The 144,179-nt window shown below is 40.0% G+C and overlaps 2 long non-coding RNA genes across 3 annotated transcripts; one reads left to right on the forward strand and one right to left on the reverse strand.

Moving 5' to 3' along the window:
* The first annotated feature begins 12,911 nt into the window (after window positions 1-12,911).
* On the forward strand, window positions 12,912-35,517 carry LOC121819813 (uncharacterized). 2 transcript variants are annotated; one of them, XR_009601138.1, is made up of 4 exons: window positions 12,912-13,098; window positions 25,325-25,621; window positions 29,891-29,967; window positions 33,497-35,517. It is a non-coding gene; the product is annotated as an uncharacterized LOC121819813 (long non-coding RNA). The 2 variants fall into 2 exon arrangements; XR_006060120.2 differs by having other exon boundaries at window positions 25,325-25,396.
* An 8,895-nt stretch (window positions 35,518-44,412) lies between these two features.
* LOC132660001 (uncharacterized) lies at window positions 44,413-115,600 on the reverse strand. Its single transcript, XR_009601139.1, has 3 exons — window positions 115,481-115,600; window positions 89,020-101,420; window positions 44,413-51,843 (listed from the first exon to the last, which is right to left on the reverse strand). It is a non-coding gene; the product is annotated as an uncharacterized LOC132660001 (long non-coding RNA).
* Between the last annotated feature and the right edge of the window lie 28,579 nt (window positions 115,601-144,179).

The following is a 144,179-nucleotide window of genomic DNA, read 5'->3' on the forward strand; positions in this document are numbered from 1 at the left end:
ACACAGTAATTGTTTGCCTTGTTCTACCTCTTGCCGCAAGCCCTATTTTTCCTCTTTCTGCTTAAACAATAGGGGAGATGCATTTTAGTTAATAATAATGGCTGTAAAACAGAATACATTTTGAGGTCGTGTCTGTAAGAGATAAGTGCATCCTGTTTTTTTCCTTGTGCTAAATATAAAGTGCTTAACATTGACTTTGGTGAGAAATAAGGGTTGTTGTAAATGCAGAGAGAGGCAGCCTCCATGGCTACCTATTTACACATGGAATTAAGGGCACTGTATTTCTCTGAAGGACACGCAGGGGCTCTGCCTATTATTTCTGTTTTTTTCTGCATTGAACATATAACTTAACATTGTTAAAGAACCGTTGTTGTTAAAGTATCTTCTCAGCATGGACTCTGAACTAGGCCTTTCCATCTACACCTACTTTTAGTTCTTCTGACAACTTTGTGAGCAGAAGATGCAGAAGTGGGGGAGCTATAGAGTTAGAGATCCTCTGATCCAGGATGACAAACTTTCTCTTTTTACGGAGATAAACCTCATGGTGCTCTGAAAGCTCTCCCCACTACTGCCCCCTCCCCCTTTATCATTCACAGGAGTTTTCCCTAATATCTTACAAGTTTAAATTCTATCTTGATGTCTGCTTCTGGGTTGACCTGCATTGATATAGTTGATACTAAAAATGTTCCGATAAATCAGGTGGTAAGATGGGTTTGGGGATTGGCTCACTTAATGCCCAGCAAGCAAGGAGGGCCCCATCCTGAAAGGAATGTAGGACACAGACATTCCCTGGCACAGAAGGCAGCCCCATAGCTGGACATTTCACCAGTGGGGATGTACAGATGCATCACAATGGCGAACAGCCCTCTGGATGTGATGAAACAGGGATTTGAGGATGTGGGGATGGGGCATGCAAGGACAGCAGAGGTAACTGGTTATAACTGTCCTATACTGATGCCCTGCAGTGGGATATGAGAAACTGAGGGCTGTTCACAAACAAATACTAAGAGTGGTGTTGGAGAGGCTCTTTGGTACCTTATGAAGATGAAGAGCCTCTTATCTCCTCCAGTAGAACAGTGAACAGCCAAGAGCAGACTCAGAACTTGATAGAGTCTGAAAGCTGAAGAGATATTTTGATGCTCAGCCAGAGCAGGTCTCTATGGGCCCTGATTTGGAAAACCTGGGATCTTGAAACATGGGATGGAAACAGCTGGAAAGATGACCCCCAGAGGATTTTGGCTCTGTAGACTGGCCTGAGTGTTTAGAGTTTACAGAGACAGTCTATTCTTCTATAATAAGAGTTGGCGATCCTGGAGTGTGCGGGATGAAATTTCAGGGACCTGCCACTTCAGTGAAGTTTATAGATACCCAGTGATCAGTGATATGGTAGAATATGCTCTCCTATATAAAAGTCAAATTGCTGCATTTTGCATCCCCATCACAAGCAGGGAGACACTGCTCCCAGTGGGACTCTTCTCAGTTCTGGAGGCAGTGCTTTCTAAACTGGAAATGCTGTAGCCCATACACTTGGTAACACAGAAGGCTGTCAGCTGGACTTCCCTGGTGGCTCAGAGACCCGGGTTCAATCCCTGGGTGGGGAAGATCTCCTGGAGAAGAAAATGGTAACCCACTCCCGTATTCTTGCCTGGAGAATCCCATGGACCGAGAAACCTGGTAGGCTACAGGCTATGGGGTCGCAAAGAGTCGGACACGACTGAGTGACTTCACTTTCTTTTCACTTTCAGAGAAGGAAAGGACTCTGTAACAGGACTAGCCTGCAGTGGGGGTCTAAGACCTTGGGCTGTGTGATCCATCAGAGTCGATAGAGGTGTCAGTGGTGGGGAAAGATGTTTGGAGCTTCTAGTGATATCCAGGGACAGATACTCAGTTTGGAGAAAGGCCATGCCATTTGCAGTGGAGAATTACATATTTCTTCAAAAACATCTCCTGAAGTGGTATTGGGTTCAGGTAAAGATGGAACTTTTGCCCATAGGACCCTAGTTGAGCTGCCCATTATGAGCTAATTTCTGTTGGACTGGCCAAGTCATGAATGTGGATGGGCCCAGCAACAGTCTATTTTTAGATAGAAAGGTGTGTCCAGAAATGGCCCAGGCAATGACAGAGAACACAAGTAGCTGCATGGGTAGGTGGCCCAGAACCTCATGTCACTCAGCACAGTCAAACCAGTGATATTCCCTTAGTTTGTACCTGTGCCCGTGGGTGGGTGAGGAGAATACTATCCATTCATCTAAAGGAGAGTGAAAATACCTGTGCTTGGTTTATAGACAAATTGGCCAAGTATGTGAAGATGGAAAGTGACTGTCTTATATTTAGTATAGCTACAATGTATGGATAAAAATTTGACTTTAAAAGTAGATTTTTAAAAAACTGAAATATTTGTCAAAATTATAAATACATACATGTTTTTCTCTTTAGCAGTTTTTTTGTTTCCTGAAAAGATTTTTAAAAAATCAGAAAACTTATAAATTATTTGGGATACAGTTATGTTCTCATGCTTCCTCTGACCACCTCATTTAGGATAATAAGGTTTTTAGTCTTTCGCTTACACATTTCCATCTGCCCAGCAACTGGAGTCCATCTGGAATAATGTATTTTCATCAAATTGTATGGGTAACTCAGACCAGAATTATTCATCTGAAGAGAAAATTGTTGTTATTTCATAGGTTTCACACATGAGCAAATTGATCTATAGCTGTGAAATGAATAATAGCATTATTTGACTACACAGTTAAATGAAAGTCTTGGAAATTATATAGTTGAATATTTTGCATTATTGTTGCTATTTTCTCTGGATTTCTCTTTGGGAGTGCCTTTACACTTAGAAATTTTCTTCACTTTTCATCTTTCTATTAAAAACAAAAAGTACTGTTTTGTTAGTCCAAGGTGGGTGAGCAGCTCTGGAATGCATTGTGGATGGGGCTAGAACTGTGACAAGGGTATCACCTCTTAAGGCAGATTCATGAGTTTAAAATCAATGCAGGACCTTCACAATTAGGAATGATTACATCCTTAAATGGAATCATTTCACAATATGGGATTGAGGGTAACTGGATAATCCTAGGTTGCAGATTTATTTCCTCATGCACAGAAGCACGAGACAAGCTCAGTATCTAAGTGACTTGGGTTGGCCTTGGCGTCTTTCAAGCACTGTATCAATGCTGTGATCTGTGGAGTCACTTTGTTTGTGCCTCAGTTTCCTTATCTGTGAGATAAGAGGGTTAGAGTAATTTATTCTCTTTTCTTTAACTCTTAAAAATTTTTTAATTGTTGATTTACAATGTTGTATTAGTTTCAAGTGTACAGCATAGTGATTCGAGTGATTCAGATATACACATACCTATGTTCACTCTTTTTCAGATTATTTTCCCATTTAGGTTATTATAGAATTTGAGTAGAGTTCCCTGTGCTTTACAGTAGGTCCTTGTTGGCTATCCATTTTATATAGAGTACAGTAGTGTGTATATGTCAATCCCAAACTCTAAGTTTATTCTACGTTTCCCCCACATTTTCCCTTTAGATTTATTTTTTTCCAGCTTTAATTTTAAATTTCTAGAAACCAGACTTTTGAATACAATTAAGGCTGGCTAAAATGAACATCCAACTGCCCCAAAAGTGCTTCAGTCTAAAACAGTCTTTTAAATAGTATTTGAAGGTTAAATGGATTAATACATGTATTGGGTTTTAATCTTCATTAGAAGATTAGAACAAGCACTTTTGTCCTAAGTCCTCATTAAGAATTCTTTACTCTCCCTCCAACAAAATGGCATTAAAATGTCCCATTGTGTTCTTCTAAATTCTTTTCAGACAGTGATAGACCTTGAGATATATTGATCATACTTTAAAAAAGAGTTAATTATCTGAATAGATGGCACATGATATCATTTATATAGCATATTTATATAGAAATTCTCAGAAAATAGATAAACACGATTTACTACAGGAGTGTTTCATTCTCTGTTCTTCCCTTACTCTATTGCCAACAGTGGTCCTGCCTGAAAATTTATCCATATCCTTCTAAAGTCCATTTACAGTTTTGAAAGTTATAAAGTAATAAACTCCATAGGCATTCTACATATCAGTGAAGTAGTAATTCTGATATTTGTCTAAAGATTGCCTCATTCATTCATTCCAATATTTGCCTGTGTTCCTCATATCTACTGATTTGAAGATACCTTTTATTCTTTATCCTGGTGGTAAAATCCTTCAGTTTGAGACTTCACCAGAAGAGAATAATATCAAAGGAGGACCGATGCATTGCAACTTGAAGAATTATAAGAGAAATCTTGTTGCAAGGGCTCATAAGCAAGAAAGGAGTATACTATGACCTCCACAATCCTGTTTCAGAGTGAGAACTAATAGATATTTGCAAATAAATGAAGGGATTAAATTAGAACAGCAACTTTTTTTTTTCCTTTCAGTTCAATGCAGATAGTGATTGTCAGACAAAAAATATTATCTCAAATATTTCCTAGTCAGCACATGCTATCACACCCCTCACCTAATGTTGAAGATTTTATCACACCTAGCAGCAATATTGTGCATTAAGATCTGCAACTGTTTCATGGTTATAAGGTCCTGAAAATAAGATAATGAGAGCATTCTGAATGCTCACTCTTCCTGTTGGAATTATATTAATATTATCATCTCATTTTTTGTTTGTCTGTTCCTCATAACAGCATTCCCATCTTAGCACTTAAGCAGAAAGCTTTACTTGTTATGGTTGTTTCACAGTTGATTCCATCCTTTGACTTCCTGTTTTCACAATTTGCCAACCAATCAAAGAGATGTGTGGTTTGAAAGCATGTGTCAACTGAACAGATAGCAAGAATAAAATGCACATATACATCCCAAAAGACTTGTGTCAAAATCGGTAAGATTGCACAAGGCAGGAACCTTGGGGATAGCGTGCTAACAGAAGAAAATTGTCAGAAATTAGTTCATTCAGTCTAGTATCTGGGCTGTAATAAGCCACGTCTTATCTCCTTTGGCCAGTGGACAGCTTCTAATTGGTAAGGGTCCAAGGTAAGGCGAACAAATGCAGGGAAACCTGTCTGCTTGGCTTTATACATCAGCAAGATAGCCTATCGTACATCAACGGACAGGCTTCAAGTTGACAACAGGAAAAATGTGACTCAGCTTATACAAAAGGGGAAGTCCCGGTTTTGGGCTCAAACAATGGGCCTGTCATTTTACGGCCCTGATGGTCTGTCTTACTGTTTTGGAAGATATGCAGGGCAGAGGACTCAGTATCCTTCCCTGGGTCCTAGACAGGGCACTGAATGTGGACTGAAGGAGAGGTATTACTCAAGGGTGAGAGCAGAGCAGAGGAAGCAATGCAGAACTTGCGGTTAGGCTGGTAAAATGACACCTCAGATTCCAGGAATACTTCATTTGGGTATGGGAACAGGATAGGCCCGGCAGCAAAACAGAAGCAGTGCAAATCCTCCTGAGAATGGTGGGATCTCAGAACGAATGAAACAAAGACAGCAGTCTGTGAGGGCGACACTTATTTTCTGCTCCCATCCCCGTAAGTCTGCAATGCCCCCTGCAGAAGTGCAGTCTTACTTCAAGTCAGCAACTATCTGCTCATCGAAGCAAAAACATGTCTGTGATGTGACGCCAAACACCACGTCCATGTGGTTTACGTGTTTTGTTATTTGAATTTGGGGGGAAATTCTTAAGACCTATACGGCTGAAGAGACCTTTACTTCTCAGACAACTGAGCTCCATATTATATAAATGACATCGCTGGGCAGACCTCACTGTAGAGTCATGATTTATGAACACGGGACCACCATCACTCTCTATGCTCATAGGTTGTCCATAATCCCTGCCTTAAAGTGTTGCCTAACTTCACTGTGTCCAGCTCTTCTATACTGAATTTTGTGAAGCTTGCATCCTTGTCCTTTCTTGTGGTGTAGTGATAAAATGGTAAACGTGGGCAATACAGGCCTTTTGTTGAAACACGGACTTACTAACAGGAACTGGGAGGAGTGGCTAAATATTGCTGGGGCCTCAGACTTTTATGGGAAAGACAATGGCAGTCATAAAATAGTCATTAGGAAGAACATGAGTTTCCTTAAGTTTCAACTCTTTAGATGTCATTGGGAAAAATGTTATTTTTGACTGAATTATTTTTAGAGTATGACAGATAAATTTTGTAGTTTTCTTGTGATTTATGGTCAGATGTCCTGGTCTATGGTACATAACACCCAAAAGGCTATTAAAGATGGCTTCTCACTACTGATAGGATCACATCTTCCTCATCTTTGTGTCCTTGGAATATAGTCAGGATTTGTCAATCATTTAATAAACATATTTAGTTGAATGCATACATTTTCAACTATGTTTTGATTAGCCTGAAAAGTCCCAAGGAAAAGAGAGATATAATGTGATAAGACTGACAGAGAGCAAGGATTAAAACCATAAAACTGAATTCCTTCTCCTGGGCCAGAAATTATAGTTCTGATTGCTTTCCTTTGGATGCCACAGAAATACAGAATGAAGGAAAAAACCCAGTTAAAGAAGTCTTTAGCAGCAGCAAAAAGATCCTGTGAGTTTTCAATGGTAAATTTAGATAATTTAAACTTCCTACAGGGGAGAACATGTAGGAAATAGGAAAAGTTTTGACTTCCTACCACCCACAAGGTTTCCAGAACCTTCCTTGATCTCAGATAAGCATTGAGCTCCCTCTCCTCCTTGCCCCATTCTTGAGTCCTGTGCTTCTCCTTTCTCTGTTCCTGTTCTCAGTCTCCCACGTCACACAGCAGTAACAAAATGACTAAAACCTTACTCACTGAATTTACTGCATGAGCCAAAAGCAAGTGCTCTGGCAGCTCAGCCAACTAACCACATCTTCTGAATCTCAGACAGCACTGACTGAAAGTTCTCCATGGAGCTGGGGGAGGAAAGCGTCATACATCATTTCTCAAATATTCACTTGGCCAACCCCAACATCTCCTTAAGTCTAGTCAAACCTCACCTTCTAAATGAGACACACTCCGACTTTTCTACTTGGTGCTGCAAAAGGCCCCACCTCCAACTCCGATCCCGGCACTCCTGATCTTTCTTACTCTACATTCTTTCTTTCCTGCGGCATTTATACTCTTCTATATTAGCGTGCCTACTTATTATTATTACTACTCTTTTTTTGGCTGTGCTTGGTCTTGGTTGCCGCATGTGGGCTTTACCTAGCTGTGGAGGGCAGGCGCCACTCTCCCGCTCTGATTCGTGGGCTTCCCATTGCAGCTGCTTCTGCTGTGGCAGAGAACAGGCCCTAGGGTAAGCGGGCTTCAGTAGTGGTGGTATATGGGCTGATTGCCTTGTGGCATGAGGGACTTCCTGGGCCAGGGATCTAACCCATGTCCCTTGCATTGGCAGGTGGACTCTTAACCACTGGACCACCAGGGAAGCCCCAGCATGTCTACTTATCATATTAATTTTCTGTTCCCGCTTCCTACTCAAATGTAAGTTCCACCAGGGCAGGGTGCTTAATTTGTTTACCAGTGTATCCCAAGCCCTAAGAACTATGTGTAGCACATAGCAGATGCTCAATAAAGATTTGTAAGAGGAATGATTGAATATAAGTCTACAGCCCCTATTTTAGCTAAGTTTTTGAGTAGGGCTGCTATAATCTCAGTGGAATTTCATTAGGGTACTGGAGAGGAGTTATAACCAAAGTCTTATTGTGTACAATAATAGGAAGGCAAGCCACAAGTGAAACATCAAGAGGACTTTCAGTTAAATTCAATACATTAGGCTTTTTTTTTTTTTGAAACTGAAGTATAGTTGAGTTTCAATCTTTTATAAATTTCTGCTGTACAGCAAAGTGATTCAGGTATACAAATGCATACATTTTTTTTTGAATTCTTTTTTTATATTCTTTTCCATTGTGTTTTATTACAGGGTGTTGAATATAGTTCTCTGTGCTATAAAGTAGGACATTGTTGTACCAAGATTTAAAAAATGCCTATCTGGTCCAGGAACTTTGCTGGGTACTGGAGAGACAGAGATGAATCAGCTGTTGCTTCTGCTCCCAGTTTATCATCTATTAGAGACACAAGTGTATGAACAAAGCCTCACAGTACAGTGTGATTGGTGCTAAAATGGCAATGTAAAGCAAGAGCAATGACATGAGAAGCTCCATTGAGCATCACACAATTCCACCGAATATTTGTCTCTCCTAGTGAGGTAGTCGAAATGGATCATGGGAGAGGGCTGAAGGGAATCAGGGCGCCAAGAAGAGACCTTATGTGAGCTGTCAGCTTCTCTCCTTTCATTGGAATGGAGTCTTGTCATTAGGACATTTTCTTGCCTCTGTTATCGCAAGTTGAGCCAGCAAGTAGAGTTGGAAGAATGAATTGGTTAAACTGAAACTCATCTATTGAGTCTGTTGGCTTCCACATCTCCGGTTAGAGTATAGGCCTCTTTCCTTTTCCCATGGCAGTTCCTGCAGGTTTTAGGTCTCATCATATCTGTATCTGCCCAGCCTGTTTAATGAGGTTCTGAATAAATCAGTTTCCTTGTGATAGCTTCTCATACAATTCATCTTTCCTTCTATCATTCTAGAAAAACAGTCTGTTTTGCATTTTCTTGGTATTGCTTTATTCTTGGTTATTTGTATCTTGACTTATCTTTTCTGAATGAGAAGCAGATGGCAGATGACTCATCAGTACAATCATTATGACTTTCTTTGCTGCTCATAACTTCAGATTCCTGGCCTAAATGTTTCTTACCACTTCTGCTTCAGATGAGTCATATGACTTCAGGTGGTGGCTTAGAATCACTGCTTTCTCTGCTCTAACTAGTTCCAAGAATCTGTTTATCGGTGGTCTGATGAAGATTTAGAAGTTATGCTGCTGAACAGACCCCCTAGTGAGAAGAATGGGAAGAAGTTCTCCTTTTGTGGTATCTTATTTCTATTGATTAGCAAAAGATTGTCATATTGATCATTTGTGTGTGTGTGTGTGTGTGTGTGTGTGTGTGTGCACATTTCTGTGTGTCTGTGTGTGGCTCAGTCTTGTCTGACTGTTTGAGACCTCATGGACTATAGCCCACTGTCCATGAAATTTCCCAGGCAAGAATACTGGAGTTGGTTGCCCTTTCCTCCTCCAGGGGATCTTCCCAACCTGGGGGTGGAACCCACATCTCCTGTGTCTCCTGCACTGGCAGGCCAATTCTTTATCACTGCATCAAATATTAATCATTATCATTATTCTAAATATTTAAAAACCATCCAAAGATTTCATGAGTGAAGACTTAAAATCTACCTTAGGCATCTATTTCTATTTATTATGCTCTCTGTGGCTTTGGAAAGTGAGAAACCGAGTTACACCTCATTTTTGTGAAGCTTTTACTGATTTCTTAAGATAGAGGCTGGGAAACACAAGGGAAAGTACCTAACCATCTGCCTACAATGTGCTAGTATAGGCTTCTTTGGGTCAATTCATTTTTGTATACCCAGTTTCTAACATAGAGTTGCACATACAGTAGATACTCAGTAGATGTTCTAAATTAGAGAATAAAAGAAGGCATGAGTTGGCCTGCTTAGTGATGTGAGGAACGACATTGAACCTGGAATCCAATTTATATGTGTGTGGGAAGGTAGAATTATACCAGTCAGTTTTCTACTAATGAGAGATATGATAGGGCAAATTGAACAGCTGAGACTTTTAATAAAATGTGTTAGCATTACACCTTTTTTCTTAGTTTATAAGGAGGGAAAATTGCCTTAGGTATATACTGAGGAAGTACCACCTACAAAGTACAATTTGAGGAGCTGTAACTAAGAATCTTTTGGATGCCTCCCATGAAACAGCTTTCCTTTTATACCTGGTCAGTAATTCCCATCAATAGGGCTGGTCTGCAAAGTCAAGGATTGTGATCTTCACAGAGAGCACACATCCATTCAAGTGAAAAGAGAGTGTGAAGAATTTTCTCAAGCCTTCTCCTTTTGTGGGTCTTTTTCATCATGATTAGCACATAGGTATAAATCATAGGTAGAATTTCTCAAAGTATATTCTGTGCATTCCTGTACTACCTATACTCCAAGGTCAGCTGTCATTGTTTATCTCCAAACTCTGTCTAACTTTTCTTCATGGTGCTTATTACTACCTGAAATCATGTATTATTTTAGTTTTTACTATCTGCTTCCATCACTAATAGTATAAACTCTTAGAGGACAGGGACTTGTTCATGACTTTTTAGACATGAAAACAGTGTTTGGTGTATACTAGATACTCTATAAATATTTGAATAAATGAAGGAGTATCATGATGTGAAGAAAAGACGTGTGTGAACAAATTCATTTTGAAATTGTTGGACAAACAAAGATAAACAGGTTTATCTACAGCAGGGTCATTGGATATTTTAGCAAACTAATTATATTATGAATCCCAAGAAGGGCAAAAATATGTTATGCTTCCTTAACTTCTTTTATCACAGAGCTTTTTTTTTTTTTAGGGATAATGTTCTAATGTAATGAGTTAAGTGCATTTCAGTGGAGAGACCAAACAGGGGAGATCTCAGAGGATCACTCCTGTACGAGATGATACAAGTTAAATTTTGTTTATCATTGATTTATTGAAACTTCAGTACCAAGAAGTGTAAAAATTGCTTTATATATCCATTCATTCATTAAACAACTATTTGTCAAGCACCTACTAAGTGTATAATGCTTTTTAAGCATGTAAGGTACATCAGTGAGATTAAAGATAAATAATAACTATTATCTACCCTCATTTACATTTGATGAAACCAAGATAGAGCTCTTTTAACTTGCCCAGGGTCGTTGTTTTTTTAACATTTATTTGTTCGACTACTTCAGGTCTTAGTTGTGGCACATGGGGATCTTTGATCTTCATTGCAGCACATGGGATCTTGAGTCGTGTCATGCAAATGCTTCATTATGGCATATGGGATCTAGATTCCTGACCAGGGATCTAACCTGGGCCGCCTGTACTGGGAGTGTGGAGTGTTGGCCCCTGGACCACCAAGGAAGTCCCCAGCATCAAGTACTTAATGAGTGATAAAGCCAGAGTTTACACTCATATAGTTCTCTCTGAAGCCCTATAATATTCTATGCAAAGAATATTTACATTTATTTGACCTTTCCCAAGAGTGAAATGGGTTCTAGTGGCTCAGACGGTAAAGCGTCTGTCTACAATGCGGGAGACCTGGGTTCGATCCCTGGGTCAGGAAGATTCCCTGGAGAAGGAAATGGCAACCCACTCCAGTACTCTTGCCTGGAAAATCCCATGGACGGAGGATCTTGGTGCAGGCTACTGTCCATGGGGTCACAAAGAGTCGGGCATGACTGAGCAACTTCATTTTCTTTCAAGACTGAAAACTTGACTATTTATATATTTTGAAAGATCTTGGAAGAATTGTCTATAAAGACTTAAGTTGTTATTCATAAAATAGAAACTGTCTTTTATGAGGAGTTTTTATAGAGAAGTATTCTGTGACAATCACATTAAATACACCTATTTTGCTTTTAAAACCCAAAAAGTGAGATGGGCACAAGTTTCTATGGAGAAGCTGGTTTTGGTTTGCAGCACTCATCCATTGCCTTTTAGGTACCTGAGCCAACTGCTTTTTTCTGGCTCTTGTTTCCCATGATTCTCAAGAGAAAACATGGTCCCTTGTAACCACTGATGGGTGGCATGGTTGCACTTACCTGCTTGACTCTTGATATACTCCCATGGCATAATTTTGGTTTTTGCCTTTCAGTAGCATATACCATGACTGAAGGTAGGAAGCCCAGGTCTCAGAGCCTTCCTACTTTATGACTGGATAGCATTAGGCTCATATTTAAATATTTCAGTTGCTCATTTAGTCAATAATTCAAATTCTTTGCACTTGAGTTCCCTTTGGCTCTCTAGATACACAGAGTAAATTGTTTTATAATCTGGCATTTATTTTCACTTGACTCATTTTTAAAGTCTTCTTCATTTTGTTCCTATTCATTTATAACTCTATTAGCTTAGAGACACCATTCATTTTGTAAGCAGTGCTTTAAACACATTTCATCTATCAGGATTAATTTTGCTGAATGCACCACCAAATAAATACATTAAAAACAACTGTAACACTTCATTAATCAAAATGTCAACTTCTGCAGATGTGAAACGTCCCCCACCTTTAAAATTCTCTTCCTTTGCTTGTGAGTGCTTGTCTGTTTGACTAAAACATAAAAAGTGAAAAGTGATTAAAAAAAAAACACTGTTGTTCTATTAGAATATGCACGCAGGATTTGAAGGTGCAATCCATTATAATTAAGGCTAATTAATTATTATATGGTCAAATGAGCAACAAATGCACATGCAAAATCTAAAAAGTTAATTATTTGAAAACTGGTTAATCAATTGTGCATTCAAATGCACATTTGTTTTAGCATGCAGACACTTTGCACTTTTATAAAGGATTAGTCTAGATAAAAAACCATTAAAGTAAAATAGTTTTGAAATATCTCTGCTCTATGGGAAAAGAAAATACATTAAGATCAAATGGATTGGAGTCTTAAAAACTATAACTATTTTTCTAATAACCAATCTTCAAAAGAAAGAAAAAAAATGTTACCATGAACACTCATTTAGAATGACAAAAAGAAATCAGTCCAGATTACCTACTTTGTGGGAGGCATTCAACATGAACATAATTAAAAGGAAATCTCCACCATGCTAAGTGGCCTGCCACCTGCATAAAGTCCCCCCAAAGCCAATCTCCAGATGGAATTGCTTATTCAAAAACAAACTAGAACCATGTAAGGATGTACAAATCCCCAGTCAACTAAGCGGCTTCAAGCAAGTTTTTATCATCTTTGAATTTCACAAACCATGAAACTTAAAAAAGGGTGGGGAGGGGAGCACAAGAGACAGTCACAGTGGCAGCAACAACAAAATGCTCACAAACTGCAGGCAAGATTGGGGAAGAATGGTTGCTAACAAATAATCCATAATGCAAGCTACCTGTTTTTTCTTTTTTTCAGATTCATCAGGGAGTCCAATCTATTGGAAGCAGAACAAATGTTTTATTGGCTATTGAATATCAGAAATAAGAGTCTCTTGTTCATTCAAGGTGATTTCCAGAAGTCGTTTATGGGAGAAACAGGAGCAAAATTGGTAAACTGAGAGAGGGAGGGCAGTGCATGGCACAGTAAAAGCTCAGAGGGGAAAATGAAGTTGTCCCACTATAACACATGCTCATTTTGGGGAAACAGACAATTAGCTCAGATACATCAGTGGTATCAGATTAGAGCTGGCTCTGAAAGGTGGTCTCATGAATCTGGACTTTATGTGATGGGTACGGGAGAGTCTTTGAAGTTTTCTGGCTCAGAATCATAACTTCATTTAAGCTAAATTTACAAGAGATTAATCTGTTTTAAAGAGATTGGAGAAAAGGAGCATTTGAAACAGGGTGAATTGTTAGAGGTTATTTAGTTAACTGAGGTACATATATCTGAACTTTGAAAGAGGAGGGAAATTGAAGCAATAGATATTAGAGACATTTTAAGGATCAAATCAGCATGACAGGGACAGTCAGAGATGTCTTGAGTATTTAATGCTCTAACACTGTAAAAGGATGGCACCACTGGAAGAAAGAGGAAAATTGGAATAAATGGTATATTTGGACTTAAGACAATGAGTTTAGTTTTAGAAACTTTGAGCTTGAAATGGCAACAAGGCAATAAGTACAGGTACAAGAATTAGCAGAGCAGTTCTCATTACTTTAAGGAGTCATGTAAATCAGGACGATCTGCTCAGAAGAAAAAGTTTTGAGGAGGGGAACAAAAGGTCTAAATGTGAACTCTCAGGAGACAGAGAAAAAAGTGTAAGAATAGTAAGAAAAAAAGAGGAATCAGCAAAAGAAGCAGGAAATGTGTTGCTTACCTCCAGACTCCTTGTTTTTGTTTGTTTTTTTTTTTTAAGGCAATTATTTTAGCAACTATTTAATCTGTTTTGTTGTTACTTGTAGCCAAATAATTGATAACAAACTGAGATTTTGAGCACTTATGACATTGCCATATTGATGATTTGAGTGGAAAAAGGTTTCTGGAGAAAAGACAGATGAGTTCTCTAGACTGACTATCTTGAGCCTAAAACACTGGGTGAAATATAGAAAAACAGCCTTTAATTGAATTCATTAGAAAATAAAGAGGATTATGAAGGCAAGAGATTGGGGTATACCTGGGTACCTCGATATGTAAATGAACCATACTGAGTAGTTAAGTATTGGTTTTTGTGAGTCTGTAAAATTCAAGGAAAGGTAAAACATTCTGGAAGCCACTTAAAGTGAAAGTCTAATTAAAATTACCTTATACATAAAGCTGGAGTCCCAAAAGACTCTATGCCCAAAGTATGCACTGACTATAAATAAGAGGAACTATAAGAAAAATTGCCAGTCTCAAAACTTCACATTTAGTAGAAAAATTTTAAAAATTATCCTTTGATATTTGTAACTACAATTCAGCTTTGTAACCTAATTCATGCTACCCACTAAGCCAAAAATCTGAATTGTGAATTCAGTTTAAAGTGTTCCAGACACTTGAATGGAACAGACAAATTCTTCTGGAATAACCTACTTTGATACCAGGCATTAACACATTTCCACAGATAAAATTTCAGGGCATATGAGCAGTATATAATAAAAAATATTGCTAAATACAAGGAAATAAGCTATTCTGTGTGAGAAAGGAAGAAGAAACAGATGCTTAAGCTTCATATTTTGGAGTTATAAGACATACAGTATAAAAATATGAAAATATATTTCAATATGGAGAAGGCAATGGCAACCCACTCCAGTACTCTTGCCTGGAAAATCCCATGGGCGGAGGAGCCTATTAGGCTGCAGTCCATGGGGTCGCGAAGAGTCAGACACGACTGAACGACTTTACCTTCAATTTTCACTTTCATGCATTGGAGAAGGAAATGGCAACCCACTCCAGTGTTCTTGCCTGGAGAATCCCAGGGACGGGGGAGCCTGGTGGGCTGCCGTCTATGGGTTGCACAGAGTCGGACATGAGTGTAGCGACTTAGCAGCCGCAGCATATTTCAATAAATAAAAATAAAAAAAGCATAAAACAGAACTTATATCAACAAAAAGTATAATTACTAAAACCTCAGTGAATTGGTTGAATAATAGATTATACACATCTAAGAAAAGAACTATCAAGTCAGAAAAAAATTACTGAAGAAAATCTTAGTAGCTCAGAGAGACAGAGAAATGAGAAATATCAAATACAGGTCAAAATATAGCAAGAATAGACAGAAAGAGTCAGATACATATATGTGTGTGTGTATGTGTGTATATATATATTATATATAAATGCAATATACATATATATATATATGTATATATATATATATATAGTTAGAATTTCAGTTTAAAGGAGAGAATGAAACAGGAAATACCTGGCAACATTATGGCTTGAGAACTTTCCAGAAACAATGAAAGATACTAATATCAATCAGCAAATCCGATAAATTCCAAGCAAGGCAACTAAAAAGAATCACTTAGGCACACTGTAGTAAAGCTGAAGAACATCAAAATCATCCAGAGAATCATATGCCTTTTGAAAAGAACTCCTGGCATGCTGCTGGCAATGCTATAAGCACAATGCATAACTGCATGTCTGGACCTGCCAGCATGAGCTAGGATCTGTCTGACTCATTGAGATGAACAGTTGGGTGGGCCCAACAAAATCCACTGTAAAATGGAAATAGTACATCTGGAATTGAGGATGAGCAGAGAGCAAAAGCAAGCTGGTGACTCCCATTTCATCTGCCATTGCTACACCAGCAATCACTTACCTCACAATTTTAGTTATCACTTAGTTACAATACAATTACTTACTACAATTGAAGAAAGTAGGGAAAACCACTAGACCATTCAGGTATGACCTAAATCAAATCCCTTATGATTATACAGTGGAAGTGAGAAATAGATTTAAGGGACTAGATCTGATAGATAGAGTGCCTGATGAACTATGGAATGAGGTTCGTGACATTGTACAGGAGACAGGGATCAAGACCATCCCCCTGGAAAAGAAATGCAAAAAAGCCAAATGGCTGTCTGAGGAGCCCTTACAAATAGCTGTGAAAAGAAGATAAGTGAAAAGCAAAGGAGAAAAGGAAAGATATAAGCATCTGAATGCAGAGTTCCAAAAGAATAGCAAGGAGAGATAAGAAAGCCTTCCTCAGAGATCAATGCAAAGAAGTAGAGGAGAACAACAGAATGGGAAAGACTAGAGAGCTCTTCAAGAAAATTAGAGATGCCAAGGGAACATTTCATGCAAAGATGGGCTTGATAAAAGACAGAAATGGTATGGACCTAACAGAAGCAGAAGATATTAAGAAGAGGTGGCAAGAATACACAGAAGAACTGTACAAAAAAGATCTTCATGACCCAGATAATCACAATGGTGTGATCACTCACCTAGAGCCAGACATCCTGGAATGTGAAGTCAAGTGGGCTTTGGACAGCATCACTACAAACAAAGCTAGTGGAGGTGATGGAATTCCAGTTGAGCTGTTTCAAATCCTGAAAGATGATGCTGTGAAAGTGCTGCACTCAAAATGTCAGCAAATTTGGAAAACTCAGCGGTGGCCACAGGACTGGAAAAGGTCAGATTTCATTCCCATCCCAAAGAAAGGCAGTGCCAAAGAATGCTCAAACTACTGCACAATTGCATTCATCTCACATGCTAGTAAAGTAATGCTCAAAATTCTCCAAGCCAGGCTTCAGCAATACGTGAACCGTGAACTTCCAGATGTTCAAGCTGGTTTTAGAAAAGGCAGAGGAAAGAGAGATCAAATTGCCAACATCCACTGGATTACTGAAAAATCAAGAGAGTTCCAGAAAAACATCTATTTCTGCTTTATTGACTATGCCAACACCTTTGACTGTGTGGATCACAGCAAACTGTGGAAAATTCTTCAAGAGATGGGAATACCAGACCACCTGACCTGCCTCTTGAGAAACCTATATGCAAGTCAGGAAGCAACAGTTAGAACTGGACATGGAACAATAGACTGGCTCCAAATAGGAAAAGGAGTATGTCAAGGCTGTATATTGTCACCCTGCTTATTTAACTTCTATGCAGAGTACATCATGAGAAACGCTGGACTGGCAGAAGCACAAGCTGGAATCAAGATTGCCGGGAGAAACATCAATAACCTCAGATATGCAGATGACACCACCCTTATGACAGAAAGTGAAGAGGAACTAAAAGCCTCTTGATGAAAGTGAAAGAGGAGAGTGAACAAGTTGGCTTAAAGCTCAACATTCAGAAAACGAAGATCATGGCATCCGGTCCCATCACTTCATGGGAAATAGATGGGAAACAGTGGAAATAGTGTCAGACTTCATTTTTGGGGGCTCCAAAATCACTGCAGATGGTGATTGCAGCCATGAAATTAAAAGATGATTACTCCTTGGAAGAAAAATTATGACCAACCTAGATAGCATATTCAAAAGCAGAGACATTACTTTGCCAACAAAGGTCCATCTAGTCAAGGTTATGGTTTTTCCAGTGGTCATGTATGGATGTGAGAGTTGGATTGTGAAGAAAGCTGAGCGCCAAAGAATTGATGCTTTTGAAATGTGGTGTTGGAGAAGACTCTTGAGAGTCCCTTGGATTGCAAGGAGATCCAACCAATCCATTCTGAAGGAGATCAGCCCTGGGATTTCTTTGCAAGGAATGATGCTAAAGCTGAAACTCCAGTACTTTGGCCACATTATGCGAAGAATTGACTCATTGGGAAAGACTCTGATGCTGGGAGGGATTGGGGGCAGGAGAAGAAGGGGACAACAGAGGATGAGATTGCTGGATGGCGTCACTGACTCGATAGACGTGAGTCTGAGTGAACTCCGGGAGTTGGTGATGGACAGGGAGGCCTGGCGTGCTGCGATTCATGGGGTCACAAAGAGTCGGACATGACTGAGTGGCTGAACTGAACTGAGCTAGTTACAGTAAGATAATTGAGGAAAACAAAGTCCAAGCTTGGTTTATGAATGGGCCGGTTTGGTATGTTGGTGCCTGTCAAAAATGGACAACAAGTTCACTACAGCCACATTCAGTGTCTATGAATGACAGTGGTGAGAGAAAATCTCCATTTAGACAGAACTCTGTGTGATACATCTGGTCATCTACGTCAGATAAAAGAGTATATGAACCTATGGGCAGTCAGCCTGTAAGAAGAATGGATGGTCAGAGACCAGAAGATATGGGGTGGAAGCATATGGATGGGTATATACAAATAGGCACAAAGGTTAAAGATCTTCATATTACTTATTAACTCCTGCCAGAGAGCTGCTAGCACGGAAAAGACACTAAAAACCAAAGCAGATCAAATCACTTGGCTGATTGATGTCAATAGTGTCACCAGCTACCCTTACCCTTTATTAACTTATTATTTAATTTATTTTCTTAATTTTTTTTTATTGGAGGAAAATTGCTCTACAATGTTGTGTTGGTTTCTGATGTACAACAGCTTGAAGCAGCCGTAATGATACGTATATGCTTTCCCTCCTGAGCTTCCTTCCCCTGCTCCATCCCACACCATAGACCATCGCAAGGCCCTAGATTGGGCTCCTTGCGCTGCGTAGCAAGCTCTCTTCTCACCAGCTGTTTTACATATGGCTGTGTATATACGTCAATGCTACTTTCCCCATTCGTCCCACTCTCTCCTTTTCCTACAGAGTGAAGTATGTCAGAAAGAGAAAAACAAATATCATATATGAATGCATATATATGGAATCTAGAAAATGGTACTGATAAACCTATTTACAGGGATGGACTGGAGATGCAGACGTAGAGAATGGACTTGTTAATGTAATTGTTTTTTTTTTCAAATACCTGCTACATCTGTGTTGATTTTCTGAATTCTTCCTATCTTCTCGTTTTCATTTCTACTTAAAAAAATTATGTTCTTTCCACTTTGTTTGGATTTGATATTATTCTTGTTTCTTGAGGTGAAAGCCCCCTTTTAAACCCTCTTCTGATTTAAATTTTAGAAATTTCTTGTTTAGGTACTATAGTAGTTGCATTCCATAAGTTTTATTACATTTTATTTTTATCCAATTCAATTATTTCCTGACTTCCCTATGATTTCTTCTTCAAATTATAAGTTCTTTAAAATGTGATGCTTAATTTCCAAATAGTTACAAATTTTTTACTTCCCTTTTCGTTATTATTTATTAGTAAAGTTTCACAGTGATAAGAGAGCATATTCTGCACAATTTCAGGGCATTGAAAATTGTCACTTGCTTTATTTACCAGAATAGAGTCTATTTCAGTAAATGTCTCTTGTGTAGTTAAATACTATATATATTTTTTCAGGTATTGAATGTAGTGTTTTATAAATGCAAATATTCATTAATTGTGTTATATAATTCTTCTATATCCTTACTATTTATTAATTTTGCTTAAGCTATCAATTGCTGAAAGGGTTATATTACAATCTCCAGCTATCATTGTAGGATTGTCTATTTTCAAAATTCTGATTAATTATTGCTTCATAAGTATGTGATTTCTTTGATATAGTCAATAGTAGAGTTGGGCTAATAATCTATCACATTGGTTAGATTTCTACTTGCCGTCTCACTTCTTAGGAAGTCTTTTGACAGTTCAGGCTTTTTTAAAAAGCTCAAAAAATATGAAATTTTATTTTCCTCTTACATGGGTCTGTAATAAGCAAAAGGAATAAACCTCATCCCATTATCCTTGAAGCTGGATTCAAAATCATTAAATACACCTAAAATGTATTCTGCTCATTGCTGTAGTTAATCGTTACAGCATGATAACATGTAACTCTTGGGAGCATTTGTAATTTTTTTTGGCTACTCTGTATAATTTTTCTTCTTGCTTGAGGGAATTGCCCATTGGGTAGATTGGGAGAATATATAGTTTACTTCTCTTCACCCTGCCTATAAAGGCTCGCATGCTGTAGTCCATCGGGTCGCAGAGTCGGATATGACTGAGCGACTGAACTGAACTGATTACTACTAGTGACAAGCTGAGATGCAGGTTGCTGAACCAGGCTCAGCCATCCAGATGCTTGTACTCAGAATTTGAATGCAGAGGCAGTGAAAATAAGTAAATACATTGATTTTAAATAAGTCATTTAAAAGTGTTGAGGGTCCAGTGGTGGCAGCACCACAGGTTCACAACAGTGATGCCCAGTGAGGATAGAGGCACCTACCAGCGGCAACAAGGTAATTATCCTCGTGGCGTGATGTTAGTCTTGGTTCTGCTGCCCTGAATCCTTTGGTTCCTGTCTGTTTTCTGAGCCTGTTTCTCTATCTAGAAAACTTAGCTGTAGTTGATTTTAATGACCTACAAGCAAGGAATGTCACTGATATAGACACCTTCTAAATGCCAGATGTGTACTCTAAATGCTGAGGTCATGGAGAAAAAGGATATGGTTTTTCAATGGCAGAAAAGTACAATATAATGAGGAGCTGGACATACTAAATCAAAATTTCAAAATAGTATGTGTAAATATATAACGATATACACAGAAACTCTCATGGAGGTATGTGTGAAGACCAAAGGAATAGAGAAAGGAGTGCCTGTGTTTGCCCAGGGGTCAGGCACTTTCACGGAGTGGAGACTCTGGAGCGGAGAAGAGGATGCTGGCAGAGGAAAGCAGTCATGCTGGAGAGTGGGGAAGGGATTCTGGACCAAGCGGATGGCTGGGCTCTAATAGAGAATTATATCAGGGAGTACTGAGAAGTCACTACGGTAATGGAATCGATACCGGGTGGGAAAACGGCAGGAGGGAGGGAAGAGTACATGTGTAGACTGATGCCGCGCTAAAGGATTTAGACTTCAGAGAAGAGACAGTGTGTGCTTGGTCGTTCAGTCGTGTCTGACTCTTCGCGGCCCCATGGACTGTAGCCCAGCTGGCTCCTCTGTCCATGGGATTTCTCAGGCAAGAATACTGGAGTGGGTTGCCATTTCTTGCTCCAGAGCATCTTCCCCACCCAAGGACGGAAACTGAGTCTCTTGCATCCCTTGCACTGGCAGGCAGATTCTTTAGCAGTAGTGCCACCTGGGAAGCCCTAGAGAAGAGATTACAATAATATTAGACAGATTTTTCTAAAATGAAGAGGGTGAATGAGAATGATTCAAGAGGTGAAAATAATCAGTTAAGACAGTCGCATTTCTGTTGTGTGCATGCTAAGTCACTTCAGTCATGTCCTGACTCTGTGGACTATAGCTCACCAGGCTCCTCTGTCCCTAGGATTCTCCAGGCAAGAATACTGGAGTGGGTTGCCATGCACTTCTCCAGGGGATCTTCCTGACCCAGAGATCGAACCCACGTCCATCTCTTACACTTCCTGACTTGGCAGGAGGGTTCTTTGCCACTAGCACTACCCGGGAAACCCGCTGGTTCTCTTAGTAAATTTCATATTTTAAAGAAAGTGAAAGTGAAGTCACTTAGTCGTGTCTGACTCTTTGTGACCCCATAGACTGTAACCTATCAGGCTCCTCCGACCATGGGATTTTCCAGGCAAGAATACTGGAGTGGGTTGCCATTTCCTTCTCCAGGGGAATCTTCCCAACCCAGGGATCAAACCCAGGTCTCCTGCATTGCAGGCAGATGCTTTACCATCTGAGCCACCAGGGAAGCTGAAATAACATCTCTCTTCACAACATCTCCTACCTTCCTTTTACAAAGCTGCAAGTATAGTGTCTCAAAAGTAGACTTGACTTTTTGGACTTTTGATTATTAAGAACCAGCATGTAAATCTCTTTAATGTTTCACAGTCCTAGATAAGTCTGTCACAATCTTCCCATCCTGTCTCACCTCTTCATGTGTTATGGTAAAGCAATTTAAAAAAAACATTACCTCATTAGGAGGAATGTTAGAACTTTGCAGTGTCTTTCAACAAATTGAAGGGTCAGCATCTTGATTGTGTATTTTGCTATTGCATTCCCAAAGGCATGGGTGAAAGCAGAAGTGAGTTGAGGGTAACAATTAGATGCCAATAACTAGAGAGGTAACATGTGCATAGGGACAAGGAGTTATAAATAATGAGACAGTGATGGTATAACTGAAAGCAACAGGATGTCTCAAAAAATTTAATAGAAGATAATGATCAAAGTGAAGAGGTTCCTGTATGCAGAAGGCAAGACACACAAGCTTAAGTTCTGCAAATGAAAGATTATTTTCCCCCTCTAGTTACTATGTTCCCCTTGTTCTGGGCTAGGCTGTCGCCGGATGATGAGGAACAGTTGTGCTCATGATCTTCTCTTGCTAGAGCCTATAGGAGAAACCATGGTTTGCATCATGTTTTACTTCTAGGAGCAATCCTTAAGTTTTGTTTTAACACATATTGTAGGTGAAACATTAAGGAAAGAGAAGGTAGAGTGGGTGTGGTAGGAGGGGCAGGAGTGGTGGAAAGAAACAAAAAAAGGAGAGGAAGGGAGTGACGGGGAGAGGGAGCAGGGAACGGAAAGGAGGAGGAAGGCGGAAGAAGAGTCCCCCGAGGCAGGGAATGAAGACAGATCAACTCAGAAAAAAATAATCAATTGAACTAATTCCAGCGACTTTCTGGCTTAAATGGAAATTGTGGGTCAGCCAGGCATCTAAACACTTTAGAGCGATTGTTCCACCATTGCTTAAATATTTGTTGAATTTAAACAGCTTAAATAACCGTTTGGATTTTTTTTCCTGGTTTATTTATTTAAAAATTTTAATTTTTTACTTTATAATACTGTATTGGTTTTGCCATACATTGATATGAATCCACCATAGGTGTACATGAGTTCCCAACCCTGAACCCCCCTCTCACCTCCCTCCCCATTTAATCTCTCTGGGTCATCCCCGTGCACCAGCCCCAAGCATCCTGTATCCTGTATCGAACCTAGACTAGCGATTCATTTCTTACATGATAGTATACATGTTTCAATGCCATTCTCCCAAATCATCCCACCCTCTCCCTCTCCCACAGAGTCCAAAAGTCTGTTCTTTACATCTGTGTCTCTTTTGCTGTCTCACATACAGGGTTATCATTACCATCTTTCTAAATTCCATATGTATATGTGTTAGTATAGTGTATTGGTGTTTTTCTTTCTGGCTTACTTCACTCTGTATAATCGGCTCCAGTTTCATCCACCTCAGTAGAACTGATTCAAATGGATTCTTTTTAATGGCTGAATAATACTCCATTGTGTATATGTACCACAGCTTTCTTATCCATTCATCTGCTGATGGACATCTAGGTTGCTTCCATGTCCTGGCTATTATAAACAGTGCTGCGATGAACATTGGGGTACACGTGTCTCTTTCAATTCTGGTTTCCTCGGTGTGTATGCCCAGCGGTGGGATTGCTGGGTCATAAGGCAGCTCTATTTGTAGTTTTTTAAGGAATCTCCACACTGTTCTCTATAGTGGCTATACTAGTTTGCATTCCCACCAACAGTGTAGGAGGGTTCCCTTTTCTCCACACCCTCTCCAGCATTTATTGCTTGTGGACTTTTAGATCACAGCCATTCTGACTGGTGTGAAATGGCACCTCATTGTGGTTTTGATTTGCATTTCTCTGATAATGAGTGATGCTGAGCATCTTTTCTTGTGTTTGTTAGCCATCCGTATGTCTTCTTTGGAGAAACCCACACACCTATGGACACCTTATCTTCGACAAAGGAGGCAAGAATATACAATGGATTAAAGACAATCTCTTTAACAAGTGGTGCTGGGAATACTGGTCAACCACTTGTAAAAGAATGAAACTAGAACACTTTCTAACACCATTCACAAAAATAAACTCAAAATGGATTAAAGATCTAAATGTAAGACCAGAAACTATAAAACTCCTAGAGGAGAACATAGGCAAAACACTCTCCTACATAAATCACAACAGGATCCTCTATGATCCACATCCCAGAATACTGGAAATAAAAGCAAAAATAAACAAATGGGATCTAATTAAAATTAAAAGCTTCTGCACAACAAAGGAAACTATAAGCAAGGTGAAAAGACAGCCTTCTGAATGGGAGAAAATAATAGCAAATGAAGCAACTGACAAGTAATCTCAAAAATATACAAGAACTTATGCAGCTCAATTTCAGAAAAATAAATGACCCAATCAAAAAATGGGCCAAAGAACCGTTTGGATATTAAAGAGAAAGGGGAAGGCTGTGGAGAAAGAAAAAGCACTGGGGAAGAAAAGGTGATGGAAATTACGAAACATTGTCTAAAATAGGAAACAAATCATTTATAATACGTGAGGTGAGAATCAGGAAGTTTGGGAGAAAATGGTTAAGGCTCAGAGAAGCTTCATTGCCTCTGTTGTCTGTGACATTTGATATGTTGCAAGGGAAGTGTAGAAATTAAACTCCTCTGTAGAAGGCAGAGCTGCACAATGGCTCTGGGGATTTCAGTTTTTTGGGAAACTGTAGACTTGGGAAGTAACATTTTGGTGCTGTTTACTTTGTATATTATTATGAGATTTAAAAACTAATATTTAACTGCATCTTGGTTTAATAAAAGAAGAGCTGGTCATGGCTTTAAAATATACACAGACACATTCCTCAAAGGATGCATACTGATTGTTAATAGTGCCAACTTTGGGGAATGGGAGTGGGGTTGGGGCTGAGTGATGCTTTCACTTTTTACTTGACATATTTTTGTGATTTATGATTTAAAAAGTTAATTTTTAAAGTGAACATTTTTGGCAATTTTTTTTTTTTTTACCGCCCAACCATACTTTAAAATTTTTTCTTGAGATTACAAAATGGATACATGCTTGTTGTAAAAATTTGTGATGATTTATCTAATCAGTGCCTATGGACAAACTTTTAGGTTGTTTCTTTTCTTTTCTTTGCTGTGACAACCACTGTTAAAGTGATCATGCTTGTATGCTTCTTATGTTCCTGTATTTCTGTAGGATAAATTCATAGAATTCCTGAGTCAAAGCGATTGTGCACGTTAATTTTGAGGAATATGCTAAGTAGCTTGTTAAAATGTTGTAGCAATTTATATTTCCATGAAAGTGTATGATTATGCTAATTTCACCAAGACTAGATATTAGTTTTCTTTTAAATCTTGGCCTATCTTATAAGTAAAATTTATTTATTGTTTAAATTGAATTGATTATCAGTGAGGTTGGGAATAGTTTCATATACTTAATGGTGGGTAGTTATTTTAAAAGAAATTGATTTGTCAGAACTTTCTATATAAAGTGGTATTCATCCTTTACCATATATATTGAAAATATTTTCTAGTTTGTACTGTCTTTTACGTTTGTAGTGTCTCTTTATATTAAAGTGTTTTGTGTCAATTTTTTTCTTTAGGGCTCTGGGCTTCAGATCATCATTGGAAAGAATGACAGAAGTAGTCTCATCTACATCACTGCCGTCTTACTGGTGAATAGTGGGAACTCAAAGTGAAAGAAATTGTCAGACTCTTTGTGACCCCATGGACTATAGCCCATCAGGCTCCTCTGTCCATGGGATTTCCCAGTAAGAATACTGGAGCGGATTGCCATTCCTTTCTCCAGGGGATCTTCTCGCCCAGGGATTGAACCTGAGTCTTGCCAATTGCAGGCAGATTCTTTACTGTCTGAGCCACCAGATGAGCCCAAGCTATAGGTAATCAAGTTGCTAGACACTACTAACCACTTTAAAATTTTAAAAAATACCTCTCCTACCTTTTGTGGCCATCATTTCTTCCTTATTTTCCCAACAGTCTTTAGCAACTATTACATGTCGCTCAGAAGGCAAAGTTTAACAATTAAAAGATAATTCTATGATTAAAAAAAGGAAAGAAAAGACTAAATTCTCATTTTCCAATCCCTACCATGAATGAAATGCAAGGTGTAGTCTCTTTTTAGATCAGAGGTCCTGCTGTGCAACCCATTTATTTAGGGGCCCGTCAGTGTGCTCCCGTCCGAGTCAAGACGGAGAGGTGTGTTTTGTGTCACTCTTGTGGTGAGAAACAGCTCCTAGGAGCCCGTTCCTGCCTGTGCCATTGCCGCAGGGGGACTGCTGGGTATCAAGCTCACCATTGAATGAACCACACCTTGCTTCCCCAGATGACAGAGAGGAGAAACACAAATTTCTCTCAGTTACTAAATTTAGTCATCTCATAGAGTTATGTCTGCCCGATTTTGTGTCCCAGCATATATAAACAATATTTGCCCTTAAAGGCCTAACACAGATACAGATAAAGGCCCATCACAGAATTTTCTCTGCGATGCCTACCTTAATTTCTCTACCCTGGATCCATTACTTCTGTTTTCTGAATTCTCTTAGCCCTTTATACTACTCCTCTCTGAGTATTTCTATCTTGTTTCCTAGTTAAGTAGCCATGATTTATTCCTCTTAGGATGTAAAACTCTTTCAGTAGGGGAAAGCTGTTTGTTTAAATCAACTTGGTTATTTCCTCACAGTGCTTATTATGATGACCTTACTCATATGAATGGGTAAAAACAGAATTAAACTACGTTGGAGAGAAATACAGAAATTCAAAATTAGAACTCAAGGGAATAGATGGTTTTATCATAAGAAAGGAAGACCAATAAAATGATTGAAAAGCTGATAGCTAACAAAGGCAATGGCACCCCACTCCAGTACTCTTGCCTGGCAAATCCCATGGACGGAGGAGCCTGGTAGGTGCAGTCCATGGGGTCGCTAAGTCGGACATGACTGAGGGACTTCACTTTCAATTTCACTTTTACTTTCATGCATTGGAGAAGGAAATGGCAACCCATTCCAGTGTTCTTGCCTAGAGAATCCCAGGGACGGGGGAGCCTGGTGGGCTGCCATCTATGGGGTCGCACAGAAGCAACCCAGGTAATTCAGTTATAATGGCTAATAAACAAGAAAAAAGAAAAAAATGCCAATCTTTGGCTTCTTTACTTTTGCTGTATAATTATTTAAAAAATCATCTCAAATAATTATGACTCACAGTGGCCTATTCTGCCCTTTGAGGGACTATTCAATAACTTACTCCTCTTACCCCAAGAAAGCCAGTTTATTTTATAAATAAAATTTTATTTTAATTCACAAAAAATAAGAATATAGAAATAGTTCACTGAACTAGGAAGAAGAGAAAATTAACATGCCTAACAGCTGATTTGTATTAAATTTATGACTATTCTTTCTACTTGAATGATATTTATCATTCTTCATATACGTATGATTCAGGCAAGTTTATGCTTCATATATATACAATTAATTTTATTGAATTTTTGACATGAGGGCCTAGTCTAATATAGTAATTGTGGAGTCAAAAAAAGGTGTTTTGCATTAAAACAGAATTTAATCTTCTCAGATAAGGGCTACAATTCTGTCTTATATTGCCATTTTATTTGAACCACAGGAACTGGCTTTGGGATCCTCTGAAATCTACAGACTTGTAGATCTGTAGCCACTGACTTCCTGGATAGCTTGTCTGGGTGTGCTTAAATCAAAGCAATGTGATTTTCTTCAAGGAAAAATAGCTAATTAAGGTGCCGTCATTCCTCAGTCATCAACAGAGAACAGCCAATAACTGACTAGGGAAAGGAGAGAGAACCCAACATAAGCTGGTGCTGATTTTTTATTTTATTGAATCTGTCTCCTGATGATTAACACAGAAATTCCTCTAGCAATTATGGACTCTCTTATAAATGACTGTCTCGTAATTTACAGCTTGCCAGGAGCAGATTCAACTCAAACATGTGTGTAATTCACTCTTCTAGCTCATTTCCATCACATTTCCCCCCAGTCCAGATTCTCCCTCACGTGTGAAATGTCTCACACTGAGATTATATGATTCTCCTTTGCCAGAAAAATTGACCTACCATATAGAGAATACTATAGCTGGTTTCCCAGGGTGTATTCTAATGGAAAATAAGACTATTCTTCATAAAGGAATTCCATAGTCAGTTCTCACACTTCATTTTTAATTGCTGATTTTAGTCTCCTACCCCTTCTGCCAGTTTTTACCTACCCATCTCTCTCTCTCTTTCTTAATATCAGAGTTATGGGTGTACAACCCAGTCAATACATTTTAATTTTAGTTCCTTTTCTATTTATACTTTTCTTCCTCTATTAGGCATGCTAATGATCTGTGAAATGTCCAAAATATGGGTAGTAAGAGGTAAAAGAAAAAAATGATCGAGATCATATAAACCCTAAATCCCTCCCTGAACAATAAGTACCTGAATGGAGAAGCATAGTAAAATTTCCCAGTCCTATGAAAGATATGTAAATTGGCTCTAATGTAGCTCTTATCTTTATTGATAGTAACATTTATATTATTATTGAATGATCTTCATTTTTTCCTATTGTATATGGTGATGAAGAGCCAAGGAGAAGTTGAGAGCCATGTCAATAGCACTGGCCAGTAAGGTGGTAGGTTACATTTCCAGGAAGATAATTTGTTTGCTACCAATGCATTCCATATCCACCTTTTTGTTCGGTGTACAGTCCCTTGCCAGGATTCCTGTCACAGACTCGGTGAGAGGTTTTTGAATGAGGGTGGGCAGGAGTAAAATGAGTAGGCAAAGATATTGCAGAAGAGGCTTCCCTGGTAGCTCAGCTGGTAAAGAACTGCCTGCAATGCTGGAGACCTGGGTTCAATCCCAGGGTTGGGAAGATCCCCTGGAGAAGGGAGAGGCAACCCTCTTCAGTCTACTTGCCCGGAGAATCCCCATGGACAGAGGAGCCTGGTGGGCTACAGTCTGTGGGGTCGCAAAGAGTTGGACACGACTGAGCGACTAAGCACATGAGACAAGGGGCTAGCCAGGAAGTCATAAAATTGGAGCCAAAGGAACTGATCTAGGACCAAGTCTCAGTTACTACTTATTCAGTTAACATTTTCCAGTCACCTATTATGGGCTAGGCTGAGGAGCAAGGTTCTCGAGATAGAGCAGTAGATATAAGGACGCTGCTGTATTTCCCACCCAGAGTTTATGGTCTAGCATACAGCTAGGAAGAATTAGCAGCAGAAGAGACAGTCATAGGGACAGAATGAAGCATGGTGAGAATTGGGAAAATATACTCCAGGCCCAAAATCCTAAGTGCAAATATTCCTTTTATACTACCCTAATGTGGCTTTATCAAGCTGAGAACACAGTCTAATGCTTGAAAAATATGGAGATAATTAGGCATTGTCCTTGAATGTAAGGATTTAAATCTAGAGAATGCTACATGTAATGTGCAAGGATTATTATATTTTAAGGCAGTGTGTGATCCATGCCGTTAGGGAGAAGTGATTAGAAAAATTTACACTGGCTACAGTACATTGTCTTTAATGCCTAGTGCTCCTGTGAACACTCCCTGTCCGTCAGCTGTCAACTCAGAGAAGCAATAATGGGCTATTTTTGTGTATATGTGACCAATGTATACCTGAACCTAATCAGCCAATCCATAGCCTGGTAGATTGTTTATGATGAAGCTTGGCTTGAAACTATGAGTTGGCCAACTGAATTATTTTTCGTTGAAACTGAGTTTAGAGCCACTCAGAGAACAAAGCAGTTAGCATGAGGAGGTGAGTCAGAGAGCTTAGAGGGACTATGATGTTGGTGAAAGAAATCGGAATAGTGGAATCGGGTTCACAGAGAACTGGGACCTCAGCACAGCCCTGGAGTTCAGGGAGAGCACTGGGTTCCCCTACTGCCTCTGACTTAGGAGATGGTGACTTGCCATCTCAGGGTGGTGCGTGGATGACAAGAGCAGATTGGGAAGAGTAATGCTGGTAGAAACCTGAACTGAGAAGGAGGCAAATTCAAAGCAGCAAATACATACAACTATTCTGAGAGTTTTTTCTATGAAGGGGAGGCGAGAAATGGGGCAGTGATAGAGGAAAAGCTGGGATCAGGAGAGGAAGGTTTCTAAGATGCGGAAGCTAATAGCATATTCTTCTGTTGACAGGAAACCTGCAATAGAGAGGAGAAAATGATGGTGCAGGAGAAAATGGAAGGAGTTGGTAGAGTGATGTCCGTGAGCAGGTGAGCAGGTTGGGACTGGTTGACAAATGGAGTTCATCCTTCGTAACAGCAGGAAGGCAGAGGACTTGGGGCCAGGTGTCTGTACATAGGTAGCTGTGACTGTGAGTGCTTGAGGAAGTACTGACTGTTTTCATTTTCTCCAGTGTCACACTGGAAACAGCCCGAGTATCTTGAAAGTAACAAAGGAGTAGGAGGTACAGGAAACGTGAGGAGAGAGGACAAGGTATGAAATCACTGAGTGAAGGATAGTTCAGTTCAGTTCAGTCGCTCGGTTGTGTCTGACTCTTTGCGACCCCATGGACTGCAGCATGCCAGGCCTCCCTGTCCATCACCAACTCCCGGAGCTTAGTCAAACTCATGTCCATCGAGTCAGTGATGCCACCCAACCATCTGTTGTCCCCTTCTCCTTCTGCCTTCAATCTTTTCCAGCATCAGGGTCTTTTCCAATGAGTCAGTTCTTTGCATCAGGTGGCCAAAATATTGGAGTTTCAGCTTCAGCATCAGTCCTTCCAATGAATCTTTAGGATTGACTGGTGGGATCTCCTTTCGGTCCAAGGGGACTCTCAAAAGTCTTCTCCAACATCACAGTTCAAAAGCGTTAATTAATTCTTCAGCGTTCAGCTTTCTTTATAGTTCAACTGTCACATCCATACATGACTGCTGGAAAACTCACAGCTTTGACTAGATGGACCACTTTGGCAACTTTCAGGCTCACTTGATGGTTAGTGGTCTTGAATTTGAAGTGAAACCATCAAACCCATCTGTGTTGTGGGTCTGGGGTAGGTGTGCAGACTTAATAGTGTTGTGGTTGGCCAAATGAGGCCTGCACAGGGAGATAGATATATGGGAGTAGGGTGGGTAGGAGAGGGAATGATTATAGAAATTGTCTGAGGAATTTAAACTCATCACGAGAAATATGAGGTTGTGAGGGGGTAAGTGAAAAGGTGGCAGGTGGGTGCCCCAGTTGTGGGAGTGAAAGGCTAAACTAGGGCAGAAGACAAGGCTCCTGCAAGGGAAGGAGCCAACAGACAGCTTTCACATTCCATTTCAATTATCTGTTTAGGTGTCTGTTTCTCCCACTAGGTCAGGGATTCTCAGCCTTGGCATGTTGACATTTCGGCCTGCATAAGTCTTTATTGGGGTGGGGAGAGCTGTTCCATTTATTCTATAGGCTGTTTAGCAACTTCACTGGCTTCTACCCACTTGATGCCAATAGCACTGTCCCAGTGGTGACAATCAAAAATGTCTCCAGTTTTGCTAAATGTCCCCTGGGAGACAAAATCAACCTTGGGTGAGAACCGCACCCCTGGACGAAGGCCTCTTAATACGGGATACACCTTACTCATTCTTATGTTCCCAATGTTTTAAAGCTACTTGGGTGGTTGTTTTTAGTTGCTGAATAGTGCAAAAGTTGCTCTTTTGTGACCCCATGGACTATAACCCACTAGGCAGCTCTGTCTAGGTGATTTATGAAGCAAGAATACTGGAGCGGGTTGCCATTTCTTTCTCCAGGAGATCTTCCCAATCCAGGGATCGGAGCCACATCTCCTGCATTAATTGGCAGGTGGATTCTTTACTACTGAGCCACTGGGAAGTCCATTTGGGTACACAGTGAAAATTCGATAGACGTGTGATTAACTGAAGAGTTTGACTCATGGTGCATAAGATGCTATGTTGAACATCTCCAAGATCACCCTCAGGTTTGGTGATTTGCTAGGAGAACTCACAAGATTCAGTATATACTCATATTCACAGCTATGATATATTACAATAAAAGGCTACAAAACCCAATCAGCAAAGGGACAAGGCATATAGAATGGAGTTTGAGCAAAGTCAGGCATAAATTTTGAAAGGTCTTCTCCCAGTGGGTTGGTGCAAGATGCACTTAATTCCCCTGACAATGAGTTGTGACAACTCATTGCTAATTGTTGCTAACCAAGGAAGCTTGTTAAGCTTGTTAAGTGCCCAGGGTTTTTATTGGAGGCTCGCCACATAGGTACTCTGCCTGGCACCCAAATCCCAAACTCCCAGAAGGAAAGCAGGTTTTCAGGAAAAACTGTATTGTCTGCACACTTTTAGGCACAATGGGCCTCTCTCCTTAATTCTGGGAATGGTTTTCCCTGCTTCCCTGAAATCCAGCATTTCAGATACCAATCAAGGGTCAACCTTGCAAAATCTTGCAAGCAGAACTTTCAAAGCACAGAAACAGGGTCTCCTGTATTAACTCTTTTCTGCACAGGGGATTTATATTACACGTCACATGGAGAAACGATTCAATTTCCACTTAATCCCTGTTTTCAAAATTCTTAATCCCCTGACCAAATGCCTCATTTTCCATCTCATTTTTTTCCATACAAACTGGCAAAAAGAAATGTCTCTAGTCCAGCATTGCACAGCCCTGCATACCCCGTTTCTCTAAATGGCAGTTCAGGGACCACTTAGTGTTAATAAATGCTGCCAGGAGATCTGAAACTGTACCTTCACTTCAAACAGCCAAGAAAACAAAGCATTCTTCATGCTAATTCATATTGGAAATGAAAGAGGGGGTTGCAATTGTATAATATTTAAGAATATTTTGGATACCCTGTCATTGCTGCTTCAACCTTAGAGCAAATATGCTTAATAGAATACATGCATGTGTGCGTGCTCGGTTATGTCTGACTCTGTGACCCCATGGACTGTAGCCTCCCCAGCGCCTCTGTCCATGGAATTTTCCAGGCAAGAATACTGGAGTGGGTTGCCATTTTCCTTGTCCAGGGGATCTTCCTGACCCAGTGATTGAATCCACTTTTCTTATGTCTTTTGTATCGGTAAGTGGTTTCTTTACCAGCTGAGCCACTGGAGAAGCCCATTTAATGAATAAATCATACATAATACACAGATTCGGAGAGGGCAATGGCACCCCACTCCAGTACTCTTGCCTGGAAAATCCCATGGATGGAGGAGTCTAGTAGGCTGCAGTCCATGGGGTTGCAAAGAGTCAGACACAACTGAGCGACTTCACTTTCACTTTTCACTTTCATGTGTTGGAGAAGGAAATGGCAACCCACTCCAGTGTTCTTGCCTTGAGAATTCCAGGGATGGGGGAGCCTGGTGGGCTGCCGTCTATGGGGTCGCACAGAGTCGGACACAACTGAAGCGACTTAGCAGCAGCAGCAGCAGCAGCAGCAGCAATACACAGATTAGAATGAGAATATGTTTAGTAGATGAAAATAGGGTTTACTGCAGCAAATATATTAACACTAGTTACTTGAGCTGTTAAACAGATTTAAAAATTCCCATTTAAAATCTCATGTTAGAAAAGAAATATTTCATATAAACTAAAGTCCTAACTATGAAGCATTGATCAGTAAGGTTACTCCCTATTGACCACAATTGAGAGAAGAGAGGCTGCAGGAATGACTTCCTCCTTGATCGATTAAAATGCCCTTTTGAGCCACAATGCAAGAGAGCGACAAATGTGTATTTTAGGAAAATTTTGATGTATGCTCAAAACTTTTAAAAGGTAATTCACTTATTAATTTCACAGTTACTAAGAACATGGGGGAGAGGGAAACAGCAACCTACTTCAGTGTTCTTGCCTGGAAAATTCCATGGACAGAGGAACCTGGCAGAAGACAGTCCATCGGTGGCAAAGAGTTGAACACGACTGCGAACAGGAGAGTCCAGTACGAAGAACATGGGATCCTTTGCCTAGTAGTCATGACATCCGGGCCAGGGACAATTTCTCTATGGTTCAATTCCCTCGGTGATAGAGTGAACTAGTAATAGCACTGACTTCCTAGGTTTTGAGTAGTGAAAGAGGTAATGGCTATAAGCACATAACCGCTCCTCATACCACTGGCTCATAGTACATTCTCAATAAATATCAGCTCTCGTTTTAGTGACACATTATTCGCTCTTGCTGTTTGTCTGGGCATTCATTCAAAATGCTTTTGACGCTAAATCTTGCTCCAGGTAGTAGGAGCATATCAGTGAACAAGATTGTCATGCCTCTGTCCTCCCAATGCTAAGAATCTAACAGGCAATTAAGTACATGATTATAAAGAGTGATAACTACTCTGATAGGCAAGAGTTCCAAATTAACTGAAACATAATCCATACATTACTGAGATCCATCAGTGTTTTCGATATTGGCCTAAGGAACCTCTACATTAGTATGCAAAGCATATGGACCCATCCCATTTTGTAAAAGAGCAGTAAAAATAATCTTTGTTAAGTGACTAGTTATGTATGTTGTCAACCATATGAAAGATGAGAAAGATGGGTACCAGTTTACCCAGATGGTATGAAGAAGAAATGGTACTTTGTACAACTTCCCCTAGATTCATAGATTGAGGTTAACATATTACTTTTGAGATTTGAGAAACTTTTAATTTTAAAAAGAAAAATATTTCTACAAAGAGAGATAATTTTGAAGACTACTGCGAAAGCCTGCTTAAGAACTGATGCACATAGACTGGAGATTCGTTTCTTACATGATAGCATACATGTTTCAATGCCATTCTCCCAAATCATCCCACCCTCTCCCTCTCCCTCAGAGACCAAAAGTCCATTCTATACATCTGTGTCTCTTTTGCTGTCTCGCATACAGGGTCATCATTACCATCTTTCTAAATTCCGTATGTATGTGTCAGTATACTGTATTGGTGTTTTTCTTTCTGGCTTACTTCACTCTGTATAGTAGGCTCCAGTTTCATCCATCTCATTAGAACTGATTCAAATGAATTCTTTTTAATGGCTGAATAATACTCCATTGTGTATATGTACCACAGCTTTCTTATCCATTTGTCTGCTGATAGACATCTAAGTTGCTTCCATGTCCTGGCTATTATAAACAGTGCTGCGATGAACATTGGGGTACATGTGTCTCTTTCAATTCTGGTTTCCTCGGTGTGCATGCCCAGAAGTGGGATTGCTGGGTCACAAGGCAGTTCTATTTGCAATTTTTTAAGGAATCTCCACACTGTTCTCCATAGTGGCTGTACTAGTTTGCATTCCCACCAACAGTGTAAGAGGTTTCCCTTTTCTCCACACCCTCTCCAGCATTTATTCCTTGTAGACTATTGGATCGCAGCCATTCTGACTGGTGTGAAGTGGTACCTCATTGTGGTCTTGATTTGCATTTCTCTGATAATGAGTGATGTTGAGCATCTTTTCATGTGTTTGTTAGCCATCCATATGTCTTCTTTGGAGAAATGCCTATTTAATTCTTTGGCCCATTTTTTGATTGGGTCGTTTATTTTTCTGGAGTTGAGCTGCATAAGTTGCTTGTATATTTTTGAGATTAGTTGTTTGTCAGTTGCTTCATTTGCTATTGTTTTCTCCCATTCAGAAGGCTGTCTTTTCACCTTACTTATAGTTTCCTTTGTTGTGCAGAAGCTCTTAATTTTAATTAGATCCCATTTGTTTCCAGAGTGATGATATGGGGTGGGAGGTGGGAGGGGGATTCAGGATTGGGAGCTTGTATACACCCGTGGTGGATTCATGTCAATGTATGGCAAAACCAGTACAGTATTGTAAAGTAAAATAAAGTAAAAAAAAAAAAAAGAACTGATGCACATCTGACTAAGGTGTTGGAGGAAGAGAAGAAACAAAAAGACAATTCTCAATTGTTGTTGTTTTAGTTGCTAAGTCCTGTTTGACTCTTTTGTGACCCCAAGAGCTGTAGCCCGCCAGGCTCCTCTGTCCATGGGATTTCCCAGGAAGAACACTGGAGTGGGCTGCCATTTCCTACTCCGGGAAATCTTCCTGATCCAGGGTTCCTATCCACGTCTCCCGCATTGGCAGGCGGATTCTTTACCACTGAGCCATTAGGGAAGCGCAATTCTAAGTTAGCATTGCTGATCCTTGTGACTGGTAAGATGTAGACTGTGAGAAACAGGAGGAGTCAGGACAACTCTCAGATTTTTGGCTGAGATAAATGGATATAATTAAGCTAACCTGAGAACATAAGTGAGGGATTATGATTTGACCCCGAGCGTGGTGACATTCATACTTGCAGGACATCGGCGAGGACAGCACTGTTTGACAAGAGGGCCTCCATCTCTGTTTGCAGAGATTGCATCTCTGATTGCAGGTAAATATCACCTGGGAAGTCAGTTGATTCTTCATTTTCCAGTGATTGCTCCATGGCAAGCACTTGCACGGCCTGTAAGACCTGTTGTGTCAGAGATGTCTCCTGGTTTGTTTCCTGCCCTCTATTCGCTCTCCCACTTAGCCCCTGACTCCTGAGTCCCTATCTTAAACCTTGTCATTACGAATGACTTCGGCTAACTCCACAGTCTTAAGTTCGAGCTTTCTAACTGCTCACCATGCCTACTCTCATTCCGGTCTCTTGCTCTGGTACCCTGACTCTCTGGAATCTACAATTCCACAACATTTTCACTATGTGTCCACAAACCTGCGCTGTTCTCACTGTACTTTTTACCTAGCTTTCAGCCACGTCTCCCCTGATGACTTCTACAGAGCCTTGCTTTCTCAGTCATCTCGCCTGCAGCTAGGAGTTTTTATGTGACTCATTTCTGGCCCATAAACTGTTAGTAGAAACTGGTGGGTTTCAGTGTGTGTGTGTGTTGGGGGGCTGGCTTGGGGAAAGCTGTGGTGTGTCTCCTTCCTTCCTTCTTTGTCCTGCCTTAAGTGAGGTCATAATGGCTAAAGCCTTGGCAGCAGAGTTGTAACCACAAATGAAAAGCCATAGGACTGCCAAGACATCGGCTGGCCCTGACACATTGGAGCAGCTGAACTGAAGGCAGCAACTGGATTCCTCTAGCTATCTTTTTATGCTAAATGCAACCCTGTCTGAGGCAGAAAGCATTCCTAAGTAATATGCCTCACAAAAATGAGGGCGGCCCTTTGCTGCATCTATTTTCTTTAGAAAGTTTTGTGCTATTGCGAATGTCTTTCACCTTTATTCTGCTATAGGCAGTGGGGAATGGAGAAGACAATGGCAGCCCACTCCAGTGCTCTTGCCTGGCAAATCCCATGGACGGAGGAGCCTGGTAGGCTGCAGTCCATGGGGTCACTCAGAATTGGACACAACTGAATGACTTCACTTTCACTTTTCACCTTCATGCATTGGAGAAGGAAATGGCAACCCACTCCAGTGTTCTTGCCTGGAGAATCCCAAGGACGGGGGAGCCTGGTGGGCTGCCGTCTCTGGGGTCGCACAGAGTCAGACACGACTGAAGTGACTTAGCAGCAGCAGCAGGCAGTGGGGAAAGCTGGAGGCGTTTAAACAAGAGAAAAACAGACTTAGACCTGTATTTTAGAAAGAGCCCTCAGTTGAATCTATGAAAGATAACAAGACTCAACTTTTCCTTCCTTTAGAGGACCCTTCCTCACTCTGTGTGATCTTGGTGGGGGTCACACAGCCCCTGACTCTGTGGACCTGGTGATTTCGCTAGGAAATGAAATGTGAACCAAGTAGGCCCAATCAGAATCCATCCTTAGGATTGTTCTAATCAGCTAGAGGGGGCAGGCTGAGCTCTGATCCTGGCACCATGGAGCTGGGATTCTGGAAATCCCAGTCACTTAGGCCACAAACCCCACTGTTATAGGTTGGGTGCTCTGGAGGAACACAGAGATGGCGTTTGGGGTGCAGGGGGTTATTAAGGGTCAACCTTGTAGAGGGAATGAAAAAAATCCATTGCTGAGCAGAGGGAGAAGTGGAATTGTGGTGCAGGTTTGACAAAGCCCTGGCCCAACTGGCAACCTACTCCAATATTCTTGTCTGGGAAATCTCATGGACAGAGGAGCCTGGTGGGCTTCAGTCCATGGGGTCGCAAAGAGTCAGACACAACTGAGCGTGCACACACACACACACACACACACGCACACATACACACACACACACACACACACACACACACACACTGGCCCAACTGGCAGGGAGCTCTGGAGTAAGAAGAGCCCATTGGCCAGCCTTACTTTGTCCCCAGATGCATGCCACCACAGAAAAGGTGTGATCTACAGTGAGATGGCTCTTCCCAGCTGAGGCAGATCTGAAAGGAGCTGGCAGCTGAAAGCTGTTCGCTCACTGCATCCCCTGCAGCCGGCAGCAGCTCCTGGAAGGACCTGCCCATGCCATTCCACGTCTACCACCTTCGCTGGGTAGAGAAGGGCTGTCTTCAACAAGGTGAGAATTGACCCAATATATCAACAAAACCAGAGCTGAGGGACAGAAAAAGAAACCCCAAAAGAGGCTCGAGTCTATAGACCCAGCTGCAACTGAGGCCAGAGCCATTCTTACCATTCTTAGTTGTTGGTTTTTACTCACTGATGTCATGTCTGGCTCTTTACAACCCCAGGGACTGTAGCCCACCAGGCTCCTCTGTCCATGGAATTCTCCAGGCAAGAATACTGTGGTGGGTTGCTATTTCCTTCTCCAGGGGATCTTCCTGACTCAAGGATCGAACCTGTATCTCTTGCAGCTCCTGTATTGGCAAGCAGATTCTTTACCACTGCTCCACCTAGGAAGCCCCACCATCCTTAGTTATTTGAGCCAATAAATTCCTTTTTTTTTGTCTTAGTCACTTTAGCCATGTCAGTTAGGGTTAACACAGTACTGTTTAAGGCAATAATTGATTCAAAAGAAGTGATAGAACTTGACAGAGCTGGAGAGTATTGATGAGGGGCTAAGACAGTATCCATGGTGATGCACATGGAAGAGGTGATGGGCTGCAATGACTAATCTTAAAGCAAGAACCAAGAAGAGCAAGAATTTTCAGAGAAATTCCCAGCATTTAGCTGAGGTGATAGCTCCGTTCTTCTCCACTATTTATACAGATGGGGAGTAAAGGAACGGGTGGAAAGGGGAGGGATTTATGTGAAAAATCTAAATGTTTATAACATATTACATTTTGAGTGCATCCAATGGACTTATTTAAAATCTAAAATGCTAGCTCGTAAATTTTCAGTGAAAAATATCCCTACCGACAGGTAGGAAAACTTAAAACAGCTGATCAGCTGAGGAGTTTTTCTGGTTAGAAGGGCTAAATTCAGATCAGAAATTTGCTTGAGTCAGGATTAAAAGAAGTTAAATGAAGCTTTTTAGGGATTTCTTGGTGGTCCAGTGGTTAAGACTCCATGTTTCCAATGCAGGGGGTGTGGGTTTGATCCCTGATCAGGGAGCTATTATAAGATACCACATGCTGTGCTGGTGTAGCCAAAAGAAAATAAAAAATAAAATCAATTGCATTCTTTTAAAAAATGATGCTTTTAAATTGTCATGCAGCTTTGACACTCATCTTCATTACAACGATAGATCTTCCAAGAACACTTGAAAACTTTGTAAGCCGGCTAGGTTACCTGTGTTCTTGGACAGTAGTAGCAAATACCTGGAAAATATTTACTCATCACTTTGCTTTTTATTACTCATGACTTAATGCAGATTTATTTGTCTGTTTATCATTACATTATTATCTCAAAACATACAAGTTCCAACCTTATACTCTATACATTAGGAAAATTATTTTCTGACAACATCTAGGGGATAGATGTTGCCTCATTTTGCCTCCTAAGATACTTTATATGAAATCACCTTATGAGACCAATACAAGGCAAATACATTTTATTTACATGAATCTTCACTTATAGAACGCTGAACTTATTGGACTTTTCACTACATTTTAGGGTTCATCTTCCTCTAATGATAATTACCCTCATTTTACATTCCTACAGGTGTACGAGTAGTGAAGACAAGAGGAAGCCAAAAACCATGGAGGGGCTCATGATGGGGTAGTGCTTGTTTTATTAGATTCCAACACCTGGAAATTAAGCTAGCACATGCTATATATACTTTTTTCCTCATTTCATCTCCAATTATAGAATTTGCATCTGTATGGGAGGAATTAGTGATACATACAACACTTCTTATGTTGATGATATGTATTTATTCATTCCACAGCCGACATTATTGCGAGTTAGGTGTTGCCCCAACTTATACCTGTCTAGAAAAATGTGGAATCCGAAGGTGTATACAAAGAAACTCTGTGCTGGGTAATTATGGGCATCGAACATAATTATTCATACTCGGAGAGGAGATCCTCATTATCCTACCTCAACTTCCTCTTCTTCAACTTACTCCTTTCCCACTTAACTCATGTCAGACAGTGTGAAACCTTATTTGTCGTGGCTTCATACAGTCTAAAGTCACCTTCTATCCTCAGTAGGACCTCTAGTCACTTAACTCTTCCCAGTTCACATAACAGATTAATTATCAATGGGAAAAATATCACCCTCAAAGGGACAAGTTATTAAGTACATGCTGGGTAAGAACATCTCAGATATTAGACTGGTTTGTGGTACCTCCAAAGGGCCACAGTAAAAAAGCAGATGTACAGTACACTACATCTTTGATGATCAAATTTCATGAGGAGCACAGCCAGGAAAAACATGTCTAAAAAGGCATCTTAGGGAATGGTAATGGGGAAAAAAAAAAAAAAAAAAAGGGTCTGAGAAATACTGACCTAGAACAAGTACCTACCTGAATATTTGATTAAATCAATACTGACTTTATCCCCCATCTTAACCCTCAGTTCCTGTGATTTGTAGTATCTGATCCAATGTTGTCTAGTAGACATAAAATGTGAGCTTCATATGTAATTTAAAATGTTCTCTACATGCTTAGTCGCTCAGTCATCTCCCACTCTTTGCGACCCTTTGGACTGTTGCCCATCAGGCTACTCTGTCCATCGTATTTTTCAGGCAAGAATACTAGAGTGTGTTACCATTTCCTCCTCCATGGGATCTTCCCACCCGGGGATCAAATCTGAGTCTCCTGGATTGCCTGCATTGTAAGCAGATTCTTTACTTGCTGAGCTTAGGGAATTGATTGCATTAAAAAGCGAAAAAAATAGGTGAAATTGACTTGAATAGTATATTTGACTATTTGACTATATAATAGTATATTTGACTATTTTGGATATATTTAACCCAATATATCCAAAATATTCAACATATAACCAATATAATAATTATTAAATATCTTACATTTTGTGTGTGTGGGGGCTAAATCTTCAAAATCCAGTGTGTATTTTATACTTATAGTACATTTGAATTTAAAAGTTAATTTTCATTGAAATTACTTGATCTGTTTTTAGATTTCATAACATTTATGGCTAAAGAGTAGAATCACATATCCAAGTTACTCTAAATATATTTAAATGTTTCCAATAGCCAAATAAAGTATCAGTATTTTAATTTGAATACTTAAGATGAAGTGAAATAAAAATCTGTTTCTCAGTCATACCAGCTAGATTTTAAGTGTGCTCAAAAGCACTATATCTAATGGTGACTATATATATATATATATAGTTATATAAATATACAGTATATATACATATAGTATATGCAACCATATATATAAACTGTATATATACATATATATACAGATCCCTGACCAGGGATTGAACACATGCCCAGTGACCCTGCAGTGGAATCCTAACCGCTGGACTGGTTTGGCCTATTATTCCCTCACAGTTCTCTTTTGCTTTTTCTTTTCTGGATTGCTGGATACAAATGCTTTGAAAATATAGAACTGTAAGATGCTAGCTTAAGACATACATATGATATAAAAATTCATGTAAGTCCTCACTGTTATTAGGTAATTATATATTTCTTGTGGACTTCTTTGTTTACAGATAGCTTCTAACACACTTTAGTATCACAACTTCTCTATTCTGACTTCAGGGAGAACATCACAAATTAAAGATGGCTTTCTTTCATACTGAGCTCAAATGCAGTCTCAAAATACTTTTTATAGGTTACTTCTCTTAAGACAGCATTTTAGTCAACTACAATAAATCAATTGGAGTTACCACAAAAGTTGAAAGCATTTTGCCATTCATGTCTTTGTTCATCCCACCATATTCCTTTCCAGAACAGGTTTTAAGTGAACATAATGGGTTTTAGATGAGATATAAAATGATACATGGGCATTAGAAGGCAAGCACCATAGCATATGAGTAAAAAGCAAATTCCCTGAGGGAAAACAGACTGTGGATTGAATCCATCTTTACCACTTACCATCTGTACAATTTTGGACAAGTCATCTACTTTCCCTGAGTCTTATTTCCTTATTTTAAGAATTGGAATAATAACAACTACTTTGCAGGATTATTATAAGAATTAAAAAGTATGGAACATGTCATGCATTAGGTCAGAGCCTGGCACATCGTAAGCATTCAAATTAAATTGATATCTATCATCTTGAGAAAATTAAATATCTTATTTGTTAAGTGCTCAGTGCTCATATTCTTGGGCTTGCAAACTGGTTTGTTAACTTCTTGGAAGGAAGAATTATGTGCCATAAACATTTTTTATTCTTTTCAGAGGTTAGCAAAATTCTAACCATAGGGTTTGACCTTCAGTGACTACTGAATGAAGGAATCAGTGTATCCATAAACTTACAGTTGCTCTCATAATATTTGAAACATGAATTTGCCTATTCAGGTCAAAATAGCTATTAAATTCAGACTGAGAAAATGACTATGATAGAGTAGGGGAAAATGGTAAAGACTTGGTCTATTCCTTCTTAATTCTCTGGCCTCATCTATTATATCAGTCAGCATGAATTTAAAATCCAGCTGTGTTAAACTCTTTCCAGTTCATCTTAAAAGACACCTGTCATGGTCTCTCTTACTTCTGAGTTTTGCCAAGACTGTTCCTTCTGTCAAGAGTATGTTACCTCTTTCTGGTGCCAAAATAATTTTCTGAGCATCCTTTGGGTCTTGGGCAGAAGGCATTTCTTCTGGGAAACTCAAATCTGCCAAGTTTGGATTAGCTGCTCCTGTACTTCCTTTCGGAGAAGGCACTAGTGGTCCACTCCAGCACTCTTGCCTGGAAACTCCCGAGGACGGAGGAGCCTGGTGGGCTGCAGTCCATGGGGTTGCTAAGAGTTGGACACAACTGAGCGACTTCACTTTCATTTTTCACTTTCATGCTTTGGAGAAGGAAATGGCAACCCACTCCAGTGTTCTTGCCTGGAGAATCCCAGGGTCGGGGGAGCCTGGTGGGCTGCCATCTCTGGGATCGCACAGAGTCGGACACGACTGAAGCAACTTAGCAGCAGCAGCAGTACTTCCTTTCATGGATGTCCCCCTTCTTCCTTGTGCCTTTGATCCCCCCCACCCCTCCCACTCCCAGATCTATAAGGATAGAAATTATGTAAATCCTATTCAATTATATTACCCAGGCTCAACATACATAAGGTGTTCAATACATGTTTTTGAATGATAGATGTGTGCTGAAGCTTATTTACAAGGAATAAGGCTGGACCCTGGTTCTAGGCAGTAACACCACAGGGCAAGTAGCTAGTCTGGGCAGATGCCAAGTTTTGAACTACTGGACAGAGGTGACAAGAGATTTCCTTGATTATATTAAAAGGTTGGAAACAGATAAATTAAAAGGTCTATCTCTGAAGGTTCAGCACAGTCACTCAGTCATGTCCGATCCCATGGATTGCAGCATTCCAGACCTCCCTGCCCATCATCAACTCCTGGAGCTCACTCAAACTCATGTCCATTGAGTCAGTGATGCCATCCAACCATCTCATCCTCTGTTGTCCCCTTCTCTTCTTGCCTTCGCTCTTTCCCAGCATCAGGGTCTTTTCTAATGAGTCAGCTCTTCGCATCAGGTGGCCAATGTACTGGAGCTTCAGCTTCAGCATCAGTCTTTCCTATGAATATTCAGGACTGATTTCCTTTAGGATGGACTGGCTGGATCTCCTTACAGTCCAAGGAACTCTCAAGAGTCTTCTCCAACACCACAGTTCAAAAGTGTCAATTCTTCAGCACTCATCTTTCTTTATGGTCCAACTCTCACATCCATACATGACTACTGGAAAAACCATAGCCTTGACTAGACAGACCTTTGTTGGCAAAGTAATGTCTCTGCTTTTTAATATGCTGTCTAGGCTGGTCATAGCTTTTCTTCCAAGGAGCACGAGTCTTTTAATTTCATGGCTGCAGTCACCATCTGCAGTGATTTTGGAGTCCAAGAATATAAAGGTTAAAGAGATATAAAGAACTGAGTGGGCTTCTCTGGTGGCTCAGATGGTAAAGAATCTGCCTGTAATGCAAGAGACATGGGTTTGGATCCCTGGGTTGGGAATATCCCCTGGAGGAGGAAGTGTCAACCCACTTCAGTATTTTTGCCTGAGGAATCCCATGAACAGAGGAGCCTAGAGGGCCACAGTCCATGGGGTCAAAAAGAGACAGACACAACTGAGTAAGTGTTTGCATGCATTTGTGTTCATGCACACACACACACACACAAACACACACACACACACAACTAAGTAGGGACTTCCTGATGCTCTAGTGGCTAAGATTCCACACTCTCAATTTAGGGGGCCTGGGTTTTATCCCAGGGAACTATTAATACATCCCACACGCTGCAATATCACAGTGAAGATCCAGAGTGCAGGAAGCAAGACTCAACACAGCCAAATAAATACATATATTTATAAAAATAAGAACCAAGAAGATTTTTATAAACATGTTGTAAGTTCCAGCTGTGGTTAGGGTAAAAGTGTTGTGGTTGTCCATCCACCCAGCCTAGCTTTTATTTTACCTTTCTTGAAAAAGGTTCTCTCTCATAGTGCCCTATAGTTTTTCTTTAAAACCCTTGTCAGGATTTATTTATTTTGTTTTATATCATGTTTCTCACTGAGATTATTACATATAAGCACAATGAAGGCAGACGTTTATTTATTGGACTTGTCAAACAGTGTTCTCTAACATCTAACATAGAACTGACATATATCAGGAACTGAAAAATATTTTTTAAGTTACTGGTTAAATGCACTGAACTTTTATATCCTGAGTGTGTTCAAGTTTTGTCAGAAACTAGAAATTATTCTAGTATTTGTGTAGGGATAAAATTAACCCAGATCATTAGAATGACTGTGGGAGAGAAAGCCTGGAAGGTTATTATTTAGCAAGTTTGAAAGTGCAGGATTACTGGAGAGCCACTCTCTGTGATCCTAGCTGCATGGAGTTGTGAAGTGGGTTATTCTCAGGAGGATGGCTGGAGCCACTGGAAGCTTCTGTTGATGATCTCAGCTGCCTGCTTATAGCAGGTGATTCCTGGGAGAAGCGCCGAAAGCCAAAGAGCGCTGCCAGCAATGATCTCATCTGCCTGCAAACAGCTGCTGCTGAGAAAAAGGCTTCTTCTCTTTAAAATCTTTGTGAATGTCTCATTGGCAGGATCTAACCTTGAATAATGCCGAAAAGAGATTCTGGGACATGTAGTTCCACAATGCAGACTGGAGTGAGAGTTAAGTTGATGAAAGGCAATTCAACACACTGAGTCATTAGGAAGGAGCTCCTAATTAAAGATAAACCAGACTGAAAGCTTCAGGATGAGAAAGATTTACTTTAAAAAAATTGATATATCCCCAGCAGTTGGGTGCTTATGGCTGATGGCTAGCTGAGCAACACTGAATCGCATTCTCCTTCCACAGTGTATGTAGACTTGTTTCTGGTGGGTGGCTGCCTGTCTACTTTTCCTAGCTTCCCATGCATCTAAGTAAGACCATGAAACTGGTTCTTGCCAAGGCACTGAGAACAGAAGGGATGTGTATCTATTATGAATTAAGGTGGATCGGTGCCAGGACCTCAACTTTATGAGATCTCTTTCTTTTTGCTGTGGTCTTGCTGAGTGTAAAGCATTGGGCAGAAGACTCTGAAGATACCCTAGGACAAGACAGAGTCACTGATGGGAATATCCGGGATTTTTGTCATCATTTTTGTCATTTTTGAATGAAAACTGCCGATCAGGAATGTCTGATTTGACTTTGTATGTAAGAACTAAATTAGGTGGTATAAAACCAATGAAATTTTGGGGTTGCTTGTCATAATACGTGGTCACTCTTAAATCCTTAAGAAACATTCAGCGACTAAATGAGTAAAGCAGAAAGGTTTACCATGCCCTTTGCAAGTTCTTCCCTAGGGGCTTCCCTGGTGGCTCAGATAATAAAGAGCCTGGCTGCAATGCAGGAGGCCTGGGTTCGATCCCTGGCTTGGGAAGATCCAACTGTTTGGTGTGCTTCTTCCCTCAATTTCTTATACACTTCCCAAATGTTGTTCAAACATATGACAAAGAGAGTTTGGTAACTAATTTGAAAGGATCTCCCATTGTTAGAAATTGAAAACTCTTTGTAACACAACTTTCTGGTCAAGACTTTGTAGACAAGAACAATCATAACAGGTGATAGACGCATCATAACTAGCATAACATAACTAACTTGCTTGGTTAAAACCCAGAACTACCAGTAAATACTTTAAGTTTAGAATTCCTACTGGAAAAACTAAAGATAAGTAAGGACCCTGGAATCCTATAATACACCTGAAATTTCACTCCAATCTTGTAATAAGATCAAGTATTGAGAATTAGCCCAGTAACTATTCTCTGATAAATCTTTGAATTCCTGTACTAAATCTTTTAATCCTAGAAGCAGAGATAAAATAGACAACAAGAGCAAAGTGAAAGGAACTACAGTAAGTGCTTTCCATGTCCCACTGGCTAATAATTCCATACACATAACAATATACTCTCAGTATTATTATGCCACTTTTATGATGAGAAAACTGATGCTCAGAGAGAAAAGTGGGAGTAGGGAGGAGTAAATCAGGAGCTAGGGCTGAACATACCTACACCACTATATATAAGATAGGTAACCAGCAAGGACCTTCTGTACAGTACAGGGAACTCCACTCAGTGTTCTGTGCTAACCTATATGAGAAAAGAATCTTAAAAAAAATGTATATATGTATATATATGTACATATAAAACTGAATCTCTTTGCTATACACCTGAAAATAGTACAACATTGTAAACCAACTATATTCCAATAAAATGAAAAAAAAAAACACCCTGGTGCTCAGAGAGATTCAGAAATATTCCTAAGGCCACATAGCTATTTAATACTTCTCTTTGAGCTAGAAAGTAATCTATGTATTTGTTGATGATTGTCTCATATAGTCAATACCCATAGGAGGAAGTTTTCATATACTTTTTGCAAGTTGCATTTGGTCATTATTTTCTTTACTAAATACCATGCTAAAGATTTGGCAAGATGTTTCTCTTGATTTCATGTTTTTCATTTTATACTCCTTTCTCCACTTCTGTACACTGCATTTATTATAGAATTGATCCCCTTTTTTTCCACTCATTGCTTTAAAAATCAGAGGCCATTTGGTTAAACTGGTCTCATTGATTTAGGGACTGAAAAATGTTATCTTAATCCTTCTCAGATCATTTTAGTACCTTAAAACTACAAATTAAAAGGGCTTTCTTGGAATTTTCCTGGTGGTTTAGTCATTAAGAATCTGCCTTCCAACGCAGGGTTCATGGGTTCGATTCCTGGTAGGGGAACTTAAGTTACCACATACTGCGGGGCAACCAAGCCCCTGTGTGGCAACTACTGAGCCTGTGAGTTCTGGAGTCCAAACACCAAAAGGAAAGATCTCACCACTAAGAAACAACATAAGCCAAATACATACATACATATTTTTTAAAGGTCTTTCTTGAAGAAATTTTGTTTACAGCTGCAAGCTTCAGTTCCATGCCTATGTCAAACTTTCACAAAATAAAAACCTAAAAACTAAATAAAATAAAATGAGAGTTTTAAGCTTGATCAACATGATCCAATAACAACTGCTGCTGTGAGTACAACTGCTATGGTTATTCTTCCTGTTGCCACAGTTATTTACTGAATGCCCAGTCTTTTTACTCACCATACTAGGTACTTATACACAAAACTCTAATCTTTAATATAACACCATGAAGTAAATATTATTATTTCTATTTTACAGGTGAGTCAGCTGAGGCTAGGGGCTTCTCTGGTGGTTCGGTGGTAAAGAATCTGCCTGCCCGTGCAGGTGATGTGGATTTGATCCCTGGGTCAGGAAGCTCCCTTACAGCAACCTGCTCCTGTATGCTTGCCTGGGAAATCCCATGGACAGAGGGGACTGGTGGGCTACAGTCCATGGGGTCACAAAACAGTTGGACATGACTTAGCGACTAAACAACAGCAAGAAGCTGAGGCTAAGGGAGGTTAAAAAACTTTCCTTAAGGACAAAGATAGGGCTTTGATTCAGATGTCAAGTTCCTGCTTTTATTATACCATGCTGCCTCTCTGAACTCATTTATTTTTTAAAATTATTTTTAATCGGAGTATTGTTGTTTTACAATATTGTGTTAGTTTCAGCTGTATGACAAAGTGAGAGGCTTTATTTTAAAATGAAAGCATGACTTTATTGTTTACTGAGTGGCTGGTTAACTTTAATTTTTACATTTTCACCAAAGAACTACCCTCTCTAATACTCAGCTTATTCCCACCCAGAAAGCTTATCCCCCAGTTGACCAGCCTTAGGGTCTGGGAGAGGAACTAACATATGTCTTGTTAGAGCAGTGACTCTGTACATTGAATCACCTGGGAAACCTTGACAATCCTACCATCTGAGTTTCCTACCCAGAGATCCTGATTTAACTGGTATGGGCACAGGGAATTTAAAAATTTCCTCAAGGATTTCTAATGTGGAGCCGATACTGAGAACTAGGGAGTAACTAGGCTAGTCCTGGGAGCCTGAGTCACCACACTGAAGACCCTTGGAATTCACAGGAAGGATGGCATTAATCAGCCACTACTGTGACTTCCCTCTTATATAGTTGCTTCACAATTCCCGTTTCTTTCTTTTTCTCTCTTTGAAAACCCAAGGCTGTCCAATGAGAAAGCTTGTGGGTCTCAGAGTTGTTCTGGGAAACTAGACTTTGGAGGCTGGCTAAACTGGATAAGAATCCATTCTTTGGGTTGGCTAGGCTGGCTGGGAGATGAATAGATTAGAGATGTGGAGATGAATTAGAGAGTGAGGAAATATGGTACAGTGGAAAAAATTAACTTGGAATTAAAACACTTGGATTCAGTTCTGGCTTTGCCACTTACTGCGTGTGACTGATTCATTTCCCATTTTAGTTGAAAAAGAAAATCTGACTTTTTGATTTCTGAAGTATTTTCTGGCTTAGCAAGTATCAGTAGAGGAAAAGAGCGGGATGTAATTAAAGTTTAGGAAGCAATGCCTGGGTAGGTTCCAGCACTTTCTACTTCTGTTGGTTTGCAGAAAGCTGGAGGAAATCCTGCTTCTCCCAACACCTGCCTAGTTTCAGAGGGCATCATGAAACGTCATAAGGAAGGGGCTGTGAGTCCAGGTAGTGGCTGGGGGGCTTCCCCATTACTTAGCTTCTGACTGTCCTGGCTCACGTGGTGTTTGCACTGTGTCTACTTGGCATTTCTCTATTTTCTTTCTCACTTCCTGATACCTACACTTGCCTGATCAACCATTGCTGGTACTCAGCTAGGTCTAGTTTAGTCCAACGGGGAGTGGCGAGCTCTGCTCCTTTGTCTGAAGTGTAGCGGATGCATCAGGGTGGAGAGGGCAGTGGTGGGTCTCTGTGAGACTTATTGACCGTAGTAGCCACGTCTTCCATCCTCATCTCTCATGCGTGTAAGGTGGGCATGAGTCAGCAGAGGGGTAAACCTCCCTTCATGAATTTCCTCCACTTGATAGAGGAGGGTTGTTCTGGAGGGGGGAACTAACCCAGGATCTTTGAAACCTTGGGATCTCAGTGCAGAACGAGGGCAGCCGAAGCATTTCAGAGGTTTGGACTACCTTTGAAGTCAACAGGATATGTTCCAGGTGAGAGAGGACTAGAGAGGTATAATTTTCCCTCTGGGTCCCCAGTCCCTGATGTTTCATATTATGGAGGGTACCTAAGGGGAGATGGTGGCAGGGGTTTTCTTCACCTGTGGTATGGGGAACGGTCACCATCTACCTAGTGGTTCTGAAACCTTAGACACTGGAATCATCTGGAGTCTTCCAAAGCTATTTAGTTGCCTGATTCCAACAGGACTGATGAAGGATTAAATGAATACATAATGAAGAGAGGACGGAGGGAAGAACATCTTGTCTGACAAGATGAAATGGGCACAGAGAGGAGTTCAAGTGCCCACAGTCACTTCGTGCCAGTGAAGGCTGCCTAGAGTCTGGAAGGAGGAAGAGGGGAGGGCAAAAGAAGCCAGGGTAAGCTTGGAGCAGAGTGATCCCTGCACCAGCATCACCTGGGAGCTGCTTAGAAATGCAAATTCTGGGGCCCCACCCACACCTCCTTTATCCAAAACTCTGGGGGGTGGGCTCTGCTGGCAGGCCCCAGATGATGCTGGTTTCTGCTAATGTCTGAGAACCACTGTCTTAGAAGAACCTCATTTCTTTCCCATCCTGCTCCAGGCCTGAGTTCAGATACGTGAGAAGGTTCCTGAAACAGGAGCTCAAGGAATAGGATGAGGCGCTGTGAGACCTGGGCAATGCATGGAAGGAGGTAGGGGGCCAGGCCTTGTTTCAGGGACGATAGGAGGATGGCACACCTCTCTGACTTGGGGAAGGGGTGGTTCTTTCTCCACTCATGGAGGGTCTGACTTATTTTTCCTGGCTGGTGGCTCCTGGGGTCCTGTGTGTACCTTTCCTGGTGCATGGACCTCTGTGGTAGAGCAACCACAACGGTTGCTGCTAGTTTGCAACCTGGCCTCCCTACACGGAGGGCATGGAGGGAGGGAAGAAAGAGGCAGCCACTTTCATTTCCTAGGCAGCAGTCCTAATAAGCAAGGAAACCTATTTACCAGGCTTGTCTCAGAGACTGCAAGACAAGTAGATTTCTGCACTTGTGCACCGTAATCTTAAGAGTTTATAGCGTCCTCAGCTGGGTTCAACCCTGCACACCAGCCACAAGGGCTCAATAACATAATACCTCTCAGGGCTACATCCTTGAAATAGCTCTGACTATGGGAACCCTGTGGGCAGAATGTACATTTCAAGGAGCTGTTGCTGCTAAGTCACTAAGTTGTGTAGGATTCTTAGCAACCCCATGGACTGCAGCCTACCAGGCTCCTCCATCCATGGGATTCTCCAGGCAAGAGTACTGGGGTAGGGTGCCATTGCCTTCTCCTTTCAAGGAGCAGGAGTTTCCAATTGTCTGAGTCTAGCTTAAGGATGTTGGTCATGTCCTCTCCATTTATTTTTTCATTAGTCACTCAGTCGTGTCTGACTCTACGAGACCGCATGGACCTTAGCCCACCAGGTTCCTCCGTCCATGGAATTCTCTGACAAGAATACTGGAGTCAGTTGCCATGCCCTTCTTCAGGGGATCTTTCCAACCCAGGAATCGAACCCTGGTCTCCTGCATTGCGGGCAGACTCCCCATGGAATGAGCCACAGCGTGTCTTCTCCATAATTTCCTCCAAAAGCTTTCAATCAACCAGAAGGTGCAGTATGACTAGGAGCTGAGGCGGAAGGAGCAGGAGTCGAGGCGGCCCCCATAGCAGGTACAGTAAGATGCCAGGAGGAAAAGTGGACACCCCAGGGGTAGCTGGTCTTCGGAAGTGGAGGGCAGTGTCCCTGGGAGAAAGATCCTTACTTTCCATGGCACTTACGCACTCTCCTTCTCTCTTCCCACCCAGAGACTGACATCCTCATCAACCTGAAGCAGCGGTCAGATAGGAAGCAGACCACCCCAAGGAAAACAGACCCAGCCAACTAATGGTAAGGATGGAGGGGGCGTTTCCATGGAGACCAGGTGTAAAGGCGTGGAAGCAGTGCGCTGGAATGCTTTGAGTTTTGAGCTGTTGGTTTCTTTCTTGTAGTATTGTTCCATCTTGTAGAAAGAAGGGAGAGCTGTTCCACACAAGGGTGAGAAGCCTCCAGAAGCAGGAGGCGACAGTGTCCAGGAAAAATAGGGAAGTCAAGTAGTTGCTGTCCATGCTAGACAGGGGTGTGGCTGATTGCCTGGGCTGCCCGTGGGACGGTCTCCCTGTGAATTTTCCTGTGGTGGAAAGAGAGGGATAAACCTTGGGTCAGGCGCCTGATGGACACAGATGTTTCTTGTGTGTTTAATGAGGTGGGGGAAGGGAGTGGTGTTTTTCTCCAGGAACTTACCCTGTTTAACAGGAGCCAGCTGTGAAGCGGCCCATTTCCTAGAAGGCTTCTGCTTGGGGGTCCTCCAAAACTGCAGGACTGACGCATCGAGTTCCTTGAGTGCCCAATTTTCCCTCCTCTTTCCCTCTCTATACTACCTTGCACACTCTTGAAAGCTCAGGTGACCATAGCTGTGGATTGTGTTGACTTGCGGAAACCCTGGAGGTGGAATTATTTATGGGATTATTTTTGTTCCCTTGTTGGAGAAAGCCCTGCTATTTTAATTGTTCTGGTTTCAGTGAAGAATGAAACTTTTACTGACATAGTTATGGGCATTAGGCCTGAGTGTATTGGTTTTCAGGGGATGATGAGTCATGGAACAAAATCTGTTGGGAGCAAAGAGAGTTGAATAAAAGTATGAAGTCCTCTTCCTTCAAAAAAAGGAAAAAACAAAAGGGCTGTAGTATCTTACATTGGGCAAAAACTTAGAAATAACAAAATTTTTAATCTCCATGACTTTTATCTTTACTCCTCTTTTCCTTTGTTTACACCTTATCCTTTTTAAAATGTATTTTTAATTGGAGAATAATTGCTTTACAATGCTGTGTTGGTTTCTGCGGTACAGCAAGATGAATGAACAGTAGGTATACATATATTCCCTCCTTCTTGAGCCCCATCCCACCCCTCTAGATTGTCACCGAGCCCCAAGCTCAGCTCCCTGTTGACACATTATCTTGGTTGAAGTTTAGATGAGAGAGCTAGTATTCCACAGTAGAAATGGTACCATTGTGGGAAGGGGGGCAGGAAGGGTGGGATAAGATGCAGGACCTAGACAGTTGAGCTAGGAGCATGGATTTAAGAGTCTCTAATATCATCTACCAGTTTTCACACTGGGAAGTAAGTACCAGAGAAGGGGTTTTCAGTAGATGAGAATGGACCAGATGGGTAAGCTCAACATCTGAATTTCTTTAAGAAGCGGTAATTTAGTTTTGGTGTAGCTTGAGGAAGGAGTGGGAGCGGGGAGCTGAGGAAATGCTGAACTCATAGAATGGTGCTTGCTATATTGTCTAGATAACCCTAGGTAACTGTTCCTATCTCTTGACCATTTTTAAGAGCAAGGATAACACATTTTGGTGCGTATAAATCATGCTGTCCATACAAGAAAGAGACTCGGGAGGGAGGGAAGGACTATTTTACCCATAACAGCTGAGTACTTACCACAGTCTTCATATTCTCCTTCCTACCCCATCAAGCCCCTTTTGATTTTTGTTGGTATATTGAGTTTTGTCTGGATTAATACATTAAAAATACCTGTATCTTTCCAGATATAACATACAAATGTTTTATAAAACTTTATGATAACTGTAATTATGTATACATGCAGGTTGATACCACACTTTTGGTTGACAGTCATTCACTTCCCCTCTTTCTAACTCAGAGACCATCTATGATAGAGCCTGAAAGGGATGAGGAACTTTCCTAGCTTCCCCTGCAATTAGAGACAGACATGTGTCCTAGTTTTGGCCAATTAGCTATAAGGAGATATCATTGGGAAACTCCTGGGAAATTTTGATTAAAAAGAAATGTGTATATAGAAAACTCTCTTTCCACCCTCTCATCCCCTCATGGCTGTGTGAGGAATGATGTCTGTCTAGCTCTGATTTCAAGAGGATGAAAGCTAACCTGCTTAAGATAAGTGGATGGGTGGAAGATACCTTGGTCTTGAAGGAAATTGCTGGACCAGTCCACTATAAACAGCTGATTGTATACACCTGTACTTACTGTGTAAGGCTACCAAAACTACATTTTTTTTTTAGAGCTAATTCTGGATGGTGTTCTGTAACTTGCCACCTGACAGTCTTTTATGTCATGGCTTACCTGTTTTTGAAATCTATATCTTGCTGTGTTGGTTGGTTGGCTGAAATTGTTGAGTACCTGTTTGGTGGTTCCCCCCTCCCCCTGATCCCAGAAAGATTGCAAGAATGGTATGCAAAAATTTGAGGAAATATATCTGAGACTATTTTTGCCTTCAAATGTGAATTCATTTCATCACAGAATTCTTGGCTTACAATTGGTATGGAAATTTCAGGGAAATAATTGCCCCATTATTTTCTGTCATTAAAGAGCTCAGCCCTGGCCTGATTTTTCCTTTTCTTCCCCCACCTTCCCCCACCTCCAATATTTTACCATGATGTAACAAAAGGTTTGGCTATTTTTCTTAATTTTTATCACGAGCCCTTTTATCTGCTTGAATTTTTTTCTCGGGTTAGGAAAATGTTCTTCTCATAGCTTTTTACATTCTGTATCGTGTTTTAAACTAATCACAAAGATATCAAACTAGATGAATACCCATTATTCATATATTAGATATCTGTTTTTCATATTTTATCTACTTACTGTTACTTTTTAGTCTAATTCTGATTCTCTGCCATCTCTTTTCTGAATCTAATCTTGGCTCCTTCTGGTGCTGCTTGAAATGCCACTATTTTATTTATTTTGTTTTTTCCTCCTCAATGTGTTTTTTCATCTGTGGTCTGATATATTCTGTCCCTTTCCCTCGTCTGATTAATGTTCTTTAATTTCTCTGTGGGTGATGTAAATGGGATCTGACATTATTATTATATTTTGCTTTCTAAGTAGTATTTACATGGTTATTTCCTTTTCGAACTTAAGGTGTCCATCTGAATGAATCAGGTTAAATTATCAGTCATTTATCAGTCTGAGGGGGTTGGGAAGGAAGAGAAACACATCCACAGAATGAACCTGATCTCCCCTGTTTGGTTGTTTGAACTACTGTGCTAGGGCCATGTCTCTTTTACTACAGGCATGTACTACTACTAGGGCCAGCCCTACTTTGTCAGTAGGAATACAGAATGCTCTTATTCTGCATTCTGAAAGGCCAGGATTCCTCTCCCAGTGAGGTAGCATAGCGCTGGTATGTGCTGGTGACAGAACCCCAACCTCGTCTCTAGCCCTGTCTCCTCTAATTTAAAGGTACTTATGTTTTCCTTAGGATTTCCTTACTACTTTCCTGCGTCTCATTACTGCTCCTGGGGAAGGGGAATCATGGCTATATTCCTGATGAGTCCTTCCAGCTAATCCCGTCTTCACTGTAGCCAGTAAAAAATCCATAGTGCTTTTGCCATGATTTGTTGAAGAGGTTGAAAAATAGTACATTTTCCAGACACTCTTAGCTAGGACTCTAAACAGGATTTAGGTTTAATAATTTGGATACATTTATATGGGATTTGAAGAGAGAAGTGAGGTATAGGCTATTCTGCTAGCTTCTGACAGCAAATGCCATTTTAGGATGTCTATTTTTGTTGTGACTTCCTGATTATCAGGTGACAGCTTCTGAGTTTTGCAAGCAGGTGCCCAATTATTGAGCTGTCATTTTTTTCATAGCTTGATACTGGATTGTGTTTCTCAGTCATTTTGGAAAAGTTAACTTGATATTTTATTCTTTGTTAAGTTTTCTAACGATTCTGATAGCCATCTAAAATCATGCAAAGCTTTATGCTTAAGTTCACTAGAATAGAACAGAATAGATTCACTAGCTACCACTGGAATTTGATCAGTGTGAACTTGAATGCAGATTCTCCCCTATTCTTGTTTTTCCTTTGTGATTTGGCTGAGTTTTTAGGAAGGACTTTGGATATCTACTGTCATACCACCATTTTTCCAAAAGTGTATTTCTGATGTATTTCTGATATTTATGTAATCAAAGCTGTCTCTGCTTTTCCTCTCATTTTTTTTCTTTGGGAATTTGCTTAGGAAGTAAGATAATATTTTTATGGAGTTTTTCATATACACACTACATCTTCAAAGCCTTGTTGGTTGTTGGGTGTATAAATCCCAGTCATTTGACTATAAACCAGATAACATCTTTCTCATGACTCATTTCCTGCTGAGTGTATTTTGTAAAAGGAAGTTTAATTTTATAACTGATCTGAGTTTTTGATGCCATGTGTTTCTTTACTTCAAGTTTCACTTTGGTCGCTGTTCATTTTATTGGTGTTCACTCTCCTGCCCTCATGGAGCTTACTGTAATGGGAGAATGAGATAAAGAGACTGATAAAGCGGATGGGCTTTTTCTGTGTTATCTGCATGTACATCTGTCAGATTTTCACTGACACTGAAAAGGGTTGGGGATGGGGGTTTCCTGTAGGATGAGGTTTTAAACTGACTTAGATGAAACTAGGTTTTAGCCTAGTATAAAATGTGGGTGATGAGTGCTCTAGATAGAGCATTGTTTGACAAGTGCAAAGACTCAGATGTGAGAGGGAGAAAAAAACAACCAAAACCAAATCAAACAAACAAAAAGCCATGGGTTCTGAACTGCAGCCAACTCTTAGTGAGTGTGGTGGGCCAGGGAGAAGACGCAATGCCTCCCCCGACCAAAAAAAAAAGTTGAGGACCAAACAGTGAAACTTAAATTTAATGTTAGAAGCTCCAAGGACTACTTCCACTGTTTTCTAGTGTGTAATATTCAGGGATATGGTTTGCATTTTTCAGGGCATTGAATGGTTCACAAGTCCATTAACTGTTCTTCTTCTGTTAATTCTTCCAGATTTTTGATAGGTACCGCTATGGAGTAGGATGGATATTACTTTGGTCTGGATTTTGAAGCAGACATTTTAAAACTGGATTTTGACATAAAATCAATCTTGATGGGATGACTGTGAAAGGCCGATTCTAAGTATCTTGCTGTCAAGACATGCTTCTGTCATAATATGCATTTCATATTTTACATGTATGTCATAATATATAACCAGTTTGCTACCTGTTATGATTTTACAGTGAGAAGTTGAACTTTGAGAGTTTACAATGATGATAATTTAGTGTATTGACCCTTTCTTTCCTGTAGCTGGTCAAGGCACCCTCCTGGTGTGGAAACAAATGCTCAGTAAAGCATAATGTAAAGATATCTTTCAAGCGGACCGTTGTGTGGATTAAATAAGACATGTAGGAAGGACTTGTACCTGGTCATCACAATAAATATGAATTCCTTTTTCCTTCTTCACAAGGTGCTAGCTATCAGACAACATGATGTCATTACACCTGATTGCCACTGTGAGCATTAAAGAGAACTAATATTTCCTAACACACTAGTGGAACCTCTTTGCCACTTAACTTTCCCATCTTCTGTGGTTTTGTGATTCTACTAAGATTGAGAAAAGTGAGCTTGATGGTTGGAAAGTTCTTATGGAAGATGTGATACTTAAAGAAAGGACAGATAGAGGGAAGTAAAGGAGTAATTGGGTCAAACAGAGAAACATGAACAAAAGCTGAGAGAGGCATTATCCTAGCATTTCTGTGAGATGAGGGAGCTTGTCCTTTGTGGGTAAAAGACACGACGCTCAACTAATCAGACCCAGCCTTTTCTGAAAGATCATTGGGGTTACACAAGCTCCCAAGTTATGTAGCATAAAGTGAATGGTGGACAGTTTTGGGTGGCAAAACTTAGTGATTCAGAAAACAATGATGTGTTTCACATTTATTCATTAGGCTGAAATTTGGGGCTATTTTTATACCCCAATTCTATAACAGTTCCCCTTTTCACTATACTACAGTGTTGAAACGTACTTATTTTTAACCTCTAGGTTAACGTTTAGTATCAGTTAATCAGAAATTCCTTTGGTTTCACATGTGGAGGGAATGTTTCAAGAGTATAAAAAGAAATTTAAAAAAATGTGTATGTCTGATATAAGAGAATATAATGCTTCATTGTTTTGATTCCTCTTGAAAGTAGAAATATTCTAAAAACAGTTTTATTTGCATCTTAGAATTGCAAGCACAAAACCTTGATCTAGAATTCATATTAAGTGTTTCTTCCTAAACCGCTTAAATTTAAATATCATCAGCCACATGGCAACAAAGGTATAATTTCCTGAAAAATTGTATTTTTAGTGAGAATATTTTCATGCAAAGCATCTTAAGTATCTTATTTTTCTCTGAAAGTCATACTTTTCCCCAGAAACCAGCAGTTTCATTTCTGTATTTTAATTAGTATTTTTACTTTCTACAATCTGTTGATAGTGGGGGAAACTTGAACTTGAGACTTTGTTTAGCTGTATAAATCTTGAAATTAGCATGTCTTTCTCAATGAGGACATCATTTGAATAGGGAATCAGTGTTGATTCAGTATAGAAATACTGAAGAAGCGTTTCACTGTGACTCCACAAAAAATTCAAAATGAAAATTATAAGCAAGTTGCAATGGAAGGAAGCTGTCTGAAAGTTCAGACACTCCAGAAAAATTCCATAAAACTGGAGAGATAATTTTCTACAGGTCTAGTAGTGACTCTTAGTATGGCCTTAAACTTTTTAAAAATTTTTTTAAAAAAATTCTAATTGCAAAGTAAAACAAAAGCTATAAAAAAGTCAAATGAAAAAAATTAAACAATTTTTAAAGCTTTCCAGATGATTCTAACATGCTGCCAAGACTGACAAATCCTGCTGTCTTCTTGATAGATGACCTTTTCTTCAGCTTGCTTAGCCAGGATTCCTGAAAGGAAAGCATTTCTTTCTTTTGTGTTAAGCTGATATTAAACATAAGAAAATCTGTGTATCAAAAATTCTTCTAGGAAACAGGAATTCTTTGCTACAGTACCCTTTATTGTTTTATTCCAAGCAACTTTTTGTGAATTATTCCACCTCTTTTGTAAATCATCCTTTTATTGTTACTAATTCCTGATCCCTTCTTGACTCTGTAACTTTATTGTTTTGACAACTATTATTTTTTCTCATTTCAATTTGCTGCTACTCCTCCTCTTACTTCTCTTTTCTATTTTATTTTATTTTTTTGGCCTCTGGTTCAATTTTGATCATTCTCATTCTCTCCATTAGGCAACTCTGCAGCACCACAATCTCACAGGCTTCATTCTGCCCACTCACTTAAACAGTTTAAGCTAATATTTGAGATCATGAAGTCTGGGCTCCTTCGAGAAGAAACTTCCAGATTTCTTTATCCTGCCAAATCCTTGTCTACAAGTAAAATGCAGTGTGAATTTTGCCTCCTGATGAGATGATTAAAACTACCAGTTACCCTCCTCCAAGCAAATGAAAACTAGCCTTTACAACAAAGGACACATTTCTAGAAAATATGATCCTGTTTTGTAAATTTTGCAAGAGTGAGTCATTGGAAATGACTTTAGAAATCCTCTGTGAAGACAAAAAAAATAATTTGAAAAAGTATTTATTTGGTATTGCAAATAATCACATAAACTTCCTGAAATTTTCATATAGGTTAAACACAAGGCTTACTGTTTGACAATTATATTTTCTTTAGTGAATTTTGTGTAGTGTTTGGTTCCGTGTGCTTTTCTCTTGTCATATTTAGGCCACTCTGGGGAGTTAAAAGGAACTTTAAAGCTACGGAACGCCTTGTAAAAAGAAACAGCCAATTAACGAGAGCTAGAGTGAGCTGTGGCTTGGCCCTAGTACCTGTGAGAAAGACTTGGGATTGTTCATAGAACATCAGCAAAAAATATGGATTGGGCTTTATATTAGGATATAAGTTCCAATAGTGAACAAACATTGAGAAAGAATATGAAAAATGAAGCAGGCCATACTTCATTCTTCCTCAGTTTTGACTGAAGTTCATTTGAAATATGTTTATTCTGTAGAGCACAGAGTTTGGAAACATATGTTGATGCCTCTGGATTCATGGAGAATAACTAGGAGGAAGAAGAAGTTGCCATGAAAAGCAGATCAATAAATAGGGCTATTTGACTGCAAAACAGATTACCAAGGGACCTAATCACTGTTTTAAAATATTGGGTTGGCCAAAAAGATCGTTTGAGTTTTGGGAACAGCTTACAATTATTGGCCAACCCAATATTTGAAGGGCTTTTAGGTGGAATATGCACACAACTTGATATGTAGACACTAACAGGGGAGAAGCTGGGGACACACAGGATATATTTTAAAAGGCGTGAAGAAGAAAATTCATGATGTAAAAACCCTTATCCCCCCAAATTTCTGGTATACTGAGATTTACAATAATTTTATACATTATCTTTGTTTTCTTAAAAAAATTTTTTTTTGGTGTATGTATGTGAATTTGCTCTATTGACTACACCAAAGCCTTTGACTGTGTGGATCACAACAAACTGTGGAAAATTCTGAAAGAGATAGGAATATCAGACCACCTGACCTGCCTCCTGAGAAATCTGTATGCAGGTCAAGAAGCAACAGTTAGAACTGGACATGGAACAACAGACTGGTTCCAAATTGGGGAAGGAGTCCGTCAAGGCTGTATATTGCCACCCTGCTTATTTAACTTAGATGCAGAGTACATCATGCGAAATGCCAGGTTGGATGAAGCACAAGCTGGAATCAAGATTGCTGGGAGATATATCAATAACCTCAGATATGCAGATGACCCCACCACTATGGAAGAAAGTGAAGAACTAAAGAGCCTCTTGATGAAAGTGAAAGAGGAGAGTGAAAAAGTTGCCTTAAAACTCAACATTCAGGAAAGTAAGATCCTGGCATCTGGTCCCATCACTTCATGGGAAATAGATGGGGAAACAATGGAAACAGTGTCAGACTTTATTTTGGGGGCTCCAAAATCACTGCAGATGGTGACTGCAGCTATGAAATCAAAAGACATTTGCTCCTTGGAAGAAAAGCTATGACCAACCTAGATAGCATATTAAAAAGCAGAGACAATACTTTACCAGTGAAGATCTGTCTAATCTAAGCTATGGTTTTTCCAGTAGTCATGTATGGATATGTGAGAGTTGGACTGTAAAGAAAGCTGAGCACTGAAGAATTGTTGCTTTTGAACTGTGGTGTTGGAGAAGACTCTTGAGAGTCCCTTGGACTGCAAGGAGATCCAACTTGTTCATCCTAAAGGAAATCATTCCTGAATATTCATTGGAAAGACTGATGCTGAAGCTGAAACTTCAATACTTTGGCCACCTGATGCGAAGAACTGACTCATTAGAAAAGACTCTGATGCTGGGAGGGATTGGGGGCAGGAGGAGAAGGGAATGACAGAGGATGAGATGGTTGGATGGCATCACCCATGTGGTGGACATGAGTTTGAGTAGGGTCTTGGAGTTGGTGATGGATAGGGAAGCCTGGCATGCTATAGTCCATGGGGTTGCAAGGAGTCAGATATGACTGAGTGACTGAAATGAACTGATGTGAATTATCTCCCAGTTAATTTAGAATTTAACAATGGGCTATTTGTTTGTTCTTTAGAAGAAGTTATATAACCTTAGGATACTTAAGTTTTCCTGGACTCAGATTTTTTTCTCTTATTACACAGTAAGCCCTATGTCAATGAAAGACATTAACATTGTTGTCCAGCAAAAATGTCAAGTGCTAAATGATTAACATGATTTACTGAATTTTACTTAAAATCATTCTTGTTTTTTATAATATTTGGTATAAGTTGTCCTGTAAGGTGGGTGAATGATTAAGTCAGTTTTCCGATATCATAGCCTTATCTGTACACATGATGATTTCAATTTCATCTATCCATCCAAATTCATACCTGAAAAAATATCTCAGATGAAATTTTGGTGTCATTCCTCAGGGCAACTAGGGAAACAAAGGCACAGCTGTTCTCCTCTATGGGCACAGCTGAATTTAGGATGAGCATATTCTCTTGGGAGTATATTCCTTTCCTATCCAATGTGAAATAACAAGAAAAAAACAACTAAGAAATCTGAAAGATTTTTTAAACTTGTAGTTTCTTTTGCATTTGACTTTAAAAGCTTTGCAAATGATAAATACTAAGATTCCCTAAGTTAAGAACATTTCTGAAAACATTAGGCGTGGATAATATCCAAACTGGTGTGAAGAAAACAAAGAAATGGGGGAAAAAAAAAAAGAAGAAATCTCTTACCAGGCACTGAAATTTTACAAGCATTCACAATTGGGAAAAGAGAGCTTATAGACACCTTATTTTTTTTTCATATTAAAAACGGTTGTTTAGATTAAGATGCCCTGAAAGAACTTCCCAACTGAAATAACTGAAGTGCTGAATGAAATGGAAAAAAGTTTATAAAAATGGAAATTTTGAAAAATACCAGATATCTTATACAAAATCACTGTTAATATATATGTGTACTTTATTCATTTATCATCTCTATGTCATAAAATGCTAGAAAATTAGGTTGGCTCTTAATGTGCAGGGTTAAGAGATTTGGCTTAAAGTTTTTTATATGCCTAGAGTTGTCGATACTTCAGTCTGAATTTGGTAATGATATGAATATTATGGTCCCCGAGGGGCACATCTGTTTGGTCTGGGGTAGGGCACAGACTCTGGTAATCTTTAAAGTTCCCCAATCTTTCTGATGTTCTGCCAAGGTTGAACAACTTGTTCTAGAGTTTTGTTGTTGTTGATAAATGACCTCTTTCTCAGCTTATTCAACCTGATTTCCTGAATAGAACTGTACTTGGCTCTTCTTACTTTCTATTTTGGGGTGCATGTCCATTCTATGAATTTGTCTGTCAAATCTATGCTGATGACTCCCAGGTCATGATAGTCCATCCTCTCACCCAGCTCCTGAACCGTATTACTGAATGCTGATTGGACATTTTCATGTGAATATCTATTCTCAGAATCCCGTCATCTGCCAGTGGCATCAGTGGTCACACGTGGTGAGAACTTGCCGTCATCTTTGACCTTGTCTCCTCATTCAGTTTGATTCTCCTCTCTCCGTAGGTTCCTGTCTATTTTTTCTACTACAGCAGAGCTCTTCATCCTTTCCCCTATTTTGAGTCTATCAGTTTAGACCAGGCTTTCACTATCTGGCATGGCTGTTATTCGTATCAGATCTCTGGCCTTCTCAAATCTAGGCCTTCCCACCTCCAGTGCATCCTAGTTATGCCTAGAAAATGCATTTATTTTAAGCATTACTTTAATTGCATTCCCAACATTTCATTGCATTTTCTTTTTTTGGCCATATCAAGTTCTGCATAATTTGGCCCAAGCCTTTCCACCTCACAGCAATACCCATTTGTTCTTTTTTTCCCTGGTAAGTCTGTCATGCCTGATCCACAGCATGCTTTAATTTGATTCAGTGTTTCCAGAAGTCGATGCTGCCCAAGGATGAAACTTGAGATTAGTTTTGGTGGTATATAAATAAACTTCAAAATGTTTAGTTGTATATTTAAATTAAACATAAACTAGAAAAATAGACATGTACTTCAAATTCATTTTTGACAGGTTTTTCTTGCTTAGACTGAGACTAAGGTAAATACCAAAGTTTTTTAAGGTATCAGTTTAAGTATTAAGTAGGTACTATGGAAAAACTGAAGGTGATATATGAACAGCTGACATCCATAAAAAGAGTGATTTACATTATTTTTACTGCCTGGAATAATGTGGAGCAGATTTCCCCCCACCCTTTCAGTTCTAATTTAACTTCAAAATTCTCTACTAGGTCAACCATACCAAATCTGCTGGAGAGATAGGGGAAGGTAAAGAAAGAGAAACCACTGGTTTTGACCAAGAACACCAGTCATGTGTAAATGCAAGATTTTGTTGAATGGTGAGAATGAGTTCTGTTAGGTCAGTTTCAGTTATGGGCTACTCTTTTTTAAAAAAATATTATTTATTTGTCAGTACCAGGCCTTAGGGTCTTCCCAGGTGGTGCTAGTGGTAAAGAACCTGCCTGCCAACACAGAAGACCTAAGAAATGCAGGTTCGATCCCTGGGTGGGGAAGATCCCCTGGAGGTGGTCATGGCAACCCCCTCCAGGATTCTTGCCTGGAGAATCCCATGGCCAGAGGAGCCTGGCAGGCTGTGGTCCATGGGGTCGCACAGGGTTGAACATGACCGAGTGACTGAGATCACCAGGCCTTAGGTGTGGCCCGTGGGCTCCTCAGTGTTCTAGTTGTGGCACGCAGCATGTGGGGTCTAGTTCCGTGACCGAAGATCGAACCTGGGTCCCCTGCATTGGGAGCGCTGTGTTTTAGCTGCTGGGCCTCCTGGGAAGTCCCTGGGCTACTCTTTTGAACGTTAAAGGGGAAAAACTAGAATCAAAACCAAAGGGATGACACGAGTGAATATGTGGATTGTTCTCAACTGCAGACAGATTCCTCCCAAAGTTGGCCAATCTGTGGACGAACACCAGACCTATAGTCTGTGGCCCCTGCTGTCTTCTGATGCTGCCACTGAATCTTCCTCTGCTGCTGAGGCCCTACCCTGGCCTGGTCTCTCCAAATGGGGACTGGGGACCAGGGGCTGGTCTGGGGTGAGAAGGGAGTGAGACAGGGCTGGGACAGGAGGCTGTGGTGAGAACGCGCTGTGCGCTGTTGTAGCGTGTCTGGGCTCTTCCTTTGCACTGGAAAAACCGGTCCTAGCGTGCTTAGGGGAAGAAGCCTGAAGTGGCAATTAATGTTCAGCCTTCTCCCACTCCACAAATAGAGGCTTTTCCCATGCTTAAATCACAGGGTGTTTGTTTATTCCCCCCAACCCGCCCCCCATACTTTCTCCCTCAGGGATTGCCTATACTCCCACATCCCCCGTGAATGTGCCTGACTGGGGATTAGTCCAGTCATCCCATGCCTTTGAGACATCTTTCCCTTTTCCCCCTGGAATTAAGTCTGTCAACTGTGAAACCAGTTTTTTTTTTTTTTTTTTCTCACAATAATTTTTAGTGGTTTCACTCTTTATCAAACGGAGACAGAAATTCAAGTGAAATCAAGGTGTGTGTGTGTGTGAGTAAAAACTGAACTAGGGCTTGAGTGCCAGGTTTTATTTTCAGCTCTGCCTTTGCAAACTGGGTGATGGGGTACAACTCACTTCACCCAAAGCACCACAAAGGGTGGAACCAGAACGCCTCTCGTTTCCTTCCAGCTCAAGGAAGGTGAAGAATGCCTTATTTGAAGTTTTATTAGAGTTTCCCAGCATTCTCCTCAACTTCCTCTGGACCTGCTGCCAGATATACCGGCAGCAAGTATGGAGCTGACTCAAGGTTCATTTGAGAGGCAGATGGTTAGGTTCACTCCAACGGCTTACAGCATTCTGGATAGTGAGGGGAGAAAAATGACGAGTTATCAGTTCCTGGTTTGAATAGGAAGTGGTGAGTATCTGGAGGAGTTCAGACTAGAAGAGGGTAAAAAGATGGTTTGAAAAGTGAAGGCAGGGTGCTTGTTTTTACCAAAGCAAGGACATTAAACTTAGCTAATGAATAATAGTCATTCACAGAGTAGCTTGGAAAAAATAGGAATACAATCAGCTGGACATTTCAAGCTGAGATCTGGCTATTTATTCTTCTGCCTGTGGCAAACTTCATATTTTAACACCTAAAACTTCACCTCCTCCTCTTACTGGCAGTGTTGACTCATAGCACTGTATTTCTGATGGTTGCCTCTCCAGACAGTGCTAATATATTGTGTACAGTGTTTTCCAGGAAGATGAAAAGCACTCTGATTACGTATTATTGGAGTGAGTGAGTGTGCGTGTGTATATATGTGTGTGTGAGATGGGAAAAGTTTTTAGGTCTCCATTTTCTTAGGGGAAACTTGGTCAGTTGTACTACTTATACAGCTGATAGGTAAGAATTATGAGATTTTAATGTGTCACTCAATTTTTTCCTATATTGTCAATCTTGACATAAGGTCATTAATGATAAATCCTTATTTTCAGGAACCTAACGATTTCAAGAGTTTTAAAGTGGTCATTCCTAACAGACCTCTTTACCACAAGCTATTCTCATGTTGAGTTCAGACTACACATCATTTTTCCAGGAATGTACTCCAAAAGGTTCATTTCGAGAATAAGTAACACTGTCTGACTTTCTAACTGAAAAAAAAAAAAAAGTTTTATCCTCTTATATCATGTCCTCCATTTCCAAGGAAAATTTTTAATGAGAAACATTCTGGAAGAAAAATGATCTTCTTTTCCAGGTGCTCAATATTTCCTCAGTATAAAAACAAGTCAACATCACAAGACCTTTTATCTCTGTTTATAAGAACAGCTGCAGTAACCGTGGATGCCATTTATTGGGCAGCCACTGAGTCCCAGGAATTTGGCATATTAACCCATGTGGCCCTTGCTTAGCTGATGATGAAACTAAGCCTTTGAGAAGTTAAGTATCCTGCCCTAAGGGCATATAGCTAAGAAATGCTGGCCTCCCTCCTTATAATTCTTGTACACCTTTCCTTATACTACATGGATTTAAAAAAGTACTCTTTGTTCCATAGATAAAAAATTTTATAGTTGTGTAAAGAACAAAATAAATATGACTTCAAATTCTCATTAGAAATGGCTTTTTGGAATTAATTTAGAACATGATTAGAATAAGCTGCACAATGCATCCATGATTTGAAGGACAGAGGAAAGGTTTGGAGTAGTAATTTAGGATTTGTATGATCACTTCTTTGATATTGAAAGGGCCTTTTACAATCTTATCAAAACATCCAATATGGGGATCCCCTCTGCCACCAGCCTTAGGGGAAACTACTGGAGCTCATTCAGTGATGGGACATGCAGAACTTTTCAGGCAGAACTTTCCATTTCTGGCCTCTTTGAATGACGGGTAACAGTTTATATACTCTCTGCAGTTATGTTACTCACCTCTTCTATACATCTTGTTTCATTTATGAAAGCTCCTCTTTTATACATCTTGTTTCATTTATGAAAGCTTGTTCTTATTGAGTCCAAGTCCGTTCTCTAATTTACTTCAACTCACAGGAGCGATGGAAACTTTTTCTGTATAGAACGTAAATGAGGTGGGGAACAGTGTTGTGGTGAATAACTTCTACTTTAATATTTGTGATGCAGTATCTTTTTGCTGAGGTGGTTTTGGTGAACAAATTCCTGGTAGAGTTGACAGCAGTATGGGCTTTCCTTGTCTCTGAACCCCCTTTAAAGCTACAAGACCAAGAGCTTTGCTGATGTATCTCTCTATTTTCCCCTTCTCTCCCCACCATGCATAAAAAAACAGCAACGTGGAAGGCAAGAATAGTTCTGACAAACAGTAATAACTTACCACCTTAATGGCAATAGATCTGTGGCTAGAGAATGACAAAGTAAATCCTTGGTAGCTAAGAGTATTGCTCTGGTTTTAGAAAGGGAAAGTTTTGACTTTTGATTTACTTGTTATGTGGGTAAAACAAAAGAACTTTATATTATATGCCCTTAATTAAACTTTTTGTGCCCTTTAAAAACGTGTTTTGGAAGGCTTGGAAAGATGCCATACATTTAGCTGGGTACATCTGTGTGTAGATGAGATGTATGCTTGTTTTATCTACTTTCCTCATAGAGTGTAGAGTGGAAGTGGGCAGTTGGATATAGCTCAGAAAGTACATACGCAAGACTCATGTGGATAAAATCATGCACTGTCACTGGGGACAGTTCTCATTCCTGTGTGACTGGAGTCTACGGATTATGGTGTGTGTTCCTCAGTTTATGCAGAATCAACCACGCTGTTGGTGTTGCTTTCCAGTCAGGCTTACATCTCCATAATTATCGTTTGACAGGTAGATTTTACTTTTTGACACATGGCTCAGTATGCTCCATGACCAGAATTTTAAATGCAAGCTCATCATAAATTTTATCTGATCTTTTACTTTGTCAGAGAAGGTTAGAATAGTCTGGCAGGGCTTTATTCAACAGTGCTGATTTCTTCTAAGGAGCTCCTCGAAGAGTTTGCAAGTTGATGCTTTCCAAATTATTTTTCTCATTTAGAAATACCAGTGGATTATACATTAAAGGAAAAGGGAAGAGTGGTGGGGAGGATAGGTAGAAGAAGGGCAATGAGAAGTATTGACCGTGATCAAGCTGGATTGTTTTGAGTGGGAGACATCTTATCTTCAATTAACTGAATATCTATTGAGGACAAGGTTCATAATCATTCTTGTAGAGTTCCAAAGGGAAGAAAAATGATGAGGCGTATTTTTGCTCAGATATACTGATAAGGAGAAAATACACATCTAGGAAGCTGAATTTTACCTTCCTCCCACCCCCACCCATAAAACGCCCATACATCTGGGTTTCCTGAAAAAGAATTTAACGATTAGAACTGCTAGAAAATGAGTGGATGAAACCATCTCCAATAACTTCCTGCCTAACAACGTTCAAGTAGACACAAAGCCACTTGTCAATGATATTAAAGGCTTTCTTAGTGGTGGGTACTCTGGATACCACAAAGAACAACACCAGCACAGCCCTTGCTTTTCCAGAGCTGGTGTTGAGGACAACATTCGAAAAAGCTAGAAAACAGAAAAGGTAGAAAAGGAAAGAGTCATTAAGAAAGCTACTCAGAAAAGGATGAGGTCAGAGATAGGGTGCTTCAGAACTGTGGCGGGCAAGGGACAGCTGCATCCAGGTTGTGTTAGGAAAACAGTGATGAGGAATGTGCCATCCCAACTCCCAGGGAGCTTCCATTATAGCTGGGTGACCCCACTGTAGGGGGGAGAAATGGAGGGTTGATTGGTTCCACCTGGGATTCATCCTTCAGGCACCGGCTTGTGTTTCTCTGTGGTGCGCTCACTGCATGTAGACTTTGAGATCTTTTGGTCTGTCCTTCTAAGGACAGGGCCGCCAAGCTTGGAAAGCACACACTGCGGCACATCTTAGGTCAGTACTTCATTAATGCCCGCGTTTTCTTTGAAAATAATAAACCACTGTCCATTAATTTTCTTTAAAATTTTTTCTTACTGAAGTATAGTTGTTTTACAATATTGTGTTAATTTCTGCTGTACAGCAAAGTGATTCAGTTATACATACACATATATAAAGCAACTGTTGGAATTTCAGTATTCACGTAATTATTCAGCAGAGACAATGAATGCATATATAATAAATATGACACTTATTCAGCTCATATATTTGCATTAGAGATGAGCCTATTCTCAAAAATTATGACCCAAATGTAAATTGACTTCTCTTAAACATTTTTTACTGTTTTACTTATATACTAACTTAATTAAATATATCCAATTTTCATTTCCAGTGCTCTGAAATGTGTGACAAATGTCCATGGGATACAAAAGCACTAAATTTGTCTTTACTGTTGTTGTTATTTATGGTGAAGACATGCTTCATTAAACAGCCCCTGTCTCGTTACTGAAACAACTTAATATGGTTTTGCACGACTAATGGTTTTCATCAGCATTCATCATTGAATCGTTTCCTACCCAAGAAACAGGGTTGGTATTCTAAATATTATCTATGCTAGGCTGAGGAAATCTCATTACCAAAAAGGTAGTAAGTTTTAGGAGAGAACTAATTTAAATCAATCAATAGACTGGTCCTGGTAAGAGAATTACGTGATACTTATAATAATGCACTGCCTATACTGTTATTTAGGGGGTTAAATATCTATTATTTTCTCTGCTTTCTGGTCAAGCGGGAAGGAATAACACTTGAGGTTTGGTTTTCAGTGGTGAGAAGGGGCATTTCCAAGGAGGAAAGAGAATTGAGTTTAGATGCAGGAGCAGTGGAGTCTGGCTGGGTTGTGCCATCTCTCTGGCCCTCAGTGGCCTCATTGGTGGAAATGAAAACAAAACTGCTTGTTTTCTCTAGTTTTGCTCCACATTCTGATGTTTTATGGTTAACACATTATCTATTTGCCATCACCAGACATCGTTCCTGTATTAACAAAGGAGTGAAGACACATGTATGCTCAGTTCACTGAAAAAGCACGAGAAGGAAGTCTAGTATCACAGAAAGGGAACCAGCCCCCCTGGGAATGGGAAGACTTGGACTTAGCTTTAGCTCTGTCCGCAGCTAGCTGTGCGACCTTGGATAAGACACTTACTCAGTATTCCTTATAATTGTTTTCAGTTCTGAGATTCCGTGAGTTCAATAACGAAGTAAACGAACAGAGAGGTATAATTGTACCTGATGTTGTCAGGAAATGAACTTTGGACTCAGGGAAACCTAAGGAAACTTGATTTAAAAAAAAAAAACAAAACATTTTTAGCTTTTACCTATAAAAGTTTTGTATCAAGATTACCTTTGACCGAACCTTTTCAAGTTTGAAGAGATGGAGGGTCGTTACTTCTACCCCATAAGTCTGTGTTTGGAACTAATTGAGAAATAGGCACAGCCAGATAGATCAGAATCAAGTGGCTGTTAGGGCTGAATTCGAGTATGGAGCTTAGATGTTCCCTTTGCTGTTTAGTCGCTGAGTCGTGTCCAGCTCTTTTGCGACCCCGTGGACTGTGGCTTGCCAGGCTCCTCTGTCCATGGGATTTCCAAGGCAAGAATACTGGGGTGGTTTGCTATTCCTTTCTCCAGGAGATCTTCCTGACCCAGGGATTGAACCCATGTCTCCTGCATTGGCAGAAATATTCTTTACCGCCTGGAAAGCCTGATGTTCCCTTAGTAGTGGAGAATTAGATGATTTGTTTCCCTCTAAGTGTAACCTTTGGAATAATCCACCAGAACTGTGAAGAGAAAACATACTCAGAATTACTGCCTTGCTTCTGCTGAACTCCAGTATCTGACCCAGAAGGAGATTGTGCTCCGAGGAGGATTATTGGGCCCTGATCCATGTGTCTTGACCACATGGAGTTGAGGATCTGGAGGAGAAGGCCAGAGGTAATGCAAGGTGGGAGGAGCCAGTACAAATAACTAGGGCTGGTGATCTGGAAGAGGTGTGGGTCTGAATACAAAGCCCTCTGAGGAATTTACTATAGTCTACCCTCCTCTGGAGGCCCTTCAAATACTGTTCACCAGGGCCTGAACCGGCTCTCTTGCCATAATGAAAGCCCTCTGTCTTTGTAGACTTGAGTGAGGGTAGAAGGGCTGAGCCACATTCATATCATTCTGATCTCCTCAGTCATCTGTTGTGTGTGTTTGCAAAACAGGGAGGGGAGTGTGGAGAAGCTGGAGAGAGTGTTACCCTAGAGGTCGTTTTTCAGAAATGTGAGACTAGGCCACTGGCAATTTTTCCTAAGAGGCTTTCTTACCTTTCTACTTGTGGTGGCAAATATTTATCAGAAATATACCTTTTCATATTAACTCTTTCTTATTCACTCCATACACATGGCAAAACAGGTAAACAATTGCATATTCATCAGCTTGAAACCTTCCCCCACTACTCTTGGTCTTGATTTAGAGCAAACACGTGAATCTTGTCTAAGAATTCCATGAACGTGTTCATGTCTTTTCCCCCAGGGCCCGTGGGGAGAATGAATTAATATAAGATTTGTTCATGGAGGTCAAGGGGTTGGTTACTTAGAAGTCTTCAGATCATACTAAGGTCTGTTTCGCTGGGGGAGCTTACTTAATACATTGTTCATCACTTTTGCCCTGACTTCTTTGCCGAAGCTTGCAACTATAACATCTGGTTTTATAATATATCAGATCATGCTAGATTAGCTTACTTGAGGGGTAACAGAAATCCTGGGAGCTTTAGAAATACTGATGCCTTGATGTAGAGATGACGTGAATACAGTGTGGCCTAGAAAAAAGGGCAACTCTCATCCTCCCAAATGACACTTTACCTGTAGTTGTGAAAAATCTCATGGACAGTGTCCCCAATCCTGTCACCCTTCCTCTGTATATAGACATCAGAAACAATGAGACTAGTTTTGTGTCAGAGCTGGGAAAGAGTACTCAGTAAAAGAATATCCAGAAATCTAAAGACGAAGTAAAACAAAACTGAGTGAAATTTAAAATAAAACTAGAATTTGTGATAGAACAGACTGCCAATTCAAGCACGACATCTATGGCAGTTGCTTTTTGAGAGTACTGTAAAAATACGCAAGTGGCCTCATATCACATCAACTGAATGCAAAGAAAAACTATGAAGCCAGGCGCATTTCCAGGGACAGCAGAGTGGGGAGAGGGGAGCAAAGAAGATGACAAAGCCTTGGTTTAGTGCCATCTGGAGCCCGCCTGCCTGGCTGAGAATTCTGGATCATCATATTATCTCAGGAAGTTGTTTAAACACTCTGTGCCTCATTTTCATCCTCTCTAACATGAGGTTTTTGTTGTTCAGCCACTCAGTCATGTCTGACTCTTTGTGACCCCATGGACTGCAGCACATCAGGCCCCATTGTCCTTCACCATCTCCCAGAGCTTGCTCAAGCTCATGTCCATTGAATCGGCTGTGTCATCCAACCATCTCATCCTCTGTCAGCCCCTTCTCTTCCTGCTTTCTATCTTTCCCAGCATCAGGGTCTTTTCCAATAAGTTGGCCCTTTGGAGCAGGTAGCCAAAGTATTAGAGCTTCAGCATCAGTCCTTCCAATGAATAATCAGGGTTGATTTCCTTTAGGATTGACTTCTCCTTGCAGCCCAAGGGACTCACAAGAGTCTTCTTCAACACCAGTTTTCAAAAGCATCAATTCTTTGGCACTCAGCCTTCTTTATAGTCCAACTCTGACATCTGTACATGAGTACTGGAAAAACCATACCTTTGACTATATGGACCTTTATCAGTAAACTAAGGTCTCTGATTTTTAATATGCTGTCTAGGTTGGTCATAGTTTTTCTCCCAAGGAGCAAATGTCTTTTAATTTCATGGCTGCAGTCACCATCTGGAATGATTTTGGGACCCTAAAAAATAAAGTCTCTCACTCTTTGCATTGTTTCCTCATCTATTTACCATGAAGTGATGGGACCAGATGCCATGATCTTACTTTTCTGAATGTTGATTTTAAGCCAATGTTTCACTGTCTCTTTCACTTTCATCAAGAGGCTCTTTAGTTCTTCTTCGCTTTCTCCCATAAGGGTGGTTTCATCTGCATATCTGAGGTTATTGATATTTCTCCCGGCAATCTTGATTCCAGCTTGTGCTTCATCCAGCTCAGCATTTAACATGATGTACTCTCTCTGCACGTAAGTTAAATAAGCAGGGTGACAATATACAGCCTTGACAGACTCCTTTCCCGATATGGAACCAGTGTGTTCCATGTTCAGTTCTAACTGTTGCTTCTTGACCTGCATACAGATTTCTCAGGAGGCAGCTCTTGTGGTCTGGTATTCCCATCTCTTTCAGAATTTTCCACAGTTTGTTGTTATCCACACAGTCAAAGGCTTTAGCATAGTCAGTGGAGCCGGAAGTAGATGTTTTTCTGGAATTCTCTTGCTTTTTCAATGATCCAGTTGATGTTGGAAACTTGATCTCTGGTTCCTCTGCCTTTTCTGAATCCAGCTTGTACATCTGGAAGTTCTTGGTTCATGTACTGTTGAAGCCTTACTTGGAGGATTTTGAGCATGACTGTGCTAGTGTGTGAGATGAGTGCAGTTGTGTGGTTGTTTGAACCTTCTTCAGCATTGCCTTTCTTTGGGATTGCAATGAAAACTGACCTTTTCCAGTCCTGTGGCCACTGCTGAGTTTTCCAAATTTGCTGGCATATTGAGTGCAGCACTTTCACAGCATCATCTTTTAGGACTTGAAACAGCTCAGCTGGAATTCCATCACCTCCGCTAGCTTTGTTCATAGTGTTACTTCCTAAGGCCCACTTGAGTTCACATTCCAGGATGTCTGGCTCCAGGTGAGTGATCATATCATCGTGGTTATCTGGGTCATGAAGATCTTTTTTGTATAGTTATTCTGTGTATTCTTGCCACCTCTTCTTAATATCTTCTGCTTCTGTTAGATCCATACCATTTCTGTCCTTCATCTTTGCATGAAATGTTCCCTTGGTATCTGTCTCTAATTTTCTTGAAGAGATCTCTAGTCTTTCCCATTCTATTGTTTTCCTCTATTTCTTTGCATTGTTCACTCAAAAAGGCTTTCTTATCTCTCCTTGCTATTCTTTGGAACTCTATTCAGATGGGATATTTTTCTTTTTCTCCTTTGCCTTTCTCTTCTCTTCTTTTCTCAGCTACTTGTAAAGTCTCCCCAGACAACCATTTTACCTTTCTTTTTCTTGGAGATGGTTTTGATCACCACCTCCTGTACAATGTCACGAAGCCCATCCATAGTTCTTCTGGCCCTCTATCGGATCTAATCCCTCGAATCTATTTGTCACTTCCACTGTGTAATCGTGAGGGATTTGATTTAGATCAAACCTGAATGGCCTTGTGGTTTTCCCTACATTCTTCAATTTAAGTCTGAATTTGGGAATAAGAAGTTCATGATCTGAGCCACAGTCAGTTCCCGTCTTTTTTGCTGACTATACGGAGCTTCTCCATTTTCAGCTGCAAAGAATAGAATCAGCCTGATTTCAGCGTTGACCATCGGTGATGTCCATGTGTAGAGTCATCTCTTGTGTTGTTGGAAGAGGATGTTTGCTGTGACCAGTGCACTCTCTTGGCAGAGCTCCATTAGCTTGTGCCCTGTTTCATATTGTACTCCAAGGCCAAACTTACCTGTTACTCCAGGTATCTTTGGCTTTTTACTTTCGCATTCCAGTCTCTGATGAAAAACATGAGGTTAGAAATGGTATCTAGTGTCCCAAGAATGTCCGTGTTGGGTGTGCACTGGTAAAGCTGGTACAGCCAAAGGAGGGAGGCTTTGAAGATGTTGATGGTGCCCACGGTTGCAGAGAGGGGCTACTGAACACGTCCCAGGGCTATGGGGGTAGTGCTGGGTCCTGATCAGATGGCAGAAGGCAGGAGGGAGAGGGGAGTCTGAGCCATGATTTTGTTGGGATTTCCTTGGGAAAGGTAAGGCAGGCAGGGTAAACATTTTACAATGGACAGGTTTGAATAATTCCTGTGGGTTTCAGGCTAAAGGAGCGATTTCTTGTTGCCTGGTCCTGAGGTGATTTAGTGCATGGGAAATATTGGCTTGGTGTGCAAGAATTGGGTATAAAGAGGTGTCTGGGGACTCGGAATTGCCTGGCTAGTATATGAGAGATGTGAGTCTAGTCCAGCCTTTTATTATCTTTAACAATTGGCTAGCCATGCGGGGGCCATTTCTCCCCAGGTCTGGGAGGGGAATCTCTTCCCAGGTCTGCAAGGCCCCCAAATGCCGGAGCACATGTAGCCCAAGCTGTCTCAGGTCCCCAGTCTACCTGCCTGAGAGGCTGAGGAATGGAAAGGAGCAAACTCTGTGCCTTAAGGAGACAGGGCCCAGACTAATTTGGACTTGTAGAGTATGTAGGAGAGCGTGCAAAGCAGTTGAAGAGGTGTAAAATTAGTCTGGGATAAGTGGCATATTGGGATTGTACAGAATAACAGAGATGGAAAAGCTTATATATGTACGTAACTTTCAAGCAGCTAATTAATTTTTTAAAATGTAGGTCCAATCATATAGAATGTCAAATGAATTAAGAGTTATTTACAGCATTTAACTGCTTTAGAACTGGACATGGAACAACAGACTGGTTCCAAATAGGAAAAGGAGTATGCCAAGGCTGTATATTGTCACCCTGCTTATTTAACTTCTATGCAGAGTACATCATGAGAAACGATGGGCTGGAAGAAGCACAAGCTGGAATCAAGATTGCCAGGAGAAATATCAATAACCTCAGATATGCAGATGACACCACCCTTATGGCAGAAAGTGAAGAGGAACTAAAAAGCCTCTTGATGAAAGTGAAAGAGGAGAGTGAAAAAGTTGGCTTAAAGCTCAACATTCAGAAAATGAAGATCATGGCATCTGGTCCCATCACTTCATGGCAAATAGATGGGGAAACAGTGGAAACAGTGTCAGATTTTATTTTTGGGGGCTCCAAAATCACTGCAGATGGTGAGTGCAACCATGAAATTAAAAGATGATTACTCCTTGGAAGGAAAGTTATGACCAACCTAGATAGCATATTCAAAAGCAGAGACATTACTTTGCCGACTAAAGTCCGTCTAGTCAAGGCTATGGTTTTCCAGTAGCCATGTATGGATGTGACAGTTGGACTGTGAAGAAAGCTGAGCGCCAAAGTATTGATGCTTTTGAACTGTGGTGTTGGAGAAGACTCTTGAGAGTCCCTTGGACTGAAAGGAGATCCAACCAGTCCATTCTAAAGGAGATCAGCCCTGGGTGTTCCTTGGAAGGACTGATGCTAAAGCTGAAACTCCAATGCTTTGGCTACCTCATGCGAAGAGTTGACTCATTGGAAAAGACTCTGATGCATGGAGGGATTGGGGGCAGGAGGAGAAGGGGACAACAGAGGATGAGATGGCTGGATGGCATCACTGACTCGATGGACAAGAGTTTGGGTGAACACCAGGAGTTGGTGATGGACAGGGAGGCCTGGTGTGCTGTGGTTCATGGGGTTACAAAGAGTTGGACACGAGTGAGCAACTGAACTGAACTGAACTGCTTTGATTGGCATTTTGTTGACATCCAGGAAGAAGAAAAACAAGAAATAAGCTAATAAGAGGTGTTTCCTTTTACCTGCAGTTATCGTGGTTGACCGGCATTTGGGACAGCCGCAGTGTTTGCACTGAGGGACACTGAAGGTGATGCGACCTTGAGGATGCCATGGGTGCGACACCATGAAGGGCATGCCATCTGTGCCACCGCGTATGAACCCCAGTTACACGGTGGGGTGTTAGACTTGGATCTACACGATCTGGCTGTGCATCTGTCTCTGGTGATTCCTAGCTATGTGACTTTTTGTATATCTCATCTGTAAATGGGAACAAGGATGACTTAACAAGACTGGTGGGGTTTCAGTGATATGTTTTTGATTATTTTCAGAGAGAGCTCATTCTCACCATCTGTGGCTTCTGTGTCTAGTCACAGTAGCTGTTCCACAGATATCCCCTGATTTCTGGTGGACTTTACTATGTAGGTAGATGCCACTTTTGGGTACTCAATTCTTAGATTCTTCATTGTGGTTGTAATGGATGAGAGTTCAGGCTTTGCCTTCTATTTGACTTTATTCCTCTAAGCCTTAGTTTTCTCATTATTAAAATGAGGATAATAATAGTATCAACCTCATAGGTTGTCATGATAATTAAATGAAATTACACATGTAGAACACTTAGCTTAGTACCTGACACATAATCATCACCCAATAAGTGGTTGTTATTACTAATCTCATTTAATGGACACATGAAGGGGTTTGATCTACACTTCTGGATTCAGATACAAACTAATCTATGTCTCATTAGCAGAATCAATGAGAAAAAAATAGAAGTTAACCAATGTTATTAGATAATGGGTTAAAAGAGCTATAGAAAAGGACAAATGAATCTATTGTATTTTCAGCCAAGCCCTACTATAACTCAGGGTGTTTGAGAAAACATAGCATTCTACTAAATACCTAGGACACTCTTAAGACATATGAAAAATAAAATTTAGTTTTTATTTTTTTATTTTTTATTTATTTTTTTTTAATTTTTATTTTTACTTCATTTTACTTTACAATACTGTATTGGTAAAGAGCCCTTTGTTTTAGCACTATCACTTGAGTGATACCTGCAGTGAATGCTGTAGAAATTCCACTTAGTTCCTCTTCAAAGAGAGCTTCTGGGGGAGGCGATGTTTACGTTCATGTGTGCCACAGAAGTTGTGAGATAGTGCCTGATAATTAGCATAAGCTTGCAGCCAAATAGCTGGAAAAACATGTTCCAGGACATTGCAGATCAAATCATATTTCTATAAAAAGAAACTGCTGGATGTTCAGCTGACAGATCATCAACCATAAAAGGATAGTTTAATGGATTTCCATCATTATCTAAACACAAAATCACAGAGCCAAGTTTATGTGCATTGTTAATCATATGCTGTGAACCTGGTAAAAGAAAATGCAACAGAAGTGTCAGATGAGATGGTTTTCCTTTTCTGTTTTTTAAATTGCAATATTCGATTTTTTGAGAATCACTGGGAAAAAAAAAAGGTTTCTTGGAGCAGTTGCTCTAAGGGATGTGCATTCTCTTCTTGGAGAAACAAAATGGTGGAACCAGAGGAAGAGCTCTGAAAATTTCATGCTTTATAAAGCTACTAGATTCCTTGCATTTGCTAATATTTAAATTCAGAAGAAAGCATGTCCCAATCCAGAGGATTTTTATGTGTATATGTGTGTGTGTTTTAAATCAGACACTTTTTAAATTTTAAATTATACTGATCACCCAATTATTTTCTAAACTATTTTAAACTAACTGACCTTCTTTGAAAATATTTATCTTGCAGACTTATTAAAATTTTAAGAAAATAAGGATATTCATTATGATAGATGGTTACAAAATAAAATCAGTAGCTTTCTGATATTGTACATTCTTATAAGGAAAACGTAAAGGGAAAATGTTCCATTTATATTTACAAATAAATGCATCTAATATTTAGGATAGTCTTAAGAAATATGCAGGAACTGAATGAATAAAATTATAACATTCTATGTAATAGCATAATGAAAAGTTTTGAAAACACAGCAAAAGACTTGAATAGAGGGACGCACCTTGGAAAGGTAGGCTTAATTTTTGTAAAGAGGTCAATTTGGTTTAAGTTTATTCTGTACACAGTATATTATCAATTAAAATACTTATTTATTGTGGAGAGGTTGGTGAGGAACTTGGCAAAATGATTCTAAACTCACTTTGAAGGACAAACATGCATGTAGAGACGAAAGAATTCTGAAAAACAAAAATACTGAGAAGGAATATTGCCTGAACAGATGTTAAATTATATCATAAAAGAGCTGAAATTAAAACAATGTGAGTGTTTATCCTCAGCCTCAAATATGTGTAGGGATTTAGCATCTGAGAAGGTTAGACTCTTGAATCAGTAAGGAAAATATATATTCGTGAATAAAATATTTGTCCAGTATGCAACCAGTGGGGAAGGGTGCCAGTTTACAGTGCTCTTTACATTCTTGATACTTGTTTAAAAAAAGACAAAAGTAACAGACAAAAAATATGGGCAAATTTTAAAGAGAATATTGGGGTGGAGAAGGATGATTTTCTTCAGTATGATGTGAAAGCCAGAAATGATTAAAAAAAAAAACCAGATTGATAAATTTAACTATGTGCTCAGTCACTTCAGTCACGTCTGACTCTATGTGACCTCATGGACTGTAGCCTGCCAGGCTCCTCTGTCCATGGGATTCTCCAGGCAAGAATACTGGAGTGGGTTGCCATACCCTTCTCTAGGGGATCTTCCCAAACCAGGGATCAAACCTGAATCTCTTACATTACCTGCATTGACAGAGAGGTTCTTTACCACTAACACCACCTGGGAAGCTCTATTTAACAATAAAAGTTAAATTTTATAAATGGAATGAATACTGCACATGAGATTGAAAGAGCAATGGGCAGGAAAAGTATTTTTCACATGCATGATAGCCAGAGGTCTACTATCCTTAACCTACAAAGTGACGTGCAATGAAAGTTGCTTAGTTGTGTCCGACTATTTATGACCCCATGGACTATACAGTCCATGGAATTCTCTAGGCCAGAATACTGGAGTGGGTAGCCTTTCCCAACCCAGGGATCGAACTCAGGTCTCCCGCATTGCAGGCAGATTCTTTACCAGCTGAGCCACAAGAGAAACCCTAACCTACAAAAATATCTTGCAAATTAATAAGAATATAACCCCCAACAGAAAAAAATGGGGAAAATTAAAAAGATACAGCCTACCCAAGAAATGTTTTGGCTGTGCAATAAAATTAGTGGGAGATGAAGATCAGAAGAGGAGGAGAACTGACTAAACTTAGGAGGTAGAAGTAAAAAAAAAAACATAGAATTCTCACTAGTTAGTGGAATAGTCAAATGTTTTTTGTTATGGTGTAACTATTTCAAATTTTATTACATTGTTATATAAATGCTTGTATTATATACTGAATGTGATTCTAGTCTTCACCAAAGGTGAAGGTCTTTTAAAATTAAACTTAAGGAAAAAAAAAAAAAGTTAAGCAAAAATGGGTAGCAATTGGGTCACATAACTGAAAAGTCCAGAGAGTGAACTACCTTCAGGCATGGTTGAGTTTAGGACCACAAACTTTTATTCCTCTGCACTGACTCCAGTCCCTGATTGGCTCAATGTGGCAGGCCCTGTTTAAGAATTTCATCTTATAAAACTAAGCAACCTTAGTAAAAGGAGTTTTTCTTCCTGCACAGTTCAGTTGAGTACCATTGTACCAACTTGAATCATGTGACCGTTCTGGAACATGTCACTAGGATTCAAGAGATGGAGTAGGCTAATGAGGTCTGAGTCTCATGTCTACCCATAAATGAGACCATCTGAACCTCATGGACTGAAAGTAGGGACAGGTGGTTCCAAAAAACATGAGGCCTTGTTATAAGGAGATGGGATGGACTCCATAAGGAGATGAAACAGATTCTGGGCAAAAATTAAACCTTCATTTTGAGATAATTCTAGGTTCAATTTGCAGTTGTAAGAAATAATATAAAGAGATTTCTTTAACCAATTTCTCCCAATGGGAAATCTTGCAAAGCTATAGTATAATATCATAACCTGGCTATTGTTGTTAATGGAGTCAAATGCCAGAAGGTTTCTATCACCACAAGGATTCTTCCTGTTGCTCTTCTATAGCCACACCCACTTCCCCTCTGCCTTTTCCCCATCCTAAACCGCTAATCTGTTCTCCATTTCTATAACTTCGTCCTTACAAGATTGTTGTATGAATGGAATCATACAGCTTGTAACCTAAACCTAAAGTGATTAGTTTTTTTCACTCAATGTAATTTCCTGGAGATTGATTTAGGGCTTGTTGTATATATCAATATTGCTTTTGGTTTTTGAGTAGTATTTCATGGTATGGATGTATTGCCGCTTGCACAACCATTTACCCGTTGAAGGTCATCTGGGTTGTTGCCAGTTTTGGGTACTAGATGTAAAGTTGTTAGAAACATTAGTATATAGGTTTTTGTGTATACCAAAACCTGGGATTTCATTTCCCTGAGGGTAAACCTGCAAAAATAAAATAAAAGTGCTTTTAAAGGAAGACTATTTTATCCTAAAAAATGTCCCCACACTTTTTAAAAAGTGTTTTCCAAGGGTGTTCGCTTGTTCTCAGCTAAAGGGCTGCTGATGAAAACAGAGTTAAGGGGGCAAAGAGAAAGTGCTTGGTATACTCACAGAAATAGAACGGATGTACAAACAAGTAAAAAGACAATGGGAAATCACTCTGCTCCAATGATTCCTTAGGATGATAAGGTAAGGCAACTTTGAGCAAAATTCCATAAAGCCAAAAGACTTCCTAGGAAGTTTTGAGATACGACAAATGCTGTGTGACCATCTCAGGACTTTTGACTATACCGTTTAAAGTGAAAGTTATATGAATGAGTTTGAACTTTTTCTTTAATAATTATATGCTCCTTATAAATGTAATAGTTTCAAAAATGACTAAAATAAAATCTCCCAGGAATGCTTTTAAGCAGAGGTAGGACTTAAGCTTATTAAAAAAATATTTACTTTTATTTTTGGCTGTGCTGGGTCTTTGTTGCTCTGCTCGGGCTTTCTCTAGTTGCAGTGAATGGGCTTCTCATTGTGGTGGCCTCTCTTGTTGTGGAGCACAGGTTCTGGGTGCACGAGCTTTGGTAGTTACGGCTTGCTGGCTCTAGAGTGTCGGAGCTTCAGTAGTTGTCCACAGGGGTTCATTGGTTGTGGCTCAGGGGTCCTAGAGCACGCAGACATTGGTAGTTGGGGTGTGTGGGCTCTAGAGCATGGGCTCAGTAGGTGTGGCACCTGGATGGGCTGAGCAGCTCCAAAGCATGTGAAATCTTCCCGGACCAGGGAGGCAACCTGTGTCCCCTGCATTAGCAAGAAGATTCCTATCCACTACACCACCAAGAAAGTTCTAAGCTTTCTTTTTTATTCGAAAAATCTTTTTTGCCCCATTTTGGATTTCTTGTAGGAAAGAATAATTTTTCTCCCCTAGAACTGAGAATCATTACAGCACGATAATGTTTTTGAGAAGTAATTTATTATGATACGTTAGGAAACTGACACTCTGCAGTTGAAGTCACACCAGTGTAGATATTGAAAAACATCATTATTTGAGCCCAATACATTCCTAATATGACCTGGCTAGGCTGACTGACAGACTGTATGTAACATGCATTCATATCCATAAAACATTTTTATTATAGGATCTCATGTACTTCAAAAACATAAAGTTGCAACCATGTCAGAGAATCTGAATAATATCCATAGCAGTATTATTATAATTTAATATTCACTGAGTGCCAGCAGTGATCTAGGCTTTCTATAAAACACAGGAGAGCTGGTTCCTGTCCTCTGGAAAACCACTCTGTATATAAAACTTTTACTGAGGGCTTTTGTTTGTTTGTAAAACAAAGCACAAGAAATTGTCATTGGAAAAGTATAGAATGATTCTGATTAGAAAGCTCAAAATTTAAATTAGCTATAGCACCATACCTTATGTCTCATCATTTCAGTTCAGTTCAGTCGCTCAGTCATGTCCGACTCTTTGTGACCCCATGGTTACTGAATAATTTTTGATTGATTGGTCTAGTCATTGACCATTTATTTAAACTTCAAATTTTATCAACCAGATCACATCCTATATTCTATAAATTTATTAAGTACTTGCCATATGCAAATCTAAGTGGAGAAAAGATAGGATGGTAAGAAAGTGTGTGATGTTTGGGCAAGGATTAATTATCCAGTGGGACTGCAGTACATGAAGCAGAATTGACCAGACAGGCTGCTTTGGCTGCAAGTATCAAAAATTGCAAGTAGTAGAGGCTTACATAACTAGGGTTTCATTTTTTCTCACATAGCAGGAAGCAAGAAGATAGATGGTTACTGACAATATTTACATTGCTCACAATGCTATCAAGAATATAGGCTCAGTCTAGTTTTCCATTCTGCCTTCCTTCATTTACTGGGTTTTCCCTCTTCTGCTTGAGGCCCCCATGATTTTTAATATCACTACCATAGAGTTTCAAAGCAAGAAGAGATAAGAAAGCCTTCTTCAGCGATCAATGCAAAGAAATAGAGGAAAACAACAGAATGGGAAAGACTAGAGATCTCTTCAAGAAAATTAGAGATAGCAAGGGAACATTTCATGCAAAGATGGGCTCGATAAAGGACAGAAATGGTATGGATCTAACAGAAGCAGAAGATATTAAGAAGAGATGGCAAGAATACACAGAAGAACTGTACAAAAGGATCTTCACAACCCGGATAATCACGATGGTGTGATCACTTATCTAGAGCCAGACATCCTGGAATGTGAAGTCAAGTGGGCCTTAGAAAGCATCACTACAAACAAAGCTAGTGGAGGTGATGGAATTCCAGTTGAGCTATTTCAAATCCTGAAAGATGATGCTGTGAAAGTGTTGCACTCAATATGCCAGCAAATTTGGAAAACTCAGCAGTGGCCACAGGACTGGAAAAGGTGAGTTTTCATTCCAATCCCAAAGAAAGGCAATGCCAAAGAATGCTCAAACTACCGAACAATTGCGCTGATCTCACACACTAGTAAAGTAATGCTCAAAATTCTCCAAGCCAGGCTTCAGCAATACGTGAACCGTGAACATCCTGTTGTTTAAGCTCGTTTTAGAAAAGGCAGAGGAACAAGAGATCAAATTGCCAACATCTGCTGGATCATGGAAAAAGCAAGAGAGTTTCAGAAAAACATCTATTTCTGCTTTCTTGACTATGCCAAAGCCTTTGACTGTATGGATCACAATAAACTGGAAAATTCTGAAAGAGATGGGAATACCAGACCACCTGACCTGCCTCTTGAGAAATCTGTATGCAGACCAGGAAGCAACAGTTAGAACTGGACATGGAACAACAGACTGGCTCCAAACAGGAAAAGGAGTACGTCAAGGCTATATGTTGTCACCCTGCTTATTTAACTTATATGCAGAGTATATCATGAGAAATGCTGGACTGGAAGAAACACAAGCTGGAATCAAGATTGCAGGGAGAAATATCAATAACCTCAGATATGCAGATGACACCACCCTTATGACAGAAAGTGAAGAGGAGCTAAAAAGCCTCTTGATGAAAGTGAAAGAGGAGAGTGAAAAAGTTGGCTTAAAGCTCAACATTCAGAAAACGAAGATCATGGCATCTGGTCCCATCACTCCATGGGAAATAGATGGGGAAACAGTGTCAGACTTTATTTTTGGGGGGCTCCAAAATCACTGCAGATGGTGAGTGCAGCCAAGAAATTAAAAGACGTTTACTCCTTGGAAGAAAAGTTATGAGCAACCTAGATAGCATATTCAAAAGCAGAGACATTACTTTGCCGACTAAGGTCCGTCTAGTCAAGGATATGGTTTTTCCAGTGGTCATGTATGGATGTGAGAGTTGGACTGTGAAGAAGGCTGAGTGCCGAAGAATTGATGCCTTTGAACTGTGGTGTTGGAGAAGACTCTTGAGAGTCCCTTGGACTGCAAGGAGATCCAACCAGGATCCAATGAGGAGATTCATTCTAAAGGAGATCAGTCCTGGGTGTTCTTTGGAAGGAATGATGCTAAAGCTGAAACTCCAGTACTTTGGCCACCTCATGTGAAGAGTTGACTCATTGGAAAAGACTTTGATGCTGGGAGGGATTGGGGGCAGGAGGAGAAGGGGATGACTGAGGATGAGATGGCTGGATGGCATCACTGACTCGATGGACGTGAGTCTGAGTGAACTCCAGGAGATGGTGATGGACAGGGAGGCCTGGCGTGCTGCGATTCATGGGGTCACAAAGAGTCGGACAGGACTGAGCAACTGAACTGAATACCAGGTATCCTATCCATACAGGAAGAAGAGGGGAAAGGAACTTTCAGCAAAGCCTATCCCTTTTTATCAGGAAATATGGTCACTCCTAGTTGCAAAGGAGGGTGGAAGCATAGTAAATATTGACTTAAAATGATCATAATCCACCCCGTGGAAATGAATCCATCCAGACTAGAGTTCTGAGAGCAGAAACAGGGCAGACAGACTGCTTGCAGAGAACTTAAAAGTATTCCACAGAGGTGGAAGAAAATCAAGTTGGTTGCAAAATCCTGGAGTTCTTTCAGGCAGGTTAGGAGTTTTAGGCTTTATCAACAAAGATTAGTATTTGATAAGAGTCTCTTGTTAATGGATTGGGTGTTTGATTGCATAAACTACTGGAATACTTCTAGGGTTTTAGGTTGCATTGTGATTATGAAAATTTTCTTGGTATTCTAACTTTACGTCATAGAAAAATACTTGGCAAACAGGTTTTACAGAGGGAAACTTTTGCAACCTATTTGGCAAAATAGCCTAAAAATTTAGGAGAATGTAAGAAAAGATGGACCTATTATTCATCCACCACAAGACAGCTTTACCCTGGAGCAGCCTATGTAGCTTCAGAATTCCCTGAAGATTTGAGGGAGAGAGGTGCAAGTGTTCCCTACAACCTGGCAGTTTCAAGTGACTGGCAGGCTGTTTTCCCTCCAACTCATGCACTGACTGGCTCTAAGGGAATTTGCGGATACTCAGTCAACACGTACATACTCAGTGCCTCATGTCTAAATGTGACATGAAGGTAACAATGGAATGTTTTTGAAATAACATCTGTATACACAGAATTTTCCTATGTGTCACCATGTTATGCTAAAAGTGTTCATTTAATTAACTCTCAACATAAATTTAACTTACTATTAAAATACCCTGGTGGCTCAGACGGTAAAGCGTCTGCCTACAATGCGGGAGACCTGGGTTCAATCCCTAGGTCGGAAAGATCTCCTGGACAAAGAAATGGCAACCCACTCCAGTATTCTTGCCTGGAAAATCCCATGGATGGAGGAGCCTGGTGGGCTACAGTTCATGGGGTCACAAAGAATCGGACACGACTGAGTGACACTCATTCACTCACTTATTAAAATACCAATAATCTTTGACCTAATATGGCAGATACTAGGAAGTCTAAAATACTATGATTTATGATGTTTGGGGAAAGATTCCTTTTAAGGAAACTGTTACAAAGGAAATCTCTGAGAATTTAACCAGTTGTTTTCCTACCTAGTGAATATGCCTGTCCTTGGTGTATGTATGTATGATATGGCACTTAAGATGTGGTGGTGAGTGGCACCTATCTTTTTTGGTATTACTTGGTCCTAATTTTTAGTGATTATGTAAATTAGATAAATCTTTGACCTTTTGGAGGTTTGTTTCCTTTTCCATTATTGTTTAAAGAGTTTTTAATAAGTTCTAGATCTTTGTGAGAAATGGGATCAGTATTGGGATGATTTCTTAAAAGCTAAAATCCTTAGTGGTTTTCTTATTTTGAATGAGAGAATATATAAAAGGAAGATTCAGACTTCTTCAGGAAAGAGGGGAAGATCATGATGCATTAACTTGCTTCTGTCATACCATGTTCCTTTCCTGTGGGAAAATATGAAAATGCGGTGGTTCATTAAGACACGTTAACCAGGAAGTAGAGTCCCTATGGCCATCTCACATCTAGGAGCAAAATTATATAACTGTTGCTAAGACAGATTTAGTCAGCAAGAACCAAGGCTTGAGGCAATCACAGATAAACAGAGATATAAGTACTGGTGACATTGTAATTTTAAAAATCTAATAATTTTTAGCTGATCTAAAAGACCATCTAAGAGCATTTTTTAAGACTTCTTGTATCATCATTGTCATATAGGCTATGCTACCATTTCCATGGACTGCTGTTTCGCTAAATCCACTGGAAATTAGGGACTTTAGTAATAGGGGCTAGCTGATGCAGCCTGGGTCTAGAATGTACATGTTCAGAGCAAACATGCAAGGGTCTACCTATAAAGATGATAGATCTAGGTGAATTCTGAACGTTATCTCAAAACCTCTGCATCTTGAAGTTGCAAGCATAACTTTATTTCTTACACTGGGATTTTTCTTTGTAATAATGTTATTACTTTTTATCTTTTGTGTCTGTGGTATGCAGATCACTTCAGTTTTCAGTGGGCTATTTAAAGTTTTCAACACAGATATGTTCTGTAAATACAGGTGAACCTTGAAGGTTAATCTGCATATAACTTAGAGCTGGACCTCTATATGCATGGTTCTCTATCCGCGGATTCAACTGATCATGGATTCTGTAGCGATGGAGTATATTTTAAAAATGTCTGCATGTAAATGGACCTGGATAATTCAAACCCTCATTGTTTAAGGGTCAACTGTAATGATGGCTGTAGTTGGGTTGTCAGAGGATGATAAGATCTGAGAGTGTTCCTTTGGCATTGTGGAGCAGGATGCAAGAGGAAGAGGGTTCCTCCTTCCCTCTGTCCTTCCTGGCTTCCTAGATAGCTTGAATTTCCTCTTGAACGAAATATTTCAAGGCCTATAATTAGAAAATAATTGACAAAAAAGAAAACTGAACATTGAGTGGCTCATAGCTGTAGAGTTAGAAATACTGGTCAGGTCTTCCCTCTTTTGACTCAATGTACTTTCTAACACAGCATTCTTTTGGGTACAGCATTGTTTTTCTGGCATATGTAGTTTCAGAAAGTATTCAGTTGAATCTCAAAATGTAATCTAGGCCATTAATATTAGTCTATGAAAGAGTATTTACACATGTTCTTTATCCTGCAGGTTTCCCTTATAGCTCAGTTGGCCAAGAATCTGCCTGCAATGCAGGACACCCCAGTTTGATTTCTGGGTTGGGATAGTCAGCTGGAGAAGGGATAGGCTACCCATTCCAGTATTCTTGGGCTTCCCTTGTAGCTCAGCTGGTAAAGAATCCACCTGCAATGTGGGAGACCTGGGTTCAATCCCTGGGTTGGGAAGATCCCTTGGAGAAGGGAACTCCATATTCTAGCTTGGAAAATTCCATGGACTGCATTAGTCCATGGGCTCGCAAACAGTCGGCCATGACTGAGTGACTTTTGCTTTATGCTGTTTCTGGCTTTAATGGGTCTGGGGTTTCCTAGGTGGCTCAGTGGTAAAGTCACTGAGTGGTAAAACTCGCTTGCCAATGCAGGAGACGTGGGTTCGATCCCTGAGTCGGAAATTCCCCTACTCCCCTGGAGTAGGAAATGGCAATCCACTCCAGTATTCTTGCCTAGGAAGTCCCGTGGACAGAGGAGTCTGGCGGGCTACAGTTCATGGGGTCTCAAAGAGTCAGAAATGACCGACTGAGCACATACACACACATGCATTTACCCAGAAAATAGCTCCATTTGAGGAGACTTTCCACTAAAAAGACACCACGATATTTCCAGTGTGGTGAAATAAACTGCTTCTGTTCTGAAGAGCACTGGATTGCTTATGAAGGGTGTTGGCCCATTAGCACTATATAGCAAACAGGGTAAGAATTTCCAAATCACCTTTGTATTCAAGTAGGTAAATGCCAAAAGCTTACAGAAGAATTAATGCTTACTTTATGGGAAGGGTTGGTAGGAAAGCCTTCTTATGAATCATGTGTTACAGGGAAACTGCTCTCTGGACTCCAAGTATGGTAAAAAGCAAAGAAGGAGATATAAGTTGCTTTCAATTACTGGTGGAAGGATTTCATAATGTGCTAGGAGGACAGTGATGAATCTCCAGTGCGGAACTATGAGTGTGAACTGTACATTCAGGGTGAAAATAACATCAGTTATGGAATTCTTTAAGTTGCCTGACATGACATTTTATACTTTAAGCCTGTCTGCTTTCAAATATATCTTAAAGGCAATACTATATATAAATATAAATATATAGATAGATAGATGGAGAAGCTCTATACAGGCAGGAAAAACAAGACTAGGAGTTGACTGTGGCTCAGATCATGAACTCCTTATTGCCAAATTCAGACTGAAACTGAAGAAAGTGTGGAAAACCACTAGACCATTCAGGTATGACCTAAATCAAATCCCTTACGATTACACAGTGGAAGTGACAAATAGATTCAACAGATTAGATTTGATAGAGTTCTTGAACTATGGATGGAAGTTTGTGACATTGTACAGGAGGCAATGATCAAGACCATCCCCAAGAAAAAGAAATGCAAAAAGGCAAAATGGTTGTCTGAGGAGGCCTTACAAATAGCTGAGAAAAAAGAAGACACAAAGGCAAAAAGAAGACACAAAGGCACAAAGGAGAAAAGGAAAGATATACCCATTTGAATGCAGAGTTCCAAAGAATAGCGAGGAGAGATAAGAAAACCTTCTTCAGTGATCAGTGCAAAGAAATAGAGGAAAACAACAGAATGGGAAAGACTAGAGATCTCTTCAAGAAAATTAGAGATACCAAGGGAACATTTCATGCAAAGGTGGGCACAATAAAGAAGAGAAATGGTATGGACCTAACAGAAGCAGAAGATATTAAGAGGTGGCAAGAATACACAGAAGAACTATAAGAAAAAGATCTTCCTGACCCAGATAACCATGATGGTGTGACCACTTACCTAGTGCCAGACATCCTGGAATGCAAAGTGAGGTGGGCCTTAGGAAGCATCACTATGAACAAAGCTAGTGGAGGTAATGGAATTCCAGTTGAGCTATTTCAAATCCTAGAAGATGATGCTGTGAAAGTGCTGCATTCAATATGACAGCAAATTCGGAAAACTCAGCAGTGGTCACAGGACTGGAAAAGGTCAGTTTTCATTCCAATCCCAAAGAAGTTCAGTTCAGTTCAGTTCACTTCAGTCGCTCAGTTGTGTCCGACTCTTTGCAACCCCATGAATCGCAGCACGCCAGGCCTCCCTGTCCATCACCATCTCCTGGAGTTCACTCAGACTCACGTCCATTGAGTCAGTGATGCCATCCAGCCATCTCATCCTCGGTCATCCCCTTCTCCTCCTGCCCCCAATCCCTCCCAGCATCAAAGTCTTTTCCAATGAGTCAACTCTTTGCATGAGGTGGCCAAAGTATTGGAGCTTCAGCTTTAGCATCATTCCTTCCAAAGAAATCCCAGGGCGGATCTCCTTCAGAATGGACTGGTTGGATCTCCTTGCAGTCCAGGTGACTCTCAAGAGTCTTCTCCAACACCGCAGTTCAAAAGCATCAATTCTTCGGTGCTCAGCCTTCTTCACAGTCCAACTCTCACATCCATACATGACCACAGGAAAAACCATAGCCTTGACTTAGACGGACCTTAGTTGGCAAAATAATGTCTCTGCTTTTGAATATGCCATCTAGGTTGCTCATAACTTTTCTTCCAAGGAGTAAGCGTCTTTTAATTTCATGGCTGCAGTCACCATCTGCAGTGATTTTGGAGCCCAAAAAAATGAAGTCTGACACTGTTTCTACTGTTTCCCCATCTATTTCCCATGAAGTGATGGGACCGGATGCCATGATCTTCGTTTTCTGAATGTTGAGCTTTAAGCCAACTTTTAGGCAATGCCAAAGAATGCTCAAACTCCCGCACAATTTGTACTCATCTCACACACTAGCAAAGTAATGCTCAAAATTCTCCAAGCAAGTCTTCAGCAGTACATGAATCATGAACTTCCAGATATTCAAGCTGGATTTAGAAAAGGCAGAGAAACCATAGATCAAATTGTCAATATCCATAGGATCACAGAAAAATCAAGAGAGTTCCAGAAAAACATCTACTTCTGCTTTATTGACTACACCAAAGCTTTTTTTTCTTTTTAAATATTTATTTTTACTTTATTTTATTTTACAATACTGTATTGGTTTTGCCATACATTGACATGAATCCACCATGGGTGTACATGCGTGGATCACAACAAACTGTGGAAAATTCTGAAAGAGATGGGAATACCAGACCACCTGAGCTGCCTCCTGAGAAATCTGTATGCAGATCAAGAAGCAACAGTTAGAAGTGGATATGGAACAACAGACTGGTTCCAAATAGGAAAAGGAGTATGTCAAGGCTATATACTGTCATCCTGCTTATTTAACATTTATGTAGAGTACATCATGCAAAATGCCGAGCTGGATGAAGCACAAGCTGGAATCAAGATTGCCAGAAGAAATATCAATAACCTCAGATATGCAGATAGCACCATCCTTATGGCAGAAAGCGAAGAACTAAAGAGCCCCTTGATGAAAATGAAAGAGGAGAGTGAAAAAGTTGGCAAAAATTCAACATTCAGAAAACTAAAATCTTGGCATCTGGGCCCATCACTTCACAGCAAATAGATTGGGAAACATTGAGAAACTTTATTTCCTTGGGCTCCAAAATCACTGTAGATGGTGACTGAAGCCATGAAATTAAAAGACGCTTGTTCCTAGGAAGAAAAGCTGTGACTTACCTAGACAGCATATTAAAAAGCTGAGACCTTAGCCAACAAAGGTCCATCTAGTCAAAGCTATGGTTTTTCTGGTAGTCATGTATGAATGTGAGAGTTTGACTATAAAGAAAGCTGAGCACCGAAGAATTGATGCTTTTGAACTGTGGTGCTGGAGAAGATTCTTGAGAGTCCCTTGGACTGCAGGGAGATCCAACCAGTCCATCCTAAAGGAAATCATTCCTGAATATTCATTGGGAGGACTGATGCTGAATACTGATCCAATACTGATCCAATACTTTGGCCACCTTATACAAAGAACTGATCATTGGAAAAGACCTTGATGCTGTGAAAGATTGAAGGCAGGAGGAAAATGGGACAACAGAGGATGAGATGATTGGATGGCATCACCGACTCTATGGACATGAGTTTGAATAAACTCTGGAGTTGATGATGGACAGGGAAGCCTGGCAAGGTGCAGTCTGTGGGGTTGCAAAGGGTCAGAAATGACTGAGTGACCGAACTGATATATAAATAAACCTGCTTGTTTTATTTTTTAAAAAATATTTACTTATTTGACTGTGCCAGGTCTTAGCCACAGCATATGCAGTCTAACTCCCGGATCAGGGATCGAACCTGGGCCCCTGCATTGGTCCTGAGCCTCTGGACCACCAGGGAAGTCCTGAGCTTATTTATATTAGATAATTGGTTACAGGAATAATGCATAACATCTCCATCATCTTCTATGTTTAATTTAGCTGGACTGAATTTGTGTGTGTGTGTGTGTGATGGGATTAACATTTGGAGGTTCTGCCAGGTATCTAAAGGCAGGCCTTCTGTAGCTTTCAAAGCCCACAGAACTCTGCTATCTCAGAGGAGTTGGCTTGATTTACAGCAGCAACCAGGTACAAGAGGAAAAACAAACACCAGATCTGGTTCATTCTAGATTACTATCTGCCTGCTAATGTTGTGTTTGAGCAGCTAGTGGAAAAGGATGGTGAGTGCATGTGTGTATGTATTGGGTGTGGGGGTTAGTTTTGACTCTCACAGGTGGCTTCTTGTTTTGTTCGGTTTGTTGACTCTCCTTATAGAAAACAGCCATGTCCTGTTTATCAGGTTTCTTTAAAATCCTTTTTCTCAGTGCTATCCAAAATGCATTAGCTATTATTCGCTTGTGTGTCAACATGCCTTTTTTCTTGAGCATAGAAAATAAGGCAGCTTCCTTCAAATGTAATCCAACCCCTGAAGGGCAAATTTTTTTGTCATCATTTACTTGGGTAATTACAGGTATTTCTGCTGTAATTTATAAAATTATAGGAAGTTTAATTTTTCTTAGTTGTGGGTTTCCAGCACAGAAAGTTGTCTGACTAGTTTCAAAGCTTGCCTTTCAAATCTGTTGTAATACATTAAATTTTGACTTTAAATTGCAGTTCTATTGTTTTCCACCACCATGATGAAAGTGGATGGTAAATAAGTTAGAAGAGCTTAAATCTGAAAAAAAAAAAAAAAAAGTCCTTCAGCTAATTCGGATTCCAGTCTATCTGTCTAGAAGTGTTTTGTTTTGTATTTATTTATATATTATTTAGCCAGTAGATTCAGCTACTGACTAACAATGTACTACTATTGGCTTAACAAACATGCAGTGTAAGAATAAAGGTTAGGCTATTCTACTCCTGTTTCCTCCCGGTGTGTTAATTTATAAACATAAAGTTTTAGCCAAACACAACGAAAGAAATAGTGGTAAATTTTAATCATGTTTCATTCCAGATATAAGATTTTTGTTTAATCATAATAACATTATGTTTTCATTCTCTAGAGCAGTTTATGCACTTGGTTCCTAGAATCTCTTCTGCATAAAAGAGGCTAAGATAAATCACTAGATGGCTTTAAGGAAGTCAAAGTAAAATTGAAGTTACTATTTGAAACAGTCTAAGTGTAAATTCTGTATGTGTTTAAATTTCCCATTGATTATTTCATGTGAGAGTAATCAGTGTCTTTGGCAATAAAAATATTTGAGTGAAACATTGCTTTTCTACTAGGAACAAAAGTAGAAATTTGAAACCCAAATGGGTTTCTCCTGGGTTCTGACATGACCAACTTAGATAAAAGTATGCAACATAAAGTTGAAGAATATTTCTTTTCTTAATTAAAAACAGAGAATCTCTTTTTGAGATAAATATAAATGAGATATATTTCCAAAGTGACCCAAGGAAAGATGGAGGTGGTGGTGGTGATTGTTATAAATGTTCTCAGGAAGAAATCTTCAGAAATATTTAAACAGGACCAGTCATTTAATAAATAGAAACTAATTGTATTCTCCCTGTTTGTGTGTGTGAGTCACTCAGTCGTGTTTAACTCTTTGCGATCCCGTGGGCTGTGGCCCACAAGGCTTCTCTGTCCATGGGATTCTCTAGGCAAGAATACCGGAGTGAGTAGCCATTCCCTTCTCTAGGGGCTCTTCTCGACCCAGGGATTGGACCCAGGTCTCCTGCATTTCAGGCAGATTCTTTACTGTCTGAGCCACCAGGGAAGCCCTCCCTGCTTAAACCTTTCCTATAGATGACGTGGGGATGTATTCAAAGGGTCAATATATCCTCAAGCAATCTCTTTTTTGAGGTGTTTTTGTCTTTCCTCTGTATATTCCAGTAGCATCTCAGCTCTTGCAGCACTCTGAATTAAAAATTTCTGGATGACATTTTTGTGGCCTGAGTGAATTAACTATTTCTTCTCTTTAAACCAACAGTAAGCCTTTTCATTACTAACTGGCATATGTAAGTTAATATCTAAGTATCATAATTTTTCATATTAATAGTTTTAAGCTATAATGTTAATCTTAAAAAATCAACACATGCCCATTGCAGATTACTAATAAAATGAGAGGCATGAGGAAGTGATGGCTGTGCGTAGTTACATACCTTTCACTTCTCCAGATTAAATGAAGAGAGGACCAAGTGTCCCCATGCTGATCTACTTATCTCTCTTTTGGGGGTTCTCTCTCTCCTAGTGGTCCATTAGATTTTCAGACCAAGAAGGTGGTTATTCTTGCTGCCATTATTTCTGGCTGTACCCTTGTGGTTCTGAAAAGTGATTACCTCTCTTAGGACAACCATTCTTTATTGCCACTGCAGGAGAGTCTTGCTCTTGCTGCCCTTGCTCCCAGTTTGGACCTATGAGGTATTTCAGTTTAATTTCAGTCCAGGTTGCCTCTTCTTGGAGTCCAGGGTTTTTTTTTTTCAGCACCCAGTGACTTGATTCCTCCATGCCAATCTTCTTTGAAAGGACTTTAGTCCCCAGAAGTCCTGGGATAAAATTGATTTGCCATGTCCAGTATGGCCTACAGCCATGTCCATCTTTCTAATCCTGAGAAATCCATCTAGCCATCAAGTGATCTTTCCTTAGAGCCTTCAAAGTGCACTTTTCCTCAGGTGACTTATCCTCCATAGATGACTCCCTGGTATTTGCTCCCAGGAGTCAGCAGGATGAAAACATTCTTATATTTGAACCGAAAAGGCAAAACATGGAATCATTAGTGTAGCAGCCCTTCTATCTACGCAAATAAAAATTACCTAGTGTCATTCATCCTACTGAGAGATAAGAACCATCAGAGTCACTGGGTGGGCAGCAACAGGGGGTGCTTTTCTTAGTGGAATCCATGTAACTGGCTCCTCTTGGAGTTGTGCTGTGTATAGCTGTTATGGCTCTGTGGACTAAAGTTAAATAGTTGTTTTCCATGCACATTTTTGAATCAGTTCAGTTCATTGGCTCAGTCGTGTCCAACTCTTTGAGACCCCATGAACCACAGCATGCCAGGCCCCCCTATCCATCACCAACTCCATGTTCATAGGGTCGGTGATGCCATCCAACCATCTTATCCTCTGTTGTCCCTTCTCCTGTCCTCAATCTTTCCATATTCATATATATCCACATATATACATATACATGAATACACACACACACGTATGTAAAATAGGACATTTGTATACAAGTGCCCTAGGTTCAGGCATCCAAGACAGTAGCAGTCAAATAACCCTCCCTGGCATATCTCTTGGAACACAGAGAGAGCATAGATTTTGCCACAAGAAAAGTTGGCAGCCTTTTTGCATAGAAGTGTATAGGAACAGAGGGACTTAATAGGAGGAAACTGGAGCCTGGTGCACTGTAGTCTGTGGGGTCGCTAAGAGTTGGACACGACTGAGCGACTTCACTTTCACTTTTCATTTTCATGCATTGGAGAAGGAAATGGCAGTCCACTCCAGTGTTCTTGCCTGAAGAATCCCAGGAATAGGGAAGCCTGGTGGGCTGCCGTCTATGGGGTCGCACAGACTCAGACATGACTGAAGCGACTTAGCAGCAGTAGAGCCTCAAGATATTTTCCTTTTCAGTTTAAAATTTATTAAAACCTGTAGGATAGACCAAGGTGATGCTAACCAAGTTAAAATATCAGTGAAGTGTAAAGAAATGTTGATGTGTAACAAGAATGTATTGATAAGGTGTGGCTAGGTTAAACTAGCAGGTAGGAAAATGCATTGAAGGAAGGTTGATTCTGGGTCTACAAGGAGCTTGACTCAGAACGTTTTGAAACCCTACCACTTGGAAATGAAAGTGGGTGTGTGCATGAACCCTAAGAGATGCATCTTGGAGATGGAGCTGGATTTGACACAGGTTGTAGTCCTGCATTGTTTAGAACTTCTTTTCCTGGGTCAAAATCTTAGCTGGAACTTCTGGCAAAGATTAGAGTAGTGTGTCTCGATCCTACTGTGCAGCACAGGGAACTCTGCTCAATGTTATGCGGCAGCCTGGATGGGAGGGGAGTTTGGGGGAGAGTGGATACATGTGTATGTATGGTTGAGTTTCTCTGCTGTTCACGTGAAACTATCACAACATTGTTAATTGGCTATACTCCAATATAAAATAAAATGTTTTTTTAAAAAATAGATGTCTTGGTGCAAACTCACTCTGTGGTTGACCCTGGCTTACTGTTCACCGTGGTGTTGGGCAAGGACACCCAGGGCATGGTCTATTCAGGAAGCATCAGGCATGGGTACCAAGTGTCCAGCATTGATCACAGAACAGCAGTACAGAAGAAGGCTCTGGAACAAACAACACTGAGACAGCAGTCATTAGGTGGACCTCTAGCTTAAGAAGAAATATTTTGCTTTGGGTCTTAGGGCAAGACTATAACAAACAAGTTTGATTCTTTGGGCAGAATAAGTACCATGGGAATAACTGCACATACTGGGGAGAAGAATTAAGAAATAGGCTGGGCAACTTGGAGTTATACTTAGAAATTTTAATACAGAGTCACCTTGTTTATATCTTAGCTGAGGAAGATAATACCAATTATCTATTCACACTCACTGGTCATATGGAAAACTTTACTTTGTATCTCCCAAGTCATTAAAGGCTTTTCAAAATCATGAGTTTGAATGATTAAATTGTTCAATTTTTTCATCTGTAAAATGGGGTTAATAATACCTCCGTTGCTTTACTGGGTGGTTGTAAGAATGAAATAAGACAGTGTTTGTTAAAGAACCTAAATAACAATAGGCAGCCAATATGAGGTAGCTATTGTAATGGGCAAATTAATTCTTTAACTTCTTATTTCAGCAGGATTTAAATTTATACCTTAATGTAGTGGTTAGTAAGGCACACATTTTTAAAAATGATATTTATAAGTCCTTCCTGTATTAAAAAAAATTGCTGAAAGTAAAAAGAACTGAAACAAACTCCTTGTGATAGCATCTCTCTCTAAATATTATTGCAAAATTGTTGGGTTTGCAACATTGCATTAGCTTTAAAAAGTTAAATAGAAATGCAGCATGTTAAAGCGAATATTCTAAATACAGAAGTGGCTTTTATAATTCTCAGAAGTCCATATAGATAATACTACAATGGAAAGTTTTACAAGATAATTAACAGTTACGTAATTTTGCTTCTTAAAAATTTCATTATACATACAGCATTACGTTAAGCTAAATTTATAAATTTGAAAGTAAAGGATTAAAACAATTATTTGGAAAACAAATCTCTTGAGGAAAAGGTGTTTGTGGGTCTCACAGGTGGCTTGGCTTCTGTGAGCTATCTCATGACATGGAAAGGACTTATCTTTTATCTAGGGTCTTTTTCTAAAAGGACAGTTACATTTAGCATTTGAAGTACTCATGGGGTATTTTTTTAATTGATTTAGATATGTTAATATTTGTTTCAAAACCTCACTTAATTTAAAATTATTATAAAAATATAGTCATGATAGAAAATCTGGAAAATATAGATAAATAGAAGAAAATAAAACCAACTACAATTCCATCAGTTAGAGAGAGTTGCTGGATATCTGAGTCTTAAAAAATGTGTTTATATCTGTTTTAGTTTGGGCTGCTCTGACAAATCACTATTGACCAGGTCGCTTATAAATAATAGAAGTTTATTATCTCATAGTTTTAGAGGCTAGAAATTTGAGATCAGAGTGCCATCGTGGTCCAGATATGGTGAAGACCCTCTTCCAGGTTGCTTCCCTGATAGCTCAGCTGGTAAAGAATTCTGCTGTAATGCAGGAGACCCCAGTTCAATCCCTGGGTCAGGAAGATCTGCTGGAGAAGGGGTAGGCTACCCACTCCAGTATTCTTAGGCTTCCTTTGGGCTCAGCTGGTAAAGAATCTGCCTGCAATGTGGAAGACCTGGGTTCGATCCCTGGGATGGGAAGATCCCCTGGAGAATGGAATGGCTACCCGCTCCAGTATTCTGGCCTGGAGAATTCCATGGACACAGTCCATAGGGTCACAAAGAGTCGGACACAATTGAGTGACTTTCACTTTCTCTTCCAGGTTGCAGTCTGGTGACTTGTTGCTGTATCTTTATATGGAAAGAGAGGGAACTAGCTCTCTGGGCTCTTATAAGGGCCTTAATCCATGTGAATACTCAACCCTCATGATTTAATTACCTCTCAAATACCATCACATTGGGGGTTAGATTTCAACAAATGGATTTTTGTGGCCCACACACACTCAATCCACAGCAACACCTTTATATACATGTTTAAAGCAAAAACACAGTCACACATTGAAATATTTACTTTTTCAGCGTAGCGATGTATTTTAAACATTTGGCCATAGTACTTAATGTTTCTTCATTTCCTTTTTAACAACCATAGGTTTCATTTGTATGAATAAGCTGCAATTTGTTTAACCAATCTTCTATCATTAACCTTTTAACTTTTTACAAAATTTCACCAGTTATAAATAGTATTTCTACATTTCTGTGGCTCTTTGCACACATCTGTGATTTTGTATAGAAGGAAATTATGGTTCAAAGGCAATAGGCAAAAATATTGGAAATGTTTGATATATATATTGCATATTGCCCGTCAGAAGAAAGTTACAAAATAACATTCCTTCCTCTGATCCTTCAGTGCATATTTCCTTAAGTCTTCAACACTGCTAATTACTTCTCTTAAATAATTTTTCTAAATTGATAAGACTAAAATGCATATAATTTTACATTTGTTCTTATTTATCTATGATTATGTTTTCTTATATTTGTCTATTACTGGCAGTAAACGTTCCTACTTGAATGTGCAAATGAATGTTGAATTGTTTGTGTTGAATGCTGAACATAAAAAAGATATATGCTGACTTGTTTTCTTACATTTATTGTCAAGTCTTTACTTTTCTCAGCCCTTTTTGTATAGGATCTCACTCAATTCCTTAAGTAGTCATATTTAATTTAATTGATTATTTTTTTATTCAAGTATGGTTGATTTACAACTTTGTGCTGTATAACAAAGTGACTTAGTTTTATACAAACATTCTTTTTTTATACTGTTTTTCATTATGGTTTATCCCAGGAGATTGGATATAGTTTGCTACACTATACAGTAGGACCTTGTTGTTTAACCTCATTAAATGCAATAGTTGGCATCTACCAATACCAAGCCCCTGGTCTATCCTTCCTCCTCCATCTCCCTACCTTGGCAACTGTGTATCTGTTCTCCATGTCTATGAGTCTGTTTCTGTTTTGAAGATAGATTCATTTGTGATATATTGTAGACTTCACATACAAATGATATCATATGGTATATGTTTTCTTTGGATTTACTTTACTTAGTATGATAATCTCAAGTTGCATCCATCTTGCTGCAAATGGCATTATTTTGTCCTATTTTATGGCTGAGTAATATTCCATTGTGTATTTGTACCACATCTTCTTTGTCCATTCATCTGTCAATGGACAGTTAGCTTGCTTCCATGTCTTTGCTATTGTGAATAGTGCTGCTGTGGACATAGGGATCCATGTATGTTTTTGATTATAGTTTTGTCTATAATATTATAATATAATATTATAGGTTTATGCCCAGAAGCGGGATGGTTGTATCATATAGTAGCAACATATTTAGTTCTGCAAGGAACCTCCATACTGATCTCCATAGTAGCTGCACCAACTTGCATTCCCATCAACAGTGTAGAAGGGTTTCGTTTACTCCACATCCTCTCTGGCATTTGTTATTTGTAGACTTCTTAATGATGGCCATTCTGACTGGCGTCAAGTGGATACCCTTCCTCATCACTTGTATTCAACATAATACTGGAAATCCTAGCCACGGAAGACAAAAGAAAGAAATAAAAGGTATCCAAATGGGAAGGGAAAAGGTAAAATGTCACTATATGCAGATAACATGGTACTGTATACATTAAGCCATAAAGACTCCACAGAAAATTACTCTATCTAGTAAATGGATTCAGCAAAGTAACAGGATACAAGTAACATTCAGAAATTGGTTGCATTTCTTTACACTAACAATGAAAGAACTGAAATAGAATGTAAAAAAAAAAAAACCACTTTTAAAATGCACCAAACAATACCAAGGAATAACTTGACCAAGAAGATGAAAGACATATACTGAGAAATATAAAACATTAATAAAATAAAGAGGATTCAAAGACACACAAAAATATCCCATACTCTTGAACTGGAAGTATTACTATCATTAAAATAGCCATACTACCCAAAGCAATCTACAGATTGAATGTGATCCCTATCAAATTACCTATGACATTTTTCACAGAACTAGAACAAATAATGCAAAAATTTATGTTGGTGTTCAGTCACTAAGTTGTGTCTGACTCTTTGTGACCGCATGGACTGCAGCACTCCAGGCTTCCCTGTCCTTCACTATTTCACAGAGTTTGCTCAAACTCTTGCCCATTGAGTTGGTGTTACCATCCAACCATCTTATCCTCTGTTGCCTCTTTCTCTTCCTGCCCTCAGTCTTTCCCAATATCAGGGAATGAGTTGGGTCTTTGCATCAGGTGGGCCAAAGTATTAGTTTCAGCATCAGTCCTTCCAATGAATTTTCAGGGTTGATTTCTTTTAGGATTGACTGGTTTGATCTCCTTGCTGTCCAAGGGATTCTCAAGAGTCTTCTCTAACACCACAGTTCAAAAGCATCAATTCTTTGGCACTCAGCCTTCTTTATGATTCATCTCTCACATCCATACATGACTACTGGAAAAGCCATAGCTTTAACTATTAGACTTTTGTTGGCAAAGCAACAAAGGTTGCTTTTTAATACCTTTGTAGGTTTGTCACAGCTTTTCTTCCAAGGAGCAAGTGTCTTTTAATTTAGTGGTTGCAGTCACTGTCTGCAATGATTTTGGAGCCCAAGAAAATAAAGTCTGTCGCTGTTTCCACTTTTTCCCCAACTGTTTGCCACGAAGTGATGGGACCAGATTCCATGATCTTCATTTTTTGAATGTTGAGTTTTAAGCCAGCTTTATCACTCTCTGCTTTCACTTTCATCAGGAGGTTCTTTAGTTCTTCTTTTCTTTCTGTTTTTATATTAGTATCATATGCATATCTGAAGTTACTGATATTTCTTCTAGCAATCTTGATTCCAGCTTGTGCTTCATTCGGCACGGCATTTCCCATGGTGTACTCTGCATATAAGTTAAATAAGCAGGGTGACAATATACAGCCTCCTTTCCCAATTTTGAACCAGTCTGTTTTTCATTGTCCGTTTCTAACTGTTGCTTCTCGACCTGCATGCAGGTTTGTCAGGAAACAGATGAGGTAGTCTGGTATTCCCATCTCTAGAAGAATTTTGCACAGTTTGCTGTGATCCACACAGTGAAAAACTTTTACATAGTCAATGAAGCAGAAGTAGATGTTTTTCTGGAATTCTCTCGCTTCTTCTATGATCCAGTGAATGTTGGCATTTTGATCTCTGGTTCCTGTGCCTTTTCTATTTTTTTTTTTCCTGTGCCTTTTCTAAATCCAGCTCATACATCTGGAAGTTCTTGATTCACATATTGTTGGAGGCTAACTTGAAGGATTTTGAGCATTACATTGCTAGCATATGAAATGAGCACAGTTGTGGAGTAGTTGGAGCATTCTTTGGCATTGCCTTTCACTGGGATTGGAACGAAAACTGAGCTTTCCCAGTCCTGATGCCACTGCTGAGTTTTCTAGATTTGCTGGCATGTTGACTGCAGCACTTTAATAGCATCATTTTTTAGGATTTGAAATACCTCAGGTGGAATTCCATCATCTTCACTAGTTTTTGCTTGTAGTAATGCTTCGTAAGGCCCACTTGACTTCACTTTCCAAGATGTCTGGCTCTAGGTGAATGAACACACCAAAATTTTATGTGGGACGATAGAAGATCCAGAATTGCCAAAGCAACTCTGAGGAGAAAAAGCGCAAGGCATAACTCTTCCAGACTTCAGACAATACTACAAAGCTAGAGTAATCAGAACAAGGTGGTATCAGTACAAAAATAGGCATATGAATTAATGAAGTGAAAGAGAGCCCAGAAAGAAACCCACAAATCTATAGACAATTAATCTTCCACAAAGCAGGCAAGAATACAAAATGGATAAAAGATAGTCTCTTTAGCAAGTGGTTATCGGAAAGTTGGACAGCTACAGGTAAATCAATGAAATTAGAATGCACCCTCACACCATGCACAAAAATAAGCTCAAAATGACTAAAGACTTAAACATAAGATATGACACCATAAAACTCGTAGAAGAGAGTATAGGCAAAACATTCTCTGACATAAATCATACCAATGTTTTCTTGGGTCGGTCTCCCAAGGTAGTAGCAAAAGAAAACAAATGGGACCTAATGAAACTTCTAAGCTTTTGCACAGCTAACGAAACAAATGAGCAAAAAAAGACAACCTAGGGACTGGGAGGAAATATTTGCAAATTACGTGACAGACAAGAACTTAATGTCCAAAATATACAAACAGCTCATATAGTTTAACAACAAAAATATTCAATCACAAAACGGGCACAAGACCTTAATAGACATTTCTCCAAAGAAGATAGAGGGCCAGCGTATGAAAAGATGCTCAGCATCACTAATTATTAAAGCAATGCAAGTCGTATTTTAAATTACAAGGAACTGAAAATTAATTTTACTTGGAAGTTCAAATGGTAGCTCAAATTCATGATTTAAGCTAGTAAAGAAAAGTCTTGGTCAAATTCAAACTCTATAAACATACATCACCTCACATTGTTCCTGCACCTTTCCTCTACAGACCAGGTAGGTTCAAAAAGCATAAATATAAATAATGTGATTCATCATTCAGAGCCCTGAAATGGTGAGCAAAAAGGGCTTTTAAAGTTCTGAAGTTCATAACCAAGTTAGTTCACAGAGGAAGAAATTAAAACTTGGTATAATGGAAAACAGTTAGGCTTCAGAGTTAAGAGTTGGGGGTTAGAGTTAGAGTTAGGGGCTTCCCTGGTGGCTCAGATGGTGAAGAATCTGCCTGCAATGCAGGAGACTCAGGTTCAATCCCTGGGTCGCGAAGATCCCCTGGAGAATGAAGTGGCTACCCACTCCAGTATCCTTGCTTGGAGAAGTCCATGGACAGAGGAGCCTGGTGGGATAGAGTCCATAGGGTCTAAAAGAGTTGGACATGATTGAATGACTAACACTTTTACTTTTTAGAGTTAGGTGCTTTGATTCAAACCTGGATCCTGCAACTTTTCAAATGTAAAGAGAAGGAAAATACACTCAGACTCTTGCAGTTTATAGTTTTGCTATCTCAAACACAGTTAACGTTAGCTAGTTCACTTAGATGACTGTAAGGTCAGTTCCTTTCCTGCCCTTCAGTGTCTTACCTGAGGTCACTTAACTGGTAAACTGGACAGAGCAGATTAGAGCTTTTGTCCCTTGGTTCTTTTTCATATGCTCTGTTCACTATATCCTGACTCCTTTTCCATTTAAGGATTTTGAAGTCTGACCTATTAGGGTACACCATTTTAATTAGACTAGAATGGAACAAAGTTGTGGCAAATACTTCTTTGGTTGACTGAGTCTTAAATGCCTTCCAGCCAAAGACCACCAGAAACATACCTGTGATTGAACAAATTGGATTTAGTAACATATGAAAGGAAGAAGGCCCACAAACCATGGGAAATGTCAGGCATTTCAGTAAAAGGTATTTGAAAGGATTCTCATGGGATGGGGACACACACTAGGGAACTTTGGGGGAGGGTTTTAAAAAGTGGCTTTGTTATGGATTACATGCTTTTGGGAATTGAGGATAAGCCAATAATCAGATATTTTAAAAATCTTATAAGATGGACAAAATAAAATGAGGCTAAAGCTATGGTTGGGAAAGGAGTGACAAGGCTTCAGATTAGGGTGTGGAGATATTTGGAATATTTGTGGTTTGTACAATGGCCTTGTTTCTGTGCTTAGAAGATTATGGACTCATCTTGTTTTTCTCACTTCATCTTGATAGCTGGTGATTTAGAAGCTGGTTTGTGGTCAACAGAAGAATACCAAGGCCTAGTATGAGTGCTGCAATAACTTTTCACAATGTTAAGGTTCAGCTGCGAATGTTAGGTTGATTTCTGGGTGTCAGAAGATGCTTTTCTTGTTCTCTTTGTCCCCTTTCTCTCTTTTCCTCACCTGTAGGCCAGCGATGACTCTGGGGCAAAATTCTGGTCAATGAAAAACAAACATGTTCTGGGAGCTTCCTCATATAGTGTTTACTTTAGATATTGGCACTGCCTCTTCTCAGTCTTCCATCTTCCTTTTTCATGGTGGAAGAGGGATATGATTGCTGAAGCTGCAGCAACCTTTTTGTAATTATGAGTAATTACAAGGAAATCTCAGGGTCTTTTCCACCATTGATCTACTGATTTAGTTCAGCATTGGTAATTCTGGATTTCTCACTATGGGAAAAAAAATATTCCCCAATTAAAAAAAAAAAAAGCCACTCTAGTTAGACTGTTTTTTACCTGTAGCTGAAAGTATTCCTAAAACGTTAGATATTCATGTCCGTTATTTACTGAATTAGACACTCTTCTAGTAGCCAAATATTTATGATGGCTCAGAGCACATTCCATTTGGAAATAGAGCTTGGCAATCCGTTCCCCCCCGTCTCCATGTTTTTTAAATTAGTCTTATGTTAGGTGAATAAATTATTGTTCTTTCTGCTTCATAAGGTTTGTCATTATTACTTCATTCAGATGCAATTGTTTTCTTGGTTTGAGACACCTGCATAAAAATGAAAGCTTTAGAAACCTTCCAGATCAAGTTCAGCAGGAAGAAGAGGGTGCATTTGTAGACTTGATTATTGAAAGGGTGAATATAAATGTAAACCTAATTGCTGGATAATTGTAACTTCACTATTGCAATTTGTAGGTCCCTATAGCCTTTGTGATTTGTTAAACTTAATGTGTTGGTTGTTTTAATGATCATTGACTTAGAGGTGGAAAAAACTCCTCTCCTCCTAGGGGGATAATTCCCTGGTTACTCTACCACTGTGGTTATCACATTAGACTCCATCGCACAGAATCAATGCCCACTGGAAAACTGCTAATGTATTGGGAGGTGGGAATAAGAAAGAGTTTATGACCATTAATATTCTGTATGCAGGAAAGCTAAACCACCATGCTAGTAGGAATCCAATGTCTGCTGGATGCTAGGTGAGAGTTCTTAATAAAAGTGGAAATGTTCAGGAAAACTTCATGTGCTGACAGCTACGATTTGTCTCTTGAAAATTATGTTCCTGTGGTTGGAATAAATTTTACTGTAGCAGACAACTGATAATTATTCTACACATGTTTCTGACTGATCTCTGCACCCTGCACATAGTAGGTACAAAATAGTTGTTCAAGAATTGTTTGAAAATGTATTAAAATGTACCTTTGCATGATGGTTCCATAATAGTGACAGTAATAATTTATCAAAATATTCTCTATAACTAGTAAATTATTTAGCAGATCACCATTTATATATTACAGATATATGACCAAGTAAAATATGTTAATGTTCACTGTTGTGAATATAAAATATCCAGATGCAGGGAAATTAGTAATCGATAAGAAGAATTCTTGTCTACTTAGTTAACTGGAATATGAATCTTGCACGGAGTGCTTGGCTATACCAGGAAAATGTGTCAGTGCATGAAACAGACTAGTGGCTGTCTTTTTCAAGAAAATGGTAACAATAAATTACAACAAAATAGTTTCACAAGGTATATTTAACATGTATTTCATAAACATTTGAAATGCTTATAAAAAGACTGATGTTTTTCCTCTAGTTCTTATAGGCAGATGAAATAAATCTATCCAAATAAAATTATTCATATAATTTAATACACTGCATGTTATGCGTTGTAGGTATATGTTGAAGTTTATGGGTACTGTACACCTTCATGCATGTTTAGTAAATTGCAGAAATTTCCTAACAGAGGTACGTGCAGAATCCTGGTTCTGTGATAGCCATATTCAGTATGTCATTATGCAGGCTTCTCAGAGTTGCTCTCCATTTTGTTACTCCAAGAAGTATGCTCTTTGAAAAGAATAAGAGATCTATGCTGGAAAAGATATTGCAAACAGTTTAGAGGCTGGTCTGTTTTTCTTATTTTGGGATTTTTATTGTGCTGTCAATTTTCCTGCAGAAAACTTAATTCAAATTCTGGTGAAGTATGTGTTTTGATGAATTGATTTTGAGAGAATGAATGAATGAATGCATGAAAGAGAATTCTCAGCATTTATTTAAAAGCAAGTTTACTAGGAACTTCGCTTTGAATTTGTTGAAAGCCATAATTAGGGCAGCGAAGGGACAGTTGCGATTCATTGTTAACAACTACTAGTTTGGATATATATACTCCACAGTGAAGAGAGGAGGGAGCCTGGGAGTGACCTTATTTTCTGGAATAATATTTGAGATCACTTTTAGGGGAGAAGTGGGAGTTTTCCAGATGATCAAAGAATAGGGAGGGCAGAACAGTTTTCTACTGTAGCTAGTGACATTCTTAAAACAGGCCATGGCATCTGAGAAATCTGATGACATTTTATCAGGACTCCTAAGGCCTTTATTTTTTTTCTTTTTCTGGCAGAGAGAAATGTCAAGAGGTGAGCTTCCCTGGTGGCTCAGACTGTAAAGAGTGTGCCTACAATGTGAAAGACCTGGGTTTAATCCCTAGGTTGGAAAGATCCCCTGGAGAAGGAAATGGCAACCGACTCCAGTATTCTTGCCTGGAAAATCCCCTGGACAGAGGAGCCTGGCGGGCTGTGGTCCATGGAGTCCTAAAGAGTTGGACACGACTGGGCAACTAACATTTTTTTTTTTTCAAAGCCTTTTTTTTTTTTTCTCTCTTTCTGGCAGAGAGAAATGTCAAGAGATGGTATGTAGGCTGTTCAGCATTAGACTGTGCAGACATTGAATGACTTGGGAGAGTTTAGACTGTATTCTGTAGTCTCTGTACTGCTAAGCATCGAAGCAGGAAGCGTGTCTGCCTTATTCAGGGCAGCAGTCTTGGTGACGGGAGGGTGTCTGACACATTGTAATTGTTTAGTGTGTATTAAGTGAATGAATGAGGAGCCAATAAAGAATTCAAAGAAAAGGAGCAACCAATTAAGATTTAAATGTTGGGGCCGTCACTGATAGCAGTAAGAACCGAGAAGTGAAGTATGCATTTATTTTCTATTACTACTGTAAAATATTACTGCAAACTTAGTGGCTTAAAACTACACAAATGTATTGTTTTACAGTTCTTTGGGTCAGAAGTCTGACACCTGTCTCACTTGGCTAGTATCAAGGGCTTGGCAGGGCTGTGTTCCTTTCTGGAGGAGAATCCATTTCCTTGCTCTTTCAGCTTCTAGAAGCTGTCTGCATTCTTGGCTCATGGCCCCCTTCCTTCAAACACATTGCCTCTCTTGGACCCTTCCTCCATCTTCCTATCTCTCTGACTTTCATTCAGAAAGGTTCTTCATTTTTAAGGGTCCATGTGATTATATTGAACCCACTTTGGATAATCCAAGAGACTCTCCCCTGTAAGATTCTTAACCTTAATCACATTTGCAAAAGTCCCTGTTGCTGTGTAACGTAACGCATTCACAGGTTCTGGAGAATAGGATGTGGACATATCTGGGAAGATGTTATTTTGCCAATGACAAGAGGCATTAAGGCCGTTCACAGGGCAGGGCTTGATATAGGAGACCAGTTAGGAGGAAGGTTGTGACAGGGATAAAGATAGTTCACTAAGCTATTTCACTTTTCCTCTTTGGCAGAAAGGCTGGCTACATTTGGCACCTTGTTTTGCACTTAAAAATGATTAAGTTCTGATCAATAGGGTTATGTCGACCTCCTCCAGGCCTGACTCATAAAACACCTCCTACTCAATCCTCCATGCTGTTTCTTTTCTCTCATCTGTTGGCTGGATGAAGAGGGATCCAGTCTGCTCTCTGAGGCCCTGAGGGGTGGTAGGGTGTCTAGCTAGAAGCAGCTGGGTTCCTTTGTAGAGCAGAGACCACCCCCAACCAAACACCCGCACCATGATTTGCATGATAAAGAACACCTCTGTTATGTTAGCCTCTGAAAGTGGGAAGCGTTTGCTAAGGTAGCCTATCCTGACTAATACTGAAATTTGTGCCATTTCAAATTTGTAACAGTGGGGTGCTTCTTGACAGCAACAAATGTGGCACTGACTCCTGCTTGGTCAGTGAGGGCCCTAGTATTAGGGGCTTGAAATACAGTAGCTCATGTTCTGAAGGGGAAACATCTTGGATAATCTGATGTTTGGAATAACTTGAAAGGCAAGATTTATGCCTAAAAATCTTAAAACTTTAGGATAGTGATTCTTACCCTTGCCTCTATAGTAGAGTCACTTGGAGGATTTAATAAAACTATCCATGCTTGGACCTGCTTCCAGAGATTCTGATTTAATTGCTCAGTGTGTATATGTTGGGGGAGGGGAAAGGATACTGGTTTTATTTTAACTGTTTTCCAGGTGATTTCTAATGTGCACCCGGGCTTGAGAACCAAAGCTCTGGAACAGGGGTCAACACACATTTTCCATGAAGGCAAACTACTAAATGTTTTGGGATTTGGGGAGCAATATCATCTCTCTTATAAATATTCAGCTCTGCCATTACAGCATAAAAGCAGCCGTGACAACATGGAAGTACATGGGTGTGCCTGTGTGCCAATAAAACTTTATTTACGTAACAGGCAAGTAACTGGATTTGACCTGTGGGCTGTATGGTCCCTTCTCTAGGACCAAGATTCTCAAATGTTTTCTTCTCAGCGCTTCTTCACCCTTTGAAAAACTTTTGAGGATCCCCAAAGCTTTTGCTTGTGGGTTATATATAGCAGGAATTACCATCTTAAAATTGAAGTTAAAAAATACTAATGAATCAAAAATAGTCATAAATCCATTATGTTAATGTAAGCAATATTTTTATGATAACTGTGCTTCCAAAAAATTTATCGAAAAGAATGGCATTTTCTTTTTCACAAAACTGTACTGTCTAGCTTAACAGAAGGCAGCTCGATTCTCATTTGTTTCTTCACTCTATTGTGATATGTCATTTTAACTGAAGTATATAAAGAAAGTCTGACCTCACAGAGATGTATATATATTTCTTGTTAGAAGACCAACCTCCTTCTTTTAAAGGAATATTTTAATAGCCTTTTCAGATAATTGTAGATATTCTTGGATACCACCTAGTAATTCAATAGGTGATAATTTGTTAAAAGTTGATTGCAAGGTGGAATCTTGAAATCATATCAATGAACTTTTCACATGCTTATAACATTAAAATTGGTTGGTGTGATTGCACTTTAAAGGAGTCATTTACCTACATATGTTTTAAAGGTATCTTGCATTGGTTACTTAGAAAATATTGTTTCCTTGAGTTTTATCACTGGTATGCTTCATTATATTGTATTTTAAAAATCACATTTGCTAATATCACTTACTGGTCTGTTCAGAAAAGTCTTTAAGAATTCAGAAGTTGTCAAGCTCATGGTACAAGTTTTCCAAAATTCTAATTTTCACTTGAAAGCTGAAGTTTTATCATTGTCAACAAATAGTGTCAGGTTGTTCGCCTTCAAGTGACAGGCTCACTTCATTTATTTTCAAGAAAATGACTGTCAAATACCTGAGTCTAAGTAACCATATTTTGTTTATCACTTGTTCTCTCAAGTGAAAATAGTGTTCCACAAAAAAAGAGATAGTTCAGTTCGCAACTCAAACAATCGCACACTGCTTTTCCTCAAGACAAACATTGAATTCAGGTATGCAGCAGAAGTCGTGTGTGTGTGTGTGTTTTCCTTCCGGTCTCACAGAATATTTAGGACTTGTTCTCCAGGACTGAGATTTAATAAAGTGAATACTTTTTACTGTTTCAAGTACATTTCAAGATGAAACTGGCTTTTAAAAAATCAACTGAGTACATGAAAAGATAGGATGCAATGTTCAATCAATGATACAATACAATGATACAGTTTGATGATATTGTTTTGATTTGTGTTAAATATCAACAGCTTTACATGAGGTTACTTTGGTAGTATCTGTGGGAATGTCAACACAGTGAAAAAAGAAAATAACCTCTTAGTATTATGAAAGTATTTTTGACGTAGTGGATCCACTAAAAGGGGTCTCTGGCATTCTTAAGGTTGGGCAGAGCACACTTTGAAACCTCTGCTTTAGGGGATGTGCTTTAAAGACAGTCTGTGTTAGTGTATGATAGCTATTATTGGCTGCCTTTGGTAAGGTGTTTCATAAAAGGCATGAACCCAAAAGAATTGGCCAGTTATCAAGCTGAACAGAAAATGATGGAGCCCAAAGACTTGCAGTGAAAAATGGCTGGAAAGTCAATTGCTTCCAGATCCCAAATGGAGCCACAAAAGGTCAGTAGAACTTCCTAGTTGGACAACATGATTTACTTCCATGGAAAAGGTTAGAATAAGGGTGTGTCCTTGCAGGAAGAAATCATCAAAATAGCTGCAGTTAAGGAGAGAGGGGGCAAGAGGAGAATTAAACCTGAGCATTATAGATGGAAGCAAATACAACAGAAACCTATCAAGATTTTGAAGAACTTGTATTGTCAAGAAGTGCTGAACATCAGACTAAAAACTCTTGGAGCTGTAAAATCACCTTTTGGCTTTCAAACTTTTGAGAACATTCATTTCAGTTGTGTCCAAAGGGAAGAAATAGACAATAAGAACTCCTAAAAGCTAAGGAAAAGGAGTATACCAAGGCTGTATATTGTCACCCTGCTTATTTAACTTCTGTGCAGAGTACATCATGAGAAGCGCTGGGCTGGAAGAAGCACAAGCTGGAATCAAGATTGCCCGGAGAAATATCAATAACCTCAGATAAGCAGATGACACCACCCTTATGGCAGAAAGTGAAGAAGAGCTAAAAAGCCTCTTGTTGAAAGTGAAAGAGGAGAGTGAGAAAGTTGGCTTAAAGCTTAACATTCAGAAAACTAAGATCATGGCATCTGGTTCCATCACTTCATGGGAAATAGATGGGGAAACAGTGGAAATAGTGTCAGACTTAATTGTTTTGGGGCTCCAAAATCACTGCAGATGGTGATTGCAGCCATGAAATTAAAAGACGCTTACTCTTTGGAAGAAAAGTTATGACCAACCTAGATAGCATATTGAAAAGCAGAGACATTCCTTTGCCAACAAAGGTCCATCTAGTCAAGGCTATGGTTTTTCCATTGGTCATGTATGGATGTGAGAGTTGGACTGTGAAGAAAGCTGAGCACCGAAGAATTGATGCTTTTGAACTGTGGTGTTGGGGAAGACTCTTGAGAGTCCCTGGGACTGCAAGGAGATCCAACCAGTCCCTTCTAAAGGAGATCAATCCTGGGTGTTCCTTGGAAAGACTGATGCTAAAGCTGAAACTCCAATACTTTGGCCACCTCATGCAAAGAGTTGACTCACTGGAAAAGACTCTGATGCTCGGAGGGATTGGGGGCAGGAAGAGAAGGGGACGACAGAGGATGAGATTGCTGGATGGCATCACCAACTCGATGGACTTGAGTTTGGGTGAACTCTGGGAGTTGGTGATGGACAGGGAGGCCTCACGTGCTGCAATTCATGGGGTTGCAAAGAGTCAGATGCGACTGAACTGAACTGAAAAGCTAAGGACCAATGAGGAAATTATTTTCAGAGAGCAGAATTAAAGTTTAACCAAGTAACTCACCCTCTCTCCATGGCAGGGCACTTCCTAAGGCCTTCCAAGTAGGGTTTCAGGATTGTCATGTGCTAATGAACACTGTGCATCTCCCGGTATTACGTACCCATTTTGAAATGGGAGTTTTAATTATATTTTTTTACATCTGTGGTCCACTACTGTATTTAGGCTAATCCCATAACTGAATTCTACCTTCCCTTCTCTCAGTCATTTGCCAATTATGGTGGGGGAGGGGGATGTTGGTCTGGTGGGGGATTCCTCTAGGAGGTGGTGTGGCTTCTAGACAGAAGAAACCTAGTCACCCAAATGGAGCAGATCTTATCCAACCATTTGCACTGGATTGTAACATGAGCAAAGAAAAAAAAAAATTCTTTACTGTGCTAAAGCACTGAGACTTTTGTTATAATCCTTGTTACAAATGTTCTTTGTTGCAATATTTAGACTACTGTGAATAATGCAGAGGCCATTCTATTAATCTAAACTTGTGGCCTTGATTACTATAGTAGTGACATAAAGAATAAGAAGCAATAGCATAGTTTAATGGTAGAATCAGTGTTTTTGTAGACCAGGGACTGTGAGAGCAGAATAAAGGGGAAAGAGAGGTCTAACTTCTTATCTTGGGTTGAAGTGGATGGAAGTTTGGACGGTACTCCTAGGACAATCCAATGAAGTTGTCTGACAGGCAGAGACAATTTGGAGACAAAGAGCTTGGGACAGAGGTCTGAACATGAGGCACAGGGGAAAGAGTCATGGTGGATAGAATTTGTTGGGAAGATAGTTCAGCGGGAGAAGAGCACAGAGGTCATTTAATTAACAATATAGAGAGAATAGTCTATCAAACAAGAGTGATAATGAACAATAAGGAAGGGAGAAAATGGCAGAAAGGGGTAGATCAAACTGTTTTCTCATTTGGTTTCTGGGAAGACTGATGAAATGGTTGAGTCAAATATTACAAAGATATTAAATATGATAAGAGCTAAATATTAACTTTTAAAGCTAAGCGTACTGGTGAACTTCATGAAGATAATTTTAAAGGAGCATTGATGTAAAATTCATACCATTTTAGGATAAGTGTCTTATGATTTTATGGATGAAAATGCAGACTGAAGATGTTAGATCATGACCAAAGTCCACAGCACATGTTAGAGCTTGGCTTGGTTCTTTTGCCTATCCGGTACCACAGCCCACGCTCCTTCATTCTTCCAAACTGAACCAGAAAAGGGCACTTCATTAAGATGCTGATTCAGATATAATTTTTAAAGCATGATAAAATAGAAGGTTTCTAACAATCATAAGGATCAATATGTATTTTCAGAGAGAAATGTGTAGGGAGGTTGCTAATTCTTATAGTTCCCAAGAAAGGGTTTCTCCTCTTCCCTCCCTCTTATTTCTCTTAAGTTGATTATATTGTCAACTGGAGTTAAATTGTATAATACGGGTATATCAGTGTCATATTTTTAAAAATAGTTTTTTTTTTCAGTTTTAGAACACAGGGTGTACCATATGCTGAAATAACTTTTTCCTAAAGCTATAATATCTAAGTAAGTTGACTGACAAACTATTCTCTCTCTAAAGTCTTTATAAAACTTAATTAGCAAGATCAAAGGCTACAAAAGTTTAACAGCCACCTTCACATTTACCAGATGCCTTGTTAGTAATTTTGTATTTAAGGTATAATCTCTAAACAAGCCAAAAATGGAGCCAAATGTTTTTTAGGAGATAGTTAATATAATTTTTTTCTTTAATAAACTTAATAGAAACCCCTAAATGCTGTCATAGAGCACTATTCAAAATAAGCTCCTTAGCAAAATAAATGAAAGACATGTAGAAACCCGAAGAAGCATTTATTCCTGAGAGCCAAGATGTCTGCAAATCTTGTGTAGGTAAATCTCACTTTCTTTCATTTCATAAAGAAATTTTGTGTGAAATGAAGGCAAGTAATTGGCATCACTTGAATCCATTATTCATTAAATTTTACTATTTTGTACAAAGGAAACTTTCTTGGCATGTACTGATTTCCTAATCTGGAATGCCAGCTAAAATATTTTCATTAAGATGTACTATTTTTAGCAGTAAAGAACCTTCCAATTTGGGACTCAGCACATTCAATTTGGAGTATACATAAAGTCAAGAATAAATACAGTCAGCATTCTTAAACATAAACCTTGATACTGCCTTACTTCAGTTGCAGTTTTGGATAGCATAATTGAGTATTATTTATCCCCTTTGCTTTTCTATAGCAACTACTTCTGTACAACTTAGGTGTTGGGTTGAAATGCCTTAGTAGAATAGAAAAGAAGTATTTATACTTTTTCTGAAGGTTGTGTTGTAATGATGAGGAATGGAGAAATGGCCTGTCTTGTATGAAAGACTAAAAATATATCTCTTTATATGTGTACAAATGTGTGCACCTACATGGGTGATGCATGTCCCATTTTAAAGACATTAAGTCTCATCAGATTACCCACATGCTCTTAAAACAGAGTGGCAGATGATAATCTCATTTTAAAATGTGTTAATTGTGAGGAAACAATTTAAAAAGGAAAAAGAAATATGCGGTCACATCTTCAAAAATCTGTATTATTTTTAAATTGCACATGTGGATCTTAGTAAAATATTAGTAGAAAAATGTAGCTGTCAGATAACTATTATACACGCTACATAAGAGTTAGGGTAGCAGGGTATACTTCTCATTTTAAGAGACAGTATTTTGAAACTCAAACTGCCACATAGGAAATCTAAACAACCCCCTCCCTCCCAAAACAAACCTGAAACAGTTTATGAAAAAACTAAGCCAAGATTATTTTTGTTTCCAAACCAAGCTTATTTCTTTAGCAATGTTAAAACATTTTTCTTGGTTGTTCTCATCAAGACTAAAATGTATGCTGGTCTAACAATGAATTCAGATGGTCCCAAAACTTCTGTACTTATGAAATTGAGTATCTGAAGAGGTCTAAATTTTACAGAATGTTTTCAGAGTCTGCTGTATTATATGCTGGCATCACGGCTTCTGAATCTCTTGCCAAGTGTCAGGACTGTTTAATACAACTTATAAAACCAGTGAAAACAGAAAATTTCACATTTTAAGCTACATATTCCTAAAATATTTGAACAATAAACATGTTTTGTGTGGAGATGAAACAGTAAGGCTGAAACTTTGGTTTTTAAAATTAAAATAGTTGTCTTTTGCGGTATTAGTTATATACAGTAAAAGTGAAATATTTGGTGATTTTATAATACTAATTGTATACATTCATTCATTGATTGTGACAGGTTATTATACTTATATTCCTACATGTATAACAAATGGTTAGCTGCTTAACATTGTCTGGCATTTCAGGACTAATTCTTAATGTCCCTCTGAAGTGAGACCATTTGTAGCATATACACAGCAAAAGAAAAACAAAACAAAAAGTATGTCAATGAATAACAAAAGCTACTATTTAACTGGGTTGGGATCAAAGGTTGTTAGTGCTGTTGACCCATTACTATCTGAAAAAACCCCAAAATGTCAGGCTGACCTCTCTGTCATGACTGGGTGAATACCGAGTGTCAGTGGTTTGTTCTGGGTGCACATCCAAGCATTTGGATGTCTGTCCCACATTTTTAGTTAAGAGTTCTTTTCTTCTATTAACATAGTTTAGAAAACCATGAGAGTGACTTTTATAGACCACTCGTGGTTCTATTTTTATCATATTAAAGAAATGAAAGCAGCCCATTTTTTGGAAGGTACTTCCTTTTCTTAAGTTCACATGGGGTTGAAGTATGTCAGTTATTTATGAATTGCTGTTGATAGCAGGTATACAAATACTGTGAATTCAGAACTTGAGAGATAGGAAATAAATTATTATGGGCTGTGACACACTCTGTGAAAGGCAGAAATGGGTAATGTGGAGATAGTAACGGGGGCAGAGGGGAGAAGAAGGGCCAAGAAGAATCTCTCTCAGAAGGTAACATATACACTGTGGTCTGAAGGATGAAAAGTCATAGGAAGGGCTAGGAAAAGAGCCTTCTAGGGAGAGAAAACTGAAAGCCTAGGACTACGCAGGAAGGAGGGTAGCTGAAAGTCCGCTAGAAAGGATCTGTCTGACTTAGAAGATCTTGTATCTAACGGAGAATTCCCTGAGATCAAGCAGGAGAGCCTAGGTTATGCCACAGTAACTAACCGTCCCCTCTGTCAGCCGCTCTAATTAACCAGATGGATTTCTCACTCACTCAGTCTGCCTGTTGCAGGTTGGCCAGCGCGCTGGTCCGCCTCCTTCTCACTCCACGACGCACGCTGACAGATCAGTCACTATCCGCAACGCAGCACTTACAGTGGCAGAGTCAAAAGAGAAAGCATTGCACATTGAGTATAGGCTCTTAAGGCTTCCACACACATCACTTCCACTCTCATTTCATTGGTCAAAGACACTAACCTCAAATCACAAAGAAGTGTAATTCTCCAGCGTCCCCAGAAGAGGAGTGGAACTGGGAGTGTTGATGAGCATAGAACTATCTCCTCCGAGAAGTCCCTGAACAAGCTGGAATTTTATGTAGAAGTGTGTGTGTGTGTGTTTGTGTGTGTCTGACACAATAACAATTAAAAACTGCTGGACCAGTTGAAACTGTCATGTAAACAACTAATTGCCATACAAGGCAATTTGCAGCATGAGTGAGAGGCTGAAATGATTAAAGAATTGTGGGTTTGTTTGTATGCATGCAAGCGTATGCATGGTGATGAGGAAAGAAGTTGGGCAAATTTGTAGACCGAAGGGTAGAAGCCAGAGAGCATGGAGTGATGGATCAAAGACTAACATGTGAAGGGAAATTACTGATGTCATGAGGTCCCCACAAGATGGCTGAGGAGATGCGTCCAATGTCTTATAGAAGTGCCAACTTGGAGGATGAGGAAAGATGACTATTCTCTGATTTAGGAGGAAGGGAGGGAAAAGATGGGCACCCCGGTGGGTGTCAGGCAGGCTGCAGGCAGAAGGGAAAGAGAGGGCTTCTGTTTTGTTTTTGAGAATGAGGGGATCTCTGAGCATGTTGAAAGGTTAGGACAGCTGTAGGGAAATCTGAAACGGAGCTGAGTCGGGACAAACACAAGGAGTGCCAGTAGCCCTGGGGGCCCAGCCACTGCTGGGGATCATAGACTTGTTGCTGTGCCAGTAAATAGAATTATGGGATTTTTCTTTCCCTGCCCAGCTGCCTGGAAGCAGGAGTGGAGAGTTAGCGGTAGAAGTGACCCAGGGCTGGGGATTGGCAGAGCAGGTGCAGCAATGTGTTTTGCTGATAATCTGAAGTTTAAGACTCTCTGGTTAGGGAAAAAGGACTACTTCTTTCACAAAAATCAGTCAGTCAAGAATGGCGAGAAGCAGGTTTACAATTATAGTTACTCTTTGTGAGTTGTAATCCTCAATCCCGGTATGATTTGTTTTGAGCTGACAGCAGATAGAACTGTCTAGTCATGTGGTGGAAGGTAAGTGGCATAGCTCATCCCTCACTGTTTAAGTAAAATTAATCATGCTGCAGCCACCTAAAATTTTATGTGTTCTTAATACTCCCTGACTCCACTAGTAAAATCTGACAGAGGAAGGCAAGAGAAAAAAAACAAAGCTCCAAACACATAATTACATACTCAGAGACAGGATTGCTGACCTAAGCATCTTGCTATTAATTAGTATGTTGTAAATTTTGCTGCCTTGGCTGATACTGAGACATTGTATTTAGAGGAACCATTAAATGAGGACAAAAGGAAAATGCCTGGAGTAGCCTAGCTCCAGCACAGACTGCAGTCTGAAGTGGCATGGTATTGCATTTCTCTTTTCCCGCCTGCCAAATCCCTGAATTTCCCTGATTTGGGTGCCATTGCATCATAAGCATTTGATAAAAAGGTGTTGCTGTTCATGAAGTCTTCGTATGGATCCTGAAGGCAAACATAGCCGTGATCATCATTTTTGTGGTTTGTTGCATCAGTGTCCTTGAAATCTGTCATTTTGTTCTCCATTTGCTCAGAATGGAGGTTTTGTCTCTGACGCATCTTTTGATGATGGACAAGTGAGGTGAGCAAGCCAGGTCTGATCATCTAGAATTGCATTTGAGGCTGAAGTTCAATGCAACCACCTTTTGCATCCTTCCTCAACAGAAAAGTCATCAAGAGACGAATAAGTTAATATTCTCAAATATATTGTTGCTGCAAATGGCTCCTCTCCAGAAAACCCTCTCTCAGAATTTCAGTTGTTGAAACTAGCAGGTTTTTTTCTCCGGGAACTAAGATAAATTTCTCTTCGCTCTGGTCTGCCAACTTGTAGACTGTCTTCAGCTGAGGCAGAGCTGCCAGGATGAATAGCTGGAGAATCTATTCGGCTCTCTATTTATTTTAGAGTATGATAATTTGAGGGAAAATTAAAATTGTCAGTTTTTCATTACACCCAAAAGCTCTCGGAGCCGGTTATCCCATCAGGCCTCACAAATATACTTCTGCAGAAAATTGTGTAAACAGATGGAAAAGCCAGGAAGAAAAAGATTCATGTCTTGCCAGAGCCCACACAGTGTGTTCAGGGGCTGAACTGGACACCAGAACCTCCTGACTGTTCTGACCAAGGTCTGCCCATTCCAGCCCCACAGCAGGGGAGCATGTGGGTGCTGGGGTCACAGAGTAACAGCTGGGCAGGGACTTGGTTAAGCAAGCGGCAAGGAGAATGGCTTTTAAGTACATACAAAATGACCTACAGCAAGCTGTACCAGGAGCCCAGAGACTCTGAGTGTTCTGAGGACTGTCTGTTCATTTTTACATGCCGGGCCCCAGCTCAAATGCCTGGCATGTCCGTAGAAACCCAATCAGTGGTGAATGCATTTTGTCAAATTCAGAATCTTTAAAAACATAAGTCAGATAATCTCATTTCTGTGCTCAAAATGCATTATGCCATGGCTTCCCATTTCCCTCCGAGTGAAAGCTAAAGCCCTGACCTGGACAGTCTGGCCTTGGCTGCCTCTCTGGCTGTGTTACCCATTCCCCCTTCTTTGCTGCCTCCTCCGGACCCCGTCCTTTTGCACCTTCTCTTACAGGGGACAGCTCACTTTGCACTGGCTGTTCTTCAGGCTTGGACTCTCATTCTACGTATGTAAAAGGCCACCTCTTTTATTCCAAGATTTTTCCCAAATGTCGCTTTTCATAAAGTCACTCCCACTGCCCTTTTAAAAACTTGCAGCTCTTTCCCCAGCCCCCTGACCACACATACTCTTGATCTTCCTTAGTCTGCTCTTTTTCTTTCATAACCCTACTCAGCTGTTAACTCTTATTGACTGTGTCATTTACTATGTGTTAGGTTGTTTTATTATCGGTCTTCCTCTTGCTAGGATGTCCAGGTCTGCCAACAAGGGTGAGGGGTTTTGTCTCTTTGGTTCACTGATATCCCTAGTGTTTCATCCAGGACCCCGACACCCAGGATGCTTTGTAAAAAAAAAAAAAGGTGTTGAATGAATAAATGAATAGAACCGAATAGTGAAGCAAATGAGTGGGCAAGGAATTGAAGAAGAGTGAAAATGACAAAGCATCACAGCCAAGTGTAAAGGTGACTGGACCATCAATTGTGATGAATTTAGAGAAATAAACACTCATTTTCACATTCAGAAAGCTTTTGCAACTTTCAGAGTCAAAGCTACAGACATCCAACCTAATAACTGTCAAACCTTTTTTGTTAATGATGTGTAGTTCAATCTCTGGTAAATTTAGGCAGAAAAGCACGAGTATGACTGGTATTTCTCAAAGTGTGGTATGAGGCCCTCTGTATTAGGGTTGCTTGGTATCTATTCAAGTTCCTGAGCCTTATCTGAGTACTGAAAAATCACTATGGATTAGATCCCCAGGTGATTCGAATGCATGCTAAACTTTGAAAATTGCAAATATACAGAAATTTATGGAAAATGATCAAACTGTAGTGTAATGGGATTTCCTCCACTGTAGTGTAATTGTTCTATGAGATGTTGAAAATATTTCAGTTTAAAAAAATTCCATGAATTAATAAAGTAGGGTAACATTAAATTAAGGGATTTTTTTGGTAACAGGAATTCTCAAAATATTTTATAAGCTGACATCACTGAAAACTGCCAATGGTAGGATATGGTATGTAGTATACAGTTTGACTCCATCATGGACATTTCTTTTTAAGTACCTCTTATTGAATCTTAGGGGAGAGGTTTTTCTTTAAATAAAAAGTCTGCATGTTACCATTTGGAATAATACCTAAAATTCATTTTTGGTTCTAACAGTCTGTAATTCTCTATAATTCTATTTTCTTTCTGGTTAAGTCCCCTTGGTTTATAATGTAGCTGGGGCTTTTTAATCCCTTGAGGAAAAAGCATGCAATAGTATATCTGGATCTCATGGTTCTCAGGTCTCACCCTTGCAGATGGAAGAGGTATTTTGTATTTGTGTGTGTGTGTGTGTGCGTGCGTGTGTGTGTGTGCTCGTGCGTGAGTGAGAGGGAGCAAAGTATGAATGCTAGTTGGAGAGGGCATACAGGCTAGCCTTTACATACAGTACTCCTGAATGCGTGGATCTGCTTGTTAAGGTCCAGTTTGGTAGGTTAGTAAGTGAGGGTGCTGCCCCTTGTGTGGTGGGTTGTATACTAGCGGCATGCACACATATAAACATCTCACTGGGTTTAAGTACGTGTGGGGCCTGGTTGTCCTGTGTTGATCACCACTCATATACTCCTTATGCCGCTTTCCATTCCTTTGGCCTGGCCCCTGGAGACAAGATAGGTTTGTGCCTGGAATAAACCGCTTTCTCCCCCTTTGAAAGCCGTTCGAGGTCTACAGCACATTACCTCTTTCTGTGTAATGGAAGTATCCACACATGGGCGATCGCTGTCCATAGATGTAATGAACCAAGTGGGAGGTAATGAGAAGTGACTGTTAACGCCATCTCCAGGGCCCCGTTCTTCCCACCACACAATTACACTGTGACCCTAGAGAAACAGAGAAGACTGTAGCACTCTCCGCCTTCCTAATGGTCTTAAAGCCAGCCCTTGCTTACCAGGGGGGAGCTGAAACACAGCGTTCTTCATTTGACAGTCCAGAGGCCATCCAAGGAAATACATGATGATAACATGGGAGGCAGTTCTATACACAATCATACACTGTTTCCTTAGTTCCGACTTGGCCTCTTGCCTGAAAGATGCCAGCAGACTGAGATAGTCCTTCCCTGCTTCCCCCGGGCATGTGTTTTTGGGGTGAGAACTGTTACTTCTTTCATAACAGAGTCCAGGAACAGGCTACTGGACAGAACTGCATTTTTGTTAGAGAAATACAGGCTGAAGATTTACCAGAAAAGCTCTTTTAAGTAATGATGATAAGTGCAGTGATAACAGCTCTTGAGTGCACCGTCTCACCAATCTTATTTCTGAGTTGCGTTTCACAGAGAGCTCTGATTATGATGTCCATTTCCACTGGCTTGTTCTCGTGGTGAGAGGGAGCCGGCAGGGTGGCAGAAAAGGTAGAATGTTGCCCGCTGAGCTGATCGTTAGAGAGGGAGCATACAGAAAGTGCAAAAAGGTGGAAGCCTTTTAAAATTCCTTTCATTGTCTTCATTTTGCTGCTATAGCTGAGGCTTGCCCAGGCTGTGAGGGAAGTCGGCCAAGTGCTTGCTGCACAGTGAATGGGAGCAAGCTGGGCTGCTGTGTTGCCTGGCAAAGAGAGAATAGTGGTGCAGGCTGGCTGCGGGCAGCATGGCTGCACCGTTTTCCACTCCACCCCGCTCCCCTCCTCGCCCACGGCCTGCAGGAAGCCCCCAGGTGGCATTAGGGAGAATTAGCGTGTAAATCACAAGGCTTGCTAATTTCTCACCACTTCATTAGCTGACAGTTCGATGCAAGCCCTCTCCTGCCATTCACCTCATGTCCATGGCGCTGATGCTTCTCATCAGTGAAAACGGGGTTCAAACGTGTTGTGTCGACATGCTTGAGTTTTTGACCGCCCCCCTCCCCACCAGTGCCTGCTACTTTCTTCTCTGACCCTGCTACTAGCAATTACTTCCTGGGATTTCTCTGCAATCTCCTCTTGGTTCAGACATGAGTTAGTATCACCAGGAAAAGGTGGAAATTTCTCTGGATGCAGTTGTGTCTTTATACAGAATAGGTTTAAAGATAAGTAGCTAAGAAAGGAAAAAAATAATACACTATGTTTAAAAGGACTTTTTCTCAGAGCATTACTAACAGCTAATAGTTTTTTAGTGTTTATCATGTACCAGGTATTGTTCTGAGCACTTTACAGTTTATTAAGTCCTGTTATTTCTATTTTATGCAAGGGGAAACTGAGGCACAGAGAGCTTAAGTTTATTGTCTAGGACATACAGCATTTGAATATAGATGATCAGGATCCATAGGCCACACTCTAGGTATTTTGTTTTCATTAATCAATTACTTAGTTCCTGGATTTGTTCAGTAAAAATAAAGTACCAACTATGTGTCATTTACTATGCCAGAATTTCTTAGCTATCAATCCTTTGATTTTCATTTCCATCAATCAGAAGCTATTTCTTGGAAACTTCCTATCTCTCCAGGGTTGTGCTCATGCAGTTATAAGAGAAATGCAGGGTATAATTTTGCCATTTACAGAAATGTGTGTGAGAAATTAACAGATGTGTGGACCAGGGCTTGACAAACTTTTCTTTTTAAAGGGCCAAACAGTAAAATTATTTTTGGCAATAAAGGACATATGGTCTCTGTCCCACAGATGTGAAAGCATCTATAGGCAATATATAAATAAACAAGCATGTCTATGTTCTGATGAAACTTGACATACATGCGCAGCAGGCAAAATTTGGCTCATGGGCTGCCTGCTCTGAAGGGTAAAAGAAGCCCCGATGGAATTGTATAGGGGTTCCCTTGTGGTTTAGGGATAAAGAATCTTGAAGTGCAGGAGATGTGAATTAGATCCCTGGGTCGGGAAGATCCCCTGGAGAAGGAAATGGCAACCTACTCCACTCTTCTTGCTTGAGAAATCCTGTGGACAGAGGAGCCTGGCGGGCTACCGTTCATGGGGTCACAAAGATTCAGACATGACTTAGTAGCTATACAACAAGAACAAAGAGAACCATATGGAGCAGCAAATAGTGATAGTGTGGCTAGAAGCAGGGCTGTGTGTTGCTGCCTGTTCCTGCCTGTGAGGACCACAAAGTGAAGTATCAGGGAGCAGAGATACTAGTGTGTGCTTTAGTCGGGCAAGAGGTGGAGCGTGACCTTTCCTATTTGATGGGAAGTATTTGATGAATGCCTGGGAAGTTGTTAGGTGGGTTTCATGAATCAGTTCCGTGGTTCTTATTATGATGGATAGCTGGCAAGTTGGTTGAGTGATTCCTTTGTTGCTTCCTTCTTTGCTAACAGAACCTCAAATTTGTTTGGCAACACCACAGGTTCAGCTCTAAGCATTGACTCATCAGTGATTCAATTCAACTTTAATAATAGTATTCTTTAATTTCCCAGACATTTGGCCCATTTCTGATCAGTGAGATGCAGGGGATTCCTGTTGAGTGAAGTGGTGAGGGACTTTTCAAAAACCTTTTGCTTTTCTCATCCAAGGGACAGACAAAGCTAGTGCTGCACATCCCTTATGTTTTCCTTTCACCGCAGGAACACCGAGCTTCCCAGATGGTACTAGTGGTAAAGAACCTACCTGCCAACACATGAGACAAAAGAGACATGAGTTTGATTCCTTGGTTGGGAAGATCCCCTGGAGGAGGGCATGGCAACCCACTCCAGTATTCTTGCCTGGAGGATCTCCTGGACAGAGGAGCCTGGCAGGCTACAGTCCGCAGGGTTGCAGAGTTACACATGACTGAAATGGCTTAGCATGCACACATGGGAACACCAAGAGAAGTTGTGACAGTCATTCTGGGACTTGGAAGAGCAGATCCACATGTTGAGGCCAGGTATGGGGGCCAGAGAAAAAGAGCCAGGACCTCTGATGATGCCACTGAGCTACTGCACATGTGCTGGGCTGCCGACCCCCAGCCTCCTCAAGAGCTCACTAGATGTTTTTATTGCTTTGTTGTTCAGTCACTAAGTCCAACTTTATTGCTCTAAGTCACTGTTAATTGAATAAAAAATGTGTCTCCAAATTTTTTATGAGAAGTAACAAAGAATGAGTTACTTCTAGAAGTTCCCTATTTCCTTAGATATTTTGGAAAGTTGTATGAAATCAGATAAGAATACTTTTCAATACATTTCATTTTCTTGATAATTTCCTTCTCTACAATATGCTAATTAGGAAAGAAAATATATTACTGAAGCATAGTCACTCATTTTTATTTAAAGGCATAAATGTCTTAAGATGTGAACAAGGGGATCATAGTTCTTGTGCATGGGTAATTGTTTCTTGCTAGATGTCAGAATTCAGTTTCAGTTCAGTCACTCAGTCGTGTCCAAGTTTGCCACCCCATGGACTGTAGCACACTAGGCTTCCCTGTACATCACCAACTCCCAGAGGTTGCTCAAACTCACATCCATTGTGTTGATTATTCCATCTAACAATCTCATCCTCTGTTATCCCCTTCTCCTTCTGCCTTCAATCTTTCCAAGCATTGGGGTCTTTTCCAATGAGTTAGTTCTTTGTATCAGGTGGCTAAAGTTTTGGAGTTACAGCTTCAGCATCAGTCCTTCCAATGAATATTCAGGACTGATTTTCTCTAAGATTGACTGGTTTGATCTCCTTGCAGTCCAATGGATTCTCAAGAGTCTTTTCCAACACCACAGTTCAAAAACATCAATTCTTCAGCACTCAGCTTTCTTTAGAGTCCAACTCTCACATCCATACACGACTACTGAAAAAACCATAGCCTTGACTAGATGGACCTTTGTCTGTAAAGTAATGTCTCTGCTTTTTAATATGCTGTCTAGGTTGATCATAGCTTTTCTTTCAAGGATCAAGCATCTTTTAAGTTCATGGTTGCAGTCACCATCTGCAGTGATTAGCAATATGTTTTTGTTTTGCTTTATTTTTCTAACCTTTCTACAGAAAATATATAAACAGAAAAAAATTTAAATGACTCTTGGAAAAAACCAAAACAATTTTGTTTCTAATGCAAGCTTCTTTCCTGGTTTCCACTATTTTCCTCTTTGTTTTTCTTTTGGTTTTCTAAGCTAACCTCTTATGAATTTTCTTTTGCATATTATTGTTTTTTTGTTTGTTTTAAAACCATTGTCTTTCTAGACATATTCTGTTTTAATGGAGTGTTTAGTATGATGCTGCAAGTATAAATTATGTCTTTGAAGTTGGAGTCTTGTGTTATAGTCATTCATTTATTTAACAGTTATTTTCATGTTGATAGTTTATGTTTCAGAGGTGATGGCACCCCACTCCATGGGCAGAGGAGCCTGGTAGGCTGCAGTCCATGGGGTCACGAAAAGTCGGACACAACTGAGTGACTTCACTTTCACTTTTCACTTTCATGCATTGGAGAAGGAAATGGCAACCCACTCCAGTGTTCTTGCCTGGAGAATCCCAGGGATGGGGGAGCCTGGTGGGCTGCCGTCTATGGGATTGCACAGAGGCGGACACGACTGAAGTGACTTAGCAGCAGTTTATTGGTGTATATTCTTGTCTGGATGGTGGACTCCTTTAGGGGAGCTACTCTGTCATTGCAGTTCCCCTAGTGTCCAGCCCTATGTTACTCTTTTCAACAGCCATATGTAGACCTGCAGTAAGGGCTGTGGCCACATGAATTGCATGCTCAGGTACATGCTTTCTGTGCAGAATGCCTGAATATGCCCTCTCTCTTGTTACACCTTATCCTGACTGTCTGTTCTGACCAATGCACTGACTGTGCTCCTTTTTACCTTCCTCCCCTCCTTGCAGCAAGGACTTCCCTGGTGGCTCAGATGGTAAAGCGTCTGTCTACAATGAGGGAGATCCGGGTTTGATCCCTGGGTTGGGAAGATACCCTGGAGAAGGCAATGGCAACCCACTCCAGTACTCTTGCCTGGGAAATCCCATGGACGGAGGAGCCTGATAGACTACAGTCCATGGGGTCGTGAAGAGTCGGACACAACTGAGCGACTTCACTTTCCCCCTTGTGGAGCCCTCGCCCCTTGTCTTTTCTAGCCCTTCTTGTCTGTGTGGCCTCCCGAACTTTCTTACTTTGAAAACAAGACCTAGATCTCAGGAGAATAACCTAGGGAACAATTTCATTTTATACTCAGTGAGCCCTCAGTCAATAATGTGTTTCGTAGATAGGTGGATGAGCAAGTGAATGTTTGTAGAAAATATACATCGAAAAACCTGGTGCTGTTTATAATAAGTTTGGAGTAAGGGAAAATAAACAATACCATTGACTGCTAGTGTTATTTACTGAAATGTGGGAAGGAACACAAATATAGACCTGAAAGCTTCACTGTGACCCACCAGGCCAGTATTCTCCCTTCATCTGGCCCCTGTGCATCACATTCTTTTTGGTATAGTAATACTCTTTAAATAAGGGGGGAAATAAAGAAAATAAGAATACATGACTCTTTTCCAACTCAAGTTAGATCAGGAAATTAAGGCAATTTTGGGACTGTCGAGTAAAAAGGGAAGAATTAATCCTGCTAGCCCAAAATGAGAAGCTGTCACCACCAAAGCTGTAACTCTCTAAATGAATATAACACCTCTGAAAACTCCCAGATTGGTGCCAAGTATTTACATGTTCTCTTTGAATGTGGCATCTAACAGCAAGTGGTTCTGGTCATGAAGCACACCATCTGTGTGATTACCCACCCCTTGCGAGAGTGCTCTGAACTCCGCAGTTGTACAACAGATGCGTTTAAATATACAGTATTCCTCCTCACATAGTTCAGAATGGGTGTTAAGGACCGAGGGAAAACAATCAGCTTTCTTTAAATGCGGGCTCCATCTGACATCTTTCCAGACACTTTCCATAACCATACTATGCCACATGTAATCCTGGTAGATAGGATTATCCTAATAGATTTTAGATCGTTAAACAGGTCAGCTTGACTGAGAACATCAGCAGCTGCCTTCCCAATTGCTAATGAGTCTCTCAGTCTGGAAGGTGAAACCAGATGACTGTTTTGGTTTTCATTTAAGTGGACATCTATGTAGTCGTGGGTAATCGAGAACTATAGAAGTCAGTGTATATCTACTTCAAAGAGATGGCTAAAAGGAATTTCACTATAATTTGTCACTACTGTATTGGTAGATTCATCTCTTTGGAAAAATAACAGCAGGCTAAATAGTTTTTTGATGAATTATGAAGCTAAGAATGAAAGACCAAATTCCATCTTATCCTTTAAATTTCATTTATTTAGATAATCTACAGGTATTCAGCAAGATATTTTCTTTGGGGATTGGTTTGTCCTAATTGCAGGATGAAGATCTGAAGTTCTGTTTCTAAGAATGTGAATGTCAGTCAAGGCTGTTAAGACTTTCTGAATCACATCCTCACTTGTCTCCAATTAGTGAGCTGACATCACGCTCTCTGAGGCTGGTCACAGCCACGCTAGGCCAAGGATGCACTTTCCTTACATAAAAGGGACATTTTTTTCACTTTGCTCACAAACCCCTCTCCCGTTTTCCTTCATGGTGGTGGTGTACAGGCAGCAGAGATGCGGTCAGCGTTGAAAAGAACACATGCTAGAAATAACCTCAGGAATTTTAGAAATTGATGAAAGATTTGTCATTCTACATTGTGTGATAAAATTCCAAACAGTAAGTTTAACATGACCAGAAAATGAATTGCCGTTCACATTTTCTTGCAAGCTCTTGGTAAGAGTTGCATTGTGACCGTCTTCATGGAGCGCGGTAGCCACCTTTGAGACAGTCACTGGAAAGCGGTATTCATGGGCAGCTCAGAGGCTGAGGAAGCATTGCTGGTGACGTAACCAGAATTCTGTAGATGATTTAGAGGTGAGATGATCTATATTGTATCAATACAAACAAGGCCCAAGAGCCTTGGCATTGTCTTAACAGCGATGCTGCTTTTCTTTCTCTCAGTGGGAAAAAAATACAAAGAGCATAATTATTTTTGAACTCAGATTAGGTCAGGAACTGGCAACAATTTCTGGAATGTGAGGAGTAAAAGTAAGAAATGGAGACTTAATCCTGTTAGGATTAAAAGGCTTATGAGAAGTTTGTGCCACCACCAGAAGATAATGACAAGATGGTTACCAGAATCTAAACTAAAAAAGATGGACCCTGAAGAATCTTTACCTCCGCAGAATGGTTAATAAATAAATATGTAAACCCATCTTCTCTATTTATGATTTAAAATTTTCATCCATAAATCACTGTACCTCACATGGGTGTATAGATTCTTAGTGCATTTTTAATAAAAGTCATTTAAATAGATAGGGGCTCTGCAGAAAACTATTTGCCCAGCATCCCACACACCTGAGAGGTGGCCCTGACCTGGAGACCAAGATTGACTCTGAACTATATTTGGTAGTCAATAAGTAAACTCTAAAAGAACATTTATCAAAATGTAACAATCAAAATTTCCTTCAGAATTATAATATGCAAAGAGACTTTGTAAGGTGATTTGTATTGTTGTAGTTTAGTTGCTAAGTCATGTCTGACTCTTTTGTGACTCAAGGACCATAGCCCATCACGTGCCTCTGTTCATGGGATTCTCCAGGCAAGAATACTGGAGTGGGTTGCCATTCCCTTCTCCAGGGGATCTTCACCACTCAGGGACTGAACCCATGTCTCCTGCATTACTGGTGGATTCTTTACCAACTGAGCCACCAGGGAAGCCCTGTAGGGTGATTTAGGGAGTGTGAAAGGTGCAATCATAGGTCCAGGAAGGTTGGAAAAATGATGGAATTGTCATATGTGGATGGACAGTGCAAGTGGATGGGTGGAGAGCGCGAGTGGAAGAACTGAGTCTTCAAACATAGAGGGGAAATAAGAATGCTCATGTTTTTAGCAGAATTAGTGACATCTGAAGAAGAAAGATGCTTTTGAAGGGAAAGAAGATGCATTTGGAATTTTATGCTTTGGAACATTGGTTATTTAATTTGAATTTTAAGAAGGATGCCACTAGTGGAATATCTGAGTTTTGCTCGCACTGAAATCCAAAGGTCTTTTGGCTGCAATTTATCAGAAACATTCATTAAATCTTTGAATAATCAGAAAGTGTATTTAGACATTCGGCAGAGGTCTCCAAACCTGCTGATACCTAAGCATTTCCAAATCAGATAAGTTTCCCAAAACAAGTAGGAGAGAAATGGTCTGGCTTTTCTGTATTTAGAGCTGCTTGCATCCTCATCTATATACTACACTATTTTTCGGTCCAACTGGAAACAGTTAAAAAAGTATCCAGGCAGTTTTAATGTTTCTGACTTACTTCTGTTGAATATAAAATTCAGACCACATTACCAAGTAATTATTCAGATAGAACTTTACAGAAACAAGTCCAATCAGTATTCACATGTCGGTAAAGGAACATTGCCAAAAGTGAAAGAAACTTATCTTGGGCTTTGTTGTGGTGTGTGTGGGGTGTGTGTGTGTACATGCCCATAAGCGCTTGTGTGCACAACACCCCAGGCTCTCACCAAATGGGAGGTGCTGACTTTGGCAAACAATTTAATGTAAAGCAAAGGCATGGGAGATTAAAATTATTATCCGTGGTTATCAACATTTGACTAATAGTTACACTGTTGTAATAAAGGTCCCAGACAGACTTAGTGATCAAGATTCTCACAAAATGCTTCTTTCCATAACCATGTTGTATGTTTGCATACCTGATGACTGGTTCAGCAAAATTCTGTTAAGTGCTGCTCACTGATTAGCATGGCTTAGAGAAGTGCCAGGAAAAGGACTACTTACAAAGAGTCACAATGTATTAGGTATTTTAAAATGTAGTAATTTTAGAGTATTACAATTTAAATTTAAATTAATGTTGTTTGGGGAAGAATTTATAATAATCCTACACTAATTTCGTTGCAGTTCACAAACTTTTTCCCCAACATTTTCCATATTACCTGTTCGTAACATGACTAATGACAATAATAATACTTTGATGAGGAAATTGAAGCATATACTTTAAGAAACATTTGCACAGTTGTTTAGAGTTGAAGGCAGAAATAAGGAGTAGAACCTTTAGGGCCTTTCTACTAGATCATGCTTTTTCTCTATTCACTTTGATTCCCATTCAGCTTAAAAAGTATATATGTAGTAGGTGATGTTTAACAGATATAAAATCAATTCAACCTAAATGTCAGGTCTCTCAAATATTGGTTATCCCATTGTTTAAATTCTGTAACTGGTAAGACCAAAACTTTTGCTTGCCTGGAAAATTCCATGGACAGAGGAGCCTGGTGGGCTACAGTCTGTGGGGTTGCAAAGAATTGGACACGGCTGAGAGACTAACACTTTCACTTTTCACTTCAAAATAAAAATAAATAATGTAAAACTTGTTATACCAATGACTGACAGTTAATCCCATTGTATAATGGGAAGATGTTTGACTAGGTATCAGAACTAACTCTAGAACCATCCTCTCATTGTCTAGTTAATTGTTATAGGAAAGTATTTCCTTCTGTCCTCTCCTCCTCTTTCTTTACCTTTCTTTCTTTTCTCTATGAATTCCATGGTTCTCATCTGACAAAAGGCTGGGGAAAATAAGACCTACCATACAGCTACCTCAAGGAGCTATTAGGGCAGTTGCATGAGACGTGGAAGTAGTTTTGCCCCTTTGTTCTTGGTTCTTCTCTCCTTGACCTGTCCAAGCGCAAGTCCTTTATGATGGCCTCCAGCAATTTCCACTCTTCTGCTCCCTGCTGCCATCCAGACCCCCATCCTAGCAACTAACTTATCTCCCTGCTTTCTGTCTTGTCCTCATTCAATGTATTCTTTAGTAGCCGAATGATCTTTTAAAACCAAAATCCTGCTATTTCCATATTTAAAGCCTCTGGTGGCCTCCCGTTGTATTCAGAATAATATGCAGAAAACTCTCCACGGGCTCTGTAGCAGACTCCAGATGGCGGAGATTCTTTGACTCCGCTCCCTCTGAATCTGGGCTGGCCTTACTGGTAGAAGTAATGCTCTGTGAGTTCAGGAGAGTCATCAGGAATCCCGAAGCCTGGGTCAAGGCTTGCTCTGGGGGAAGCCCGTCTTCATGTAAGGAGCCTGCCGACCATGAGACAGCCTTGATGCCACTTGGGAGAATAACAAGCCTCTTGGAGAGGCCTCAGACGTGAGGTGCCCTGTAGAGAGAGGCCAGGGAGCGCCGAGGCACCAGGCACTGAATGAAGAAATCCGCTGGGAATGCGTTCTCTAATTTCAGCTGCCCCAGCTAGTACCACGTGCATCAGAGATAAACTGTCTGGAAGAAACTTTCCCATATTTCTAGTCTCCAAATTGTGAGCCAAATATAATCTTTGTTTTCATCCACTATGTTTTAGGGGTGATTTCACAAGAACTGGTAGCCCAGTAGCTTCGAATGACCTACAACTGTGGACCCTGCCTCTAAGTTCATCCCCTTTCATTTTTTCTCTTGCTTACCCTCTAGCAACCACATTCGCTTCTCTGAATGTCAAGCTTGCTTCTGCATCAGCCCCTTAGCCCTTGCTGTACCCTCTGCTCCAGTTCTGACCCCAGGTTTTTTCAGTGTTATCTTCTCCTTGTCGTGGGGCTCACGTGTCAGGGTTCCTGCTGGGTCTTCCAGATCATTCCGTTTACATTTTCCTTACCTTCTCCATATCACTCTAGTTTATCACTGTGCTTTATTTGTCAAACACTGATAACTATCTGAAATGCTTTTGTTCATTTATTTATTTCTTACTGATTCTTTTGCTAACTAGAATGTAAACCTCTGGGATCAGGGGTTTTATCTGTGTTTTTCATAAATGTGTCCCTAATGCCTTTTATATTCAGGGTTTTTTTTTTTTTCTTCTTCATGAAGGTGTGTAAAAGTACTTCAAACCTACAAGTTTTCGTTATTATTTATTGCAAGAAAAATAATTGAGTGCTAGAAAAATACAGACTAGGAGGCACTCAGACATAAAGCAATAAGATAATAGGAAATTAGAATTTTCTAAAATTGTAGAGAATTAGAAATATCCCGTAATATCAGTACATTTAAGTACACTTGAGTCAATCATAGTTGCTTATTTCCTCATTATTTTTTAGAAAACCAACAGTTCAGTTGTGATATTTTTCTATCCCATCTAGGCACCTGGCTCAGTTTCCTATTTTTCTGCATCTCTCCTTTAGGAATAAAGTGAAAAATAAGGTATTCTTTTTGGCTTACCCATTCACAAAGTCATTGACCAAAGACTCTATGAGAACGTCAAATGTGTTAATCATTTAATGCAGAGGCACTGGGCCCCCTCAAAGAAGTGACAATAAGCCCACAGTCCAATTTGTGTGAATTTGTTTTGTTGTACATTTAACACCCAGTGATCTTAGGAGGGGCTTCCCAGGTGACTCAGTGGTAAAGGATTCACTTGCCAACGCAGGTAACTTGGGTTTGATCCTTGGGTTAGGAAGATCCCCTGGAGAAGGAAATGGCAACCCATTTCCAGTATTCTTGCCTTGGAAATCCAATGGACAGAGGAACCTGGTGGGTTATAGCCCACGGAATTGCCGAGAGTGAGACGTGACTTAGCAGCTGAGCACACTCACATGCACGCTCACTTAGAAAGAAGGCTGTTGCTAATCGATAGTTTTTAAGCTAACCAAGGGGAGGGAGAACACAGCTTTATAAATTTGTGGAAAGAGCATCTCTACAGGGATTTAAGAGACAAGTTTGATGTGATTTGATTTCAATAAACATTGGTGTGATAAGCTATGTAATTGTCAGCATGTATCAGGAGAGCAAGTTTAATATATATTACTCTAGCACATATTTTAATATAGTGAGCTAGAGAAACTCACTGACTAGTAAGGAATTGAAATGTTGAAATGGAAATCCAGGCTTTGAGATTCCTAGAATCTCTGAAACCATCTTGCATCTTTCTCTCCATCTGCCTGTCAACATGACTTTCTGAAATAACTAATCTCAGAGGAATATTTTAGAAAAAAAAATATCATGTGGATGTGTTTCCCCCCCTCCCTAATAAATGCCAATCTCAGGCAGTGTTTTTGTCAGGAGACTCTGTTCCAGCTTTAAAAGCCAAAGGAAAGATGAAAATGAGTATACCAAAATGTAATTTAAAATGCAAATACAGATTCTGCAGAAAAGCAGCAAAAGCTAATTGTAGTTTTTTCTCATGCATGGCTCTGTAGACAGTGTGCTGTTACTTTCTTCCTGCTGGGAATGCCCAGACTGCAGCTGCACTGCCACACTTTGACCTCTCAGATAAAACACATTTGACCTAAAAAAAAAAAGACAACACAAAACCCCAAGCCGTAGTCACAGAAATCAATAGGAACTTAACCCTCAACAGTACTAGGTGGAAAGTCAACCATATGTGACAGTATGGCTGTTAACTCATGAGAAATCCCCAGAATAGAAATAGCAGTTGCATTTTATAAAGAAAGGGTAGCGAATCTATGTTCTCCAAGAGTTCACATAGTATAGGTTAAAAAAAAATGCAACCCCTGAATTAGGGACACCATTTGTTTTCAGCCTAGCAAAGCTGCACGAATATTTCAAACTTAGATTGACTTGGAGTCAATTCTGAAATGTGAAATTTTAGCTGTTTTTTGGTTTTATTCCTATCTTCCTTGGTGCAGTAGGCTACATACTATGCTGAGCTTAGGTAAGCATATTATTTGCAGCAAAACTTTGTTCACTCTTTTAAATCTTAGGGCTTGTTTATGAAAATGTATAAAATCCTGATTTCTTTACTGTCTGCCTTTTCTTCAAGTTGCTACTGCTGCTGCTGTCGCTTCAGTCATGTCGGACCCTGTGTGACCCCATAGACGGCAGCCCACCAGGCTCCCCAGTCCCTGGGATTCTCCAGGCAAGAACACTGGAGTGGGTTGCCATTTCCTTCTCCAATGCATGAAAGTGAAAAGTGAAAGTGAAGTCGCTCAGTTGTGTTCGACTCTTAGCAACCCCATGGACTGTAGCCCACCAGGCTCGTCTGTCCTTGGGAGCTATAGTAAATTCAATCAGCATTTTGTCACACAATATGAGTTGTCTTATGTACAAGGAGAGCCTGCTCAAAGGTATTATTCCAAGAGAAGAATGAATTTGCCAAATGAAATAACTGCTGGGAAAGTCTTGACTCAATCACGGAATTCGAAGTTTGAATTCTATTCAATGATTCAGAAACTCAAGTGAGATCCATTCTCCATTATGTATGTTAATTAGGGCCACCGACACTGGGGAAAAAAGAATTTAATTCTTCACTGTCAAAACTTTATGAACTCAGTTGAGAGTTCTATTGGTTCTCTGTGCCCTTTCCTGCCCTCTAGTGGGGGTGCTACTGTGCTAGAAAACAAGAAAGGGGCTGTGAGTTGGGATAGCTGCATTTATCGCACCAGGTGGGGCGTCCACACGTGTGCCAAGACCAAGAGGCTGCAGGGGCTTCTCGGGGAGAGAGGGATGCAAAGGCCCTTGTGCAGGCTTAGGCAGCACAAGGGTTTGGGACCCACAGCAGTTACATTATGTTGCTTTGGTCCTACCTTTTTTTCTCTTTCCAAGGAAAAAGGAAAAAAAAAAGGTAGGAACAAAGCAACACTGTAATTGACAGGACTGAGCGACTGAACTGAACTATGGACTTAGCGGGAAATAGTTGGTGTAAAGAGTGAGCGTTAAAGCAAGTTTGGCAGGTGTCAGTCATTTCTATATGCTGAATCTTAAAATTTTACCAAATGAAGCAGACTGTGGCTCATGCATAACTGCTTTTATTTTCCCTGCAATTTTTTTTTTTTGCCTTTAGTTTCAAAGATATTCTTTATTTCACTTTTTTTTGGGGGGGGGAAGGGAAGGAGGTGAACTCTGAGGGTCACTCCTCAGAAGCCTTATAACTGAGTTCATCTGTGTGAGAATAGAGGAAAGTAGATGTTTTATATTGGAGAAGGAAACGGCAACCCCCTCCAGTGTTCTTGCCTGGAGAATCCCAAGGATGGCGGAGCCTGGTGGGCTGCCGTCTATGGGGTCGCACAGAGTCGGACATGACGAAGTGACTTAGCAGCAGCAGTAGACATTTTATTATACTGCTTGGAAATATATTTTTTCTTTTAGTAATTCTTTTTGATGAATATTTTACTCTGTTTTATACAGTGAAGACTGGAGCCATTCTTCAGTGTCTGTCCTGCAGAGAAGAGGGTGCATTCTAAACTCATTTGTTTATTATTCCTTTACGGAATACCATAACCATGGTATGTGTGACCACAGTACATATCAAATTGAAAAAAGACATTTCAAGTGAATCAGGAGGTATGTGAGACCTAAATGCAGGAGGGATAACAGGTCAGTCTGAAGTAGGAAAATGCTCAGGAAAATCCAGTTTAGGGCTAACTATGGTCAGACCTGTCCCTGGTGGCCCAGATGGTAAAGAGCAAGGCAGGAGACCCGGGTTTGATCCCTGGGTCAGGAAGATCCCCTGAAGAAGGGAATGGTAACTCACTCAAGCATTCTGGCCTGGAGAATCTCATGGACAGAGGAGCCTGGCAGACTACATTCCATGGGGTTGCGGAGTTGGACGTGATAGCAGCTATCATGGTCAGCCCTATCTCTGATGTGTAGTTCAGTCCCTTGTTTATTTTTCTTGCTAATGTTGCTTTATATAGTAGTTCCTGCCTTTCCCAAATGTGTGGATGCTTCTCCCCACCCTCAACCAAACTGAAGATTTATTCCCTTTTTCCCTCTTGCAGCCAGTTGTCATTACTTCTGATGTGAGTCTGGCAGTTTGAATTAAAAAAAGAATCAATTATTTTGCTAAACTGTAGCGTATTTGAATTAAAAAAAATAATTTCCTTTACTCTGTTCCCAGCTAAGGACAAATCTTTATCCAAAATAACTGATGGATCTGAGACCTTCTTTGATTGAGGGTCTATGTGATTCTTAAGTTCCTTTTCATTTTCTGCGACTCTCTAAGTTACTTATATTCTTCATGACTATCACATTAGAGTATTCCCACTTATGGAAAATTGTTCCCTCTGCAGCCTCTATAGGATGACTGTAATAATAATAATAAAACTACTACTAATGATGATAGCAAATGCTATAATATTGCTATGTGTTAGGAACTATTTCAAGCGCTACATATTAACCCATTTATTTTCTAAAAACCTTACTGTTACTATCTACACTTTACAGATGACAAAACTGGGGCACAGTTTGGTTCACCCAGTGGTGACCACACTGCCAGTAAGTTTGGAACTATGATTCAAAAGCTAGTGCTGCGGATCTAGAATTACTGTTCTTTTTTAAAAAATCATAGAATTTTAATGGCAAGAAAATGCTTATGTCATATGTTGAACAAGCAGCAGGGAACAGTACAGTATGATGAAGACTCCTTAAGCTATCACAAGAAAAGACTAGAAGGAAGCATTTGCCTTGTGGGATAGTTTTTAAAAAATTTTATTGAAGTATGGTCAATTTACACTGCTGTGTTAGTTTCAGGTATACAGCAAAGTGAATCAGTAATGCATATACATACATTATTAAAATCTAGTTTTTAGATTCTGTTCCTGTACTGCTCATTACAGAGTATTGAGTAGAGTTTCCTGTGCTATACAGTAGGCTCTTATTATTTATTTTATATATAGTAGTCTGTATATGTCAATCTCAATCTCCCAATTTACCCTCCCCTGTATCCCCTGATAACCATAAATTTGTTTTCCATATCTGTGACTCTACTTCTGTTCTGTAAAGAAGTTCATTTGTGCCTTCTTTTTAGATTCCACATATAAGCAATATCTGGAGTAGGAAATGGCAACCCAGTGTTCTTGCCTGGAAAATTCCATGGACAGAGCAGCCTGGCAGATGACAGTCCATGGGGTCACCAACAGTCAGACACGGCGGAGTAGCTGAGTGCATCAGCAATACCATACCGCATTTGTCTTCCCGTGTCTGACTTCACTAACTATGACAATCTCTAGGTCCCTCCATGTTGCTGCAAATGGCATCGTTTTGTTCCTTTCTTATGGCTAAGTGACATTTCACTGTGTATATGAACCATGTGTTTTTTTTATCAGTCCCTCTGTGGATAGACTTCCAGGTTGCTTCTGTGTCCACGGCTATTCTGAACTAGTGCTGCTATGAACCCTGGGGTGCATGTATATTTTTGAATTATGGTTTTTTTCCAGATAGATGCCTAGGAGTTGGATTGCTGGATCATATGGTAGTTCTATTTTCAGTTTTTTAAGGAACCTCCCTACTGTTTTCCGAAGTGGCTATGCCTAGAATTAATGTTCTTAACAACCATAATGATGTCATTTTTATATAATAATTGTTAAAACTCGTTGTGTATTTACTGTCAACAATGTAAAACAATACATTTTCAACACTGTACTTGGTAGAGTAGCATTCACTCTACCTGGTACTTTGAGATGCCTTGACATTGAAGTGCCAGAAAAAACATTCATCCTTGTAAGTCACTAAAACTGCAGGACTGTGCAGGGTGTTAAATAGATCCCTAGGTCTGAAAAAGGGACTCTGTGCCAAGGGAGCTTTGCATGGATGTCTGAATCATCAGGAGGAGACCTGAGAGGCACAGCACCTACAGAGGGGCCAGCCTGGCTTTAGTTGCATGACCTCAGGCATGTTGTCTAATCTCTAAACCTCAGATGCTTCCTCTATAAAAGACAGAAAATTTTGATCCCTTAGGTTGCTGGAGGCTATATTAGAAATTAGAAACTGTCATTGTGTTGTACGAACAGAGATTTTGCTAGCGTTCTAGAGGAGAGAAATGCTGGTAGAACCAGCTCACCACTTGGGGTATAAGAGTTTCAGTAAGTAGAATCCAAAGCAGCTGTACTGTAGAGGTATTACCATTTTCACATTGTGAGTAGACATGCGATATACACTGCTGGGTATCTCCTTTACTGACATACACATAGCAATTCTGACACCAGCAGTGATTTTTTTTTTTTTCCACATCATGTAATTCTATGACACCAGCTGGGTGACAGACAATTCGATTCAGCACCTTGACTCTCTACCTGGAGTTAGCATCAGACCCCCACATGTGAAGGGCGCAGTTCCATACGATTGTTCTTGCTTCAAACACCAATTACAAGTCTCAGGCTTTCCTGGGCATTTCTGACCAAATGACTATAAACTGAAATTCTCATGACCCATGCCTTGGGTGTTTTATTTTGCTAGAATGGCTCACAGAACTCCTGGAAGCACTTGTTTACATTCACTAGCTGATTTTATCAAGGTTACAGATAAGCAGGCAGATGGAGATACAGAGGGTGAGGTCTGAAAGAGTGGGGAGTACCACTTCTGTCCATGTGTGTGCCAGCCTGGCCTGTGTATGTACTCAGCAAAATCCTTGCTTTGGGGACTTTTATGGAGGCTTCATCCTGTATGCATGATCAATTATTAACTCAATCTCTAGCCCCTCTCCCCTTCCTGAAGGATGAGGGTAAGGCTGAAAGTTCTAAGCTTCTAATCATGGTTTGTTCTTTCTGGTGACCCATCTCTATCCTGAAGCTATCCAGGAACCCACCAAGAGTAGGCTCATTACAACAAAAGACATTCCTATAGCCCAGGGGATTACAAGAGTTTTAGGGGCTCTGTGTCACGAACAAGCAACAGAGACCAATATATTTTTTACTATTATTTCACAGACACCCAGAGAATGTCATCTTTGTGTGTACCAAATAGCAATAGTTTATTGGCAGTGTATGTAAGTGCTCCTGATTATGTTCAGTTCAGTTGCTCAGTCATGTCCAACTCTTTGTGACCGCATAAACTGCAGCATGCCAGGCTTCCCTGTCCATCACCAACTCCCAGAGTCCACCCAAACCCATGTCCATCGAGTTGATGATGCCATCCAACCATCTCATCCTCTGTTGTCCCCTTCTCCTCCTGCCCTCAATCTTTCCCAGCATCAGGGTCTTTTCCAGTGAGTCAGCTCTTCACATCAGGTGGCCAAAGTACTGGAGTTTCAGATTCAACATCAGTCCTTCCAGTGAACACCCAGGACTGATCTCCTTTAGAATGGACTGGTTGGATCTCCTTGCAGCCCAAGGGACTCTCAAGATTCTTCTCCAACACCACAGTTCAAAAGCATCAATTCTTCAGCTCTCAGCTTTCTTCACAGTCTAACTCTTACATCCACACATGACCACTGGAAAACCATAGCCTTGACGAGATGGAACTTTGTTGGCAAAGTAATGTCTCTGTTTTTAATATGCTGTCTAGGTTGGTCATAACTTTCCTTCCAAGGAGTAAGTATCTTTTAATTTCATTGCTGCAATCACCATGTGCAGTGATTTTGTAGCCCAGAAAAATAAAGTCAGCCACTGTTTCCACTGTTTCCCTGTCTATCTGTCATGAAGTGATGGGACCACATGCCATGATCTTCATTTTCTGAATGTTGAGCTTTAAGCCAACTTTTTCACTCTCCTCTTTCACTTTCATCAAGAAGCTCTTTAGTTCTTCACTTTCTGCCATAAGGGTGGTGTCATCTGCATATCTGAGATTATTGATATTTCTCCTGGCAGTCTTGATTCCAGCTTGTGCTTCTTCCAGCCCAGCGTTTCTCATGATGTACTCTGCATAGAAGTTAAATAAGCAGGTGACATTATACAGCCTTGACGTACTCCTTTTCCTATTTGGAACCAGTCTGTTGATCTATGTCTAGTTCTAACTGTTGCTTCCTGACCTGCATATAGGTTTCTTAAGAGGCAGGTCAGGTGGTCTAGCGTTCCCATCTTTTTCAGAATTTTCCACAGTTTATTGTGATCCACACAGTCAAAGGCTTTGGCATAGTCAAGAAAGCAGAAATAGATGTTTTCTGGAACTCTCTTGCTTTTTCCATGATCCGGTAGATGTTGGCAATTTGATCTCTGGTTCCTCTGCCTTTTCTAAAACCAGCTTGAACATCTGGAAGTTCTTGGTTCACATACAGCTGAAGCCTGGCTTGGAGAATTTTAAGCATTACTTTGCTAGTATGTGAGATGTGTGCAATTGTGCGGTAGTTTGAGCATTCTTTGGCATTGCCTTTCTTTGGGATTGGAATGAAACTGACCTTTTCCAGTCCTGTGGCCACTGGTGAGTTTTCCATATTTCCTGGCATATTGAGTGCAGCACTTTCACAGCATCATCTTTCAGGATGATCTTCTCAATTATGTTAAGAACTGCATCAGATTTTTTTTTTAATGCAGACTTTAAAAATAAAACATGCTTCAAAGGTAGATAGTTGCCACTCCAGTATACATGTTCCTCTTTCATCTTAATAACATACCCAGGCCTGCAAACCAAAAACAAGCAAATCTGCATTGCTCTTCTTTGTTTGCTACTAAGTATGGCCATACGATTGTGTTCATGCTAAGTTGCTTGTTGTGTCTGACTCTGTGGCCCCATGGACTAGTTGGCCAGGCTCCTCTGTCCATGGAATTCTCCAGGCAAGAATACTGGAGTGGGTTGCCATTTCCTTCTCCAGGGTTTCTTCCTAACTCAGGGCTCCTGGATTGCAGGCAGATTCTTTACTACCTGAACCACTGAGGGAAGCACATAGCCGTATAATTAAGTTTAGGCAAATAAAACATAAGTGTTAAAATTATGGCAAAACTGTTTAAAGGAGACTGACTCAATGGGAAGGAAGCTTTTGTCCCTTTCTATTTGCTCTCTTTTTTGCCTTCAGTGTGGATATGATGATTGGAATTCCAGCATGGGCTTCATGGACAATGGGGTGATCTGAAAAATGGAAGGTGTGATTTAGGAGCAGAAATACAGAAGCCTGGATTTTGGTTGACATCATGGCTTCCCTGGATTAGTCATGGGCTGCCTATTTCTAGACTACTTTAATGATGGAAATATTAAAAAATCCAAAGAAATTCAAACCACTGGTATTTTTTTATCTCTATTAGCAAATTAAACTTTATTCATGTACCATGATACTAATGGTACATGGTACTTGTACTAATTTTATCTTCAGTTAAACTGCAGACTGTCCTCAACTTATAATGGTTCATTTTAGGATTTTTTGACTTTATGGTGGTGTGAAGGTGATAAACCTTCAATAGAAATTGTACTTCAGAGTTTGAATTTTGATCTTTTCCTGGGCTTGTGATATTCAGTAAGTTCCTTTCTCATGGCGCTGGGCAGGACAGCCAGCCACAGCTTTCAGTCATCCATGCCATCAGGAAAGTGAACAACCAATACACGTACAACCATTCTGTCCCCTGGAAACCATTGTGTTTTTCATTTTCAGTATGCTGCTACTGCTGCTAAGTTGCTTCAGTCATGTCTGACTCTGTGCGACCCCAGAGAGGGCTGCCCACCAGGCTCCCCCATCCCTGGGATTCTCCAGGCTAGAACACTGAAGCGGGTTGCCATTTCCTTCTCCAATGCATGAGAGTGAAAAGTGAAAGTGAAGTCTCTCAGTCGTGTCCGACTCCTAGCGACCCCATGGACTGTAGCCTACCAGGCTCCTCCGTCCATGGGATTTGCCAGGCAAGAGTACTGGAGTGGGTTGCCATTGCCTTCTTTGCATTTTCAGTATAGTGTTCAATAAATTCCATGGGATGTTCAACACTCGATTATAAAATAGGCTTTGTATTAGATGATTTTGCTTAGTTGTAGGCTAAAATGTTTCTGCACATATAAGGTAGGTTAGGCTAAGCTATGGGGCTTCCCTGGTAGCTCAGCTGGTAAAAAATCTGCCTGCAATGCAGGAGACCCCAGTTTGATTCCTGGGTCAAGAAGATGCCCTGGAGAAGGGATAGGCTACCCAATCCAGTATTCTTGGGCTTTCCTGGTGGTTCAGACGGTAAAGAATCTGCCTGCCATGTGGGAGACCTGGGTTCGATCCCTGGGTTGGGAAGATCCCCTGGAGCAGGGCATGGCAACCCACTCCAGTATTCTTGGCCTGGAGAATCTCTTTGGACAGGAGAGCCTGGAGAGCTAAGTCCATGGGGTTGCAAAGAGCTGGACATGCTGAGTAACTAAGCACAGTACAGGCTAAGCTATGATGTTCTGTAGGTCAGATATACTTCCTGCATTTTTGGTTTATGATATTTTCAACTTACAATGATTTCGACTTAACCCCATTGTAAATTGGGAAGCTCTGCAACCATTTTTATAAAGTTATTTACATTGGCATGTGAAAGTAGATCATTGTGGCTCTGATTAAATGTAAGTTCTGGAAATCTTGAAGTAGCAAAAATAAGAAGCAACATCTTGAAGTGATTAATTTCATTATATGCTGCATGCTTAAGTTGAAAAGGCATTTATCTACATTAATATTATGGAATTCAACATATGTAAATAGTTAAAACATAGAACCAAACCTGAGGGTATATTATCTATTATTTTTAATGCCAACACATTGGTTTAAGTAAAATGGCATTATCTATGATATTAAATTAGCTTGATAACTAGTTTATATTCATAGTTTGACTAATGCATAGATTAATTTTCTATTAATTTTATTTGTAAGCATAAGAAGCTTATATTTAAGTAGTATGAAAAAAGTCTTTATAATTATTTTCTTTTAAAAATGAAGAATAAATTTGTCAAATTGGAAAAATAACCCTTGAGTACAGCAAAACTTATATTACTAGATTAGCTATAAATTCTGAAAAATAGAATAAATGTAGAATCCAGGTACAAGAATCTTGGCTGACTTCTGTAGGTATCTAAAACTCTGTACATCACTTCTTGCCAGCAAACTACAGTTTCTCTTGTCTGATGTGCTAAAAAATCTACATTATCACTTTAGGTTAAGCAAACTAACTCTTGGATGACCTGAGAAATGTTTTCTTCCTAGTACTAATAACTTTGGAAATTGTCCCCATTTTCTTCTTCTAAATGTCCCATTCCAACCGTGGGCTCTTTCAGTCTACGTTGTCCTCAATTCCAGAGCCATTTCTCTAGTAAGAAACAAAAACACATCTTTTTATTTTGGCAAACAAACACACCTGGATTAGTCATGCATGGGTGTTGTTGCTATCATTGTTATTAGCAAACATGTGTGTTTGTGCTACGTCACTTCCGTTGTGTTCCACTCTGCAAGGCTATGCCAGGCTCCTCTGTCCCTGGAGATTCTCCAGGGAAGAATACTTGAGTTGGTAGTCATGCCTTCCTCCAGGAGATCTTTCTAACCCAGGGTTCGAACTCATGTCTTACATATCCTGCCTTAGCAGGTGGGTTCTTCACTACTATCGCCACCTGGGAAGCCCATTAGCAAGCATAACCATATTAAAATAACTAGGATAATGGCAGGGAAGGGCAGCTTTTTTTTATTAAAGCAAAAAGTGGCAGGAATGGAGGAAACACATTCAGAGAAGGCTTGAGAGTCTGTTAAGTTTACTAGAAGGAATAATATACAACATAGCGGAGTAAATGTTGACTTTGGAAGCAGACAGTCTTGAGTTTGAAGCTCTGCTGCCTAATACTACACATCTGCCCATCAGTAATTTGCCCTCTCTGAACCTTAGATTCCTTGCATGTAAAATGGGATTAATAACACTTATCTTGGAGAGTTATTGTGAGGATTATGGGTTGCATAGACTTATGGGAAAATGATAATACAGTATTTGGCCCATGATAGATACTCAGTTCACGGTGATTGTTATTACCAGTCTAGATTGTGAGTCTCTCATATTGAGATGAAGACATGCAGTGAGAGCCTACACATCTCAAAAGATGGCAGGAGCAAAAAAACGAAGAAAGCAGAGCAAATTACCACAGGTGCTATGGTCTGAATGTTTGTGTCCCCCCAAACACATATGTCCAATATGGTGGTATTGGGAGGTAGGACCTTTGGGAGGTGCTTAGGTCATGAGGCTGGGACCCTCATGAGAGGTATTCTTGTCCTCAGAAAATAGACCCCTCAGAGTTCCCTCTCTGCTTCCAGTGTGTGAGGACACAGTGCAAAGATGGCCATTTATGAACCAGGAAGTTGGACAGACATCTCAGCAGACACCAGATCAGCTGGTACCCTGCCCTAATCATCTTAGCTTCCAGAACTATGAGAGAAATTTCTGTTGTTTACAAGTTACCCAGTCTGTGGCATTTTGCTATAGCAGCCAACATGCACTAAGACAATAGAGAGAAAATCAGCTTACCTCCTCCTCAAGTCCTGGTTCCCTGTTTGCAAGGGGCAATTCCTGTCCTTTCTCCCTGCAGGTGTTCCAGGGCAAGCCAAAGCATTCCTAGATTGGGTGTTTATAATGCAGTACTCTGGTTAAAAAAATTGCTACTAACTACCAGTTGTAGCTTATAATTTGAGTAATGTTAAAATATTTAATAATATTTAATACCTGGGAATTCCCTGGGCAATATAGTGGTTAGGACTCTGTGCTTCCACTGCCAAGGGCTTGGGTTTGATCCCTGGTCAAGGGACTAAGATCCCACAAACTGTGTGGTGCAGCAGAAGAACAAATCAAGACAAAATAAATCAATGGAAAAAACAAGTAACGGGGCCCCCTGTGTCTGTCACTTAACAGCCCACATGAGCCCCCACTTCCTGTCGTGAAGTCACAGTGGACTCAGACTGTGCCAGCGCATCCTTTCTAACTAACTAAACAGATGTTTTCATATATCAGGAAATGCATGAATAAGAAAGTGACTCTAACCGTGTGACTTCTTTGCTCAGTGTGGGCTGTTTGGAGTGATATACTCTGAAATACATATAATTTTGCTTGGTTTTTACTTTTAAATACTGCTTTCCATTCCCTGTCAACACATTAAAAAATCCCCCAAATCCTTAACAAATAGAATAAGTGAAATTTTAATCCAGCACCTCAAAGAGTGTTCATGTACTAACTGGAGGTTTTTCAGCGGCAAATATTTTTAAGATACTTAGCAACTTTTACTTTGGCAGATATTTAATTTTAAATATTGCAGGAGACAAAGAGT

This window comes from Ovis aries, chromosome 6 (genome assembly GCF_016772045.2).
Source record: "Ovis aries strain OAR_USU_Benz2616 breed Rambouillet chromosome 6, ARS-UI_Ramb_v3.0, whole genome shotgun sequence".
NCBI classification, from domain to species: Eukaryota; Metazoa; Chordata; class Mammalia; order Artiodactyla; family Bovidae; genus Ovis; species Ovis aries.